The sequence below is a fragment of the Chiloscyllium punctatum genome, chromosome 11, assembly GCF_047496795.1.
Source record: "Chiloscyllium punctatum isolate Juve2018m chromosome 11, sChiPun1.3, whole genome shotgun sequence".
Classification (NCBI taxonomy): domain Eukaryota; kingdom Metazoa; phylum Chordata; class Chondrichthyes; order Orectolobiformes; family Hemiscylliidae; genus Chiloscyllium; species Chiloscyllium punctatum.
The window spans coordinates 77,560,264-77,704,442 of NC_092749.1; the positions used below are offsets into that span (position 1 = coordinate 77,560,264).

Sequence of the window (144,179 nt, forward strand, 5' to 3'; positions counted from 1 at the left end):
AAGGGCAAAAGAGTAACTAGGGAAAGAATAGGGTCCTTTAAAGATCAACGAGACCATCTATGTGTAGAATCACAAAGGATCCACATTACAGAATAGGAGGTGCTGGAGATCTTAAAACACATCTAGGTATTCAAATCCCCGGTAACAGATCAGGTTAACTCAGGACATTGTGAGAAGCTAGAGAAGAAATTGCAGGGTTCCTAGCAGAAATATTTGTATCATTGAAAGCCGCAGGTGAGGTGTCAGAAGACTGGAGGGTGGTATGTTATTATTTAAGAAAGTCTGCAAGGAAAAGCCAGGGAACGACAGATGGGTAAGCTTGACATCAGTAGTGTATAGGTTGTTGGAGGGGATTATGAGAGACAGGATCTACATGCAAAGAAAGGCAAGAACTGATTAGAGATAGTCAGCATGGGTTTGTGCATGGGAAATCATGTCTTACAAACTTGGTTGAGCTTGTTTGAAGAGGTAACCATGAAGTTAGATAAAGGCAGAATGGAAGTCGTTATCATGGCCTTCGACAAAGTTCCACATGGTACACTGGTTAGTAAGGTCAGGTCATACGGGGTCCAGAGAGAGCTAGCCAATTGGATACAAAATTGATGATAAGAGACAGAAGGTGTTAGTACAGGTTGTTTTTCAGTCTGGAAACCTGTGACCAGCGGTGTGCCACAAGGATCAGTGGTAGGTCCACTGTTGTTAGTCATTTATGTAAACAATTTGGATGAGAACATAAAAAGCATGGTTAGAAAGCTTGTAGATGACACAGAAATTGGTGGCATAGTAGACAGTAAAGAAAGTTATCTAAAGATCCAATGGCAACTTGATCAATTAGGCCAGTGGATTAAGGAATGGAGTTTAATTTAGATAAATGCAACATCTGGCAAGTCAAACCAGGGCAGGACTTATATAGTTAATGATAGGTCCCTGGGGAGCATTGTTGAACAAAGACACCTAGGGATGCAGGTACATAGTTCCTTGAATTTGGCTTCACAGGGTGGTGAAGAAGTTACTTGGCACACTTGATTTCATCGGTCAAAGCTGAAATGTGTGCTGCTGGAAAAGCACAGCAGGTCATGCAGAATCCAAGGAGAAGAAAAGTTGACATTTCAGCATAAGCCCTTCATTAGGAATGTGGGGTGAAGGGGTCTGAGAGATAAATAGGAGGATGGTGGTGGGGGAAAGGTACTGGGAAGACAATAGGTAGATGCAGATGGGGTGTGATTATGATAGCTTGGTTGGGAGAGTAGAGCGGATAGATGGAAAGGAAGATGGACAGATGAGACAGGTCAAGAAAGCAGTGCCGAATTGAATGGTTGGATCTGCGATGCGGTCGTGGAGGGGAGATTTGGAAACTAGTGAAGTTGATGTTGATGCCATGTGGTTGAAGTGTCCCAAGACAAAAGATGATGTGTTCCCCCTCCAGGCATTGGGTAGCTCGGATTTGGCAGTGGAGGAGGCCCAGGACTTGCATGACCTTGGAGGAGTGGGAAGGGGAGTTGAAGCAGCTGGCCACAGGACAGTGGGGTTGTTTGGTAAATGTGTCCCAGAGATATTCCCTGAAACGTTCCACAAGTTGGCGTGCTGTCTCCCCAATGTAGGGGACACTGCATTGAGGGCAATGGGCACAGTAGATGAGATGCTTGGATGTGCAGGAAAATCTCTGCTGAATGTGAAAAGATACTTTGGGGCCTTGGACTAAGGTAAGAGCAGAGGTGTGGGCAAAGTTTTACATCTCTTGCAGTGGCAAGTGAAGGTGCTAAGTGTGGAGGGTGGGTTGGCCGGGACGTGGACCTAACGAGAGAGTTAAAGGTAAGTATGGTGGTGGAAGCGGCGGAGGAAAAGTTTGACGCATGGAATTCATTGACAGGAAGCATAGTGGGATGAAGGTGAGACCTTTACTGAGGACTGATCACTCATTCTCAGTGAGATGGAGGTCCTGGGGGATGGTAAAACCTGGCAGGGCTGGGATCTGGGGCCTGGTGTAGAGCTGGAGTTGGGAGTGGGAGTGCAGACTGTTCTTTGGAACAAGGCAATCATGTTATCATTGGTAATGTCACCAGAGGAAATAACATAAATGGCGGTGGTCAGGGTGGCGAAAGTGGTGCATTTGGTGGTACCGACAGGGACGGAAGTGGCATTCCGTGTAGCATTCACAGTAGGTGTGCCTTCAGCAATGGCTGCCAAGGTGACATGGTCAGCGGAGCTGTGGTGAGTGATGTCAGTGGGGCAAGAGTGGCGCATTCCACAGCAACTGCAGGGATGTAAGTGGTAGCTACAGTGGCACAAGCAGAAGCGGTGCTTTGGCATCATGTGAGAGGGTAGGATGGTGTTCGGGGCTGTTCTTGTGAGTGATGTTGGTGGGGGCGGACGTGGTGTAGGCAGCGATAACCACAGGTGCGGACGTGACGTGGGCAGTGTTCATGGAGATTTCGGCAGCAGAGGCTGTGGCGGCGTTCACGGTGGCAGAGTTCTGGCAGAGATCATGGAGTTGGTAGTCGTGGCGGCGATCGCAGAGGCGGCATAGTCGGCAGTGGTCATGGTCAGTAGGGCGGCGGGGTGGAAGTGACATCATCATTTTCAGGGGTAGTGGTGACTGTAGCGGCCACGTGGATAACGGTTCTGGAGGAAGGGTCTGGATTGGTTAAGGAATCGCTAGTTTGGAGGTAAGTACATGAGGGTTTGGTGTACTTACGTTCCTTGATGTCTGATAAGCTGGAGAAAAAGTGTTTGATGAGCGTTTTGCAGGTCTGGGAGAGTGTGGCCCTGAGCTGGGGCACAGCTGACTGCAGGAAGATGGCAGCACATGGCTGCGAATGTGGAGTGAATACTCTGGAGTGAGAACTGTTTCTAGAGGCTTTGGATTTGCTGTAGGTAGTGATTGTCCCAGTCCAAATTGTGATGGTCTGATGGTCTGAATGTGGTCTGGTCCATGCGAGGTAAGTTGGTTGCATACGTAGGTGCTGAGGAAGGAGACATGACTGTAGTAGTGGGTCTGCTTCAGGATGTGGCAGAAGAGCTTCAGGGCAAAGGAGATGACCTAAGGGATGCAGTCGGAGAGGGACTCACTGAGATCCCTGTGGAGGGAGGAGGAGAACTTCTTCAAGGTGGGCATCCTTGGAAGAGGCTTCGCAGTAATGGTACAGTGACCAGGGGAAAGTTCAGTCAAAGCATTGAGTACAGGAGTGGAAACATTATGTTACAATTATGCAAGACATTGGTAAGGCCATATTTGGAGTACTGCATACAATTCTAGTCATCCTGCTATAGTAAAGATGTTATTAAACTAGAAAGGGTGCAAACAGATTTACAAGGATGTTAACGACAGTGGAGGGTTTGAGTAATAAGAAGAGGCTGGATAGGCTGGGATATCTTTCCCTGGAGTATAAAAGGCTCAGGCGACCTTATTGAAGTTTATAAAATCATGAGGTAAATAGCCAGGGTATGGGAGTCCAAAATTAGAGGGCATTTGTTTAAGGTGAGTGGAGAAAGATTTAAAAAGGACTGCAGGTGCAACATTTTTACACATAGTGTGGTGCTTTTATGGAACAAGCTGCCAGTGTAAACGTGACTACAATTACAACATTAAAAAAAATTCGGACAGGGACATGAACAGGAAAGGTTTAGGGGGATATGGTCCATACACAGGCAAACGGCGTTCAACTTCGGAAACTTGGTTGACATGGTTGAGTTGGGCCAAAGGGTCTGTTTCTGTGCTTTACAACTCTATGACAGATTGTTTCATCTATCTAGCATACTTATGATTTTGGAAACCTTTTTCAGATCTCCACTTAGCCTTCTTGCCAAAGAGAATAGTTGCAACTTGTAACTGAAATTTCTCATTCCTGGAGCCATTTCTATAAATCACTTCTGCACTCATTCTAATTTAGAGTCATCGAGTTGAAAAGATACAACTTTAAAATGATTAACAAAAGGAGCAAATATAGAGCAAGACAAACTTTTCACAAAGCACATAGTTAGACTATGGAATCCAGTGCCTGGAACTGTGTTGGAGACAGGTTCATTTGAGACATTCAAAAAGTTATTGAATGACTATTTGGATCAAAGTAATAATTGAATAAGGTTGTGGGGAAGGGGGGAACATGAGATTGGCAGATGGCGATGGTGGTCATTTGTGTAATGATCGGAACGATGTCAACAAGGTGGATCTCTCATTGAATATGAATTCCCTGGTTGGACCTCCTAACCTGGTCCAATCAGGGAGTTTCAGCTGACAGGTTAAACAGGAACATCAGGGGTTCTGTTCACTCTAGGAGTTGGCTCTGTGCTAGCTGGGTGAATGTCTTGTACCACGGATGTTTAAGTAAATGATGACATGGTGACGAGATATTGGCTTTCTTGGAGTTATTTCAGTGATCATGAGATTAAAAAAACCCATAACAAGAATCCATATCTGGAATTTTGACAAAGTTAAGATGACTGGCAGAGGCATTTGATTTTTGATTTAACCCTAAGTGAGATGCAAAGATACTACTTGGTATGTGTGATTAATGATGTGACCACTCAAAAGCATTTACTGGCTAAAGCCCAACTGGGCTTCAAACAGACATTACAACTGGCTTTGCCATCAGAAAATGCGGTAAGTGGAGCTTATGAATTTTAGGAATTGCCAATTAAAGCGGATATCCTTGCCAGGCCTGCTGAGCTTGCACCACTTGAGTGAAGGCAATTGCATATGTCACTCAGGACATATCCTCATAGAGGGACACTAGGGCAGCCCACTGTAAAACTCCAAATCAAAGCCAAGCCTTGGCCAAATGGTTAAAATTTTCTCAAGGGCTTGGACTGGCAGGCCATTGTAGCTGCTGCTAGTATGCGGACTCGAGACAGCAAAAGAGTCCCACTGGTCTTGAACTGAGAAAGAGAACTCAGGCCGATATTGAAGAGAGTGCACACCCTAAAAAGTTAAAAATCGCACAACACCACGTTATAGTCCAACAGGTTTAATTGGAAGCACACTAGTTTTTGGAGTGCTGCTCCTTCGTCAGGTGATAATCACCTGATGAAGGAGCGGTGCTCCGAAAGCTACTGTGCTTCCAGTTAAACCTGTTGGACTATAACCCATTGTTGTGTGATTTTTAACTTTGTACACCCCAGTCCAACACCGGCATCTCCAAATCACACCCTAGAATGTTCACCTACAGTTGGTTTGGAACAGTTAAATTGCTTAGCGACATCCAACAAAGAGCCAATCAAAATAAATGACTGGTGAAATGGTTACTCGTTCTAATAGACGTCAATACTGGCGTGGTCATTACAGAACCAGTCTTTAGCAAAATTTGCTATAGAACCCAATGCTTAAGTTTGAATAAGTCCTCAGCCAGGCTGAGAACCTATACCAGGGAACCTTTAAAGATTAAAGGTATAATTTCAGTTCTAGTCTCTTATGAGAAGCAGCTGGTTTAGTTATCACTGTTTGTAGTAGAAGACTTGGGCCCAAACTCAGTGGGGCAAAATTGTTTCAGAAAGATTCAACTTGACTGGCCCAATATATTTTGAAAATGAGTGAAATCCTAATTTCTTTTTTTCAGGGAGATCTGGGGACTATCAAATGGGCTAAAGCCACCTTACATGTTGACCAAGAAGTAATTCCATGATTCTGCAGGGCCTGCGCAGTGCCATTTCTCTTGCATGCAAAAGTAGAGGCAGAAATGAGGAAGCTGGATTGGGTAGCACCATTTGTATTGATTGCAAAGCCTTTGTGGGGATTTTAAACAAATGGTGAACCACTTTTTGCAGCTAGATAAATACTCAATCGCTTGCATAGAGGATGGATACACAAAGCTAGCGAGGGGAGGAGGGCTGTCCTTCACAAAGCTGGACTTACATTATGCGTACTTGCAAATGCAATTAAATAAGGATTCCCAGAGGTCTCCTACAAATAATACCCATAAGGGGTTGTACCAACAAATGAGCCTGCCCTTTGGGGTATCATCAGCCTGTGTCATTTTCCAGCAGATGATGGAGAACATTTCACAAGGAATACTCCAAGTTGCCACTTATCTGTATGATGTGCCAATAACAGGGAAGACCAATAAAGAACATTTGAATAACTTGGTCATAGTGCTTAAACATTTCTCCAAGGTTGGTGGATGCCTTAGTTGGGAGAAATGTGCATTCCAGGTACCCTAAGTGGCCTACCTGGGTTACAGAGTCAACAAGACCAGGTTACACCCATTGGAAGATAAAGTGAGGGTGATTAAAGGAGACCGGCTCCCATGTCTGTACTGGACCTTACGTCCTTCCTGGAAGTAGTAAATTATCACAGAAAATTCATCTGCAATCTGGCCTCCTTCCTGGCACTCTTACACTTGTTTATTGAAAAAGTTTCAGCCTTGGAAATGGTCTCATAGCCAAGATATAGTGTCTAGGGAAGTGAAGAAGCAGCTTCTGTCATCTAAGGTATTAGCAGACTATTATTCCTAGCACGATCTGGTGCTGACATGCAATGCCTGCCCGTATGGTATTGGGTTAGTGTTGACTCATTGATGGCCCAACAGAGAAGAACACCCAATAGTGTATGTTTCCTGGATGTTGGCTGATGCTGATTGCAAAAGCCCATATAGAGAAGGAAGATTTGGTTTGGTCAGCTTTGGTGAGAGAAAGTTCCACCAATACCTTTACTGATGTAAATTTATAATAGTAATGGATGACAAACTCCTGCGAGGTCTATTTGAAGAGGACAGGGCTGCGCTGCCCATAGCTTTAGGCTGAATTCAGGGATGGGCACTGTAAAATCTGTGAGTGTGTAAAATCACAAATAGGATCCAGCACCACTAATCCAGAATTTGGTTTCCAGCATCTGCAGTCATTTTTTTTACCATCCAGGAGGCCAAGTAGCAAATGCGGATGTCTTGAGCTGCCACCCATTGATGGATAAACCACGGGTGGTCCATCTCCTGTCCCTATCATTGAGAAGCTAACGTCCACTGTTTTAGAGGATCATAGAGTTGCTTGGGCGCAGAAGGCAGCCATTCGGTCCATCGTGAGTGTATGAGTTTTGTTTCCATTCTGGTTTTAAACTTTCTGGATATACTTCTGGTCACCACTGACAATATCAGAATGTGGACACAAACAGATCCAGTCTTGGCAAAACTAAAATGAGAGGGGTGACAAAAGAACTGAAACTATTCTGGCACTGGCGAGACCAGATCATTGTAAAGATCAGTATATTATTAGGAGGAGCAAGAGTGATTGTCCCGATCAACAGTAGCTGCCAGAAACTTGCTGAATTAAACCCGGGTAATCCAGGAGCTTCCAAAATGAAGATGTTGGTGAGAAGTTATGTCAGGTTTGGATACCGATTTAGTTGAGTAGGTGGGGCAGTGTCCAGAGTGTCATCAAGGACAGATATTACCACCAGCAGTTCCCCAACATTTGTGGGAATGGACTTGGTTACACATTGACTATGCCAGTCCTTTCATGGGCTCTATGTTTTTAGTCAAAGTGGGCACTCCATTCAAAATGGTTGGATGCACATAAAGTTAATTTGTCAAATACAGGAATGACAACTGAAAGATTTCAAGCATCTTTTGCTATACAAGGGGTGTTGGTCACAGACAACGGGCCATTATCTACCAGCAGGGAATCTGAATGTCGAATAGCATTCAGCATGTACGGACAACTCCATACCATCTATCATTCAATGGTCTGGCAGAAACAGCAGTCCAAACTTTGAAGGCAGGTTTTTAAAAAAGCCTGAAGCTTCACTCAACACCAAACTGCCCCAGTTCCCATTTGATTATAGAACCACCCCTCATGCAACTACAGGGATAGCTCCAGCAGAGTTGCTAATGGGGAGAAGACCCCACACCAGGTTAATTCTGATTTTCCTGCACCTGGGGAGGGGGGGATTGGTGAAATGGCATCAGGCAAGCTAATGCCAGTCACGACTCCTCTAAGCGAGAGAGAAAGTTTACTTCAGGGAACTAGGTTTGGTGTCAAAACCTTAGGAATGGCCCTTCATGGTAAGTCATGATTGACGCAAGGTCAGGTCCCATGACGTACAAAGTTTGAGTTGGGGAAGTGGTGCAGAACAAGCACGTAGACCACATGAAAGCTGCAACTTCACAAACGGTGCAGGAGCAAAACATACCTAGACCTTCAGAACATCCAACAAGACTGTCAGAACCCCTGGGTTCCACCTCTCTATCTTGTGCCAAAGAAACTTGTGAGGACAAGATGGACATGGCAGATGTCGTAGTCTCAATGGCATTAATGCCTGAAGATAAGTTGTATCCAAGAGGCAGGCTATAGTCTGGTACACATTGCCATATCCAAGGCAGAATCTAAGGAACAGACCAAGTGTGAAAACACACCAGGAGGAGCTACAGGAGAAAAGAATGGGCCTATGTCCCAGGACTTAGAGGGAGAAGGATGTAGTAGAGAGAGAAGTATGTAGTGATCGGACCAATGTCAGCCAGGCAGGTTGATTTAGAATATAAATTCTCTGAGTGGGGCTGTTAACCTTGTCCAATCAGGGAGTCCTGGCTGATAGATATAAACAGGAGTGGGCGCCTTAAAACGGCGGTGCTTGGACCCGACGTAGTGCACCAGTTGGAGGACGCTCAGGTGTGCGGTGGGATCCCGTCCGCGCTCACCCCGGCCCGGACGGAATTTCACATTGGCCCCAAGGTCCCGTACTTCCCGCGGGAGCCTGTGCCCCACAACCTGAGCCGCCTCCGGAATTTTAATTTTGTTTCTTTCAGGGACATAAAAAGGAGGGCCCTGTATCGACTGCTGCTGCACACCGTCCACCTCTTCTCCCTCATCCACCGTCCGGACACGCCTTGGCGTGCCCATTTGCCACCGGGCGGTGGGGATCCCCAGTGGAGGGCTCTCTACGCGGGAGTCCTCCCCCTTTCTCTCGGGGATCTGGGGTGGAGGGTGCTGCACGCAGCAGTCCCCTGCAACCGCAGATTGCGGTGGTTCACGGACTCCCAGCCCAACTGCTTGTTCTGTGGCGCTGTGGAGTCCGTGGACCATGTGTATATTGGGTGTGGGCGTTTGCACTCCCTTTTTGCTTTTCTGAAAAACCTTCTCCTCTGTTTCTGGCTGCACTTCAGTCCCACGCTCCTGATCTTCGGGCACCCGGTACGGAGGAGGGAGGGCAGGTCCGAGGACCTCCTCGTGGGTCTGCTCCTGGGCCTGGCCAAACTGGCCATCAACAGGTCCAGGCAGCGGGCCGTGGAGGGGGTCGTTAGGGCCGACTGCCTGCCCCTCTTCCGGGGTTACGTTAGAGCCCGGGTGTCCTTGGAGAAGGAGCACGCGGTGTCCACCGACACCCTGGAGTCGTTCAGGGAGAGGTGGGCGCCGCAGGGAGTGGAGTGCATCATTTCTCCCTCCAACTCTATTTTGATTTAGTCCCTACCCTCCCCTTCACTGTTGTGATCACACAACATTGCCCTGTGGTTTGAAGGGCAGTGCTTGTCACTGGCCACTTGGGTGTTTTCATATCTTCCTGGTGGTGGAAATTGAATAAAGATTTGTGCACTTTGTGTCTTTCACTGTGTCTCACACCTGCACACACACACCATGGGTGCTGGGGGAAAAAATAAGCACTACCGTACTTAGGCGGTAGTGTGGGGAAGGGGAAAAAAAAAACTTTGGCAAAAAAAAAGAAAAAAAAAAAAGGAAATAAAAAAAAAAGAAAAAAAAACGAAAAAAAAAAAAAAAAAAAAAAAAAAACAGGAGTGGGCGCCTTAAAACGGCGGTGCTTGGACCCGACGTAGTGCACCAGTTGGAGGACGCTCAGGTGTGCGGTGGGATCCCGTCCGCGCTCACCCCGGCCCGGACGGAATTTCACATTGGCCCCAAGGTCCCGTACTTCCCGCGGGAGCCTGTGCCCCACAACCTGAGCCGCCTCCGGAATTTTAATTTTGTCCCTTTCAGGGATATAAAAAGGAAGGCCCTGTATCGACTGCTGCTGCACACCGTCCACCTCTTCTCCCTCATCCACCGTCCGGACACGCCTTGGCGTGCCCATTTGCCTCCGGGCGGTGGGGATCCCCAGTGGAGGGCTCTCTACGCGGGAGTCCTCCCCCTTTCTCTCGGGGATCTGGGGTGGAGGGTGCTGCACGCAGCAGTCCCCTGCAACCGCAGATTGCGGTGGTTCACGGACTCCCAGCCCAACTGCTTGTTCTGTGGCGCTGTGGAGTCCGTGGACCATGTATATATTGGGTGTGGGCGTTTGCACTCCCTTTTTGATTTTCTTAAGAACCTTCTCCTCTGTTTCTGGCTGCACTTCAGTCCCACGCTCCTGATTTTCGGGCACCCGGTACGGAGGAGGGAGGGCAGGTCTGAGGACCTCCTCGTGGGTCTGCTCCTGGGCCTGGCCAAACTGGCCATCAACAGGTCCAGGCAGCGGGCCGTGGAGGGGGTCGTTAGGGCCGACTGCCTGCCCCTCTTCCGGGGTTACGTTAGAGCCCGGGTGTCCTTGGAGAAGGAGCACGCGGTATCCACCGACACCCTGGAGTCGTTCAGGGAGAGGTGGGCGCCGCAGGGAGTGGAGTGCATCATTTCTCCCTCCAACTCTATTTTGATTTAGTCCCTACCCTCCCCTTCACTGTTTTGCTCACACAGCATTGCCCTGTGGTTTGAAGGGCAGTGCTTGTCACTGGCCACTCGGGTGTCTTTCCTATCTTCCTGGTGGTGGAAATTGAATAAAGATTTGTGCACTTTGTGTCTTTTCACTGTGTAAAAAAGAAAAAAGAAAAAAAAAAATAAACAGGAGTGAGTACGGAGGGTGGCTGGAGACTGGAAAGCTGACAACCAGCTCATAGGAATGTGGCCTGGGGTAGTCCGGTTAGTACGTGGGGCAACTGGAGTTGAGTGGTCAATAACCAGCCTGGAGGAAAGTGGGCCTGGGGAAAGTTGATTAGTACACAGGGAAGCTGGAGACCAGAAGCCAATGGCTGTCCTGCAGGAAGACGATCCGATTAGTATGCAGCATGAACTGATGTTAGTGTCTTTTTCCAGCTATATTGGATCTGTGTTCTATGCACTGTTTCTCATTTGATTGCACTGTCTTGTCTGTGTTTGTTACTATTACCTTTGACTGAAAGTGGGATTTGAGGTTTGTCCTCATCGCTCTGAAAACTGGATGTACAGTGGGGTTTGGGGTTTGGCTTTGTGGCCCTTTCTCTTGTATAATGCTTTTTCTTTTGTGAACTGCTGCTTTCTGTTCATTAACTGTATTTTGTACTGTTTAATAAAATTTTTAAAAAGGTGCGTCAGGGGATCTGTGTACTGTAGGAGCTAGCTGTGTCAGTGTCTTCTGCTATGCCTAAATAAATAAAGGGTGGCGGGTGGGGGGAGATAAAATGTTGGCCTTTGCAGAGTTATTTCATTTTGAAACAAAACTCATACACTCACGATGGACCGAATGGCTGCCTTCTGCGCCCGAGCAACTCTATAATCCTCTAAATCAGTGGACTTTAGCTTCTCAATGATAGGGACAGGAGATGGATCACAACCAATATAACTGTTACCAGGGGCAACCTTTCAATTTTCACCTCCAATCTGTGCTCCAACAGTGAGAGGAGCAGGCAAGGAAATCGGCGTCAGTCAGAGAAAAAGATACTGGACGTGAAAAAGGAGCGAGGCAGCACTTCTTATGTCGCCAGGGAATTAAAACAGAAACAGTGACATTATGTCTATACGAACTTCCTTTTGTCATTGGGAGGCTCGCTCCCGGAAATGACGCAAAGTTTGCATTAGTAACCGTTGCCAAGGCAGTGGTTGTTGGGACTGTAGGGGTACTGCATCACCTAAGTTTTACTCTCGGTTCCAGTTATTAGCTCAGCTGTAGCAATGGCTACGGTCTTGCCACAACAGGACAATAGTAACACGTACACATTCTCGAGCCGCCCGAGAGCGCTGCAGGAAAGGAGGAAATATCGGCAGGAGCAGCAGCAGCAGTGAGTAACGGGGAAAGAGACAAATGGAAAGTAGGAGTCGGGCAGAGAGCAGCTCTGAGGAATGGGGTAAAAAGAGGACGTCGGAGGGTAGTATTGAGGGGGAAGGGCAGGTCAGAGGATGACACTCGGGAGAGGGGTGGAACACCCGGGTAAAGGGTGGCATTAAGGGAGTGAAGCTGAAGGGTAGAAGAGATGGGCTGAAGGGTAGTAAGTGAGGCAAAGAAGTGCATTGTTGAGTGAAGTTATCGTCAGCATCGGACTGCTGTCTAATTAAGCCACCATTCATGTAGTGGTTTAACCTGAGGGTCACCATGCCTCAGGTGAGAGAAGGTGAGTTCTTCATAGTAACTTCAGCTGGTATGGAATTTAACTTATGTTGTTGCCATTGCAAGCCAGTCACCGAGCCTGATTTCTCCCATTTATAGCTTTCACTCCCTGTTGGCATAAAATGTCACCTGCATGATGCAGCTTCTCCACGTCCTGGTGGTTATGGGGATGGTCCAGGTGATGGAGGAATTTAAAAGTTTAAAAATTAGGGTTGTTAAACTGAAGTGTTGTCAGATCAGGAGTCATGCAAATTCAACAAACTTGAGTGGGCAGTGAACAGGATATGCAGCAAATTAAGATATAACTGTATGTGAATGACTTATCAGATGGGCATGAAATAGTTAAGTGTGATGATAACATTGGCATGGATGAAGCCTTGGAGATATTTCTGCTTGATGGCAGTGATATGCAGGAGGATGCAAGTAGTTTTAGTGATGGTAAGAGTAAGTGGTTATGTGTTAATTTCTGTTTGAAACATGGATTATGACCTGCCTTGTTCTGCTTAAAATAATTGTAAGGAATTGAAGCAGTGTTCAAGGAAAAGTGCTTGTGGTATGGACAAAAGTGAGTTCCATTTTCTCAATATTTCCTTGGAAAGCATTTCCCTTAATTCAATATTGAATGTTCAATCATCAATATGACAAATCAGCCTGTAGAGTTTTGAAGCAAGGGCAGTGAGGTAGAAGTAAGAATCAAGCTCAGATCTGGAATAAGATATTTTTGGATGCTATACCAAAGGATTAGATGTTATGGATTCAAGAATATATTCTTGGACTCCAGAGCTTAAAAAACCATTTCAGATTAATCTTTGCCCGTGACTCCATAGATAAGAATGGAAGTTCCCCTCCAAGCCACTCACTATCCTGACTTGGAAATATGTCATTCAGTGTCATTGGGTTAATATGCTGGAACTCCTTCCCTCATGGCATTGTAGGTATACCTACACAAAATGGATTGAGGTAGTTCAAGACAGCTCACTACCACCTTCTATGGGGCAACTTAGGTGGGTAATAAATGCTGGCCCAGCCAGTCTCAGCATACTCCCATGAATGAATTTAAAAACAAACTGACTACAACTCCACATAGCTGGACAATAAAGGAGCCTTTAGGGTAGGGTGTAATAGTCAATTGTGTTGAAATACTGTGGATAGGTTCAGAAGGAAGAGGTTTATAGAATTTACAGGGATAAAGATAATCTGAACATTCCACAGTATGAAAGGAAGGTGGGAGTTGGGTCCTGGTGCCTGTGTGAGGAGGGAGTAGAGCTAGGTGGGCATGAATGGAGTCAGGCAGAGGCACCAGGAGCTGGGGTGAAGGTGGGAGTACTTGGACAAGGTCTGGGAAGGGAGTGAAGCCAGTACAGCTAGGGGTGAAAGCAGAAGAACAACTGAGACCTGGGGTGTGTAGAGCAGAAGCATGTGTAGTAAGGGGATAAAGGTGTTATTTTCAGGAGCACAGTTGAACTCTGGGATATGAAGAGATGGGGCCAAAGTTGATGGGAGTTAGGCCAAACCCTGGAGAGGGAAATTGTCCCTGAGATGAGAGATGTGTGAGCTTCTATTAAGGAGGAGAAACTGACAAAATATGGGTGGAGCAGAGATGGTCGAGATCATGAGTGGGGTAAAATTTGATGGAAAGAGTATACTGGAAAATTGGGCTATGCTTAGTATATGGGTTGCCTGATTTGGATGGCTTGCAAAGTGCAGAGGGAAGTGGATATTAAGATGGTGGAAGTGTTCTCTGTAATCTTCCAAATGTTTCTGAGATGGGGGGGGGGATGTGCCAAAGTTGGCACATGACAAATGTGACACCCTTATTCAAGAAAAGTTACAAGGACATTCCTGATGACTCAAATATTGCTTAATATTAAGAGTGGGTAGGTTCCAGAAACAATCAGATTGAAAAAAGCATTCAGACAATTGAAGAGGTTTCAGTTAATTGAGGAAATCCAGTAATGATTTGTAGAAGGTGGATCATGCCTAACTAATCTAATTGAGTTCTTTTAGATGAATTAAATGAGAGGAGAATTCAATGAATGCCCTCTGAATGGATTTTAAGAAAACATTTGACAACATGCCGCTTAAAAGTGGCAAACAAAACTGAGATTTATGAAGAAGTAAATTTATAGTATGTTTTAATCTTTCAATTCCAAAATCTCTTCACACTTGAAGCTTTGTGTCGAAAAAGATGGGGTGGAAGAGCAATTGGGAATGGAACAGAAGGAAATATCAGGAAAATGTGCCGTCAAAGTCATATTGAAGAAGAATGTAGTTGAGACTTTGGGTTGGCTAAAAACTGTGAAAGAAGCCAATGAATAGGCTATCTATCTGTATTTGGTAGCAAGAAGCACTGACTATCCTTCTGATCCTCCTTAGATGCATGTGCTTGAGATCTGAAAATTGCCCCATTATTTACAACATGTAAAAGGATAAACCTAATGTCTACAGTCCTGTCAGCTTAATTTTTGGAGTGCAAGTGATTTTAGAAGTGATAATCTGGGACAAGATTGACACTCTTGGACAAACGTGGCTTGATTTAAGGAAAGCCAGAAAGAATTGTTTTAAACATGGATGAGATTTAACTTCTGTTTGACATTTTTGTGATAGTGCAGTTAATATGGCTGTGTATATTTCTAAGAAGTTTTTGCTAAGTACAACAAACTAGATTGTGAGTCAAATAAAATCCATGAAATATAGGTGACAGTGACAGTGACAGTATGGAGGCAAAGTTGGCTGTGACAGGAAACTGTAGTTGTAAGCCATTGTTTCTCTGACAGGAGTTAGGAATGCTCATCATTCGTAGTGTTTTGCTTTTGTCTTTACAATGGTGTTTCATCGGGACCAGTAGTAGAACTACTGATTTTCTTGATCCATATTGGTGACTTAGACTTGAATATACTGGGCACAATTTCAACATGTGTGAATGACCCCCAAAATAAGAAAAGTTTATGAACTATGGGGCAAGGCTTTTTAAGATGCTTTTCCTTTTCAACATAATTTGAGGCCGACAATCCAAAAATTCTAAGCAACAGGTGAAGCTAACTGGTATATGTGAGACTAGATAAGAGGAAAAAGGATGCGTACATAAGGTCTAGGCGACTGAAGACAGTCAAAGCTTTGGTCCTACATTCCTGATATTCTTCCAATCTAAAATGAGGAATTAAGAGGGCTAAAGGAGGTCATGAGATATCCTTAGCGAGCAGGGTTAAGGAAAACCCCAAAGCCTTTTATTCATATATAAGGAGCAAGAGGGTAATCAGGGAAAGGGTTGGCCCACTCAAGGACAAAGGAGGACAGATATGCGTGGAGTCTGAGAAAATGGGTGAGATTCTTAATGAGTACTTTGCATTGGTATTCACTGAGGAGAGGGACGTGGCGGATGTTGAGGTTAGGGATAGATTTTTGATTACTCTAGGTTAAGTCGGCATAAGGAGGGAGGAAGTGTTGTGTATTCTAAAAGGCATTAAGGTGAACAAGTCCCCAGGTCAGGATGGGATCTATCCCAGGTTACTGAAGGAAGTGAGAGAGGAAATAGCTGGGGCTTTAACAGCTATCTTTGTGGCATCCTTGAAAACTGGAGAGGTCACAGAGGGTGTGGGGCAGTCCAGAACTAGAGAGCATAAATTTAGGGTGAGAGGGGAAAGATATAAAAGAGACCTAAGGGACAACTTTTTCATGCAGTAGGTGGTACGTGTATGGAATGAGCTGCCAGAGGAACTGGTGGAGGCTGGTACAATTGCAACATTTAAAAGGTATTTGGATGGGTATATGAATAGGAAGGGTTTGGAGGGGTCGGGTGCTGGCAGGTGGGACTAGATTGGGTTGGGATATCTGGTTGGCGTGGACGGTTTGAACCGAACAGTCTGTTTCAATGCTGTACATCTCTATGACTGTATGACTACAGAATTGCTAATGTTGTCCCCTTATTTAAGAAGGGTAGCAGGGATAATCCAGGTAATTGCAGACTGTCAGCTTGCCGACAGTGGTAGGGAAGCTACTAGAGAAGATACTAAGAGATAGGATATATACCCACTTGGAAAAAAATGGGCTTATCAGTGAAAGGCAGCATGGTTTTGTGCAGGGAAGGTTATGTCTTACAAACCTAATAGAATTCTTTGAAGAGGTGACAAAGTTGATTGAGGAAAGGGACGTAGATGTCGTACACATGGACCTGAGTAAGGCATTTGATAAGGTTCCCCATGGTAGGCTGATGAAGAAGGTAGGCTGCTTGAGGTCCAGAGTGTTCTAGCTAGATGGCTAGAGAACTGGTTGAGCAACAGGAGACAGTAGTAGTGGGATAGTGCTTCTCAAAATGGAGGTCTGTGATCAATGGTGTTCCACAGAGATCCGTGCTGGGACCACTTTTTTTTGTGATATATGTAAATGATTTGGAGGAAGGTGTAGATTGCCTCGTTAACAAGTTTGCAGATGGCACTAAGATTGGTGGAGTAGTAGACAGTGAAGGCGACTGTCAGAGAATATAGCAGAATATAGATAGATTGGAGAGTTGGGCAGAGAAATGGCAGACGAAGTGCAATCCAGACAAATGTGAGGTGATACTTTTTGGAAGATGCAATTCCAGAGCGAAATATGCAGTAAATGGAAAATTGATGTACAGAGAGATTTGGATGTTCAGGTCCATTGTGAAGGTGGCAATGCAGGTCAGTAGAGTGGTCAAGAAGGCATACGGCATGCTTTCCTTCATCAGACAGGGTATTGTGTACAAGAGTTGGCAGTTCATGTTACAGTTGGATAAGACTTTGGTTCGGCCCCATTTGGAATACTGCAGACAGTTCTGGTTACGACATTACCAAAAGAATTGGATGCTTTGGAGAGGGTGCAGATGAGGTTCGCCGGGATGTTGACTGGTATGAGGAGAGATTGGAGTTGATTAGGATTGTTTTCATTGGAAAGAAGGAGGATGAGGGGAACCTCATACAAAATCATGAGGTATAGCCAGGATGGATAGTAAGAAACTTTTTCCCAAAGTGGAGGACTCACATACTAGGGGCCACAAGTTCAAAGTGAAAAGAGAAAAGTTTAGGGGAGTTATATATGGAAATTTCTTCACGCAGAGGGTGGTGGGTATCTGGAATGCATTGCCAGCAGAGGTGGTAGGGTTAGGAACAATAGTGTCATTTAAGATATATCTAGACAGATACATGAATGGGCAGGGAGCAAAGAGATACAGAACATTGGAAAATAGGCAACAGGTTTAGATAGAGGATCTGAATCGGCACAGGCTTGGAAGGCCAAAGTGTTCTTATGCTGTAATGTTCTTTGTTCTTTGTTCTATTCTGCAGTAGCACCATGACTGATATTTGTCACACCCTGGATGCTGCCATCAATCCAAAAGATGTTCTGCATTTCTCTCATGAATAATTTGTATATAAATTTCAGAGCATTACCAGCTTAAAGCCCAAGCTTCCCAGTGATGGTCCAATCATTTAGACAAAGGAGCAGAAATATGGCATTCAGCCCATCAAGGTTGCTCAGCAATTGAAGAAGATCATGGCTCATCTGATGATCCTCCATGCCTATATAATAAAATAATACAAATGCTAGAAATCTGAAACAAAATGCTAGAGAACCTCAACAGGACTGGCAGAGTAGCAAGAGAAAAACAGTGTTCTTGTTTCAAATCAGTTATGACTCTTCAGAACTGAGAAGTGTTTTATAATAGGATTTTTTAAATACTTCTGACAAACACAAAGGAGGAGCAAGAAGGCAGGTGGTGTAGAGGCCCAGGGCAAAAGACAAAGAAATGTTAACAGCAGAAAAATAAAAAAATGAGCTGTAAAATGGGTGTAAATTTGCAGTGTGAAAGGGAAAGCGTTAGTCCCAGGCAAATGGCGCTGGAAAAGTACAGCAACATCTGAGGAGCAGGAGAGTCGATGTTTTGGGCATAAGCCCTTCATCCCATCTATTAAGTGCAGAGTAAACAAGACATGGCTATGTTTTACTAGGTGTGGGGATAGGCAGTGTTCTCTTTCTTAAACAAAAGACACAAAGTAGTCAGTTTCTGAGGGAGTGTCACTGAACCTGAAACATTAACTTAGCTTTCTGTCCACATACAGCCAGACCAACTGAGCTTCTCCAGCAGTTAATTTTTGTTTGATTTCCAGCATCCACAGTTCTTTTTTTTCAGTTTTTGAAGTTATTGAATTCAATATTGAGACTGTAAAGTGCCTAAGTGGGAAATGAGGTGTTGTTGCATTGTACTTCATTGTAACATTGCAGCACACCAGGGACAGAAATGTAAACGTGAGGGCAAGGTGATTGATTAAAATAGAAAGGAGCTGGGAGATCTAGATCATTCCTACAGACAAAACTGTCGTTGTGCAAAGCAGTCACCCGGTGTTCGGTCTCATTTTGAAGACTGAAGTTGGAAAAACACAACTGGTCAGGCAGCATACAGGATGCAGGAGAATTGAAATTTTGAGCATTAGGCCTTCATCAGGACGGTGTTTGGTCTCACTAGTGTAAAGGAGACTGCATTGTGAGCATCAAATGGAGTACACCAGCTTGAACTGCTTCACCTGGAAGGTGTGTTTGGGGCCTTGGACAGTGAGGAGGGAAGAAGTGTATAGATAAGTTTTTTTTTATCTCTTTTTACAATTACATTGGAAAGTGCTGTAGGCAATGAGAGTCTTTAGGGGATATGGAGCAGGGGACCAGGGTGTCTTAGAGGGAGCACTCCTTGTGGAATGTTGACAGTGGAAGGAAGTGGAGGAAATGGCAGAGATTGTTCTTTTCAATACAGAGACTCATGAATGCCTTAGATTTCTAAGTATTAAGCATTGTATATTTTGCAGCCTTGAGTATATTTAATGACCTAGCATCAACAGCATTCTGAGGTAAACAACTCCATTGATTCATTATCCTCATATGTCTTGAATGTGCAACCCTTTTTCTGAGATCATACCCTCTGCTCCTCGATACTCTCATAAGAGAAACAAACTTTATTAAACAGTACATTCCTTAAGCTGTTCCCAATAGGCAAAATTCTGAGTGCATTTAATCAGTCTGTGCTTACAAAACTCTGAACATAGTGTTAGATGTGATTCCATGATTGGATAGCATTTGCTGAACAATCCTAAGTTTGTGATGAATTACATTAAAAATCAATTTAAGATCCAGTCGTGCTAGCAAATTATCCCTCTCATGCTTGCTAGAAGCCATATATGCATATCCTCAGCAGAAAAAAAATGTCCCCACATTACACCTTGTTTTGAATCAAATGAAAGCTTGGGAGATAATAGTTCTCTGCATTCTCCATGTCAATGTTTTGTACAACAAATGTCAACTTTCCATCCAGTCAGCACTTCATTCTCAGGCAGTGTAAATTGTTGCACTATTTGATACTTGACATTCTTGTCTTGATGTGTGTAACAGGAAATCTTCAACATTGCTTTTTCTTTCAGCAATATTCGAGTTCTGTATTGTATGACGAATAGCATAATGCTTAATTGCAGCCAGACATCCATTTATCTAACATTAAAAAGATTATACTGTAATTAATAAAAATATTGAAAGACAACATTTCAACAAAAAAATCCCTGATGACTTTTATCCTGGGTTGCTTGTAGTAGTCTGGGAGATTAATGTTTTATTCCAAGAAACTCTAAGATAATCCTGAAGAATTGGTAAATTTTACGTGAAGGGGACAAGAGCTGAGAGAGATTTCAGAAAGTGGATTAACAAAAAAACCTGGCTATTTTGGCATTCTGAAATCAAACATGAATATTGAGTTGTTTTGCAAGAGGCTTAATGCAGTCCAGCTGAATCTTTGCTAACTTAAAGTTGCTGTGCACTCAAATTTGCAACATTCAAAAACTCAAGTGTTTGGACCATTGGCAGAGTATTGACATTTCTTATTCAGGATAACAAACTCTGCTTTGATGTCACAGCTACTTAGTAAAATAGATTTGGACCTTACTTAACTCTAAGGTTAAAGAGATTAATGGAACAGGCAAAGCCAGCAAATTAAATTACGGCACTGTGGTAACAGCTCACTCCTTTGTATTTCAGATGTCCAGCAGGATATTATGGAAACATCATGTATGACAGAAGGGTAGTACGAGGAAATACATATGCACAGCATACCCTCCCAGCGGTATGTGTACTGAAACTTGTTTCCAGTTTTACTAAGTTGGATAAGTGTATAGCAGCTAATTTAGCAAAATGATGTGTGCTGATTTCTTAAACTGGCAATGCACTGGATTCAAAGGAGAATAAATTCTGTTCACAGTTGAAGACTTAGATACAAAAATATGACAGATGCTGGAATCCAAGGTAGACAAGCAGGAGGCTGGGAGAACGCAGCAAGCCAGGCAGCATGAAGAGGTTGAGAAGTCAATGGTTCGGTTGTAATCTTTCTTCAGGCCTGAAGAAGGATTACACCTGAAACATCGACTTCTCCACCTCCTAATGCTGCCTGGCTTGCTGTGTTCTTTCAGCCACCTGCTTGTCTACCACAGCTGAAGATTGGCAATTTCAGATTTAGTAGGTTCACACTTAAATTCATAGTTGTGTTCATAAATGTTGTGACTTTAAGTAAATTATAGGTTCACGAAGAGATCCATGTTAAAACTGTAATAAAAGCAAAATTCTGGAAATCTGAATCAGAAGCAGAGAATGAAATAAAATGATGATTGCTATTTCAGTTGACCAACTTGCTCACACACTAACATTTCTGTCCTATCCTGGCCTTGCTCTGATATTGCAACAAAGGAAAACACAAGCTCAAGTAATAACAACTCATCTTCCGCTTGGGCACTTTACATCCTTGTTGTCTCAGTACTGAATTAATCAACTTTACAAACCAGATTATGTCTGTTCTCCATTTTTCTTATTCTCCCCCTCCTGCCCCCACAGTCATGTTGTATTTGTGTCTTGTTTAATTTCAGTTTAGTAGCAAGGACCAATTGTTTCAATTTCACTGCTTAATTTACACTTTTTATCCCCTTTCTCCACTGTTAACCCCTTTGACATTTGCAGTGGACCCCAATACTATCTGCCAGTCTGCTCCTCCTCAGCCTGTCAAAGTAAAAGACAGAAGCTATTTTCCAACATCTTTTAGCTCTGAAGAAGATTCACACCTGACTTGAAACATCAACTCTCTTTCTCTTCACAACTTGAGTTTCTTCAGCATTCTGTTTGTTGATGTTAAAATTGGTGCTGTGTTCCTTTGGTTGCACCCACAGATGCGATATGTCAATTGTACAAGCTGAAATATTGTTCTGTATTCTTATATGAAATAATATGTACAGTTTTTCAAAAATCACAATTAAATAAATACATTCTATAAATGGAGGTAAGTTTGTTCCCTGTGGTGGAAGGTTCATTTTTAGATGTTTCGTCACCATACTAGGTAACATCATCAGCACTGGTGGTATGGCCCACCTTTTATTTTTGTTGGTGATGTTATTTCCTGTTCTATTTCTCAGAGGGTGGTAAATGGGATCCAAGTCAAGTGTTTGTTGATAGAGTTCCGTTTGGAGTGCCATGCTTCTAGGAATTCTCGTGTGTCTCTGTTTGGCTTGACCTAGGATGGGTGTGTTGTCCCAGTCGAAGTGGTGTCCTACCTCATCTGTATGTAAAGATACTAGTGAGTCTTTTCCATGTCTTTTTGTGGCTAGTTGATGTTAATGTATCCTGGTGGCTAGTTTTCTGCCTTTGTCCAATTTAGTGTTTGTTACAGTTCTTGCAAGATATTTTGTAAATTACATTAGTTTTGCTTGTTGTTTGTATAGGTTCTTTCAAGGTCATTGGCTGCTGTTTTAGTGTGTTGGTAAGTTTGTGGGCTACCATGATGCCAAGAGGTCTGACTCATCCAGCACTCATTTCCAAGGTATCTTAGATGTAGGGGAGTCCTTGGGCTATTCACCTTATCTGTGCCCCTCATGATTTTATAAACCTCTATAAGATCACTCCACTCCTCAGCCTCCGCCATTATAGGGAAGAAAGTCCCAGCCTATCCAGCCTCTTCTTATAACTCAAACTCTCCAATCGCAGCAATATCCTTGTAAATTTTTTTTCTGTACCTTTTCTAGTTTAAGCAAGGCAACTACAATGTTCCACAGTGAGGGGAATATTATAATTTTACAATGTTTTTAAACTTAAGACAATTAAAAAGGAAATAGAATGCTTCCACATTTAAATATTATCAGTACCTAGTTATAGAATTAGTTCGGGCTGAAGAGCACTAAAAGATGAGCAAAATAAACTCAGTGGATATAATAAAATGGCAAGGATATTTACTTTTGGTAAGGAGTCTGAATAAGCTAATTGCAATGGTGGAAGTCATCAAGAGGGATATTATAATAATTGAGAGCAAAAAAAATGTACAAGATAAACTAGATAATTAAAACCACAGAAACTTGCAGGACAAAAATACTGGTATTTATTTATAAAAATTCAACACAAAATAAGTAATTTTTGAAGATGACAGTGTACCAGGTGTAATTCCAATTTTAAAAGAAAAATTGAAATAACTGAGGAAGTACTAGTAAGTGTCAGTGACAAGAAAGATATTGGAATTCCAGCTTAAAAAATATCCAGTGACAGAGCATTTAGGTGTGGAGAATGCAATGTGGGGGAGAAGCATGGATTTTTAAAAGATCAGTTTTGTTGAATAATTAATTGAAGGAATTCAAGATGGTGGCAGAGTATGCAGCATCTGGATTCCTGAGCCTGGGGATCATCCATTCCATCTATTTTCTTTCTCTTTTCTTGTTCTTCTCTTTTTTTAAAAAAAAGACTGAAAGAAAACTTACCTTGGTGCAGCTGAGGGCCAGAGGAGAGGGGGCTTGGAGGCTGGCGTGGGAATGGTCACCAGGCCCTGACCAGAGTGGGGACCGTTGTTGGACTGGGGGCCAGTGCAGGGGTCAGCAGCTTGCGAGCCCAGTCAGACCATGTCTGCATGCCTGCATTGATCTGCTGCAGGCCCTTTATGAAAGGACTACAATATTAATCTTTTTAAAGTTATTTCTTAATTTTCTAACTTATATTACCTTACAGTATTCATAGTATAAGTTTTTCATTTCTCTAGTTTATATCTATGATTTGTACCTCGGTACTTTGTACCTAAGATGACATTGTAAACTGTTTACGGTGTACTTTTGTATTTGAGTACATGTGACAATAAATCTAATTCTGAATAACTGATTTAGACAAGAACAGTGCAGTTCTGTTAAACATTGACTTTCAAAGCCACTTTAAAATGGTATGTATGAAATTAACTAAAAGATCCCATTTTGTCTAGGGGCAATGATTAGATTCTCTCATTGGAAAGGGTCACTGCAGGGCATTTGTGTGATATGAACGGTACTTGCGTAATGTTAAAATATTAAATTGGACTATCTCCCTGTAATTAAAGAGTTAAACTGTACTGTCTTCTTCCAGAAACTGAACATTCTGGAAGGGGGTGGGGACAACATTCATGCAGGAATGTGGATTTAGACAGCCATTTACTACTACTCTCCTACTATTATCAAATTAAACTCATTTCAGTCCCTTCCATTCAGAAATACTTTCATAGTCATCCCCCAGCCAATCAGGTTCACTTGCATGATCATCCCCGATACTGAAGTATATCATACCTACATTTTCTGTGGAAGTAGAGGAACCAGAACTCATTTGCAAGGCTGCCCTGAAGCTAGGATATATGACACCTATATTGTCTTGGGTAGTCATGGAGTCAAGAAATCGTCTGCATAATGATTTCCCAGGATTAGGGCATTTACATTTACATTATCTCCAAGGATGACCTCATCCTACCACTGTACTGGGGTAGAATGTGGTTATGGCCGGGGAGTGGCCAGATTACCTGTAAACATTACTAGTTGACCTGTATAAAGGGAATGTGTTTTTCTTGTTCAGGGCCTCATTTTGACTCCACTTTACATGATCAGCAAAGAGTGCCAGAAGGGGTCACCAAGCTTGTACAAGCTTTAATAAACTTTAACTGTTTGCAGAAGGTGGTATGTGCAAATCACATCTCGTGTGTGAAATCTCGGGGAAAAGAACGACACGGTGGCTCAGTGGTTTGCACTGCTGCCTCACAGCACCTTGGGTGACTGTCTATCTGAGTGGAGTTTGCACATTCTCACTGTGTCTGTGGGTTTCTTCCGGGTGCTCCGGTTTCCTCCCACAGTCTAAAGATGTTCAGGTCAGGTGAATTGGCCATGCTAAATTTTCCATGTTCAGGGATGTGTAGGTCCGATGCATTAGTCAGGGGTAGATATAGGGTAGGGGGAGTGGGTCTGGGTAGTTTACTCTTCGGAGGATCGGTGTGGACTTGGTGGGCTGAAGGGCCTGTTTCCACACTGTAGAGATTCTATGATTCCACTTGTCAGCTAAAGCCTGGATATTGTCCATGTTTAGTCGCATTTGGTCATGGACTGCTTCACTATCTGAGATAGAAACAGGCCCTTCGGCCCAACAAATCCGCACCGACCTTCCAAAGAGTGACCCACACAGACCAATTCCCCTAACCTATTGTCCTATATTTACCCCTGACTAATGCAACTAACCTACACATCCCTGAACACTATGGGCAATTTAACGTGGCCAATTAACCTAACCTGCACATCTTTGGCTTGTGGGAGGAAGCCAGAGCACCCAGAGAAAACTCACAGACACAAGGAGAATGTGCAAACTCGACACAGACAGTTGCCTGAAGTTGGAATCAAACCCAGCCCCTGGCAATGTGAGGCAGTAGTGCTAACCACTTCCACCATGTCGTGAATGGTTTAGATTAGATTACTTACAGTGTGGAAACAGGCCCTTCGGCCCAACAAGTCCACACCGACCCGCCAAAGCGTAACCCACCCATTCCCCTACATTTACCCCTTCACCTAACACTATGGGCAATTTAGCATGGCCAATTCACCTGGCCTGCACATCTTTGGACTGTGGGAGGAAACCGGAGCACCCGGAGGAAACCCACGCAGACACAGGGAGAATGTGCAAACTCCACACAGTCAGTTGCCTGAGTCGGGAATTGAACCCAGGCCTCTGGCGCTGTGAGGCAGCAGTGCTAACCACTGTGCCACCGTGCTGTTCTTTTCCTGAGATTTCGCACATGAGATGTGATCTGCACATACCACCTTCTGCAAACAGTTAAAGTTTATTAAAGCATTGCTCAATTATTAGCGAACATCCGCACTTCTGACCTTATCTGTTGGAAGGAAGGTCATTGAAGCAGTTGAAGATAGTTGATCCTAGGGTACTACCCTAAGGAGCTCCTATAGAGATGCCCTGGAACTGACATAACTGATTTTCAACAACTGCAATTAACCTCCTAGATGCCATGTCTGACTCCAACTGGTGAAGACTTTGCTCCCTGATTTCCATCAATTCTAGTTTTGCTAGGGCTCTTTGATGCCACACTAAGTCAAATGTGACCTTGATGTCACTCTTGTGTCATCTGTGGAATTCAACTGTTTTTGTCCATGTGTGAACTAAGGCTATAATGAGGTCAGGAGCTGAGTGTCCCCCTGGCAGATGAGAGGTTTGGAGCTCTCTTCTACAAAGAGCAGTTGATGCTGGATCAGATGTTAATTTTAAATCTGGAACAGATTTTTGTTGAGCAAAGGTATAAGTGGATTGGACCAAAGATAGGTATATGGAGTTAGGCCACAGATCAGTCATGATCTTCCCATTGAGGTTGCAGGGGCTGAATGGCCTACTCCTGTTCCCATGTTCCTAAATTTTTCTTCTGTTGTTTAAGAATTCTTTAATTTTGTCTCAATGTTGCTGTAAATGAATACCATATCGACTAAATTTTAAAACCTGATCTATCAAGCCAGGTTTTATGCTGGGATCTGACTTGTCCAGCAGAAGCATCAGATGGTATCATAATGAGTGTAAATACTGGAAAAGGACAAGTCTCTTGTATTCCTAAATTGTGTTTAGAAGATCTTTACTACAGAATTGTGACCAATTTAATGATGAAGGAACCTCGACCTGACTCTTAGAATAGAGGTAGGCCAAGTAGATCAAGTGTCAGTTGGGAGCATTTGGGACAGTGGAAAAGAACAACGAACAATCAGGAGTAAGCATAATCAACTATCTTCAATGGGGCAAAAAGAAAGCTGAGCTAGATAGACTAGAACCAAAGACTGCTAGGAAAATCTATAGCTGAATAAATGGCTTAACTTCAAAGAAAACATTTGTTTGGGGTCTAAAAGTGCATTTACATGTGGAAGGAGGATCGTGGCTCATGTATTAGACAAGCACTTTGCATTTGTACCTAGAAAGCACATGCTACCCATACCATGGTGACAGGGAAGGGAATTTAGTCAGCAGAAGAGTTCAAAATTGATAGTGGGAGATATAGCATAAAGTGTCAGCACTTGTGTTGACATTGTATTAGGACTAGTTGAGATGTATTTAAGCACACAGATCATTCTGCTATAGTGTGCATTTTTGTTAATGTGAATTCGCTGTAATGCGATTGAATTGGGGACACTGTTTCGAAAGTGCGAACTTCTAAAACATGTATTGGCAGTACTGTGAATACATCACCAACACTTTATGCACTTTTTATAATGCGGGGTTGCACAAGCATTCATCCATTGTTACAAAAGAACTACTTGTACTAAAGAAAATTAGTGGAAATTGTGTAGCCAATGACCATAATTTTTCACCCTTAGCTTCAGGTGGTGCCAGAAAATCAGAGAATTGCAAACATTTCACCCTTGTTCAAAAAGGTGCAGGGACAAGTCTTGCAATTACTAATACAGACTAGTCAGTTTAACTCAGTGGTTGGAAATCTTCCAGAAATTGTTCAGGATAGAATTAAGAGTCATGTGGACAAAACAAAGGGCAAATAGTGTTTACTAAGTTGCTGGATTTTTTTTTTGAGGAGATTACTGAAGGTAATGCTGTTGTTGAGGTGTATATAGACTTTGAAAAGTGACAGGTTTGTGGACACAGTTAGAGCCACATCAAATAAAAGGGACAGCAGCAGCAGCATGAAAAGAACATTGGTTGAGGTAATGGATATTTTGTGAGCTGAAGTGGAGGTCCCTAGAAATCAATATTGGGTTCTTTTTTGCTTTTCCTAATAGGATCTAATTATCTACACCTACCTGTACCACTAGGGATAAATTTCCCTCCTCACCCCTATTAGTGAATCCTGTGTCAGACCCAACCCCCCTCCCCAAGCCCTCACCCCACTCCTGGCATCTTCCCCTGCCACCGTAGGAAGTGCAAAACCTGCGCCAACACCTCCCTCCCCACCTCCATCCAAGGCCCTAAAAGATCCTTCACACAGACAGAAATTTACCTGTACTTCCACAAAGGTCATCTGCTCTATCCTTTGCACCTGAGGTGGTCTCCTCTACATCGGGGAGACAGGACACGAGCTTGCAGAATCATTTCAGAGAACATATCTGGGATACCCGCACCAACTAACGCCTCTACCCCATAGTTGAACAGTTCAACTCCCCCTCCCACTCCACCAAGGATATGTAGGTCCTGAGCTTCCTTCATCGCCAAACCCTAACCTGTGGGAAGGGCTTCTCATCTTCCATGTTGGGACCCTGCAACCACACAACTAATGTGGTTTTCTCCAGTTTCTTTTCCCCCCCCCACACCCCCATCTTATCCCAGTCCCAAACCTCCAACTCAGCACCGCCCTCTTGACCTGTCCATCATCTTTCCAACTATCTGCTCCACCCTCCTCCCTAACCGATCACCCTTTTCCCCCCACCTTCATCTACCTATTGCATTCTCACCTCCCCCTCCCCCCACCCACACCCCCATCCCATTTATCTCTCAGCCTCCCGGCCCACAAGCCTCATTCCTGATGAAGGGCCTATGCCCAAAATATCGATTCTCCTGCTCCTCGGATGCTGTCTGACCTGCTGTTCTTTTCCAGCACGTACTCTCGACTACATGTAACAGAGACAATTCCAAGGTTTGTGGACTATACAGATAAAGCTGAAGCATTCGTAACAATCTTCAGCCAAAAGTGTCAAATAGATATTCCATTTCAACCTCCTCCATTGAATCATAGAAACCCTATAATATGGAGGCAGGCTATTCAGCCCATTGAGTCCACCACACCTTCTGAAGAGCATTCCTCGCAGACCACTCCCTCCCCTAGCCCTGTAACCCTGCATTTCCCATGGCCAAAGCACCCAGCCTACACATCTTTAGACTGTGGGAGGAAATCGACGCAGACCCATGGAGTGAATGTGCCAACACCACACAGCCACCTGAGGGTGGAATTGAACCCCGGTCCCCAGTACTGTGAGGCAATAGTGCATCCCTACATGTCCCTCTTATCGCATATCAATCTTTGGCCAATCAATTCACTTCATGTTGGTGGCATTAGATATTGCACAAGCTAAGGAAACTGACAACATTGCAGCTGTATTGTTGAAGACTAGAAATTTGTGTGCTCCTAGTCAAGCTGTTCCAATATAGCTACAACAGAGTATAAAATTGTCCAGTATGTCTCGTACACAAACAGGAAAACTCCAACCTGGCAATTACCACCCTATCAGTCTACTCTTGATGATCAGTAAAGTGATAGAAGGTATCAATCACAGTGCTATCAAGCACCACTTAGTTAGCAATAACCTGCTCACTGGCATTCTTTTTGAATTCTGCAAGGGCCACTGAACTCCAGAGATGAGACGCAGAGTTTCCCTGTGGCTATCTCCCTTTCTAACAGATAAATGGTTTTTGGTACTGATGGGGGAGATGGCTGTGCAGGGAAACCAGTGGCAGCCAACTTTATGTCACCAGGGCTATGCCTGTTCTACAAGAGAGGAGGAAGAAGAACAGCAGGGCTATAGTGGTAGGGGATTCAGTTGTAAGAGGAACAGTTGGTTGTTTCTGCACCTGCAAAAGAGACTCCAGGATGGTATGTTGCCTCCGTGATGCCAATGTCAGGGATGTCACTGGCTGCAGGGCATTCTGAAAGGGAGGAGTAAACAGACAGATCATGGTTCATACTGATACCAACAACATAGGAAAAGGGATGAGGTTCTCTAAGCAGAATTTAGTGAACTAGAGCAGGACCCAAAATGTAGTAATTTCTGGATTAATCCCAGTGCCACAAGTGAGTGAGTGTAGGAATAGGAGGTTACTCCAGATGATTGCATGGCTGCAGGAGGGAGAGATTTCAATTTCTGGGACTTCGGGATGTTTTTTATAGGTGTGGCACCTGAACCTAAATGGGGACACCATCCTCATGGGTCAGGTTTGCTAGTATTGTCGGGCAGGTTTTAAACTAACTTGGCAGGGGCGGGTGGAATCCACAGAATGTTCAGCAGGAGAAGCCAAAATTAGAAGTGTCAACAAGTAAGTCAGGAAGGAATAGATATTATAGACCGGTTAAGACACAAGGTATTTATCTTTAATGCATGGAGTCTAACAAACAAGGCCGATGAGTTGAGGGCTCAAATTAAAATATGGGAGTATGATATCATTGCTGTCACTGTAACATGGTTGAGAGAGGGGCAGGACTGGCAGCTGAACATTCCAGGATACAGGATCATGAGGTAAGATAGGGAAGAAGACAAAGGAGGGAGTGTTACAGTTTTGATCAGGGTATCTATTACAGTAATAAAGAAGGATGAGATCTTCAGCTTCTCAAGTGAAGCCATATATGTAGTGGACAATGAAGGAAGTTATCTCAGAGTACAGCAGGATCTTGATCAGATGGGCCCGTGGACCGAGGACTAGCAGATGGAGGTTAATTTAGACAAATTAATTTATCTAAATTAAAGGCGATTCCAGCCTTTAACAGTCGACTGTTTGTGTGGAGTTTGCATATTCTCCCCATGTCTGCTTGGGTTTCCTCTGGGTGCTCTGGTTTCCTCCCACAATCCAAAGATGAGCCGGTTAGATGAATTGGCAATGTTAAATTGCCCGTAGTGTTCAGGGATGTGTAGGTTAGCTGCATTGGTCATGGGTAAATGTAGAATAATAAGGTAGGGGAATGGGTCTGGGTGAGTTGCTCTTCAGCGAGTCAGTGTGGACTTGTTGGACCAAATGGCCTATTTCCACACTGTAGGGATTCTATGATTCTATAAAATGTGAGGTGCTGCATTTTGGAGGGGCAAATCAGGGAAAAGGATTTATACACTCAATGGTAAGGTCCTCAATGGGAGTTTTGCTGAACAAAGAGTGCAGGTTCATAGTTCCTTGAAAGTGGAGTCACAGGTAGAAAGGGTAGTGAAGAAGGTATTTAGTATGCTTTTCTTTGTTTGTCAGAGCTTTGAGTATAGGAGTTGGGAGGTCATGTTGCAGCTGTACAAGACATTGGTTAGGCCACTTTTAAAATACTGTGTGCAATTCTGGTTTCCCTGCTATCGGAAGGATATTGTGAAACTTGAAAGCGTTCAGTAAAGATTTACAAGGATGTTGCCAGGATTGGAGGGCTTGAGCTATAGGGAGAGGCTCAATAGGCTGGCTCTATTTTCCCTGGACCATTGGAGGCTGAGGGGTGACCTTTAGAGGTTTATAAAATCATGAGGGGGGTGTATAGGGTAAATAGACAAGGCTTTTTCCCTGGGTTGGGGGAGTCCAGAATTAGAGGGCGTAGGTTTGGGGTGAAAAGGGAAGGATTTAAAAGGGACCTAAGGGACAACTTTTTCACGCAGAGGGTGGTACATGTATGGAATGAGCTGCCAGAGGAAGTGGTGGAGGATGATACAATTACAGTATTCAAAAGGCATCTGGATGGGTATGTGAATAAGAAGGATATGGGTCAAGTGCTGATAAATGAGACTAGATTAATTTAGGATATCTGGTCAGCATTGACAAGTTGGACAGTAAGGTCTATTTCCATGCTGTACATCTGAGTAGAACTTAAAAACCAAAATGAAGCATCCGCACTGCTGGGAGCATGCAATTGGTCCACTAATAGTCCAAGAGAAATAGAAAGAATTTTGGGAAAATGTAAAGATAATAGGGTAGTGATTGGGGATTTTAACCAGGTTAGTCATTGATTAGAGGTAGTAGAATTTTAAATGCATCCAGCACAGCTTTTTAAGCCAGCACATAGAAGATCCTACAAGCGAGGGGGTGGTCCTGGACTTCATTTTAGGTAACGAAGCTGGGCAAGTAGTTGATGTATCAGTGAGAACATTTTGCAAACAGGGATCATAACACAGTTAGAGTCAAAACTACCCCAGCAAAGGGCAAGAAAGGTTTGGATCAGAAATTGGCTAGCTGAAAGAAGACAGAGGGTGGTGGTTGATGGGGAATGTTCATCCTGGAGTTCAGTTACTAGTGGTGTACTGCAAGGATCTGTTTTGGGTCCACTACTGTTAGTCATTTTTATAAATGACCTGGATGAGGGATTAGAGGATGGATTAGTAAATTTGCAGATGACACTAAGGTCAGTAGAGTTGTATGTAGTGTCAAAGGATGTTATAGGTTACAGAGGGACAAAGATAAGCTGCAGAGCTGGGCTGAGAGGTGGCAAATGCATTTTAATGTGGAAAAGTGTGAGGTGATTCATTTGGGAAGGAGCAGCAGGAATGCAGAATACTGGGCTAATAGTAAGATTCTTTGTGGTGTAGATGAGCAGAGGTATCTCTGTGTCCGTATACATAGATCTCTGAAAGTTGCCACCCAGACTGATGGGGTTGTTAAGAAGGCATATGGTGTGTTAGCTTTGATTGGTAGAGGGATTGAGTTTCAGAACCATGAGGTCACGCTGTAGCTCTACAAAACTGGTGCGGCCGCACTTGGAGTGTTGTGTACAGTTCAGGTCACCGCATTATAAAAGGATAGAACATACAAGATTACAGCACAGTACAGGCCCTACAACCCTTGATGTTGTGCCGATCTGTGAAACCAATCTGAAGCCCATCACACATACACAATGTGTGGAAGCTTTGATTAGATTACTCAGTGTGGAAACAGGCCTTTCGGCCCAACAAGTCCACACTACCCACCGAAGAGCAACCCACACAGACCCATTCCCCTACACCTAACACCACGGACAATTTAGCATGGCCAATTCATCTAACCTGCACATTTTTGGACTGTGGGAGGGGTTAAACCGGAGCACCTGGAGGAAACCCACGCAGACACGGGGAGAATGTGCAAACTCCACACAGACAGTTGCCTGAGGTGGGAATTGAACCTGGGTCTCTGGTGCTGTGAGGCAGCACTGCTAACCATTGTGTCACTGTGCCTTTGGAAAGGGTTCAGAGGATATTTACTATGATGTTGCCTGGTATGGAGGGAAGTTCTTAAGAGGAAAGGCTGAGGGACTTGAGGCTGTTTTCATTAGAATGAAGAAGGTTGAGAGGTGACTTAATTGAGACATATAAGATAATCAGAGGGTTAGATAGGGTGGACAGTAGAGCCTTTTTCCTCCGATGATGATGGCTAGCATGAGGGGGCATAGCTTGAAATTGAGTGATAGATATAGAACAGATTTCTTTACTCATACAGTTGTAGGGGCATGGAAAGCTTTGCCTGCAATTGTAGCAGACTTGCCAACTTTAAGGGCATTTAAACGGTCATTGGATAGATGTTTGGATGAAAATGGAATAATATAGATTACAATGGCTTCAGATTGGTTTCACAGGTCGGTGCAACATCAAGGGCTGAAGAGCCTGCACTGCGCTGTAATGTTCTGTGTTCCGTAGGGCTATGGAGAAGGTGCTGTAAAATGAGATTCAATAGTTAAGTTGTTGGTTTTGAAAGGCACAGACCTTTTGAAAGGTTGAAGGGCCTCTCTCTGTGCTGTCGATCTCTGACTGAGATGGATGTGAATGCCCTTGACATCAAGGAACTCTAGCAAAACTGGAGCCAGTAGGAATTGATTCTGCATTAGTTGAATCATACTTCGCACAAAAGAAAATGTGATGTTTGGATGGTCAGTCATCTTTGCTGTAGAACATCTCTGCAGGAGTCCCTCAGGGTAATTTCCTTGGCTGAATCATTTTCAACTGCTTCACCAATGATGTTCTATCCATGATAATGTCAGAAGTAGGAATGTGCAATCAGCAGCAAACTGTTCAGCACCATTCATTACTCCTCAGATACTAAAGAATCTCATGCTTAATGGTAATAAGATCTGGTCAGTATCTGTATTTAACTGACAAGTATGTTTGAACCTCCAATGATTTTTCATTATTTTTACTTTATTGATTAGTGAATTTTTGGTTTGGAGCTGTGAACTGTGAACTGACCTTTGGGCTATGAGCAGCAGTTAGTGATGGTGGTTGGGGGGAGTGGGTGGGGGGCAGCCATGCTAAATTACATAGCGTCGAGGGATGTGTAGACGAGGTAGGTTAGTCCTCATAAATGTAGGTTTGCAGAGATAAGGGTCTTGGTGTGGGTGGCATGCTCATGAGTATTGCTGACACCTCCTCAGTGAACTGAAAATCTGGTCTTTATTGACATCTCCAGAAAATCAGTCAAGAAGCAATAATATATACCTTGAAACAATACAAAATAAAAGCCACTTAAGTAATTTGACCAATTTGGTTATTTTCTTTAATTGTTCCTTAACTATTTGGTTGTGTGACTTTTGTATGAATGAGACTGAAAACAAAAGTTATAAGTTTAAATCAGACATCAGTTAGATTACTTTGGTGTGAGCTACTGACTGGAATCTAATCAAGGGGTTTGGGGTGGTTCATGTTTGGAATAATAGATAAATGGAAGTTAGTCGCAGATTGGAATTTTATCGATGGGATTGGAGTGTTTATTTATAGAAGAACAGGTACTCATGAATGAGGTACAGACTGGAATGTAATTGAGGTGCTTTTTATATAGAATAACTGATAACTCGGTACTCTCTCTCTCCTGCACAATCTCAGTATTTCTCTCTCTCTCTGTCCTGTAAAACCTCTCAATTTCTCTCTCCCTCCCGTGTACAATCTCACTATCTCCCTCTCTATACAGGAAGGGAAAAGGATGAGATTCTGAAGGGAGAATATAGAAAGGTAGGCAAGAATTTAAAAAGGAGGTCCTCGAGGTTAGTAATATCTGGATTACTCCCAGTGCTATGAGCCAGTGAGGATAGGAATAGGAGGATAGAGCAGATGAATGTGTAACTGAGGAGCTGGTGCAGGGGAGAAGGGTTCACAGTTTTGGATCATTGGAATCTCTCTTCTGGGGTGGAAGTGACATGTACAGGAAGGACGAATTGTACCTGAATTGGAAGGCAACTCAAAATCTGGCAGGGAGATTTGCTAGAGCTGCTCGAAGGATTTAAACAAGTAAGGTGGAGGGGTGGGATCCAGTTGAGAGTGAGTCAAACACTCAGGGCAGGCAGAAACAAAGCAGAGAATAAGGTAGGACTGATAAACTAAACTGCATTTACTTCAATGCAAGAGGCCGAACAGGGAAGGCAGACGAACTCAGGGCATGGTTAGGAACATGGGACTGGGATATCATAGCAATTACAAAAATATGGCTCAGGGATGGCCAGGACTGGCGGCTTAAATGTTCCAGGGCACAAATGCTATAGGAAAGATAGAAAGGGGGTCAAGAGAAGAGGGAGAGTAGCGTTTTGATAAGAGATAGCATTACTGCTGTACGTACGATATCCCTAGGAATACCTCCAGGAAAGTAATTTGGCAAGAACTGAGAAATAAGAAAGGGATGATCACCTTATTGAGATTGTATTTTAGACCCCGTAATAGTCAACGGGAAATTGAGAAACAAATTTGTAAGATTTCAGTTATCGCAAGACTAATAGGGTGGTTATGGTAGGGGATTTTAACTTTTTAAATATATACTGAGACTGTTATATTGTTAAGGGTTTAGATTAGATTCCCTACAGTATGGAAACAGGCCCTTTGGCCCAACAAGTCCACACCAACCCTCCAAAAAGTAACCCACCAAGACTCATTCCCCATATTTACCCCTGACTAATGCACCTAACACTATGGGCAATTCACCTGACCTGCACATCTTTGGATTGTGGGAGGAAACCGGAGCAAACCCACACAGACACGGGGAGCATGTGCAAACTCCACACAGTCACCCCAGGTGAAAATTGAACCCGAATCCCTGGTACTGTGAGGCAGCAGTCCAAACCACTGAGCCACCGTGCTGCCCCAGATGGAGAGGAATTTGTGAATTATGTAAAAGAAATTTTATGATTCTGTGTATGTACCTACTAGAGAAAGTGCAAAACTGGTGCAAGTGGACCTATTTTTGGGAATTAAGGCAGGGCAGGTGACTGAAGTATCAGCGGGGTAACATTTTGAGGCCAACAACCGTGATTCTGTTAGTTTTAAGATAGTGATGGAAAAAGAGAAACCAGATCTAAAATTGTAGGAAGGCTAATTTTGACATTATTAGGCAAGAACTTTGAAAACCCTGATTGGGAGCGGATGTTTGAAGGTAAAGGCATGGCTGGAAAATGGGAAGCCTTCAAAAATGAGATAACAAGAGTCCAGAGACAGTATAGTCCTGTTCAAGTGAAAGGAAACGCAGGTAAGGAATGCTGGATGACTACAGAAATTCAGGGTTTGCTTAAGAAAAAGAAGAAAGCGTATATTAGGTATAGACAGGAGAGTATAAAGGCAGTAGGAGTATATTTAAGTGGGAAGTCAGGTGGGTGCAAAGGGGACATGAGATAGCTTTGGCAAATAGGGTTATGGTGAATCCAAAGGATTTTTATAAATGCATTAAGGACAAAAGGGTAACTACAGAGAGAATAGAGCCCCTCAAAGATCAGCAAGGTAGCCCATGTATGAAGCTATAGGAGATGTTGGTGTTAATAAATGAGTATTTTGCATCAATGTTTACTGTGGAAAAGGACATGGAAGATATAGGATGTGGGGAAATAGCTGGTCACATCTTGAAAGATGTCCATATTAGAGAGGAGGTAGTACTGGATGTCTTGAAATGCATAAAAGTGGATAAATCCCCAGGACCTGATCAGGTGTACCCTAGAACTCGGTGGGAAGCTAGGGAAGTGATTGCTGGGCCTCTTGCTGAGATATTTATATCATCGATAGTCACAGGTGAGTTGCTGAAAGACTGGAAGTTGGCTAATGTGGTACCACTATTTAAGAAAGGTGGTAAGAAAAAGCCAAGGAACTATAGGCCAGTGGGCAAATTGTTGGAGGGAATCAGAGGGACAGGATTAACATGTATTTGGAAAGGAAAGGACTGACTAGGGATAGTCAACATAGCTTTGTGTGTGGGGAATCATGTCTCAAGGGGCAACTTTTATGCAGTGTGGTATGTGTATGGAATGAGCTGTCAGAGGAAGTGGTGGAGGCAAGTACAATTGCAACACGTAAAAGGAAGGGTATATGAATAGGAAGGGTTTGGGTGGATATGGGCCTTGTACTGTTAGGTGGGACTAGATTGGGTTGGGATATCTGATCAGCATGGATGAGTTGGACTGAAGGCTCTATTTCCATGCTGTACATTGCTATATGACTCTATGAACTTGATTGAGTTTTTTGAAGAAGTAATGAAGAGGATTGATGAGGGCAGAGCGGTAGGCATGATCCATCCAGACTTCAGTAAGGCATTTGGCAAGGTTCCTCATAGGATACTGGTTGGCAAGGTTAGATCTCATGGAATACAGGGACATCTAGCCATTTGGATATAGAACTGGCTCAAAGGTAGAAGACAAAAGGTAGTGGTGGAGGGTTGCGTTTTAGACTGAAGGCCTGTCACCGGTGGTGTGCCACAGGTGCTGGGTCCACTACTTTTCTTCATTATGTAAATGATTTGGATGTGAACATAGGAAGTATAGTTAGTTAGTTTGCAGATGACACCAAAATTGGAGGTGTAGTGGGCAGCGAACAATGTTACAACGGGATCTTGATCAGATGGGTAAGCGGGCTGAGGAGTGGCAGATGGAGTGTAATTTAGATAAATGTGAGGTGCTGCATTTTGGAAAAGCAGGATTTATACACTTTAATGGTAACGTCCTGGGGAGTGTTGCTGAACAAAGAGACCTTGGACTGCAAGTTCCTAGTTCCTTGAAAGAATAGTTGCAAATAGATAGGATAACGATGAAAGTCTGCTTTCCTTTATTGGTCAGAGCATTGAGTATAGGGAGGTCATGTTGTGGCCATACAGGACATTGGTTAGGCCACTTTTGGAATATTGTGTGTAGTTCTAGTTTCCTTCCTTTCGGAAGGATGTTGTGAAATTTGAAATGGTTCAGAAAAGAGTTACAAGATTATTGCCAGAGTTGGAGGATTTGAGCTATTGTGAGAGTCTAAATAGGCTGGGGCTATTTTCCCTGGAGCGTCATTGGCTATGGGGTGCCCTTGTAAAGATTTATAAAATCATGAGTGGCATGGATAGGATAAATAGACAAGGTCTTTCCCTGGGGTTGGGGAGTTCAGAACTAGAGGGCATAGGTTTATATACAGAATAACTAATACCCAAGAGTGACTCACAGACTGGAATCTAATTGAGAGGATTGGGGTGCTTTTTATAGAGAGTAACAGAAACCCAGGAGTGAGTTACAGACTGAAATTAATCCAAGTGGTCAGGTTGGTTTATACACAGAATACCAGAAACCCGGGAGTGAGTTATAAACTGGACTCGAATTGAGGGGAGTGGCTGACTTATTTACAGAGCAATAGGATATGAATGAGGGAAAAAAAACATCCATCATGGACCAACTCAACTCAACAATGAGCTGAGCTGTGCTCTTAGGTCTTGGTTTCCCCACTAATGGAAAGATCTTCAACTGCTGTGTATAGAGATTTTCATGTGTTCTGAAAGATGGGAGAGAAGCAGGCAGACACCCTTCCAGTGAACAACAGTCAGGAAGGGACAGAAGCAGATTAAGATTTCCAAATGGTATCAGATCAGGACAGTCTTAGATTTAAACATTGACTCAGCAGAGATAGCTTGGAAAGGAAATTGGAGTGAGGACAAATCGCAAGAAATTAACCTGTTTGTTCCACCAACATTTAGGAGGATAAATGATGTGTTCCCAATTTTATCAGGAATTTGAGTGGGATCGTGGCATCAGATTATTGTGAGTCTGTACTGAAAAATTCTAATTGATGCTTGATCAGTTTCCTTTTGCTGAGAACAATTCCAAAACTTGTATAACCTTTTAAGTGTTGAACTCATAAACAACATACTTTAGTGACTCCTCACTTAACTACTTTGAACGCCATCCCCCTCTGCTTTCCCCATTCACTGAAGATATGCATACCCTTTGATAATGTCACTACCATACTGGTTACAATGCTGCCTATCTCGCACTGTCTCCATATGATATAGGAGCAGAGTTAGGCCATTTGACCCAGCAAACCATTTGGTCATGCCTGATATAGGTTTCTCAACCTCCTTTTCTTGCCTTCTCCATGTACCCCTTGATGTCCTTTCTGATTAAAATCTGTTTTGAATACACTCAAATGACTTGGCTGAGAGACTGTGGCAATAAGTTCCACGGATTACCCACCTGTTGGCTGAAGAAATTCCTCCTCACCTGAACAAAGAGACCTTAAGGTGCAGTTCACAGTTACCTGAAGCGTGAATCACAGGTAGATAGGGTAGTTAAGGTGGCATTTAATATGCTTGCCATTATTGGTCAGTGCAATTGAGTATAGGAGTTGGGTAGTCATGTTGCAGCCATACTGGACATTGGTTAAGTCACTTTTGAAATACTGCATTCAATTCTGGTCTCTCTGCTGTAGGAAGGATGTTGTGAAACTTGAAAGGGTTCAGAAAAGATTTACAAGGGTGTTGCCAAGGTTGGAGGGTTTGAGTTATTCCAAGTGGTTTTATTAGGCTGGGGCTATTTTCTCTGGAGTGGAGTTTGAGGGATAACCTTATAGAGGTTCAAAATCATGAAGGGTCTATTTCCATGCTATACAAGTCCATGATTCTATGAGCAGCATAGATAGGGTGAATACCCAAGGTCTTTTTCCAAGAGGTTGAAAGAAAACCAGATGGCACAGGTTCAATGAGAGAGACGAAAGACTTAAACAGGACCCAAAGGGCAACTTTTTCACGTGTTGTATGGAATGACCTACCAGAGGAAGTGGTGGAGGCTGGGACAATTACAACACTTAAAAAGCATCTAGGTGGGTACATGAATAAGAAGGGTTTAGAAGGCCATATGCTGGCAAAATGGGATTTGATTAATTTAAAGTATCTGGTCCACAGTTATAGAGGGGGATTTTAAATTTCCAAACATAGACTGGGACTGACATATTGTTAAGGGTTTAGATGGAAAGGAATTTGTTAAGTGTGTACAATGAAATGTTTTGATTCATCTTGCAAACGTTTTGTCCCCTGTCTAGGTGACATCCTCAGTGCTTGGGAGCCTCCTGTGAAGCGCTTCTGTGCAGTTTCCTCCGGCATTTATAGTGGCCTGTCTCTGCCGCTTCCGGTTGTCAGTTCCAGCTGTCCACTGTAGTGGCCGGTATATTGGGTCCGGGTCGATGTGTTTGTTGATAGAGTCTGTGGATGAGTGCCATGGCATCTCCCCCTCCAGTCAACTTTTGAAAATTCTTGCCGAATACCGTTAAACTTCAACATTTAGATCCAGTCTAACCTTTTCCATCACTATTTTAAAATTAATAGAATTATGGTTGCTGGCCGCAAAGTGCTCCTCCAGACACTTGCCTTTCCTTATTTCTCAACAGTAGGTCAAGGTTTGCATCTTATCTAGTAGGTACATCCACATACTGAATCAAAACAAAGTTTGGGAGAAGATTTGTAGCTCGGGTGCTCGTTGTTGTGGTTCTGTTCTGCCATGGCACTCATCCACAGACTCTATCAACAAACACACCGACCCGGACCCAAAATACCCGCCACTACAGCGGACAGCTGGAACTAACAACTGGAAGCGGCAGAGACAGGCCACTATAAATACCGGAGGAAACAGCACAGAAGCGCTTCACAGGAGGCTCCCAAGCACTGAGGATGTCACCTAGACAGGGGACGAAACGTCTGCAAGACAAATCCCCAGCTCGGCGAACAGAACCACAACAACGAGCACCCGAGCTACAAATCGAAGGTAGAAGTCAGAAGGTAGTGGTGGATGGTTGCCTTTCAGTCTGGCACCAGTGGTGTGCACAAGGATTGTCTTCTACTTTTCATCATTTACATAAATTATTTGGATGTGAACATAAAAGGTATAGTTAGTAAGTTTGCAGATGACACCAAAATTGGAAGTATAGTAAACAACATAGAAGATTACCTCAGAGTACAATGGGATCTTGATCAGATGGTCCATTTGGCTGAGGAGTGACAGAAGGAGCTTAATTTAGATAAATGTGAGGTGCTGCATTCTGGAAAAGCAAATCGGAGCAGGACTTATACACTTTAATGGTAAGGTCCTAGGGGGTATTGCTGAACCCTGGAGTGCAGGTTTATTGTTCCTTGAAAGTAGAGTTGCAGGTAGATAGGATATTGAGGAAGGTGTTTGTTATTAGATTAGATTCCCTACAGTGTGGAAATAGGCCCTTTGACCTAACCAGTCCACACCGACCCTCCGAAGAGTAACCCACCCAGACCCAATTCCCTCTGATGAATGCACCCAACACTATGACTCCACGCAAACAGTCGCCCAAGGTCGGAATTGAAACTGGGACCCTGGTGCTGTGAGGCTAACCACTGAGCCACCGTGCTGTCCCGTGCTTTCCTTTTTTGGGCAGAGCATTGAGTATAGGAGTTGGGAGGTCATGTTCTGGTCATACAGGACTTTGGTGAGGCCACTTTTGGAATATTGCATGCAATTTTGGCCTCCTTCATATCAGAAGGGTGTTGTGAAACTTGAACAGGTTCAAAAGAGATTTACAAGGATATTGCCAGGGTTGGAGCCTATCACGAGAGGCTGAATAGGCGAGGGCTGTTTTCCCTGGAGCTGAGGGGTGACCTTTATAGAGGTTTATAAAATCATAAGGAGTATGAATAGGATAAATAGACAAGGTCTTTTTCCTGGGGTGGAGAAGTCCAGAACTAGAGGGCATAGGTTTAGGGTGAGAGAAGAAAGATATAAAAGGGACCTAAGGGGCAACGTTTTCATGCAGAGGGTGGTGCGTGTATGGAATGAGCTCCCAGAGGAAGTGGTGGAGGCTGGTGACAATTATAGCATTTAAAAGGCATTTGGATAGGCATATAAATAGGAAGAGTTTAGAGGGATATGGGCCAAGTGCTGGCAAATGGGACTAGATTAGGTTAGGATATTTGATCGGTATAATCAAAAGTCTGTTTCCATGCTGTACATCTCTATGCTGAGGTCATTGTATTATTAGTAGTTAAGTCTTTTGTTTAAGATCCAAACCCAATGTTTAGATTCGGTTATTCAGAGTCTGGGATTGGATTTTCAAAACTTCTGTTAATGGGCCCCTTGGATTCTATTTTGATGGTCTTTTAAGGTTTTAATTTCACAGTGTTGTAAATGGAGGTGGGAAAGCTGATTTGATTAAGCTGACTGATCCATACTACAACAATGGCAAGTAACATTGCCTGACACTTGTGTGGTGCAAATGACCATCTCCAACAAGAGGGTGGACAATGAATGTAGTTTTCCTAGGATGATGACGTCAGCTTGTACGATGGGGCATAAGTACAAATTGAGGGGTGAAAGATTTAAGACAGATGTCAGAGGCAGGTTCTTTATGCAGAGAGTGGTGAGGGGGTGGAATGTCCTATCTGCTAATGTAGTCAACTCAGCCACATTAGGGAGATTTAAACAATCCTTAGATAAGCACATGGATGATTTTGGGATAGTGTAGGGAGACGAGCTGAGAATAGTTCACAGGTTGGCGCAACATCGAGGGCCGAAGGGCCTGTTCTGCACTATATTGTCCTATGTTCCATGTTCTAAGAGACAATCTAACTATCACTGCTTGACATTTAATAGTATCACCATCACTGAACACCCCTGCCTCCCTCCCTATTCCCCACTGTCAACATCTTGGGGGTTACCATTGAACAGAAACTGAATTGGAGTAGTCATAAACAGCCCCAAGAAGGAAGGAAATTGTGCTTGGAGGCAGAGGATGTGGAAGAGACCCTAAATGTGTACTCTACTTCTGTGTTCACCCATGAGAAGGATTTGGAGATTTGTGTGGCACATGGTAGGGCATTTTGAGATCAAGAAAGAAGTGGGTTGGATCTCTTGAAAAGCCTTAAGGTGAATATGACCCCCCCCCTTTCCCCCCCCCCCCCCCCCCACCCCCCCAGGTATCTATCCCTGATTATTGGAGAGGCAAGAGAGAAAATTGAGGCCTTACCCAAGATCTTTGTATTGTCATTGGCCACTGGAGAGGGACAGGAGAACCAGTGAGTAGCTAATGGTGTTTCTGTGATCGGGAAGGAAAATGGGGATAATGCAGGAACCATAGACCAGTGAGTCTCACATTGTTGGCTGGGAAGGTATTGGAGAGAATTCTTTAGGATAGGATTTATTTGCATTTGGAAAAGCATGGCCTAATTGGGGTCACTAAGCATGTACAGGGTATGTCATATCTTACTAACTTGATGGAATTTTTTGAGGAGTTGACAAAGGTGATCAATAAGGGTAAAGCACTAGATGTTGTCTGCATGGATTTTGCTATGGCTTTTGACAAGGTCCCTCATGGTAGGTGCATCCAGAAGGTTAAGCTGCATGGGATCCACAGTGACCTGGCCACATAGATTCAGAATTGGCTTGCCCATAGAGGGCAGAAGATAGAGGTAGAGAGTGTTTTTCAGGCTGAAGACCCATGACAAGTTGTGCTCTGCAGGGATCTGTACTAGGAGCTCTGCTGTTTGTGATGTGTATAAATGATTTGGATGAAAATGTAGATGACTGGGTTAGTACATTTGCAGACAGTACAAAAATCAGTGGAATTATGGATAGCCTAGATTGTCTAGGGATGCAGTGGGATAAAAATCAGTTGCAAATATGGGTGGAGAAATGCCAAATGGAGTTTAGTCTGGGTAAGTGTAAGATGCTACACTTTGAGAAATTAAATGTTAAGGAAAAGTATATGGTAAATGGCAAGACCCTGAACATCATTGATGTACAGGGGGATCTTGGGTTCAAGTCCATAGCTCCCTGAAAGTGGCCATGCAAGTGAGTAGGGTGGTGAAGAAAGCATCTCGCATGTTTGTCATTATTGGTTGGGGAATTGAGTAGAAGTGTTAGGATATCATGTTGCAGTTTTATAAGACTGATTTTGCCACACTTTGCGTATTGTGTTCAATTCTGGTTGCCAAATTGCAGGAATGATGTGGAGACTTGAGAGGGTGGAGAAGATGTTTACCAGGATGCTGCCTGGATTAGAGGGTGTGAGCTATTAGGAAAGGCTAGAAAAATGCATGTTGTTTCCTTTGCAATGGCAGCGGTTGAGGGGAACTTGATAGAAGTCTATAATATTGCGATGCACACATAGGATTACCAGTCAGAATCTTTTTCTGAGGATTGAAATGCCTAATACTAGGGGGTATGCATTTAAGACGGGTAAGTTCAAAGGAGGAGTGAGGTGCATGTTTTGTAAGCAGCATGTGGTTAGGAATCTGAAAATTGCTACCAGAGGTGGTGGTTGGCACAGATAAGTTAGGGGCATTTAAGGGACTTTTAAATAGGCACATGAATATGCAAGGAATGGAGGGATATGAACCAAGGGCAGGCAGAAGATATTAATTTAATTTTCCCTCCTGTTCGATACAATATTGTGGGCCTAAAGGCCTGATCCGTGTTGTACAGTTCAATTTTCTACAAGAGCAGGTCAGACGTTAGGAATCCTGAAGCAAGCAACTCCCTTCCTGACTCCCAAAGCCTGTCTGCCATTTACAAGTCAGGACTGTAATGGAATACTTCCAACTGAAGAAGCTTGACACCATTAGGACAAGACAGTCCATTTATTTGGCAGTACATCCTCAAATATCCACTCCTTTCATCACTGATTCTGTAGCAGCAGTGTGTACTATTTATAAGGTGTGCTGTAGAAACTCACCAAGGCTTATTAAACCGCAGCTTCAAAGCCCATGACCACTTCCACCTGACTGAGGGACTAAATTGGGCAGAGAGACTTAGGTGTAAATGTGCATAAGTCAGGACGGAGAGAGAGTAATTCATAAAGCCTACAATATTCAGGGCTTTATCATCCAGACCCCACCGTGTCTCTGTAACCCTGTAATCCCTGGACAATATGGACAATGTGGCATGACCAATCCATGTATCCTGCTCATCTTTGGACTGTGGGAGGAAACCAGACCATCTGGAGGAAACCCAAGCAGACATGGGGAAAATGTACAAACTCCACAGATAGTCGACTGAGGGTGGAATCAAACCTAGATCCCTGGTGCTATGAGATAGCAGTGCTAATCACTGAGGCACCATGCCACCCTACATTTTGCATCTTTATATATGTCAATTAGATCTTCTCTTGTAATAAAAGCAAATTGAGCTTTGTCAAAGGGTCAGTTAAACTCAAAACGTCAGCTGTTTTCTCTCCTTACAGATGCTGCCAGACCTGCTGAGATTTTCCAGCATTTTCTCTTTTGGTTTCAGATCTTCTCTCATTCTTAACTTGAGGGTGTAGCTTCATTTATGAACTTAGTTGGAAAAATTGGGGCTGTCCATTTTTGATGAGCAGATTAAGAGGATACTCCTACGTATAATACATGTTGAGAGTTTGAAATGCACTGCCAGGAAATGTGGTGGAGGTTCAAATGGACATGAGTTTTGTTTTATTTAAATAATACATTGGGTCAAGGCAAGAAGGCATTGAGTCATAACACTCATTGAGAGACCCATTGTAGACCTGATGGAATGCCTGGCCCCCCACTTCTGCAACTTAGCAATTATGTGAATTTTTTTAATATGTGGAATTCATAAATTCATATGTGGAATTTTCCTGGCTCGGCCACAATTTATTGGCCATCCCTAATTGCCCCATGAGAAGGTGTTGGTAAGCTGCTTTTTTGAAATGCTTCAGTTCATTTGGTGTAGGTACACTACAAACAGTGTTGACAAACTGGACTACATGACCTGTTACAAACATAGAATATATAGCATTGAATGTTTTAATTGAATGAGTAGAGTCTATTATAGGATGGACATAGAATGAATGAAGAAAAGCACTATCTAAAGTTGTCAGTATGTAACAGAATAAAAAGTTGCCATCATCAAGTGAGAGATGACAAAGTATATTGATGTAAGTTTTCAAAAATGAGTTTGTTATAGGAAAAATGGATGTGGATTAGTGGGCCTGGAAGAGCACAGCAGTTCAGGCAGTATCCCAGGAACAGTAAAATCGACGTTTCGGGCAAAAGCCCTTCATCAGAAATAAAGGCAGAGAGCCTGAAGGGTGAAGAGATAAGCTAGAGGAGGGTGGGGGTGGGGAGAAAGTAGCATAGAGTACAATAGGTGAGTGGGGGAGGGGATGAAGGTGATAGGTCTGGGAGGAGGGTGGAGTGGATAGGTGGAAAAGAAGATAGGCAGGTAGGACAAGTCATGGGGACAGTGCTGAGTTGGAAGTTTGGGACTAGGGTGAGGTGGGGGAAGGGGAAATGAGGAAACTGTTGAAGTTCACAGTTTGGGGTTGAAGTGTTCGGATGCGGAAGATGAGGCATTCTTCCTCTAGGCGTCTGGTGGTGAGGGAGCGGTGGTGAAGGAGGCCCAGGACCTCTATGTCCTCGGCAGAGTGGGAGGGGGAGTTGAAATGTTGGGCCACAGGGTGGTGTGGTTGATTGGTGCGGGTGTCCCGGAGATGTTCCCTAATGCACTCTGCTAGGAGGCGTCCAGTCTCCCCAATGTAGAGACCGCATCGGGAGCAACGAATACAATAAATGATATTAGTGGATGTGTAGGTAAAACTTTGGATGTGGAAGGCTCCTTTAGGGCCTTGGATGGAGGTGAGGGAGGAGATGTGGGCGCAGGTTTTGCAGTTCCTGCTGTGGCAGGGGAAGGTGCCAGGATGGGAGGGTGGGTTGTAGAGGGGTGTGGACCTGACCAGGTAGTCAGGAGGGAACAGTCTTTGCGGAAGGCGGAAAGGGGTGGGGAGGGAAATATATCCCTGGTGGTGGGGTCTTTTAGGAGGTGGCGGAAATGTCGGCGGATGATTTGGTTTATGCAAAAGTTGGTAGGGGGGAAGGTGAGCACCAGGGGCGTTCTGTCCTTATTACGGTTGGAGGGGTGGGGTCTGAGGACGGTGGTGCGGGATGAAATGGAGGGCTTGGAGGCCCTGCTCATGTCGGGTGGAGGTGTAGAGGGATTCGATATCCATGGTGAAGATGAGGACGCCAATTGAGGACACCTCTTCCTACCGCCCCCTCGACCATGACCCCACCCCCATCACCAAACCATCATCTCCCAGACCATATGGAATCTCGTCACCTCAGGAGATCTCCCACCCACAGCTTCCAACCTCATAGTCCGGGAACCCCTCACTGCCCCGTTCTACCTCCTTCCTAAGATCCACAAACCTGACCACCCTGGCCGACCCATTCTCTCAGCATGCTCCTGCCCCACTGAACTCATTTCTACCTACCTCGGCACTGTCCTATCCCCCCCCTAGTCTAGGAACTCCCCCCATACATTCGAGACACCACCCACGCCCTCCACCTCCTCCAAAACCTCTGTTTCCCCAGCCCCCAATGCCTCATCTTCACCATGGATATCCAATCCCTGTGGAACTCCATCCGCCATGAACAGGGCCTCCAAGCCCTCCGTTTTTTCCTCTCCCGACGTCCCCAACAGTACCCTTCCACCGACACTCTCATTCGTTTGGCCGAACTGGCCCTCACTCTTAACAATTTCTCCTTCGAATCCTCCCACTTCCTCCAGACCAAAGGGGTAGCCATGGGCACCCGTATGGGCCCCAGCTATGCCTGTCTAATTGTTGGCTACGTAGAACAGTTGATCTTCCGTAACTACACCAGCACCACTCCCCACCTCTTCCTCCGCTACATTGATGACTGCATTGGTGCCACCTCGTGCTCCCGCGAGGAGGTTTAGCAATTCATCAACTTCACCAACACATTCCACCCTGACTTTAAATTTACCTGGACCATCTCTGACACCTCCCTCCCCTTCCTGGACCTCTCCATCTCCATTAATGATGACCGACTTGACACTGACATATTTTACAAACTCACCGACTCCCACAGCAACCTGGAATACACCTCTTCCCACCCTACCTCTTGCAAAAATGCCATCCTGTATTCCCAATTCCTCCGCCTCCGCCGTATCTGCTCCCAGGTGGACCAGTTCCACCACAGAACACACCAGATGGCGTCCTTCTTTAGAGACCGCAATTTCCCTTCCCATGTGGTTAAAGATGCTCTCCAATGCATCTCGTCCACATCCTGCACCTCTGCCCTCAGACCCCATCCCTCCAACCGTAACAAGGACAGAACGCCCCTGGTGCTCACCTTCCACCCTACCAACCTTTGCATAAACCAAATCATCCACCGACATTTCTGCCACCTCCAAAAAGACCCCACCACCAGGGATATATTTCCCTCCCCACCCCTTTCCGCCTTTCGCAAAGACCATTCCCTCTGTGACTACCTGGTCAGGTCTACACCCCTCTACAACCCACCCTCCCATCCTGGCACCTTCCACTGCCACCACAGGAACTGCAAAACCTGCGCCCACACCTCCTCCCTCACCTCCATCCAAGGCCCTAAAGGAGCCTTCCACATCCATTAAAGTTTTACCTGCACATCCACTAATATCATTTATTGTATTCGTTGCTCCCGATGCGGTCTCTTCTACGTTGGGGGGATTGGACGCCTCCTAGCAGAGTGCTTTAGGGAACATCTCCGGGACACCCGCACCAATCAACCACTCCACCCTGTGACCCAACATTTCAACTCCCCCTCCCACTCTGCCGAGGACATGGAGGTCCTGGGCCTCCTTCACCGCCACTCCCTCACCACCAGACGCCTGGAGGAAGAACGCCTCATCTTCCACCTCGGAACACTCCAACCCCAGGGCATCAATGTGAACTTCAACAGTTTCCTCATTTCCCCTTCCCCCACCTCACCCTAGTTCCAAACTTCCAGCTCCGTACTGTCTCCATGACTTGTCCTACTTTTCCACCTATCCACCCCACCCTCCTCCCTGACCTATCACCTTCATCTCCTCTCCCACTCACCTATTGTGCTCTATGCTACTTTCTCCCCACCCCCACCCTCCTCTAGCTTATCTCTTCACCCTTCAGGCTCTCTGCCTTTATTCCTGATGAAGGGCTTTTGCCCGAAACGTCAATTTTACTGTTCCTGGGATACTGCCTGAACTGCTGTGCTCTTCCAGCACCACTAATCCAGAATCTGGTTTCCAGCATCTGCAGTCATTGTTTTTACCTTTTACATAGGAAAAATGGTGATTGTCTTGCTGACTAGTGGAAATTATGTTGAGAAGCATGAATTTAAGATAATCTCAAAAATAGTTAAGTGCATGTTGGAAAAAGAAGTGATTAATAGTAATTATAGTGCATATTTCCCAGTTGCATGCTACAACTTTAGTAATATGTGTTTGTTATTTCAGCATGTGCTGAACTTATTAACAATACTTTTTGGGTAGCTTTTTTTTAAAAAGATCTATACCTTTTTTTAAAAATATTTTTCACATCTTATTGAACCCTTTAGACAGCCCAGCCTGACCCTATTGAAATCCAACGACAGCATGAAATTCAGAGGAGGGCAGTGGCCAGGAGGCGAGCTAAAGCACAGCAGCGAACTGGAACCCCACACCCTGTGGAAGGAAGAATACATACAGAAGTACAGACCGGTATGATTAGTAGGGGTCTGTGTTCAAAATAACACTAAGTGCTCACTCTTCCAAGTTTGCTACTTTAGGAATTTGGAAAGCATTATTAGGAAGTCACATTTCCAAGTGTTTTAATGGGGTTCTAGAGCTCATTTTGAAGTTTGGTTGTAATCCAGCAATACTTTGATTAAATATGCATTGATGTCATTATGGTTCTGTTCGCCGAGCTGGGAATGTGTCTTGCAAACGTTTCGTCCCCTGTCTAGGTGACATCCTCAGTGCTTGGGAGCCTCCTGTGAAGAGCTTCTGTGCTGTTTTCTCTGGCATTTATAGTGGCCTGTCTCTGCTGCTTCCGGTTGTCAGTTCGAGCTGTCCGCTGTAGTGGCCAATATACCGGCCACTACAGCGGACAGCTCGAACTGACAACCGGAAGCGGCAGATTCAAACCACTACAAATGCCGGAGGAAAGCTCACAGAAGCGCTTCACAGGAGGCTCCCAAGCACTGAGGATGTCACCTAGACAGGGGACGAAACGTTTGCAAGACAAATTCCCAGCTCGGCGAACAGAACCACAACAATGAGCACCCGAGCTACAAATCTTCTCCCAAACTTTGAATGCATTGATGTCACTTGCAGCCAACTGTAATGTTGCCTATATACACTGTCAGACCTCTCCGATTAATAATTATGTAACTGCTACCTCACAAGAAAAGAAATTGGTAAGAAGAACCTGATATAGGATGTGTCTTTTATGAATGCCAAGTTTGAATTAATATTAGCACTAAAGTTCCAAGCTAATCCTAATTTCTGTATTGATCAGAATTGTATCTGGAAGAACTCAGTGATCGCATAGAAGAAGTTGATGTTGATACTCAAACAGATGCATTTTTGGATAAACCACAAACACCCCTCTTTATCCCTGGAAAAACGGGCAAGGATGTTGCTACGCAGATTGAAGAAGGAGAAGTATGTTACACATAGCATGTAGAGGATATATTTAGAGAGATTGTTATAAATAAAATTGATAAAGTAGTCTAGATCATGACCTTTTAAAAGGCATTTTCATAGTGATAAATGCTCTAGTTAATGTTTTTAGATCTAGCACGGTGTTTACTCGTTCATGGAATATGGGTGTTGCTGGTTGGCCAGCATTTGTTACCCAACCCTAATTGCGGTTAAGATTCAACCCATTGTGTGCATATGGAGTCACACATAGACCCAGATCTGGTAGGGATGGCAGGTTTTCTTCCTTAAAGTTCATTATTGTACCAGATGGATTTTTATAATTGGCAATGGTTGCAATTGTATTTGGGCTAGCTTTATATTCCAGAAGTTTTTTTTTAATTGAATTCAAATCCCATCATCTGTCATGGTGTGATTCAAGCCCCAGACCCCACCTCCCTATGTTGGCACAGGGCAAATTAAAATCTGAAAATATCCTCCAGGAAAAGGTAATCAAAGTACAGGCAAATTCCATATAGAGTCACAGAATTATACAACACAGAAATATACCCTTCAATTCAACTCATCCTCACCAACCAACTATCCGCAGCAACTGATCTAATCTCGTTTGCTAGCATTTGGCCCATATCTCTCTCAATTCTTCCTATTCATGTATTTATCGAGATGCGGCACAGTGGTTCAGTGATTAGCACTGCTACTTCACAGTGCCAGGCACCCAGGTTCGATCCCAGTCTTGGACGACTGCGCAAACTCCACACAAACATTCAGTGTGGGTTTCCTCCTGGTGGTCGGTTTCCTCCCACAATCCAAAGATGTGTAGTTTAAGTGCATTGGCCATGCTAAGTTGCCCATAGTGTTCAAGGATGTGTAGGTTAGGTGCATTAGTCAAGAGTAAATGTAGAATAATAGGGTAGGGGAATATGTCTGGGTGGGTTACTCTTCGGAGGATTAATGTGGACTTGTTGGGCCAAATAGCCTGTTTCCACAGTGTAGGGGTTCTATTAAGCCTTTTAAATGTTGTATTTGTACCTACCTCCACCATCCTCTAAAAGCTCATTCCATGCATGCATCCTCTGCAAGAAAAAATTGCCCCTCAGGTTCCTTTTAAATCTTTGCCCTCTACCTAAAACCTATGCCCTCTTGTTTTGAACTCCCATAGTCTCAGGAAAATGATCTTGGCTATTCACCCCAACCATGCATCCTATGATTTTATAAACCTCTATAAGGTCACCCCTTGGCCTCTGATACTCCAAGGAACAAAGTCCCAGCATATTCAGCCTCTCCCTGTAGCTCATACACTACAATCTCAGCAAAATCCTTAAATCTTTTCTGACCCTTTTCAAGTTTAACAACATCTTTCCTATAGCAGGGAGATCAGAATTGAATGCAGTAGCCTAAAAGTGGCCTCACAAATGTCCTGTACAGCTGCAATATGATTAGATTCTCTACAGTGTGACCTTCTGAAGAGTAACCCACCCAGACCCATTTCCCTCCGACTAATGCACCTCACACAAGAGCAATTTAGCACGGCCAATTCATCTAACCTACACATCTTTGGATGTCCCAACTCCTATTCTCAATGTTCTGACCAATGAAGGCAAGTGTGCGAAACGTCTTCTTCAAAATCCTGTTTACCTGAAACTCTGCTTTCAAGGAAATATGGACCTGCATTCCTAAGTCTCTGTTTGGTCACACTCTCCAGGATTTTACCATTAACTGTGTAAGTGTTGCCCTGGTTTCCCTTACCAAAATGCAACACCTCACATTTATATAAATTAAACCCCATCTGCGACTTCACAGTCCATTGGCCCCTCTGATCAAGATCCCATTGTAATCTTAGACAATCTTCTTCAATATCTCTGTATTACCAATTTTGCTGTGATCTGCAACTTGCTAACCACACCTCCTATAATAAATGATGAAAAGCAGTGGACCCAGCACCAATCCTTGTGACACACGCTAGTCACAGGCCTCCAGTCTGAAAAACAACCCTCTACCACCACCGTCAAACCAATTTTGTATTCAGTTGGCTAGCTCCCCTAGATTCCATGTGATCTAACCTTGGTAATCAGCCTATCGTTGGGAGCTTTGATGAAGATCTTGCTGAATTGCATTTAGACAACATCTACCACTCTGCCTTCATTGATCTTCTTAAAAAAAACTCAATCAAGTTAGTGAGACATGATTTTCCATGCATAAGGCCATGTTAATTATCCTTCATTAGTCCTTGCCTTTCTAAGTGCAAGTAAATCCTGTCTCTCAGAATCCCCTGCAACAACTTACTCACTATTAATGTCAGGCTCACTAAACTGTAATTTCCTGTCTTTTCTTTACCATCTTTCAGAAATAATGGTACTACATTAGCCAACCTCTAATCTTCCAGCACATTGAAGGTGTGATACTCAATTCCAAAACAAGAATCTTAGATAAAGCCAGTGACTGGTGTGAGGGGAAAAGTTGGCTAAATTTTGTCTAAAGATGAAAAATGATAGCAGTAAATAAAAAGTGGGAACAGCGAATGAAGAATTTCAAGATGTTCAACGAGAATATGTTCCTATTTCTAAGAAAAAAAAACCTCCAATGAGAGAGCATCTGTGGCTTGAATAAAGTTGTGCGTAGACTAAGGAAAGAGGCATCTAATGTTATGTAATATAATAGTAGAGCTAAAGTTTGAGAAAGTTTTAGAAACTAGCAAAGAAACTTAAGTAATTAAAATATCGACTGGGCAAAATTATGACATACCAGGCCATTCTACTATTATGTGCAGTTCTTCAACACAAATTCACTGTAATGTGATTGATGAATTGGAGTCACTGTTTCTAAAGTGCGAACTTTTAAAACGTGTTGGCTGTAATGTGATTACATTGCCAACACTTTAGATGCTGTTTCTAAGCATAACTTTTCTATATTACAAGGTTGCACAAAAACTCAACCATTGTGTTATAGAAGAACTGACTATACTCTAGAGACTAAAAGCTGACAAATCCCTTTGACCAGATGACCTAAGACTCTAGATTTATGAAAGAGATAGCTAAGTTGTACTATAACAATTTTCCAAAATTCCCTAGATTTGAGAATAATCCCTGCAGTATGATTTTAGCAACATTAGCATTGCCTTTCAAGAAAGGAGGGAGAAAAGAAAACTGGGAACAACAGGTCGGTTAGTCTAACATCACATCAGTAACTGGAAAAATGGTGGATTTTTTTTTATTAAACAAGTCTTAGCAATGCTATGATTGTACTATGATTGTCAGATAAAATCAAATTGACTTAATGAAAGAGAAGCCATGTTTGACAAATATCAGTTTCTGAGCACATAATTAGTATATGGATATTAATGCAGATAATAACACACCACACACAACTTTAAAATGCAAGATACAGTCATGTGGTGTTAGGAAGAGGAATATATTGAATGGTAGGTTCCAGACTGAGAAAGCAAAGAGTACATGTGAACAGGACATGTTTCAAGTTTGCAGATTGTGTCTAGGAGAATGCCTCCAAAAATTAGTGCTGGAGTTTCATTCATTTACAATTCTATATCAGGTGATATTGAAGAGAGAGCAAACAAGCATAATTTACATTTGCTAACAATCCAAAGCTATGTGTGGATGTTAGCTGTAAGAAAGACAGAGGCTGCAATGATGTGGTTAGGTTAAGTGAATATGGTGGAAGGCTTACTCTGGAAATGTTGACTCACTCCCACTCTTCAAATGCTGCCTGACCTGATGTGCTTTTCCACTGCCACTCTTCTCTACACTAAGTGAATATGCAACAAAGTGGCAAATGGAGCATTATGTGGGAATGTGTGAAGTTGTTAACTTTGAATCTAAAAATGTACAACAACCATTGTGTTATAGAAAACACTTTAAAAGGTGTGGAGCATCTAATGCTGATGTTCAGAGCCTACGTGCACAAGGAGTATACATATACATGGATTAGATTACAAGTTTGAGGAAGTACTGCTGGAATTGTATACAGATTTGTTTAAGCCAGAATTAGATCAAATATGCTAAATCAAGAGGTGCATTGAAGAAATGAGACTTTCATTTTTTGGCAATAGAATGGCAATAGAAGAAGGGAATTCAATGTGGATAAATGTGAGATGATGCATTTGGGCAGGACAAACAAGGCAAGGGAATACATGATGAACGTTAGGACCCTGGGAATCACTGAGCATCGAGAGGAAAAGTGCTGTGCATGTATACTGGTCCCCTATGATATCAGGACATATGTATAAAGTGTTTAAGAAGGCATGTGGTGTACTTGTATTTATTAGCCAAGGAATGCTGTCATGAGCAAGGAGTTTATGCTGGAACTGTAAATTATTGGTTTGATAATAGCAGAGCATTGATTGCAATTCTGGGATCCACAGTCTAGAAGGTATATGATAACACTGGAGAGGGTGCACCTAAACTGGAGAGTTTCCGTCCTGAAGAGATTGGACAGATTGGTGTTTGTTTCCTTACAGCAGAGGAGATTGAGAGGTGACCCAAATGACATGCATAAAATTGAGGAGCAAACTTAGTAGATACTAAGAAACCTTCCCCTTAATGGAGACATCAATGACCAACGGTCATAGATTTAAGATAAGGGGAAGAAAGTTTAGAGAAGCTATGAGGCAATGCTTTTTCACCCAGATGGTGTTGGGAATCTGGAACCACATAAGGGTGGTGGATTCAGAAACCCTCCTAACATTTAAGTATTTTAGATGTGCACTTGCAATGCCAAGGTATACAAGACTAGGGCTAGAAAATAGGATTAGAATAGTTAGGTGGTTGTGTCCGTGCCAATCAAAACCAATGGGCTGAAAGGCCTTTTTCTGTGACGCAGGTCTGTCTGTGACGCAGGTCTGTCTGTGACGCTTCTAACTGTTTAGTAAGTAGGTTGGGTGGATTTGATATTGAGGTTTCATGTTGCCACAATGATTCAATTTCCTTTGCCTACCAGCTCTTTGACTTTGACATTGAAGTGAAACCACTGTTGGAGGTACTGGTGGGAAAAACTATTGAACAAGCTCTACTAGAGGTTATGGAGGAAGAGGAACTGGCTCACCTGCGCGCTTTGCAACGTGACTTTGAGGAGCTTCGCAATGCTGAGCTTGCAGAAGTACAACGTATGGAAGAGAAGGAGAGACGACACAGAGAGGAAAAGGTATAGGTCATTCCAATATAAGGTTTATTTTGTGAAATACTTTTTGTTTTCGCTCTTTCCAGTCGATATTATATTAGCTATTTTGACAATTCTTAGCGCCCTTTCAGAATCTAATTTTTAAGGTGCTCTCAAAAGAGGACTGGAAAATTCCTGAAGCACAGCTTGAGTGGATCGCACCGTTTGTGAGGAGCATACAGCTGCCACTGAGTGCTGGTCGTGAAGGGAATGAATGTTTAAACTGTTGAATAGGATGCTAGTGTTGCACCTGCAGCAGTTTAACTCCCATCTAGCCAAGAAACTGAAAGTCAACACTTAATAGTAATAAATGATAATATTTATATATTTAACACAATATTATAATAACAAAATACACTACAAGCTAACAATTTAAACTATAAATCTAATAAACTATCTTGTACTTTAACTTAATGCTGGTTGATCATATACAACCACACTAGATCTTGGTCTAGGCAATGATCATCTGGTCATCTTCTCCTGGTGGTCCTGGGATGTCTTCCCTTTAAACTGGTTGGTCTAGAATTAGTGCCCCTGAAAGGTGGTGTTGCAGCGATTCTTACACGATGAAGCGTTCGTGCCTTTTGGGAAGATCTTCGCTGTCCACCAATAGATCAATCAGGTCTCGATCACCCTGATCAATTGGAACCAACCAGGTGTCGACATATCAATGGCAGGATGGTCCTTGGGCATCCATTCTTGGAGATGTTGAGGGCACGTAGGTCAGATAGCCCTTCCCAGATAAAGGTCTGGTAAAAATCTCAATGTTTCTGATTGTCCTGGGGATGGCATTCCAGTCAACTCCATTCAATTCAAATCGAAGTGCATATTCTATTTTCTTCAGTTGCTGAGTCAATGGTATACTATCTGTCTGTTGCTGCAAGCTGTCTGGATTCATCAGTTTGTTTGTTTATTTCATTGTCTTTGAGCACATTCACTTTTGGCTAAGACTTGCCTCAATTTCCCAGCATGCCTCAATTATTGTCCCTTTTTTCCCGATGTCCACCATTCAGAGCAGCCTTTCCAGCCACAGTCCATTCTCTTGATCCTGAATGTGACATGTGATGGATCACATGATGACTGGCATACTTCAGTGTACCATAACTGTTAGGGCAGCACAGTGGTTTAGTGGTTAGCACTGCTGCTTCACAGTGCCAGGGACCCGGGTTCGATTTCAGCCTCAGGCTGTGTGGAGTGTGCACATTCCCCCGTGTCTCCCTGGGTTTCCTCCAGTTGCTCTGGTTTCCTCTCACAATCCAAAGATGTGTGCAGGTCAGGTGAATTGGCCATGCTAAATTGCCCACGGTGTTAAGTGGATTAGTCAGGGTTAAATGTAGGGGAATGGGTCTGGATACGTTACTCTTCGGAAGGTCATTGTGGACTTGGTGGGTCATATGGCCTGTTTCCACACTAAGTAATCTAATGGTGACTGTATGATCATCCACTTAAACAACTAAACTCTTACAAGTAGCATATTGGAAAATCACATCTAACTAGGAACAATCAAACATGATCAAACTATATCCAAATGGAATATCCAAATTCGGACTTAATGGCTAATCAAGCAAGCATGGTAGATTAGAATTATAGACATTGGAGAAACCAAAACAAAAGAAAATCAAACGAACATTATAAAACCGGAGCAAACAGAGATCAAGCAAGGGTCACTGTGTACGAATGAACTAATAATCCAGAGAACATTTTATACAAACAATAGGATAAACGAATATTTATGAGACTAAACAAATATATATTATGTCGCTATAGCTTTTAATAAGCTTGTGGAGGCCATGAGTTGAGTGAGTCTCTATGTTCAGTCTCTGTGATAATTGTCTTCTCCACCAGGCAAATTTGACATTGAGGATGGGTGAGGTGTACCAGGGTGACCAGGATTAACAACACAGACAGATGTGACACAAGGTGGACCCAGGGATGGATTTATACATTGGAGCCCCAGTTCCAGAAATCCTCCCAACACCTTTTATGAATCTCCTGGGGCATCGCTGTCAGAGTGCCAATCCATTTTTTGGGCCATTTGCTAAGCATCCTATCTCGGGGCACCTATTGTTTGAGAATCCTCACCCATGATTTCTATGCTCTGGTAGCAATCATCTGAGCTCCCATTTGTTTTCTTATATACTGCCGGCTGGTTGTTACACCCAAATTATACTTTTATTGGGGTGTACCCATAACACACCATCCTCACATTCGCCTGCGTCCAGTGAGCCAAACCATAATCTGTTCAGTGTTTCTTGTGTGTTGTTTTTCGGGATAATAATCCCGATGAAGTAGATCTTGATTATGTTCCATGTGGTCATAGTTGTCCTGGGCTTGTTATCCTTATCTAATATCTAAATAGTTTAGAACAGGTGTAGTGCATTCACCCTAAACTTCCTCCATTTTTTTGTTAAGGAACAGGAACCACATATGGAATGTTAATTTGAGTTTAGGTGACTGGTAAATTCCAACCTCGGTTTCCAGTGATGGGAGTTTGTAGGTTTAAACGGCCTGAATATGGACTGGGTGTGAAAAAAACAATTGAAATGAGGCAATCATTATGGCCAACAAACTAAATGTGAAGAAGTGGTCATTGTGACCCATGAATGAAATATGAAGATAAGACTACCCTAGGCCATTGTGACGATGGGGCAGATTCTGATATGGAGATTATATCCAATGAATGACCAAATATAACCTGGTTAATCCCATCATTGCATACAGGAATTTGAGTTGGTCCTACTGGGACTATAGAGAGGTGTGAAAGTGCATATCAGTTCAGACCATCAAACAGTGACTTTGTGCCTTGGGTGGCTACCAGAAGCTGTTACATTATCTGGATGAATGGTTTAATGCATTCATTAAACAGGCACCCAACAGGCTCATCAGTTTGTCATCTTCTGCCTGGGGTCTTGGACGTAATGTAGCCTCCCTATTGCCATGTCCATGGTCTATCACTCCCTCTAGTGGTGGTGCCCTAAATGTTGGACATTTCATTCTGACCACCTGGTTCAGTTTGTTTTTCCCTGGTTTGTACTAATCTTTTAGTATTGTTGTGTAACCATGTTGTGGATATGCCATCTGGGGTCTGAGTTATAAGGACTTGGGGTCTTCGACTTCCTTGTCTATCAGAGAGTAATTGGAGAGTTCTGTTGGGAGTATGTAACACATCCATGCTGTCAGTCACTACCAATTTGTTCCAATCTGTTAGAGTCCTCGGCACGGTGGCTCAGCAGTTAGCACTGCTGCCTCACAGTGCAGTGCAGTGCAGTGCCTCACCCAGGTTCAATTCCAACCTTGGGTGACTGTCTGTCTGTGTGGAGTTTGCACATTCTCCCCGTGTCTGCGTGGGTTTCCTCCGGATGATCCGGTTTCCTCCCATAGTCCAAAGATGTGCAGGTTAGATGAATTGGCCATGCTAAATTGTCCATAGTGTTAGGTGCATTAATCAGAGAGAAATGGGTCTGGGTGGGTTACTCTTCGGAGGGTCAGCGTGGACTTGTTGGGCCTAAGGGCCTGTTTCCATGCTTTAGGGAATCTAATCTAATCCATTAAGTCACTGAGATCATCTGGGGGTCCCTTAGGCATTGAAGCTGCAGTCAGTGAAAGGGATGGGAGAGTATAAATTTTGTCAGGAGTGCAATCTGACTGAGATGATATTTGTCAGTGGTTTCCTTGGTCTGGGCTAATCTTGGTCTTGTCACTTGCTGTTGTCACAGTGTCATCCACCATACACATCTAAAGGTGGTGAGAGCAGCTGTGTTAAGTGCCATAGGCTTTTAATTTGTTTACATGGTACCAGCTGGTCTTTCCTGTGACTAGTAGAACCATGTAAACTGAAGAGCTTGCCTTATCCACCACAATTTGGGGACTTGAGTATTTAGATTAGATTCCCTTCAGTGTGGTAACAGGCCCTTTGGCCCAATAAGTCCACACTGCCCCTCTGAACAGTAACCCACACAGACCCATTCCTTACCCTATATTTATACCTCAACTAATGCACCTAACACTATGGGCAATTTAGCATGACCAATTCACCTGGCCTGCACATCTTTTGGATTGTGGAAGGAAACCGGAGCACCGAAACTCATGCAGACTTGGGGAGAATGTGCAAACTCCACACAGACAGTCACCCCAGGTGGGAATTGAACCCGGGTCCCTGGTGCTGTGAGGCAGCAGTGCTAACCACTGAACCACCGTGCTGCCCCAGCTGGAGAGGAATTTGTGAATTGTGTAAAGGAAATTTTCTGATTATCTAGTCTAAATGTTCTTGAAATCTTGCTGCATGCAGACTGCTTCAGTGTCTGAGGAGGTGTGATTTTTACTGAATACTTCACAATCATCAACAAACATCTCAGTGATCTTCTGATGCCAGAAGGTAATTTAGACAGCTGAAGATAGTCAGTCCAAAGAAAATGCACTGAAGAACATATATAATGATATGTGGTTGAAATAGAAATCTAGAGACTGAACATGAGAAATTCCAGCTGTAAAACTTGAAGTTCACCTAATAAATTTGGAGTTAAGTTGTTTGTCTCAGGACTACAATCCAAATGTTGCAATCCAAAATCCAACTCATTCACTCCTATCCTTCATGGTAGGAAATTTATAACACAGATCTGCGTGCAGCAGAAGTATCCTAAATGTAGCTAAGTAATCACACAATTAAGGCTGTAAAGCAAACTTTTGTATCCAGTTATGAATGGTACAATAATTGAATAAATAACCACAGGAGAAGACTTCACAATAGTAACAAATTCATGGTGGTTGGCAGCACTTAAACTTCTATGAAATGCCTAACATGTTTCTCTGTTAAAAGTGCCATATAAATGTGATTTGTCACAAATGCCAAATAATCCTGAAGTAGTTATTGAGTTTTATATTAGCTGCAAAGTTTTAATTTATGTAATAAGTCCTTACAAGACTGGATGTTGTACGTATGGATAATCACCACAGTGACAATGAAAGTTCATGGAAGAGTAGAGTGGTGTATTGTACCTCAGCATAATTTTGCTTAAAGATAAGCAAGTGGAGTGAACCAAGTCAGGGTTCCTGGCATCTCCAGCAATGGGGCCATTGCTGGAGATTTCCTGGCTATGATTCAAAAGTCAAGAATGGGATAAAATAAGGGCAGGTCCACTCAGTTGGACAGAAAAAAAGAGGTATTGGAAGAACATAATGCTTCAGTAGCTACAGAACGTGCAAGAAGGACCAGCAAAGCTAGTGCATCTTGGTAATAGTTGCAGAAGATGTTTTTTATGACTTTGATTGGACCCATATTTGGGGTAAAAACCTGATGCATGTAACAGCAGTCCTGTAGCTTTCACCTTCTACGCAGCATACTTGATCTGAGGTACCGGATAACGTAAGATATCCTGTTGCTGGTCTTCAACCAACGAGGCTCTAACGTGATACTGAGAATTATGCAGAAGTAATTCTAGTTTTCTCATTTTCAGTTCATTACCACTGCTTGCACTAATGTGTACCTTGGGGATAGTAAGGACTGCAGATCCTGGAAAGTCAGTAGATAAAGTGTGGAGCTGGAAAAAGCACAGCAGGTCAAGCGGCATCAGAGGAACAGGGGAGTCAACGTTTCCGATCAGAACCTTTCATCAGTCCTGATGAAAGGTTCTAACTTGAAACATCGACTCCCCACTCCTCTGATAGTGTTGACCTGTTTTGCTTTTCTCAGCTCCACTTTATCCACACTTTATCCACTGTGTATCTTCCATATTGTCAACTCACCTTGTTAATAAATGTTAATCCACTGTAGTTCTTTGTTAGTACGATAACTGTGGCAAAGATAGTCAATATATTTATCAACAAGTATAGTACTGATGTTTCATTAAGTAATATTTGAGTACTATGTGGTATTTTACAGAAACGTCGCATGGCACAACAGCAGGAAGTGCTAAAGAAGGAAAAGGACACTTCAGATAAGATTGCAGCCCGTGCATTTGCCCAAACATATTTAGCTGACCTAATTCCTACAGTTTTCACTACTCTTCGGGATAATGGTTACTTCTATGACCCTGTGGAGAGAGGTTTGCCTTTAACAAATTTTATAGTCACACTAATCTTTGCAAAGAAATGTTGCTTAAATTTATTCTTCTAACAAATAGATTCAGTTTGGGAATTATTAATCTCTTTACTTTGTTACTCCTTTTGCATCTTCCCTTCCTGTGAGTGCCCTCCCTTATTCTGTTTCTTCTGTTTCTCCTTCCCCCATACTGAAACTGGCCCTGCCTTTATTTCACTGTCACTGCAAATGCTCTGCTGTTCCACATCCCATCCCCGCCATAAAAACAAAATCTCATTTTCTATCAAGTATTGTACTATGTTTCTCATCAGGATGATGTGTTCACTGCTTCCATCTTTTGCCTATGTAATGAGTACCTCTAATCATTGGTAATGTTAACTATTTAAAATTATTTTCTCTTTATTTTAAGCTCGTGTAGGCCATTTGGCCCATCAACCTTGCTCCAGCCTTCAGTAAGATCACAGCTAATCCGACATTCCTCCTCGTCATCATTCCTCGACTTTCTCTCCCCTTTCCTTGCAACCCTTAATTCCCCTAACCAATCAAGAATCTATCCACTTTGGCCTTGGATATACACAACAAGTCTGTGCACACATTTCTCTATGGCAAGAAGTCCCAAAAATGCTCAACTGTCTGAAAGAAGAAATTTCTCCTCATCTCAGTCAGCACTCAAGACGTGGTCTCACAAGCACCTTGTACAGTTGCAGTATGGGTGGCCAATTCTCATACTCCAACCCTCTTAAGATAAAGGCCACCATAATATTAGTATTCCTAATTGCCTGCTGTGTGTTTTATGCACAAATGCCCCCAAGTCCCTTTTGTTTTGCAGCTTTCTGCAGTATTTTTCTCCATTTTAAATTATACTCTGTTCTATGTTTTCCCTTCCAAAATGAATACCTTCACATTTTCCCACATTATACTCCCAACTGCATACTTTTCGTCCAGTTCCTTAACCTATTAATATCTCACTGTTAGCTGTCTGTTTCCTTCTTACAACCTGTCCTATTTTTGTGTCATTTTCAAATTTGGCTACAGAACATTGACTTCCTTCTCCAAATCATATATAGTAAACAGTTGTTGTTCCAGCACTAACCACTGTCAAATCGGGGTCACCAATCTAAAGAAGAACCCCTGATCCCTACTGTCTATTTTCTGCCTATTAGCCAATTCTTTATGCATGCCAGTATATAACCTCCAACTCCATGAGTTCTTATTTTATGACTAAATCTTTTGTGAGGTATCTTGTCAATCGCCTTCTGAAGTCCAAATACAATACATCTACTGGTTTCCCTCTATCCATTCTGGTTGAGACTTCTCCATAAAATGCTAATAAATTATTCTGACATAATTTCCCTTATACACTTAATTAGATTATGATTTTCCGCATGTTCTGCTTTTACTTCCTTAATAATTGATTTCAATACTTTCCCAGCACTTGATGTTTGGCCACTCGGCTTATGTTTACCTACTTTTTGCCTCCCTTCCGAATGAAAGGATGTGTCACATTGGTACTTTTCCAACCTCTGGTACTTCTCTGGAGTCCAAGGACCTTTGGAACAGAGAAGGCTGAGGGGTGATATTATTGAGGTATACAAAATTGTGAGGGGTAGAAGATAGAACCTGTTTCCCTTGGCAGACAATTCAAAAACCAGGAGTCACAGATTCAAGCTAAATGGCAGAAGGATTGGAGGGGATATGAGGAAAAACATTTTCATGCAACAGCTGTCTAGAATTTGCTGCCTGAGTTGCTGGTGGAGGCAGAGACCTTAAAATCTTTTTCAAAAAGTACTAGGATCTGCAGCTAGATCAGCAGGGCTATAGGCTGTGTGCAAGAAGATGGGATTAGAAAGGGCATCTAGATGTCTTTGAATCATAGAGTAAAGAGATGTACATCACGGAAACAGACCCTTCGGTCTAATTCGTCCATGCCGACCAGATATCCTAATCGTATCTAGTCCCATTTTGCCAGCACTTGGCCCTTATTCCTCTAAACCCTTCCTATTCATATAACCATCCAGATACCTCTTAAATGTTATAATTGTGCCAACCTCCATCACTTCCTCTGACAGCCCATTCCATACCCGCACCACCCTCTGCATGGAAAGGTTGCCCTTTAGGTCTCTTTTAAATTTTTCCCCTCTCATCCTAAACCTATGCTCTCTAGTTCTGGATTCCCCCACCCCAGGGAAAAGATCTTGTCTATTTATCCTATCCCTCATGATTTTATAAACCTCTATATGTTCACCCCTCCGCCTCCAATGCTCCAGGGAAAACATCCTATTCAACCTCTCCCTGTAGGTCAAATCCTCCAACCCTAACAACATCTTTAAATTTTTACTGAACCCTTTCAAATTTCACATCATCTGTCCTATAGGAAGAGACTAGAATTGCACACAATATTCTCAAAGTTGCAGGCTATTCTGATGGAGGTGGACACCTTTGCTGATCTGACTGAGCTTAGGGAACACCACTTGAGTTAAGACAATTGCATAGCCTCACTCCTGTTCAGAAGGACTCTACGTTGACCCACAGAAAAACCCCAAAACAAAGCCAAGCCTCAGCCAAACATTTAAAATTTTTTTCAGTATCTGGGCCAGCAAGCCATTGTAGTTGCTGCTGGCATGTGGACTCTAGACAGCTAAAGAGTCCTACAAAACCTAAATTGAATAAGGAGAGTTCATATCCTGGAAACTCCACCTACAGCTGACTTGGAATGTTTGAATTGCTGAACAACATCCAAATTAGAACCAATCAAAATAAATTCTGGCTAAATGGTCATCTGATTTTAATGGAGGATGATACCGGTGTGGCCATATCCGTGGTCGCAGAACCAGTTTTTAAACAAATTTCACTCTGGACTTCAGCCCTTAAATTTGCAAAAGACCTTGCTTAGACTAAAATCCTAAACTAGGAAACCGTTACAGATTAATGGTACAACTTCAGTTCCAGTTTCTTATGAGAAGCAGCTGATGCAGTTACCAGTGATTGAAGTAAAAAGCTTGGACTCAAGCTTGAATTTGGTTGAGGAAGATTCACCTTGGTTGATTTTCAATTTTCAATTAGAAAACTGGGTGGCATGGTGGTTAGCACTGCTGCCTCACAGCATCAGAGACCCGGGTTCAATTCCCGACTCAGGCGACTGACTGTGGAGTTTGCACATTCTCCCCGTGTCTGCATGGGTTTCCTCCGGGTGCTCCGCTTTCCTCTCACAATCCAAAAATGTGCAGGTTAGGTAAATTGGCTTGGCCATGCTAAATTGCCCATAGTGTTAAGTGTAGGGGAATGGGTCTGGGTGGGTTGCGCTTCGGTGGGTCACTGTGGACTTGTTGGGCCGAAGGACCTGTTTCCACACTGTAAGTAATCTAATTAATCTAATCTAAAATGACTGCCTGAGTAAAGTCCAAATTAAATACCTGGAATTCTTCAGGGAAGGTCTAGGGATTATTAGAGGCGCCAGGGCCACGTTTCATGTTGATCAGGAGGCAAGACCTGCCTAGTGCCACTTGCCTTATGGGCAAAAGTAGAGGCAGAAATCAGAAGGCCGGAAAGTAAAGGAATCATCAAACCAATCCAATTTGTGGAATGGGCAGCACTGGTCATACGAAGTTTGGAGCCCGACAGGTCAGTTTGCCTTTGTGGGGATTTTAAACCAACTGCTAAGCTGCTTTTCTCAGCTGGAGGCTCACAAATCCTCCCTCAGAGGATTTTGTACACAAAGCTGGACATAAGCCACACTTACTTGCAATTGTGTTTAGACAAGGATTCCCAGACGTGTCTTACAATTAATACTCAAAAGAGCTTGTTCAAATTTATGAGACTGCCATTTGGTGTATCATTAGCCTGTTCAATTACACCCATTGGAAGATAAAGTGAGGGCAATCAAAGGTGCCCCAGCTCTCAACTGTCTAGGAGCTTAAGTCATTTCTTGGGCTAGTAAATTATTATGGAAAGTATATATATAAAACCTGGTCTCCATCCTGACACCTATGATTCAAGTCCTAAAAGAAAGGGTCAGCCCTGGAAATGGCCTCATGGACAGGCCCTAGCTTTCAGTTAAGTAAAGAAACAGGTATCATCCTCATAGGTTTTGGCAAAACCTATGATTCCAAGAAAGATCTGGTATTACTATGTGATGTCTCCTTGTCTGGTATCGGGGTGACATTAGTTTGTAGATGTCCCAATGGAGAGGAAAACCCAATAGAGTATGCATCCAAGACTTTGGATAATGCAGAGCATAAATATGCCCAGATAGAAAAAGAAGGATTGGCAATCTTATTTGAAGTGAGGAAGTTCCACCAATACCTTTATGGATGAAAATTTGTGATAATCACTGACCACAATACCCTACTGATTTGCTTAGAGAGGGCAACGCAGTGCCATTTATAAGTTTTGAGCCACATTCAGTGGTGGACTCTAATGCCAAATGCTTATAATTAATTACAAGCTAGAACACCATCCCGGAGGCCGAGTTGCAAGTGCATTGAGCCGCCTGTTAGCAGATACACAACCAGTAGTCCTTCCAGTGGAAGAGACTACATTCATCTATGTTCACTTTGACCTCTTTCTTTTTATATTCCTTGCAAGTTTGCCCTTGTAATTTATTTTCTCTGCCTTTATTATCTTTTTAGTTCTCCTTTTGGACTCTATATTTATATTTTCTGGACTCACTCCCAGTCACAGCTGACAATATCAGACTTTGGACACAGAAAGACTCAGTTCTTTCAAAACTGCAAGAACTGGTGGTGATGAGGGAAACCAAAGGGCTAATTCAAGGACAACTTGAATTGACAGCGTTTTGGACCTAAAGAGACCAGCTCATGGTAGAGCACGGTCTATTGTTATGGAGCACAAGAGTTACTGTCCCGAGACGACAAGGTCATGACCAAATACTGACAGAACTCCACCAGGGCTATTCAGGGGTTTCCAACATAATGAGGTGGCCAGGTTTTAATGCAGATCTAGCCAGATTGGTGGGGCAGGGCCATGAGTGAAAACATCAACAGAAATTACCAGCAGCAGCTCACCCACATCCATGGGAATAGCCCGATAAACCTTGGACTTGATTGAACATTGACTATGCAGATCCTTTCATGGGTTCAATGTTCTCAGTCGTGGCAGATGCCCGGTCAATGTGGTTGGATGTTCATAGGGTCCGATCAACAAACATTGGGACAATGATAGAAAAATTGCATGTTCCGGAAGTTTGAATCATAGATAATGGGACATTATTTACCAGCAGGGAATTTGGGTATTTCCTAAAGTCAAATGGGATTTGAAATACAACAACACCTCCATATACCCAGCATCCAATGGCCTGGCAGAAAGAGCAATCCAAAATTTGAAGGCTGACTTAAAGAAATAGCCTCCAACCTTGCTAAATACCAAGCTGTCACGGTTCCTATTTGATTATAGGACCACCACATATGCAGCTGCAAGGATAGCACCGGCAGAATAGCTAATGGCTAGAAGACCACACACCAGTTTAAGGCTGATCTTCCTGGACTTGGGACAGGAGGGTAAAATAGCATCAGGAACGCCAGTGCCAAACACAAGACTCTGCCAAGTGAGAGAGACAGTTTGATACAGGGGACCAAGTTTGGTGGAAGAATCACCAATGTGATCCTGCAGGGGTCATAGTCAACACCAGTCAGGACCAGTGATGTATAAAGTTCAGGTCAGGGTAATAGTCCTGAACAAGTACATGGGCCATATGAAAGGCACAAATTCACAAACAGTGTGGGAGCAAAATATGCCCTAACCCTCGGACAGTCTGAAAGGCTACCAGAACTGTGGTTCACCCTCTCCGTCAAGCGTTGATGATTCCTCAGAACCGGAGACCAACAAGATGGATGTAGCCACCTCGGCACCTTTGCAGCTGGAAGAAGAGAGTAAATTTCTACCGAGGCACTTCTGGTGCAAAACGCAAGCTCCTGTGTGTTCCTCGCTACCCGTATTGGAAATCGAGTCCGAGGAATCTGACCCTGTCCTAAAACACCCTGAGGAGTCCAAGATAAAGGACCAGCCTATGTCCTCAAACTCTGACAGGGAGGGATGTATTGATTGTAATGAGGGTCAGCCAGCTGGACATTATAGAATGAGTTCCCTGATTTGGGCTGACAGATAAAAAGGGGAGTGTCAGAGATACTGAGGCAGTCCTCAAGTTAAGGACTGTTCATGTGTAAATGAAGGGTGACTAGGTGACAGGATACTGGCCTCTGAAGAGTTATTTCAGAAGTATCTTCCACGATAAAGACTGCTGCAGAATATCTGTTTAACTCCTCTGTGTTTCCTTGATCCTCATAATTATCTGCTCAGATTACTTTTCTGAGGGGACTATGTTCACTTTGCATCTGAGGAGCAGGAGAATCGACGTTTCGGAAAAAAGTCCTTCATCAATTCTCCTGCTCCTCAGATGCTGCCTGACCAGCTGCGCTTTTCTAGCACCACACTCTCTACTCTAATCTCCAGCAACTGCAGTCCTCCCATTCATCTATGTTCACTTTGACCTCTTTCTTTTTATATTCCTTGCAAGTTTGCCCTTGTAATTTATTTTCTCTGCCTTTATTATCTTTTTAGTTCTCCTTTTGGACTCTATATTTATCCCAGTCTTTGGGGCTACTGCTGATTCTTGCCTCCTTTTATATGCCATTCTTAGCCATGGTTGGTGTATAACTCTCTTAAAATCTGTCCCCATTACTGGTGTATATTTTTGCTGAGAATCATGTGCTACCTCTTCAAATGATGAAGGGCTTATGCCAGAAACGTCAATTCTTTTGCTCCTCAGATGCTGCCTGACCTGCTGTGCTTTTCCAGCAACACACTCTTGACTACCTCTTCAAATATTTGCCACTACTTGCTTTTACTGTCTTTCCTGCCAATCTATCTGCCCAGTCCACAGTAGCTTGCTTTATGCCAATTTCATTAGAATTCCCTTTTATTTAAGTTAAACACATTTGTTTCAGATAAAATTTCTCTCACACAAACTGAATATTAAATTCTAGCATGTGTGATCACTATTCCTAGGGGGATATTTTACTCTGAGGTCATTTACTAAACCTGCCTCATTACCACATCCAGGGTAGCCTGTTTCCTGATTGGCTCATGAATATTGCACCATGGCACCATCCCTAATACACTCTGAGTTTGTTATTGTAGGTATTCTTCCAAATTGATTTATCTAATCAGTATGAAGATTGAAGTCACCCATAGTCATTGCTCTATTCTTTTTGCTACCCTTTCCTACACTGAGGCTACTGTTTTGAGGGCGTGGTGTTGTCTATGCACTACTCCTACCAGTGATTTCTTTTTCTTGCTGTTATTTACTTCCACCAAAGTGGACTGTACGTCATCTGAGGCTAGATAATGTCTCACAACTGTCCTTATTTCATCTTTTCTTAACAAAGCTGCCCCACCATCTTTTTTCTTATCGTCCTGCCATTCTGAAAGAAATATCCCTGAATGTTAAGTTCCCAGTGTCTCTGTAATGGCTAAGAAACCATACCCATTTACCTCAGTTTGCATCATCAGTTTGTGAAATTTCTGAATGCGTAATGCATGAAGATACAAAGCTTTTAGGCTTGCCTTTTTGCCATTTTTAATGATCCTAACTTTTCTTTTGGGCCTATTTGCCTCCCATTCTTGTCTACCATTTCTACCATTTTTGCATTTGGTTCTTCCTTCTTTTTATAACTCTCCTTGTTTTTCCTTCCTTTGTCATCCTGCTTAGGTTCCCATGCCCATACTTTCGTTTAAAGCAGTTTAAACCTACCCAATCACATTAGCAAATACTTGCCCTCAGACATCAGTTCAGGTCCTGCAAAGATAGAACGCGTTCAATTTCTACTGATCCCTGTCCCACCCATGTCCTAGGAATTTGAAATCCTCCCACTTGCACCATCTTTCAAGCTCCATACTCAACGATGCATCTTTTTATTTCTACATTGACTAGCATATTGTACCGGTTCATCCTGCAATCACTGTCTTTGAGGTCCTACTTTTCAACTTTGTTCCTAACTCCCGATATTCAACTTTTAGAGCCTCATCCCTTTAACCTATAGCCTATGTTTAACTGATATGTACCACAATCACTGGCTGTTCACCCACCCCCTCCAGAATGTCCTGTTACCACTCTGAGATTTCCTTGACCCGAGCACCAGAGAAATAATGTGCAGTCTCATTTGCTGCCACAGATATGCCTATTTATTCTAGTATTCCTACATTTTATCTCCTCTCCCATGAAGTTGAGCTAACTCTGGTGTGATAAGTTTAGCTGTACATGTCTGCCCTAAGAAGCCATTCCACTGCCACTCTACCACCCCACCCCCAATCATTCTTATCCAGAGTGGTATATCTGTTTTTCAGGGAAATAGCCACAAGGAGTTTCTGCACTGCCTAACTCGTCCTTCTACTCTGCTTGATGATCACCCATTCCCTTTATGTCTATGGTGTCTTAGCCTGCGGTGTGACTGCTCCTTTTATATGTGCTAACCATTATACTCTCAGCTTCACTGCTGTGGCTCCATCGCCAAAACCCATGTTTCGAGGATCTGCAACTGGAGACACTTCTGCACATGTGCTGGCCCCATGAACTGGAAACATGCACAGATTCCCACATAGAGTAGGAGGAGAAAGTAAACAGGAGAGCTTTGAGCTGTCCTGCCATGACTTATCCCTTTGGATTAAACCTTTTAAAGGGCCAATAAGACTAAGAGGAATAACAGATATAAGGAGGTTACTGAACACTGGTGATCATATTTGTTTTAATGCAAGGAGTATGACAGGTCAGGCAGATGAATTTAGAGCTTGGATTAATACATGTCTTTATGATTTTGTAGCTATTATAGAAACCTGGTTGAGAGAGGGGCAGGATCAGCAGTTTTAATGTTCTGGGATTTAGATGTTTCAGGTATGATAAAGAAGTGGGGGAGTTGCATAACTGATTAGGGAAAGCACTTTGGAGGGCTTATCAAACAAGGTCATGTGGATAGAGTTTAGGACTAGGATGGATGTAATTATGGTGGAATTATATTGCAAGCCTCCCAACAGCCAGAGAAACAGAAATGTGTACAGATTATGAAAAAATATACAAATAGCAGGGTTATGGTAGGTGATTTTAACTTCCCCACACTGCCAAGGATTTAGATGGGGAGTTTGCTAGGCATGTCCAGGATCATTTTTTGAAATGCATAAGTAATCCAATTGGGGAAGGTGCGATACTAGACCTGGTGTTGGGAAATGAACCAGGTCAAGTGATCAAAATTTCAGTGAGGTCGCATTTTGAGAATAGTGACCATAATACTATAAATTTATAAGTTACTTATGGATAAGGATAAGAATGAAAGTACTAAACTGGGGGGAAGGCTAACTACCACAGTAAAAGACTGGTGAATGTAGATGATGGCAGCTGTTTGACGGTAAATCTACGTCTGGCACATGTGAATCTTTTAAAGGCCAGTTGATTTAAATTCAGGGCAAACATGTTCCTGTGAAAATCAAGGTTGGGTGGCAAGATTAGAGTACCTTGGGTGACAATAGAATTGAGAGCTTAGTTAAGAGAAAGCAAAGCATACAAAGATAGCAGGAAAGATCTCAAACAAGGAATTAGGACTGAAAGAGGCCATGAAATGTCTTTAGTAAGCATGATTAAGGAGAATTCCAAGGTGTTTCATATTTGAGCAAGACCATAACGAGGGAAAGTGTAAATAAACTCAAGGTCAAAAGAGGGAATTTATGCGTGGCGCTGGAGGAAGTGGGTGAGGTCCTTAAGGATAACTTCACATTGGTATTCACAAAGGACAAGGTAGATGGTGAATCTTTTGTTGTTACGTAATAATACAGGCAAAAAACAAACTACTATTGGAGTTCAAGGTGTGTGATTGGGAAGTGTGAGCTCACTTTTGAAATACTGCATTCAATTTTGGTGTCCCTGTTATAGGAAGGATGTTGTGAAACTTGAAAGGCTCCAGAAAGATTTACAAGGACGTTGCCAAGATTGGAAGATTTGAGCTATAGCGAGAGGCGGAAGAGGCTAGGGCTGTTTTTCCTGGATGCTGAGGGGTGACCTTACGAAGTTTTATAAAATTATGAGGGGCATTAATAGGCCAATAGCTAAGATCTTTTCCCCAGGGTAGAGGAGTCCAAAACGAGAGGGCATAGGTTTTAGGTGAGTGGGGAAAGATTTAAAAGGGACTTAATGGGCAACGTTTTCATGCAAAGAGTCCTAGAGATGTACAATACGGACACAGACCCTTCAGTCTAACTCATCTATGCTGATCAAATATCCCAACCCAATCTAGTCCCACCTGCCAGCACCCAGCCCATATCCCTCCAAACCCTTCCTATTCATATACCCATCCAGATGCCTTTTAAATATTGCAATTGTACCAGCCTCCACCACTTCCTCTGACAGCTCATTCCATACACATACCACCCTCTGTGTGAATTTTTTTCCCAAAAGGTCTCTTTTTATATCTTTTCCCTCTCACCCTAAACCTATGCCCTCTAGTTCTGGACTCCCTCACCCCAGGGAAAAGACTTTATCTATTTATCCTATCCATGCCCCTCATGATTTTATAAACCTCTATAAGGTCACCCCTCAGCTTCCGTTGCTCCAGGAAAAACAGCCCTAGCCTATTCAACCTCTCCCTATAGTTCAAATCCTCCAACCCTGGTAACATCCTTGTAAATCTTTTCTGAATCCTTTCAAGTTTCACAACATATTTCCGATAGGATGGAGACCAGAATTGCATGCAGTATTCCAACAATGGCCTAACCAATGTCCTGTACAGCTGCAACATGACCTCTCAACTTCTATACTCAATACTTTAACCATACCAAAAGCATACCAAACACCTTCTTCACTGTCCTATCTACCTACTTTCAAGGAGGGTGGGTGTATGGAATGAGCTGCCAGAGGAAGTGATGGAGGCGCGTACAGTTACAACATTTAAAAGGCATCTGGATGGTTACGTGACTAGGCAGTGTTTAGAGGGATAAGGGCCAAATGCTGGCAAATGGGACTAGATTAATTTAGGATATCTGGTCAGCATGACGAATTGAACCAAACTATCTGTTTCAATGCTGTACATCTCTATGATTCTATGACTCTGTGTTGGTAATCTGAGGTGTATCAATATAAAAAAGGAGGGCTGTTTTGAAAACAAAGACAAGTCCCCAGGATCTGATGAGATCCCTCCCAGAATGCTGAGGGATGCAGGTGACGAAATTGCTGGGGCCTTATTTGAAATCTTTGCATCCTCTTTAGTCACAGATGACTGAAGAATAGCCTGGGTTCCTTTGCTTGAGGGCAGCACAGATTTTCAGGGAAATTGCCGACCAGTGAGCCTTTAATCAGTGGTAGGGAAATTATTGGAGAAGATTCTTAGTGATACTCATATTTGGAAAAATATGGATTTATTAGCATCAGGCAGCATGACTTTGTCTCACAAATTTGGTTGAGTTTTTTAGGAAGTAATAAAGATAATTGAAGGCATTGTCTACACGGACTTTAGCAAGGCCTTTGACAAGGTCCCTCGTGGCAGGTTGATACAAAAGGTGATCTACAATGAGCTGCTAAAATGGATACAGAACTGGAAGTCATGGAAGACAGAGTAGCGGTGGAAAGTATTTTTGACTGGAGATTCGTAACTAGTGGTGTTCCATAGGGATCAATGCTTGGACTTCTTTTGTTGGTAATATATATAAATGACTTGAGGGAGAATATAGGTGGCCTCATTAGTAATTTTGCTGATGACACAAAGATTAGGGGCATTCCAGATAATGAGGAGGATTGCCAGAGTATAGAGCAGGATGTAGATAGGCTGGAGATTTAGGCATCAAAGTGGCAGATGGGGTTTAAACTGGACACGTGAGGCGATGCATTTTGGAAGATCGAATGCGGGAGAGAAGTATACAGTAAATGGTAGAACCCTTAGTAGTATCAACGTACAGAGAGATCTAAGCATACAGGTCCATAGTTCCCTGAAAGTATCAACACAAGTCGATAAGTTTGTCAAAAAGTCAAATAGCATGCTTGCTTTAATCATTTGGGGCATAAGAGTGTAAAAATTGGCAAATCATGTTGCAGCTGTATAGAACTTTAGTTAGGCCACATTTGTGGGTGGCACAGTGGTTAGCACTGCTGCCTCACCGTGTCAAGGACCTGGGTTTGATTCCAGTCTCGGGCAGCCATTTGTGTGGAGTTTCTCCCTGTGTCTGCGTGGGTTTCCTCCGGGTACTTTGGTTTCATCCTGCAGTCCAAAGATGTGCAGAGTAGGTGAACTGGCCATGCTAAATTGCTCATAGTGTTCAGGGATGTGTAGGCTAGGTTCATTAGTCTGAGGAAATGTGGAGTAATAGGAGAGGAAATGGGTCTGGATGAGATACTGTTCAGAGGTCAGTGTGGACTTGTTGGGGCAATGGCCTATTTCCACACTCTAGTGATTCTATTATTTGGAATATTGTGTACAGTTCTGGTCGCCACAATACCCAAAGGATATGGAGGATTTGGAGGAGGTGCAGAAATGGTTTACCAAGATGCTCTGAATGCCAGTTCTGAAGAAGGATCACTGGACCAAAAACATTAGCTCTGCTTTCTCTCCACAGATGCTACGAGACCTGCAGAGTTTTGCCAGCAATTCCTGTGTTTGTTACCAGAATGTTGCCTGGTTTGGCGGGTATTAGCTATGAGGATAAGTTGGACAAATTTGGTTTGTTTCAATTGAACTTTCAAGAATGAGGGGTGACCTGATAGAAATTTACAAAATTTTAAGGGCTGTTCTTCCTTTGACCTCGTTAAAGCAAAATATAGCCCTTTTAAACCATAAACTACAAAGTAAAGACTTTACAAAGTATAAATAATAATAGGGGTACAAATATTCACCTTCTGCACTGACCCAGTCAGCAGCTTCCACTTGGCACTGTGTTACTTTGAACCCTGATGTCAGCCCAAGAGCTCTGCCTCTGGATTTAGTGAAAGTAAGTTGTGCTGCTCCTTTGAAAATTGTCCTGCTGCTTTGCTAAGTTGCTCCTTGCCAGAATTGCTTTCACTCTGTCAGATCACCAGTACTCTTGGGTTCAGTGTTGTCCTCTTCTCCCTAAATCCCTTCCCTGACTCCTATTCTTGGTCACTCCCTTCATCTGGCTGTTTTATTTGGCTTTAAAGCATCCATCGTCAATCAGAGATGAGAGTATATCTAATCCCCTTTTATTATTGACCTCCCTGACTCAACCCCACTTCTTTATATGCCTAATCCTGGTGGAAGTGAAATCCTTCCCCAGGCCACTTCCAACTGCACAAATCTAACTATTTCTAGCAGTTTAAACTTTGGCCATTGGTGAGGATAAGTCCAAGTATGTTTTTCTCTTTCTTTCTCAAACTTTATCATACCATCTAAAGCAATTCCTCACATGTTGAAGCAATTCACATGTAAATACAGCAACATCTGGACAATATCCAGGTTTAGTCTGAAAAGTGGCAAGTAACATTTGCAAAGCACAAATATCAGAAGATGACCATCTCCACCTACAGAGAATCTAACCATCATCCTTTGACATTCAATAGCATTACCATCATTGAACCCACCAGTATCAGCATGCTGTGGGTTACCATTGACCAGGAACTCAACTGGACTAGCCATAGGACAAGCCAGGGAACTATAGACCAGTGAGCCTGACCTCTGTGGTGGGCAAGTTGTTGGAAAGAATCCTGAGGGACAGGATGTACATGTACTTGGAAAGGCAAGAATTGATTCAGGATAGTCAACATGGCTTTATGCATGGGAAATCATGTCTCTCAAACTTGATTGAGTTTTTTGATGAAGTAACAAAGAAGATTGATGAGGGCAGAGCAGTAGATGTGATCTATATGGACTTCAGTAAGGCGTTCGAAAGGTTCCCCATGGGAGACTGATTAGCAAGGTTAGATCTCATGGAATACAGGGAGAACCAGCCATTTGGATAGAAAACTGGCTCAAAGGTAGAAGACAGAGGGTGGTGGTGGAGGGTTGTTTTTCAGACTGGAGGCCTGTGACCAGTGGGGTGCCACAAGGATTGGTGCTGGGTCCTCTACTTTTTGTCATTTACATAAATGATTTGGATGCGAGCATAAGAGGTACAGTTAGTAAGTTTGCAGATGACACCAAAATTGGAGGTGTAGTGGACAGCGAAGAGGGTTACCTCAGAATACATTAGGATCTTGACCAGATGGGCCATTGGGCTAAGAAGTGGCAGATGGAGTTTAATTCAGATAAATGCAAGGTGCTGCATTTTGGGAAAGCAAATCTTAGCAAGACTTATACACTTAATGGTAAGGTCCAGGGAGTGTTGCTGAACAAAGAGACCTTGGAGTGCAGGTTCATAATTCCTTGAAAGTGGAGTCGCAGGTAGATAGGATAGTGAAGAAGGCGTTTGGTATGCTTTCCTTTATTGGTCAGAGTATTGAGTACAGGAGTTGGGAGGTTATGTTGTGGCTGTACAGGACATTGGTTAGGCCACTATTGGAATATTGTGTGCAATTCTGGTCTCCTTCCTATTGGAAAGATGTTGTGAAACTTGAAAAGGTTCAGAAAAGATTTACAAGGATGTTGCCAGGGTTGGAGGACCTGAGCTACAGGGAGAGGCTGAACAGGTTGGGGCTGTTTTTCCTGGAGCGTCGGAGGCTGAGGGGTGACCTTATAGAGGTTTGCAAAATTATGAGGGGCATGGATAGAATAAATAGGCAAAGTCTTTTCCCCGGGGTCAGGGAGTGCAGAACTAGGGGGCATAGGTCTAGGGTGAGAGGGGAAAGATATAAGAGACCTAAGGGACAACATTTTCACGCAGAGGGTGGTAAGTGTATGGAATGAGCTGCCAGAGGATGTGGTGGAGGCTGGTACAAGTGCAACATTTAAGAGGCATTTGGATGGGTATATGAATAGGAAGGGTTTGGAGGGATATGGGCCAGGTGCTGGCAAATGGGACTAGAATGGGTTGGGATATCTGGTCGGCATGGACGGGTTGGACCGAAGGGTCTGTTTCCATGCGGTACATCTCTATGACTCTATATAAATACAGTGACTACAAGAGCAAGTCAGAGGCTAGGAATATTGTGGTGAGTAACTTGTCAGCTAGGTAAAAACAATGACTGCAGATGCTGGAAACCAGATTCTGGATTAGTGGTGCTGGAAGAGCACAGCAGCTGCCTGAACTGCTGTGCTCTTCCAGCACCACTAATCCAGAAAGTGAGTAACATGTCACCTGACTCCCCAATGCCTGTCCACTAAGGCAGGTGTGATGAAATACTCCCTACTTACCTGGATGAGTGCAGCTCCAACAACACTCAAGAAGCTTGACATCATCCAGGACAAAGCAACTGCTTGACTGGTTCCGTATCCACAAATATCCACATGCTTAACAGTAGCGGTGTGTATCATCAACAAGGGACACTGCAGGAATTCACCAAGTCTCCTTAGACAGCACCATCCAAACCCACAACCACTTCCATCTGAAAGACCAAGGCAGCAGATATGTGGAAACATCATCACCTGCAATTTCCCCTTCTAGCCACTCACTATCCTGACTTGTAAATATATTGCACTCCCTTCAATGTTGGAGGTTTGTAATTTCTTCCCTGACAGCATTGTGGGTCTACCTACAGCAATGATACACAGTTATTCAAGAAGGCAGTTCACCACCGCCTCTAGGGGAGCTAAGGATGGGCACCAACAATGTTCATATCCCATGAATGTGTGTTAAAGGAAAGAAATTAACCCCTTTGACCAAACTTCTTCTTTTGTCATCTCTCCTAGTGGCCTGCTATGTGACTAAGAATCAGATTTTTATTTGATATTGCATTGATTTGATATGAAGGGTAAAGTTACCATAGTCATTAAAGAGAGACAACTGGAAGTGGTTTATCCAGCAGGTCACTATGCCTCAGACAAGGGGAGAGATTGAAAAGGAGAGTCCTTCATGGTAATCTCAGCCAGTGCAGGAACTGAATCCATGCTGTTGGCATCACTCTGCATCACAAGCCAGCCATCCAGCCAACTGAGCTAACTGTTTGCTTTGTATTCATTATTTCCCGGCTATCTTTACTTGCATTCCAATTGTAGTGCCCTTAATCAACTGATATTCTGTGGATTAAGGATCAAGCTGGTCGTGGCTCAAAGCCATAGTTCTGTGTATAGCGATGACTCACAGAAGAATAAAGGAAATGGAGAGAAAACTAGACCATGTTCCATGGTTAATGCCACTTAATTTACCTTATTTTCATTTATATTTGGGAGCTGGATTATTTCCACATAATTAATATAATTATTTATGACTCCAACCCCTTATTCTTCTGCGTTGATGAAAATAATGTTTTAGTCTTCTACATTTGTAAGACTAAGGCCATTTGTAATTCTAGACAGATTCTTATAGGACACAATTCTGGGGCATTGATCAAATGTCCATTTCATTATTTGGCACACACAGAGTGAAGACATAATCATTCAAAAATAAGTTTCAGACAGTCAACTCCCTGGCAATATCCTGAGCTTGAACTTTAGAATGTTAAATGAAATTTTAATTTGTGAAGTCAACAGAGAAAATTTCATTGTTTTAAAACACTCTGCAATTTATAAAACAACCTCAGTTTTTGCTTGACCACTTACATCCAAAGCATTTCTGTTGCACTTCGAACGTCCAAGTTTTCTCCCTTGATTAATCTATGTTAACAAATAGGAAAGTTAGATTATCTGTCTTGCAGCATCAACTTCATTCCAAAAAGTAAGATGTCGTTCATGTACTATTCAATATCAGCTTCTGTTACTTGCGTTCATAATATGGAGTTAAGTAGTGTTCGTAACTGACTTTTTTTTTATATCCAGAAGTGCTTTCTTACATAGCTGAATGGTTTTCTCCCCATCACCGAATCACCTAACTTTCCGCCACTACCCACCACTAAATCATTTAAGATTCCAACTAATAACCAATTTACATGTAGAACTCATTTAGGGCAGTGCAATGACACCAAAGGCAGGGAGATTTAAATGAAGACAGAGTTAGAACATTGAACATAGAACATAGAACATTACAGCGCAGTACAGGAGCTTTGCCCCTCGATGTTGCACCGACCTGTGGAATCAATCTGAAGTCCATCAATCCTACACTATTCCATCTTCATCTGTATGTTTATCCAATGACCATTTAAATGCTCTGAATTTGGCGAGTCTAATACTGTGCTGAAAAATGTGTTGCTGGATAAGTGCAGCAGGTCAGGCAGCATCCAAGGAGCAGGAGAATCGACGTTTCGGGCATAAGCCCTTCTTTAGGGCCTATGCCCGCAACGTCGATTCTCCTGCTCCTTGGATGCTGCCTGACCTGCTGCGCTTTTCCAGCAACACATTTTTCAGCTCTGATCTCCAGCATCTGCAGTCCTCATTTTCTCCGAATCAAATACTGTGGCAGGCAGTAGGAGGGAGAAATAAGGCGCTCCATCCTCTGCGGTGTCTATGTTATTCTCAAGGCATTGAGAGTGTTGGTTGACATCGTTCAGGGACAAGGACAGTCAGGCACAGACATAGCATGAAAGAGGGGCAGGAGGTTGGCAACTACAAGCATGAGGGCACACTACGTGAACCTGTTAATGGCCACCTTGGCCAAGCCCAGAAGCAGAGCAGACCCACAAGGAGGTTTTCTGACTCGCTCCAATTGCCCTGGGACTCCACAACATTGACAAGTGGCAAGTAATATTTCATGCCACTCAAATGCTAGGCTATGACCATCATCAGCAAGAGACAATCTAACCACCAGCCTTCATATTCAATAGTGTTACTATCACGGAATCCTTCACTGTCAACATCCTGGGGGTTATCATTGATGAGAAACTCAACTGGACTCATCACATAAATACAACAGCAGATCAGAGGCTAGGAATCCTGCGGCAAGTAACTCACCCCCTGACCCCTTTGTCCATTATCTACAAGGCCCAAGTCAGGAATGTGATGTAATATTCTCCACTTACCTGGATGGGTGCAGCCCCAATAACACTCAGAAGCTTAACAGCATCCAGGACAAAACTGCTGCTTGATTGGTATTACATCCACAAGCATCCACTCCCTGCACCACCAATGCTCAATAGCAGTGTGTAGTATCTACAAAATGCACTGCAACAATTCACCAAGGACAGCACCTTCCAAAACAATGACCACTTCCATCTAGAAGGACAAGGGCAGCAGATATTTGGGAACACCACCATCTTTAAGTTCCTCTCCAAGCCACTCACTATCCTTTACCATTTCCTCACTGTCGCTGTGTTAAATCATGGAATTCTGTCCCTAATGGCATTGTGAATCAACCCACAGCATGTGGACTGCAGCGGTTCAAGACGACAGCTCACCACTACCTTCTCAAGGGAACTAGGGACCTGCAATAAATGCTGGTCAGCCAGCGACATCCACATCATGCAAATGAATAAATTTTAAAAAGGGTTATATAGCATGAAAACGGACATTTTGGTCCAACCAGTCCATACACATCATAATCCTAAATTAAACTAGTCCCACCTGTCTATGCTTGGCCCATATTGCTCCAAGCATTTCTTAGTCCTGTGTTTATCCAAATGTTTTTTAAACGTTGTAACTATACCCGCATCTACTACATTCTCTGGCAGTTCATTCCACACATTACACTATGTGTAAACAAAAAAATTTGAATTGAACTCCATCCACCTGGCTTAGAGGTAGCGACATTATTACTACATCACGAGCATTCCCTAACTGTTTCATAGATTAATGAGATTCTTCATTCCATCTTGGAAAAGTACTGAGTCTCAGCAGAGACCACTTGTATAGAGCTGGGAAATCTTGACATCAAAAATGCCAAAAATGACATTCCTTACAATTCTCACCAATGTAGACCTGGTCTTGTAATTGAACATACATATAGAAATAAAATGCACATATCTTTGTAGCTAGGCTATACTTTTCTTTAATCAACCAGTAGGGAATCAGCCAGTGGCTAACTTGATTTACAGAGATTTCTCAAAATTTTTAATTGTTGAACTTTCTTAATTGTAAACTCACTTTTCTTTGTCAGGTAGTGTGGCTTGGGATGAGAAGAAAATTGTGATATTGTTTCATTCTTTTTCATGGCTGGTCATTTTCCCCATTAGATGTGGAGAAGGTATTCTTGCCTTGGCTGATGGAAGAAGCAAAGAAATCGATAGAGAAGAGAATTTTGGGAAGGACTATGTTGGACAGTAAGTAGATAATCTATCCAAGCAATTCTATTTTTATGTATATACTCAATTAATTGCTGAAAATCTGAACTGAAAACAGAAAATTAAAGAGATACTCCACAGATTTCATATTATCCACGGAAAGAGAAGCAAACTAAACATTTAAAGCCTAATGACCTTCCTTTTCGTTGGTTAATAACACCATAAAAAATAAGAACAGGAGTACACTATTCAGGCCCTCAATCCTCCTCCACCACTCAGTAGGATTATGGTTGATCTGACATTCATCATTTCAAATTTTCCCTGTAACCTTGATTCTCCTAATAATCAATAATCTGCCTATCTCAGCCTTAAATATACGGAAGGATTTGGCCCCAAAAGTAACTCAGCCCTCTGAGAAGAAATTCTTCCTCGTCTCCATGTTAAATTGTTGCCTGTTTAGACTCAGATCATGCCCTCTAGTCATGGACTGTCCCATTATTGAGAGGAACATCCTCTTCCTGACCAACTACTTTTGTGTGATCTGAAAATTTTGTTACATTCATTTCCTTCCTCCAAATCATTATTATATATTGTAAATAGTTGTGATCCCAGCACTGATGCCTATGGACCCCACAAGTCATAGGTCACCACCCTGAAAAAGAATCCCTTATCCACACTTAGTGTTTCCTGCCAATTAGCCAATTCTCTACCCATGCCAATATACCTTCTATTCCATGAGCTCTTATCTATGACTTAGCCTTTTGTGAGGTATTAGTTGATTGCCTTCTAAAATCCAGTGCAACACATTTATTGCTTCTCCTCTCTCGTGTTGAGACTTCCTCGCAAAATTCTAATAAATTAGTCAGGCATGATTTCCCTTTCATGAAGCCATCGTCACTCTGTTTGATTAGATGATGATTTCCCAAATGTGTTGCTATTACAGGTAGATCTGGGATAATGTGTTTTGGCAGCACAATTTGCCTATAACATCACTGAAGAATTGGGGAATGGTATTTTGGAAAACACTTACCTCTGTTGGCAATAGTGCAATTCCAGTGGGGATCAGTTCGCATGCATAGTCCTGCGCATGCACCAATATGCGCACTGAAATCTCTGTGCCATTCTGTGCATGCGCTGGTGTTTTTGCCATTCTGCGCATGAGCCGGTGTCCGCACATGCTCAGCATCGGTGCCGGGCTTTGTGTCGTTCTGAGCATGCGTGATGTCGGCGACAAAGTCTACATGTTGTCTTCATGTTGTTCTGTGCATGTGCTAATGTTAGCTGCCGACAGAGCAGTTTTCTGTAAGAGGTATTGTACAGAGAGCAGCTTTCTTATATTTTTTCAATGTACCGTGGTAAATTTACTTTTGTTAATAAATATGATTTCAATCTTCATTCAGACTGTACTATACTTTGTGCTAAACTTTTAGGTGATTTTTGAGCAATCATGAGCAATATTTTTTAATGGTCTGCCCCAACCCCACTTTTTTCCCGTAGGTCCCATTTTTTATATTGATCAGGGTTTTGCTGGAACGTAACTACAGCGTTATAGAAGAACTACCTGTACTTCCTTAATAATTGATTCCAAAAAGAGATGTAGATTGGCTTTAGGAACCCAATTTTTGCCTCACTCCCTTTTTTGACTAGGGGTGCCACATTGATGGTTTTCCATTCTTCTGTACTTCTCCAGAGTCCAAAGATTTTTGAAACATTTCCAAGCAATGCATCCATTATTGCTATAATGGAAATAAAGAAGTCAGGAGCATGACTGAGCCATTTGACTCCTCAAGCCTGCTCCACCATTCACACTGATCATGGCTGATCATTGAACGCAACACCCTAATCCTGCCCTCCCATCATATGCCTTAATCCTTCTAGCCTCAAGAGCTGTATCTACCTCCTCCTTGAAAAAAATACAATGTTTTAGCCTCAACCACTTTCTGGAGTCGTGAATTTCTCTGGCTCCCCACTCTCTGAATAATGACATTTCTCACCTGAGAAAGGGTTTACCCCATTATCTTTAAACTATGACCCCTGGTTCTGAGTTCCTCTGCCACTGGGAGCATCCTTCCTGCACGTCCTGTCAGAATTGGAGGGTTTCTATGAGATTCACTAACCCCTTCTATTCTGCTAAAATCTAGTGAATACAATCATAACAGTCTCGATCTCTCCTCATGCGTCAGTCCTGCCATTCCAGGAATCAATTTCGTAAACCTTTGCTGCACTTTATAGCAAGAACATTCTTCCTCAGATAAGGAGACCAAAAATGCACCCAGTATTTTCCAGCGGTGACTTCACCAAAACCCTGTATAATTGAAGAAGGGCTTATGAAGAAGGGCTTATGCCCGAAACGTCGATTCTCCTGTTCCTTGGATGCTGCCTGACCTACTGCGCTTTTCAGCAACACACTTTCAGCCCTATATAATTGAAGTAAGACATCCTTATTCCTGTACTCAAATTCTCTCACTATGAATGCAAACATACAGTTTGCTTTTATACAGCCTACTGCACCTGTATGCTAACTTTCAGCAACTGAATCACATGGACACGCAAGTCTTATTGACCCTTTTCCTCTCTCAATTTACCATTCAAATAATAATCTTCTTTCCTCTTTCTGCTACCAAAGTGGAGAACCTCTCGTTTATCCAGATTATGCTTTACCATGCTTTTGTACATTCAGTCTATCCAAATCAAACTGCAACATGTTCTGCATCCTCCAAACAGCTCACACTTCCAGCTTTGTATCATCTGCATATTTGAGACATTGCATTTAGTTCCCTGATCTAAATTATTAACATATATTATTGGGACACCAGTTATCAACACCGATCCTTGTTGTATCCCACAAGTTACTGCCTGCCATTCAGAAAAACTCTTCACTTCGTGTGTGCTCACTGATTTTCTGTTCATCTCAATATGCTACCTGTAATCCCATACACCTTAATTTTACACGTTAATCTTTTAGGTGAGACTTTGTTGAAAGTCTTCTGAATGTCCAAATAAACCACATCCTCTGACTCCCCTAATCAACTCTACCAGTTACATCCTTGAAGAATCCAGTAAATTTGTCAAGCATGGTTTCTCTTTTCTTAAATCCATGCTTACTGTGTCTGATTTTACCACGGTTTTGTAAGTGCTTTGCTATAAAATCCTTGATAATGGACTCTAGCAACTTCCCTTCTATGTACGTCAGACTCAATGGTCTATAATTCCTGTTTTTCTCTTTGCCTCCCTTTTTAAAATAATGGGGTTACATTAGTCACCTTCCAACTGTAGGAACTGTTCTAGAATCTAAAAATCTTGGAAGATGACCCCAATGCATCTGCTTTTTCTAAGGCCACTTCTTTATGTACTCTGAGATATGATTATCAGGCCTTGAGATTTATCTGCTTTAAATCATATTAATTCATCAAACACCATTTCTATACTGATACAGGGTTACGTCAGTACCTCCCTTTTACGGAACTTTGTGTTCCCTTACATTTCTGGTGTGTTATTCGTCTTCTCCTTTAAAGACTGAAGTGAAGTATGAATGTAGTTTGTCAGTTTTTTTGTTCCCTATTATAAATCCCCCCCCCCCCCCCTTTCTGACTGTAAGACTCCTACTTTTCACCAACTTTTTTCTCTTTGCTTACCTATAAAAAAATTTTTAAAGTCAGTTTTTATGATTACAACAAGCTTACGCTATTTTCCCCTTCTTAATCAATCCTGTGGTCTTCCTTTGCTGACTTCTAAACTATTTTCAATCCTTAGGTCTATTTTTCTTTCTTGCCAATTTGTATGTCTCTCTTTTGCATCTGATACAATCACTTAACTTTCCTCATAAGCTGTGATTCAACCACTGTTCTTTTGAACTCTTGTGCCATGCAGGAATGAACAATTTTTGTTGTTCATCCATTCACTCTTTGAATGTTTACCATTGTCATTCCTTTCAGTAATGTTTCAGAATGCATCATTGCCACCTCACACCTCGTGCCATCATAGTTTCCCTTTGTAAGATTCAGGGCCTAGTCTCAGAATCAACTATTGCACTCTCCATCTTGATGAAGAATTCTCTCATAATATGATCTCTCATTCTCAAGGAGTCTTTAGTTGACTCCTCAATGTATTGGTCCAGCAAACCATACCACATGCACTCCTTTACGGCTTTGTGACTAATTTGATTTACTCAATCTGTGGAGAAAGTGAGGACTGCAGATGCTGGAGATCAGAGTCAAAATGTGTGATGCTGGTAAAGCACAACCTGTCAGGCGGCATCCAATATCGACTCTCCTGAACGGGGAGCAGACTTAATAGAAAACTCCAAGCCCCAGAGGAAAGGCACCAAATCAATTAACAGAATAATCAATTATCCGAACAAAATAGTGCCCACCCAACTTGTTCGGATAATCGAGGTTCCTCTGTAGATAACAAACAGCAATGGGCCCAACACTGACCCCTGAGGCACTACATTAGTCACAGGCCTCCAGTCCGACAAGCATTCTTTGACTATTACCATCTGCTTCTTACCATCAAGCCAATTTTGTATCCAATTTGCCAGCTCATCCTGGATTTTATGCAATCTAACCTTCCAGAGCAGCATATCAGGTGGAACCTTATCAAAGGTCTTACTGAAATCCATATAGACTACGTCTATTGTCTTTCCCAAGTCAACCTTCCTGGTCACTTCATCAAAAAACTCTGTTTACTTTTAAAGCTGATTGGCTTTTACCTGGTACTTCAGAATTAGTTCAACTTTCCAACAACCTATGTTTTGTAGCGGTTATTGTTCCAATCCCAGTTATTAGAGTCATCAAAATCTTAGGGGTTGAGATTGCTTTGTGGCCATTATTGCATTATCTGGTCTATATCTTTTGACTGGATCGCTATTGAGGACTTGTTTTGGATTGCGCTTTGCTGGTCCTGCAAGGTTGAGAACTCCTGATGCATTGAACTTGGGATCAACAGAACACTCAGTCTCCACCACAGGAAGGTGGTAATCCATGGATAGAATTCCAAGGGCAAAATGACGGAGTCAAACTCCACTGCCTATGTGCCAGTCTGAAGCTAGGGCTTTCCAGATCTCTCAAACCTGTCCCAGTCACCTCTCACAGGGCTAGGGTTGTGTATGCAAGGGTTTGAATTCCTCTATGTATATGCCTTGTGCATCTTTTCACATGGGAGTGCACAGTCCTTGACATAAGACAGATTCTGTTCCAGTTGCAAGGAAGTCTCAATGACGGGAGATCTCCCTACTGCTGCAGCCTTCATCTTCTATCACAGCCATTGATATCACATGATTTTCACTCTTCATATAGAAACAGGAGAGCATTGTGGTAGCTTTCTTCACAACTAAGCAGCCATCTTCAAGATCTATTCTACTCAGCCAGCATAGGAAGGGGTTGGCAAAGGTCTCCTTAAAATAATCTGTTCCATACCACTCTGACTGGAAAACCACATTCAGCAGGCTCATCTACCTGTGGTCTGAAAACTAAAGTCAAATTCAATCTTGGAACCTGGCATAGGAGAAGCATTACCCAGTTCAAGGAAGGTACTTGAACAAGGGAAGGACAAAGAAGGCATTTCATAGACTCTCAAAAGATATCCCTCATGAAATGCAACATAGATGCCAAAGCATAGGGCCCTCATTTAGAGGAAACCAACTATGAAGGGACACAACTCTTCAAAGACACCTGTCAACAAAAGGAAGAACAGAAAAGGACCAAGAAATAAGAATGGCTATACTCACTCGGTTAAGAATATTTCCAACTCCTGGAAATAGCTGTTAAATGTATGGAAATATGACTCTAGGATCATGCTCATCAGACCCATGACCCATGGCATGTGATCTCTTAGGTGGACAATCATACTCGTAAGTTTTCAGTCTTGTTATTTGGCCAACGTTGTGTAGCACTTCACTGATCACTGCATAATTCCTTTTGTAAAATCCACATTTTTGTACTCGTATTGGTCTAAATATTTGCTGGTGCCCAAGTCTAGTGCTTATTAATTTCTCCATAATTTTTCCTATAAAAAGTATTTTGTCCTTAATATCTTATGATGTGGAGGTGTCAGGGTTGGACTGGGTGGACAAGGTCAGAAGTCACACGATACCAGGTTATAGTCCAACAGGTTTATTTGAAATCGCAAGCTTTCGGAGTGCTGCTTCTTCGTCAGGTGAAGTGAAGAGAACTACAGGCACAGAATTTAAAGGCAGAGAGATCAAAAAATCATACAAATGTTGTAAATGGAGTGTCAACAGGCAGAATAATAAGTCTGTGCAGGTGAGCAAAAACGTCAGACTGTGTGAGTAAAGTGTCAACAGCTGAATAGCAACTAAAGATTAACTGAGGCAGAGAGATAATGACAAAAATTTTAAAAATAAAGTGGTGCTGGAGACAAACCAAATAGCTGGAATAACATGATAGGTATAAGAGTCGCATGCCGAGGGGCTAACCAAAGTAACAAGTAATCCAAAACTGTATAAACTAATTAAAGTAGATAGGTCATAACAAGTTATCAAGGTAATGATGTCTGAACAGAAAGGAAGGTTTTACAGGTACAGAACAGTACAGTGGGGTTACATGTAACATGACATGAACCCAAGATTACTGTTGAGGTCGTCTTCATGGGTGAGTGGTGTTCCCATGTGATGATGGTAGTATCCATGTTAATGATCTGGCACGTCTTGCAGAAGTTGCTGTGGCAGGATTGTGTGGTGTGGTGTTCAATATTGTCCTGAAGACTGGGTGGTTTGCTGAAAATGGTCTGTTTAAGGTTTGGCTGTTGTTTGAAGGTGAGAAGTGGAGATGTAGGGATGGTTTTGACGAGATGTTCACCCTTGCATTGGACCCATCCGGAAGGATGCTGCCCTAGACTCGACATGTATTATCAAGCCATCAGGAGATGTGTTAACCCAGATTCATCAGCCACTCTCACAAGATAGTGCAGAACGTCACCCAAGCACAGTGCAATGCCATCCATGCTCTCCAGAGTAATTGCAATATCGTCATCAAACCAGCAGACAAAGGAGGAGCCATTGTCATACAGAATAGAACAGACTGCTTCAAAGAAGCATACCAGGAATCAAACAACCAGGAACAGTACAGAAGCTACCTGCTGATACAACCAAAGAACACACTGATCAACTGAACAGACTGATCAAGGCCTTTTATCCAGACCTTCAGAGTATCCTGTGCACTCTCATCCTGCGTATTCCTCCCATAGGGAGACTTCTACTGGCTTCTGAAGAATCACAAAAGCCAACACACTGAGGAGTCCTATTATATCAGACAATGGGACCCTGTGTGAGAACATCTCTGGCCATGTCCAGGGCATCTTGAAACGCATTACAAGGAACCCCCAGCTTCTGACGCAATACTGCAGACTTCTTACAGAAACTCAACACCTATGGACCAGTCCAACCAGGAACATTCCTCATCATAATAGATGTTTCAGCACTCCACACTAGCATCCCTCGTAACAACAGCATCACTGCAACAGCCTCAATACTCAACGCCAACGATTTCCAGATTCCATACAATAACTCATCCACTTCATCCTCAACCACAACGTCTTCACCTTTGACAACCATCTCTTCATCCAGACACACGGAACAGCAGTGGAGTCCAAATTTACACCCCAATATGCCAACATTTTCATGCACAAGTTTGAGCAAGATTTCTTTGCTGCACAGAACCTCCAACCAATGCCATACACCAGATACTTTGACATTTTCTTCCTTTGGACACGGCGAGGAATCACTGCAGCAACTACACAATAATATCAGCAAGTTTCATCCCACTATCAGATTTACCATGGACTACTCTTCAGAATCAGTCTTATTCTTGGGCATACGTATCTCCTTCAAGGACAACCACCTCAGTCTCTCGCTCTACCACAAGCCCACAAATAACATCACAATGCAACCTTTCTCTAGCTTCCACCCTAAGTACGTTAAAGAACGCATCCCCTACAGACAAACCCTGTGTATACACAGGATCTGCTAAAATGAGAAGGAACATGACAGATACCTAAAGATGCCCTCATAAGAATGGGACATGATGCTCAACTCATTGATCGCCAGTTCGAATATGCTCTGGCAAAAATCGCAATGACCTCCTCAGAAGACAGACACAGGACACAACCAATAGAGTCCCCTTCTTTGCCCAGTACTTACCTGGAGCAGAGGAACTATACCATGTTCTTCGCAATCTTCAACCTGTTATCAATGACGCTAAACATCTCGTTAAGATCATCCTTACATCTACACTTCTCGCCTTCAAACAGCCTCCCAACCTTAAACAGACTATCGTTCACAGTAAACTACAGCCTTCAGGACAACATCGACCACACAGCCCTGCCACGGCAACCTCTGCAAGATATGCCAGATCATTGAAATGGATATGACCATCACGTATGGGAACACCAACTCAAGTACACAGCGGATAGTCATGTAACTCAGCCAATGTTGTCCACCTCATACATAGCAAGCAAGGATGTCCCGAAGCATATTATATTGGTGAGACCATGCAGACGATATGACAATGGCTAAATGGACACTGCCAACAATCGCCAGACAGGAATGTTCCCTTCCAGTCAGGGAACACTTCAGCGGTCAAGGACATTCAGCCTCCAATTTTCAGGTAAACCTCCTCCAAGATGCCCTTCGAGATACACAACAACACAGAATGGCTGAGCAGAAACTGACAGTCAATTTTTGTATCCATGAAGACAGCTTCAACCATGATCTTGGGTTCAAGTCATGCTACATATGGCCCCACCATACTGTTCTGTATCTGTAAAATCTTCCTTACTGTTCTGTATTGACACCTTCACCTTGATAACTTCAGGTAGAGAGATTGTATCAAGTTTTGGATTACTTGTTACTTTGGTTAGATCCTCGGCATTAATCATTAAATCCTCGGCATACCAATCTTGTTATTCCAACCATTCAGTTTGTCTCCAGCACCACTGCATTTTTAAAAATTTTGTATCTCTCTGCTTCAATTAATTGAATTATATAGGTCATCTTTTCAGTTCTGTTCAACTGTTGACACTTTACTCACACCATCTGACACTTTTGCTCACCCTGCAAAATTTTGCAGGGGAAGAGGAGCTGCAGTAGTTAGGGAGGGGCTGGGAAATGAGCTGGAGGAAGGGTCTGTAGGTGGGGCAAGAGTCTGCAAAGTGAAGAAAACAACATTAATCATTTCAAGTGAATATACACCATTGGAAACTGGAAAGCTGAGGTAATGCATCCCTTAAAATTAAGGTGGAATTTCCAAATTAAGCTGCAGGAGGGTAGGAGGGAAAATATAGTGGGTGAGATTGTAGTGAACTTTGTCAATTGTAAAATTAAATCTTGAACAGTTTATTTCATAAAGATTTGCACTTGTGTTATTTCATTTCAAAGTGTCTTGCACACTATGAATTACTTGAGGTGCAGTGACTGTTACATCATACAAATTTAGTTTCAACCTCACTGCACAGAAATTTGATGCAGTGGGATGGCTTTTTGTTAATAGAGTTTTTTGTAAGAATAAGGAAATTTGTGGCTAACATATGCCTGTTTTATTGAGTCTATTAGTACTGTACTGTCTAGGAAATTAATATGTTCCTTGTGTTGTGGTTTTAATGAAGCAGTGATGATTATTGGGCATTTACTGCCCACTCCACTCAGTGGGCAGTAAATTTGGAATTCCCTACCCAGAGGGTTATAGGGGCTCAATCATTGAGCATGTTCAAGACAGAATTTGATAGATTTTGGATATTAATATCAAGGGAAATGGAAATTGCCACTTTCCTGCACTTTTATGATTAGCCAGGATGATGTAGTAGGATGTTTCCCCTTGCTGCTGGCTTCCCTTTAGGGAAGGAAACTGCCATCCTTTTTTGGTCTGACCTACATTTGACTCCAGACCCACAACAATTGGATTGGCTCTTTAACTGCCCGCTGAGCAATTAGGGATGGACAATAAATGCTGGCCTATCCATGCTCGTCCTGTGATTGAATTTTTTAAAAAAGAAAAGGGATTTTCTCTGCTTACTAATTATGTACACAAGTTACCACTGTTTCTTTAACATTATATCTTAACTTTTCTAAATACTCTATCAAATGGTACGATGTAATAAATATCACAAACACTTTCTTTAAAGAGGTCATTTGGACATTGTTTGTCTATAACGCGCACGTAGAACATAGAACATAGAACATAGAACAATACAGCACAGAACAGGCCCTTCGGCCCACGATGTTGTGCCGAACTTCTATCCTAGATTAAGCACCCATCCATGTACCTATCCAAATGCCGCTTAAACGTCGCCAATGAATCTGACTCTACCACTCCCTCGGGCAGCGCATTCCATGCCCCCACCACTCTCTGGGTAAAGAACCTATCCCTGACATCCCCCCTATACCTTCCACCCTTCACCTTAAATTTATGTCCCCTTGTAACACTCTGTTGTACCCGGGGAAAAAGTTTCTGACTGTCTACTCTATCTATTCCTCTGATCATCTTATAAACCTCGATCAAGTCACCCCTCATCCTTCGCCGTTCCAACGAGAAAAGGCCGAGAACTCTCAACCTATCCTCGTACGACCTACTCTCCATTCCAGGCAACATCCTGGTAAATCTTCTCTGCACCCTCTCCAAAGCTTCCACATCTTTCCTAAAGTGAGGCGACCAGAACTGCACACAGTACTCCAAATGTGGCCTAACCAAAGTCCTGTACAGCTGCAACATCACCTCACGACTCTTGAATTCAATACCTCTGCTAATGAACGATAATACTCCATAGGCCTTCTTACAAACTCTATCCACCTGAGTGGCAACCTTCAAAGATCTATGTACATAGACCCCAAGATCCCTCTGTTCCTCCACCTGACCAAGAACCCTACCATTAACCCTGTATTCCGCATTCTTATTTGTTCTTCCAAAATGGACAACCTCACACTTGGCAGGGTTGAACTCCATCTGCCACTCCTCAGCCCAGCTCTGCATCATATCTAAGTCCCTCTGCAGCCGACAACAGCCCTCCTCACTGTCCACAACTCCACCTATCTTTGTATCATCTGCAAATTTACTGACCCACCCTTCGACTCCCTCATCTAAGTCATTAATAAAAATTACAAACAGCAGAGGACCCAGAACTGATCCCTGCGGAACTCCACTTGTAACTGGACTCCATGCTGAATATTTACCATCTACCACCACTCTCTGACTTCGACCGGTTAGCCAGTTTTCTATCCAATTGGCCAAATTTCCCTCTATCCCATGCCTCCTGACTGTCCGCATAAGCCTACCATGGGGAACCTTATCAAATGCCTTACTAAAATCCATGTACACTACATCCACTGCTCTACCCTCATCCACATGCTTGGTCACCTCCTCAAAGAATTCAATAAGGCTTGTAAGGCAAGACCTACCCTTCACAAATCCGTGCTGGCTGTCCCTAATCAAGCAGTGTCTTTCCAGATACTCGTAAATCCTATCCCTCAGTACCCTTTCCATTACTTTGCCTACCACAGAAGTAAGACTAACTGGCCTGTAATTCCCGGGGTTATCCCTATTCCCTTTTTTGAACAGGGGCACAACATTCGCTACTCTCCAGTCCCCTGGTACCACCCCAGTTGCCAGTGAAGACGAGAAGATCATTGCCAATGATACTGCAATTTCCTCTCTTGCTTCCCACGTAATCCTAGGATATATCCCGTCAGGCCCGGGGGACTTGTCTATCCTCAAGTTGTTCAAAATGTCCAACACATCTTCCTTCCTAACAGGTATCTCTTCTAGCTTATCAGTCCGTTTCACACTCTCCTCTTCAACAATACGGTCCCTCTCGTTCGTAAATACTGAAGAGAAGTACTTGTTCAAGACCTCTCCTATCTCTTCCGACTCAATACACAGTCTCCCACCACTGTCCTTGATCGGACCTACCCTCGTTCTCGTCATTCTCAGGTTTCTCACATACGCATAGAATGCCTTGGGGTTATCCTTGATCCTATCCGCCAGGGATTTTTCATGCCCTCTCTTAGCTCTCCTAATCCCTTTCTTCAGGTCCCTTCTGGCTATCCTGTATCCCTCCACTGCTCTGTCTGAACCTTGTTTCCTCAACCTTATGTAAGCCTCCTTCTTCCTCTTTACTAGACATTCAACCTCCCTCCTCAACCAAGGCTCCCTCACACGACCATTTCTTTCCTGCCTGATGGGTACATACATATCAAGGACACGTCGTATCTGCTCCTTGAAAAAGTTCCACATTTCCACCACATCCTTCCCTGACAGCCTATGCTCCCAACGTATGCTCCTCAAATCCTGTCTTACAGCATCGTAATTTCCCTTCCCCCAATTGTAAAAACTTCCTTGTTGTGCGCACCTATCTCTCTCCATAACTGTTGTTTCATATTGATTCTGTGCTTCTCCAAATGAGAATAAATGTTGTTCCTGACAATGATGTGTTTTTTAGCTTTCTAAGCATTGATATTATCCCAATGGGATTTTTGTTTCCAAGATACAGGATTTGTAATTGGGGTGTTACATTTTGGAATCCACCAGTCCTCTACCATCACTCCTGTACCAAGGAGGATTGAAAAAATGTCATCAGATCTTCAGTCAGAAACCTATCTGGATCAATTACTTGATTAACTTTGAATAATACCACCTTTTTATCTACCCTTTTTAACCTATTTTTTTCTGTCCAATACTACTACTCCTCGCTCTACTGACATAATAATTTGCTTTGAAAGATAATTACAAAATATTTAGTCAATATCCCAGCCCTTAACCTACATACGATTTCCTGACTTATCCTAGCGTTGCATAGTTTTTTCAATTTCCTTTTACATTTTATATTTTTATAATCTTTTTGATTTCTTTTCTTCTCATGCACCCTCATTGATCTTTACCTTTGATCAGTGGAAAAAGTCAAATACATATCAGTGCTGACACTCGTTGCACTTTAGAGCAATATGATTTTTATTCCATTTACTAACTGATGTAGCTTTTGTCCAACATTCAGCAGAGACAATCGTGAATCAATCATAGTAAGGACTGTTCTTTCAAGAAAAATACAATTGTGAGCAGTGTAGCTTCTGTAATTATAAGTATGTTTGTTCATTGTTTTGCAGTTATACTTCGTGATGTGGTTAATAACAGAAAACAGGCTTTCGCAGAGATGAAATCTTAGAAATCAAAAAATGGCGAGACAATACAAGACCAATATGGGTAAAGAAGGAATGCCAGAAATTTTATATCTTACACTTCAATAAACAGTTCTGCTGTGCTAAATAAACTGTCAATCTATGAAGAAAATAGCAGTGTGATGTTGCTAGTTTACATTTGTTTCCTATCTTTGTCTGTTTTCATCTCTATTGACTGGCAAGTGTTTTAGTTTAATTTCTGGAACTTCATGCAAGCAAGTTTCTTATTTAGGAAATTGATTTTACAATTGGAAGATAATAGAGCTATCCGTCCAACTTTCAAAATAATAGCACCTTGAAGTGTTCTCAAAAAAAACTTAAAACCACATTGCAGTGGTTGAATGTGAAGCACACATATCAAAAATGGAATTCTGACAATTATACTTTTTTGTATTGCAATTTGCACTGGATTTCATTATTATTTAATTTAAATGTGTTTCGATTAAAACATTCCCACATCATCTTCCGAAAAGGCTCCAGGTTTATGTTCTTTGTTTTGCCTCTCAGTAGATTTCCTGGGTAAGTGTACATGTTGCACTGTATCTGACCTGCCTCAACCACTTCCTGTGTTAGCTCATTCCATGCACGCAGCACCCTCTTCACACAAACATTACCCCTTGGGTCCATTTTAAATTTTTCCCATCTCACCCTAAACCTATGCCCTCTAGTTCTGGATTCCCCTACCCATGCCCCTCATGATTTTATAAATCTCTATAAAGTCACCCCTCAGCCTCCGATGCTCCAGGGAAAATAGCCCCAAAATATTCAGCCTCTCCCTATAGCTCAAACCCTCCAACCTTGGCTATATCTTTGTAAATCTCCTCTGAACCCTTTCAAGTTTCACAACATCCTTCCGATAGGAAAGAGACCGAAATTGCATGCAATAATCCACAGAACAAGTCATAGAGTCATAGAGATGTACAGCATGGAAACAGACCTTTCCGTCCAACCCGTCCACGCCGACCAGATATCCCAACCCAATCTAGTCCCACCTGCCAGCACCTGGCCCATATCCCTCCAAACCCTTCCTATTCATATACCCGTCCAAATGCCTTTTACATGTTGCAATTGTACCAGCCTCCACCACTTCCTCTGGCAGCTCATTCCATATACGTATCACCCTCTGTGTGAAAAGGTTGCCCCTTAGGTCTCTTTTATATCTTTCCCCCTCACCCTAAACTTATGCCCTCTAGTTCTGGACTCCCCCAATCCAGGGAAAAGACTTTGTCTATTTATCGTATCCATGTCCCTCATGATTTTGTAAACCTCTATAAGGTCACCTCTCAGCCTCCGATGCTCCAGGGAAAACAGCCCCAGCCTGTTCAGCCTCCCCCCATAGCTCAAATCCTCCAACCCTGGCAACATCCTTGTAAATCTTTTCTGAACCCTTCCAAGTTTCACAACATCTTTCCGATAGGATGGAGACCAGAATTGCACGCAATATTCCAGCAATGGTCTAACCAATGTCCTGTACAGCTGCAACATGACCTCCCAACTCCTGTACTCAATACTCGGACCAATAAAAGAAAGCATACCAAATGCCTTCTTCACTATCCTATCTACCTGTGACTCCACTTTCAAGGAACTATGAACCTGCACTCCAAGGTCTCTTTGTTCAGCAACACTCTCTTGGACCTTACCATTAAGTGTATAAGTCCTGTTAAGATTTGCTTTCCCAAAATGCAGCACCTCGTATTTACCTGAATTAAACTCCATCTGCCACTTCTCAGCCCATTGGCCCATCTGGTCAAGATCCTGTTTTAATCTGAGGTAACCCTCTTCGCTGTCCACTACACCTCCAATTTTGGTGTCATCTGCAAACTTACTAACTATACCTCTTATGCTCACATCTAAATAATTTATGTAAATAATTAAAAGTAATGGACCCAGCACCGATCCTTGTGGCACTCCACTGGTCACAGGCCTCCAGTCTGAAAAACAACCTCTACCACCACCCTCTGTCTTCTACCTTTGAGCCAGTTCTGTATCCAAATGGCAAGTTCTCCCTATATTCCGTGAGATCTAACCTTGCTAACCAGTCTCCTATGAGGCGCCTTGTTGAATGCCTTACTGAAGTCCATATAGATCACATCTACTGCTCTGCCCTCATCAATCCTCTTTGTTACTTCTTCAGAAAATGCAATCAAGTTTGTGAGACATGATTTTCCCATGCACAAAGCCATGTTGACTATCCCGAATCAGTCCTTGCCTTTCCAAATACATGTACACTCTGTTCCTCAGGCTTCCCTCCAACTTTCCCACCACTGACATCAGGCTCACTGTTCTGTAGTTCCCTGGCTTGTCCTTGCCACCTTTCTTAAACAGTGACACTACATTAGCCAACCTCCAGTCTTCTGGCACCTCACCTGTAACTATCGATGATACAAATATCTCAGCAAGAGGCCCAGCAATCAATTCTCTAGCTTCCCACAGAGTTCTAGGGTACACCTGATCAGGTCCTGGGGATTTATCCACCTTTGTGCATTTCAAGACATCCAGCAGTACCTCCTCTGTAATATGGACATTTTACTATGTGTCACCATCTATTTCCCTACATTCTATATCTTCCATATCTTTTTCCACGGTAAATATTGATGCAAAATATTTGTTTAGTATCTCCCCCATTTTCTGCGGCTCCACACAAAGCCCTTTTAACAAGATTCGCTCTGGAGTCCAGCCCTTGTGTTTGCGCAAAACCTCAGCCAGAATGAGAACCTATCCCAGGGAACCTTTACAGATTAAGGGTATGACCTCAGTTCTGATCTACGATGAGAAGCAGTTGGTGCAGTTACCAATGAATGTAGTAAAAGGCTTGGGGCCAAACTTGTTGGGGCAAAATTGCTTGAGAAAGATTCAACTTGATTGGCTCAACATTTTTCAATTAGAAAATGGCTGCCTGAGTGAAGTCCTAATTAAATACCCAGATGTTTTTCAGGAATGGCTTGGGACTGTCAAAGGAGCTAAAGCCAACTTACATATTGACCAGAAAGCAATTCCATGATTCTGTAAAGCCCACACAGTGCCATTTGCCTTGCATGCAAAAGTAGAGGCACAATTCAGGAGACTGGAAAGTGAAGTAATTATCAAACCAGTACAGTTTGCAGAATGGGCAGCACCAGTTATATCGATTATAAAGCCTAATAGGATGGTTCACCTTTGTGGCGATTTTAAGCAAGCAGTAAACCGCTTCTCGCAGCTTCTTAATTCCTCGCATCGAGGACTTGTACTCAAAGCTGGCAAGGGGAATGCTGTCGTTCACGAAGCTGGACATGAACCACGCCTACCTGCGATTTTCACAAGGTGAGGAGTCCCAGAAGTGTACTACAATTAATATCCTAAGGGTTTGTACCAGTATCATCAGCCTGTGCCATTTTCCAGTGAACAATGGAGAACATGTTACAAGGTCTACCGCAAGTTGCCATTTACCTGGATGTTGTACTAATAGCTAGGAAGACTATTAAAGAGTATTTAGAGAGCTTGGACATAGTGCTTAAACATTTATCTCAGACAGGTGTATGCCTTAGGAGTGAAAAATGTGTATTCCAGGCACCCCAAGTGACCTAGTTGTCTTACAAAGTTCACCCTTTGGAAGATAATGTGAGGGTGATCAAAGCTGCCGCAGCTACCACATCTGTACCAGAACTTAGAAAATTCATACATAACCTGACATTCACCTCGACACCCTTACACCTGCTATTGAAAAATGGTCAGCCTTGGAAACAGTTGCATAGCCAAGAAGTAGCTTTTACAGAAGTAAAAAAGCAGCTGTCATCATCGAAAGTGCTAGCCCTCTACAATCCTAAGTGAGAAGTGGTACTGACATGTGATGCGTTACTAGTGTTGGTTCAGCAGATCTGATCGTGTATGCTTCCCGGACTTTGGCTGATGCTGAATGTAAATATGCATAGATAGAGAAGGAAGGTTTTGTGGTCACCTTTGGTGTAAGAAATACCTTTACATATCTAAATTTATAATATTAATGGACTAGAAGCCCTGCTAGGGCTACCTAAAGAAGGCAAGGCTGTGCCATAGCTTCAGATTGAATTCAGCGGTGGGCCCTTAATCTGAGTGCATACAATTGCAAGTTGGAACAATGTTCGGGAGTTCAAGTGGCAAATGCGGAGTCTTGAGCTGTCTCCCACTGGCAGATACACTACCAGTGGTGCCTCCCCTCAAAGAGTGTGTTCTGGATACCCTTCCAGTCACTGCTCACAATATCTGACTGTGGACAAGACAGAGATCCCATCCTGACAAAACTAAAACAGCTGGTGGTGTTGGGGAAGCTAAAGAGCTACCACAACCAGGATTGAAACCTTTCTGGACTCAGCGAGACCAAATCACTACAGAAGATGACATTTATTATGGAGAGCAAGAGTGAATGTCCCAAGTAAAGGTCGCCGCCAGATACTTGCTGAGCTCCACCAGGTTTTCCAAACTAGGTCTGGTGACCAGGATTGGATTCTGAGAAAGCTACAATGGTGGGCAGTTCCAGAGTGCCAACAAGGACAAAACTTACCGCCAGCACCATCCCCACATTCGTGGGAATGGCTGGGTAAATTCTGGGCTTAGTTACATGTCAACTATGCCAGTCATTTCATGGGCTCAATGTTCTTGGTCATTGTGAATGCCCATTCGAAGTGGTTGGATGTGCAGAGTTCATTTGGCAAATTCAGGGATGATGATTGAAAATCTGGAAGCATCGTTCACAATACACAGACTCCCGGAAGTATTGGTCACAGACAATGGGGCATCATAAACCAGCAAGGATTTCAAGTAGTTCCTAAAGTCAAATGGCATTCGGCATGTCTGGACAGGTCCATACCATCCATCATCCAATGGTCTAGTGGAAAAAGCCATCCAAATGTTGAACTCATGCTCAAAGAAACAGCCTATGGCTTCACTTAATACCAAACTGTCCCAGTACCTGTTTGGCTATAGAACCACCCATCACACAACTACAGGGATAGTTCCAGCAGAACTGATGATGGTGAAAAGACTCCACCTCGGGTTAAACCTGATAATCCCAGACCTGCAGGGAGGGTGAAACTGCAGCAGGAATGTCAATGCTGGGCACATTCCCCCATCTAAGCGAGTGAGACAGTTTACTTCAGGGGATGACGTTTGGTATCGAAACCATGAAAATGGCCCTGCATGGGAATGCGGCAAAGTTGACCAAAGGTCAACTCCTGTGACAAAGTTTGGGTAGGTGAGATAGGCCTGAACAAACATATGGGTGGCCTGAAAGCTGCTACATCACAAACAGGGAAGGAGCAAAACATACCTGGCCCCTCAGAACAACAGAAAGCTGTCAGATACCCTGTAGCTGTGGGTTCTCCACGAGTGATGAAGAAACCTAACAGTCCAAGATGGATGCAGCCTGGATACTGTTACTGCCTGAAGAAGAGGTCCCTTTTGAGATGTTTCAGGTGCAAATGACAGACTACAATCTGGTATGTGCTGCCCGTGTCTGAGTCCAAAGTTAAAGGAAACATTTCAGGAGAAGCTACAAAAAAAGACAAGGCTTACATCCTCTGACTTCGAGGAGAGGAGGAGGGGGAGAATTGTAGTGATTGAAATGAGGGCCAGGTGGATCTTAGTGACAATAAGATCCTCAATTGGGATTGCTAACCTGGGCCAATCGGGGAGCCCTGGCTGACAGAGATAAATAGGAGCTACGATGCCTTAAAAAGGCGGTGCTCGGACCCGACGTAGTGCACCAGTTGGAGGACGCTCAGATGTGCGGTGGGATCCCGTCCGCGCTCACCCCGGTCCGGACGGAATTTCACATTGGCTGTACTTCCCGTACTTCCCGCGGGAGCCTGTGCCCCACAACCTGAGCCGCCTCCGGAATTTTAATTTGGTCCCTTTCAGGGATATAAAAAGGAAGGCCCTGTATCGACTGCTGCTGCACACCGTCCACCTCTTCTCCCTCATCCACCGTCCGGACACGCCTTGGCGTGCCCATTTGCCACCGGGCGGTGGGGATCCCCAGTGGAGGGCTCTCTACGCGGGAGTCCTCCCCCTTTCTCTCGGGGATCTGGGGTGGAGGGTGCTGCACGCAGCAGTCCCCTGCAACCGCAGATTGCGGTGGTTCACGGACTCCCAGCCCAACTGCTTGTTCTGTGGCGCTGTGGAGTCCGTGGACCGTGTGTATATTGGGTGTGGGCGTTTGCACTTCCTTTTTGATTTTCTTAAAAACCCCCTCCTGTTTCTGGCTGCACTTCAGTCCCACGCTCCTGATCTTCGGGCACCCGGTACGGAGGAGGGAGGGCAGGTCCGAGGACCTCCTCGTGGGTCTGCTCCTGGGCCTGGCCAAACTGGCCATCAACAGGTCCAGGCAGCGGGCCTTGGAGGGGGTCGTTAGGGCCGACTGCCTGCCCCTCTTCCGGGGTTACGTTAGAGCCCGGGTGTCCTTGGAGAAGGAGCACGCGGTGTCCACCAACACCCTGGAGTTGTTCAGGGAGAGGTGGGCGCCGCAGGGAGTGGAGTGCATCATTTCTCCCTCCAACTCTATTTTGATTTAGTCCCTACCCTCCCCTTCACTGTTTTGCTCACACAGCATTGCCCTGTGGTTTGAAGGGCAGTGCTTGTCACTGGCCACTCAGGTGTTTTTCATATCTTCCTGGTGGTGGAAATTGAATAAAGATTCGTACACTTTGTGTCTTTCACTGTGTCTCACACCTGCACACACACAAAAAAAAAGAAAAAAAAATAAATAGGAGCTACGATGCCTTAAAAAGGCGGTGCTCGGACCCGACGTAGTGCACCGATTGGAGGACGCTCAGGTGTGCGGTGGGATCCCTTCCGCGCCCACCCCTGCCCAGGTGGAATTTCACATTGGCCCAAAGGTCCCGTACTTCCCGCGGGAGCCTGTGCCCCACAACCTGAGCCGCCTCCGGAATTTTAATTTGGTCCCTTTTAAGGATGTAAAAAGGAAGGCCCTATATCGACTGCTGCTGCACACCGTCCACCTCTTCTCCCTCATCCACCGTCCAGACATGCCTTGGCGTGCCCATTTGCCACCGGGCGGTGGGGATCCCCAGTGGAGGGCTCTCTACGCGGGAGTCCTCCCCCTTTCTCTCGGGGATCTGGGGTGGAGGGTGCTGCACGCAGCAGTCCCCTGCAACCGCAGATTGCGGTGGTTCACGGACTCCCAGCCCAACTGCTTGTTCTGTGGCGCTGTGGAGTCCGTGGACCATGTATATATTGGGTGTGGGCGTTTGCACTCCCTTTTTGATTTTCTCAGAAACCTTCTCCTCTGCTTTTGGTTACACTTCAGTCCCACGCTCCTGATCTTCGGGCACCCGGTACGGAGGAGGGAGGGCAGGTCCGAGGACCTCCTCGTGGGTCTGCTCCTGGGCCTGGCCAAACTGGCCATCAACAGGTCCAGGCAGCGGGTCATGGAGGGGGTCGTTAGGGCCGACTGCCTGCCCCTCTTCCGGGGTTACGTTAGAGCCCGGGTGTCCTTGGAGAAGGAGCACGCGGTGTCCACCAACACCCTGGAGTTGTTCAGGGAGAGGTGGGCGCCGCAGGGAGTGGAGTGCATCATTTCTCCCTCCAACTCTATTTTGATTTAGTCCCTACCCTCCCCTCCACTGTTTTGATCACACAGCATTGCCCTGTGGTTTGAAGGGCAGTGCTTGTCACTGGCCACTCGGGTGTTTTTCCTATCTTCCTGGTGGTGGCAATTGAGTAAAGATTCGTGCACCTTGTGTTTCTCACTGTGTCTCACATCTACACACACATACACCATGGGTACTGGGGGAAAAATAAGCACTACCGCAGTTAAGCGGTAGTGTGGGGGTAAGAAAATAAAAAGAAAAAAAAGGTAAAAAGATGAGTGACGGATGGGTGGTTTGCTGGGAAAAAATAATAATAAATAAATAAATAGGAGCTACGATGCCTTAAAAAGGCAGTGCTCGGACCCGACGTAGTGCACCGATTGGAGGACGCTCAGGTGTGCGGTGGGATCCCGTCCGCGCCCACCCCTGCCCAGGTGGAATTTCACATTGGCCCAAAGGTCCCGTACTTCCCGCGGGAGCCTGTGCCCCACAACCTGAGCCGCCTCCGGAATTTTAATTTGGTCCCTTTTAAGGATGTAAAAAGGAAGGCCCTATATCGATGCTGCTGCACACCGTCCACCTCTTCTCCCTCATCCACCATCCAGACATGCCTTGGCGTGCCCATTTGCCACCGGGCGGTGGGGATCCCCAGTGGAGGGCTCTCTACGCGGGAGTCCTCCCCCTTTCTCTCGGGGATCTGGGGTGGAGGGTGCTGCACGCAGCAGTCCCCTGCAACCGCAGATTGCGGTGGTTCACGGACTCCCAGCCCAACTGCTTGTTCTGTGGCGCTGTGGAGTCCGTGGACCATGTATATATTGGGTGTGGGCATTTGCACTCCCTTTTTGATTTTCTTAAAAACCTCCTCCTCTGCTTTTGGTTGCACTTCAGTCCCACGCTCCTGATCTTCGGGCACCCGGTACGGAGGAAGGAGGGCAGGTCCAAACACCTCCTCGTGGGTCTGCTCCTGGGCCTGGCCAAACTGGCCATCAACAGGTCCAGGCAGCAGGCCGTGGAGGGGGTCGTTAGGGCCGACTGCCTGCCCCTCTTCCGGGGTTACGTTAGAGCCCGGGTGTCCTTGGAGAAGGAGCACGCGGTATCCACCAACACCCTGGAGTTGTTCAGGGCGAGGTGGGCACCGCAGGGAGTGGAGTGCATTATTTCCCCCACCAACTCTATTTTGATTTAGCCCCTACCCTCCCCTTCACTGTTTTGATCACACAGCATTGCCCTTTGGTTTGAAGGGCAGTGCTTGTCACCGGCCTCCCGGATGTTTTCCCTATCTTCCTGGTGGTGGAAATTGAATAAAGATTCATGCACTTTGTGTTTTTCACTGTGTCTCACACCTACACATACACACCATGGGTGCAGGGGAAAAAATAAGCAGTACCGCAGTTAGGCGGTAGTGTGGGGGTTAATAAAAAGAGAAAAAAAACAGGAATGTCATACAGCATTGCCCTTTGATTAAGAAAAAAGAAAAAAAAATAAATAGGAGCTACGATGCCTTAGAACAGCAGCGTTTGGACCCGACGTAGTGCACCAGTTGGTGGGTGCTGCAGGGAGTGGAGTGCACTCAAATGCTTCCCCTCTTCCTGATGGTGGTAACTGAATAAAAATTTGTACACCTATTGTCTTTCACTGTGTCTCACACCTGCACACACACAACATGGGTGCTGGGGAAAAAAATAAGCACTACTGCAGTTAGTCGGTAGTGTGAGGGTTTAAAAAATGAAGAAACAAGAAAAGAAAAAGAAAAATAAACAGGAGATTATCGCTGATCGCCTGCCCCTCTTCTGCGATTATGGCAGAGCCCAGCTGTCCCTGGAGAGGTGTACGCGGTGTCCATTAACACTCAATATTTCAGGGAACGGTGGGCACCGCAGGGAGTGGGGTGTATTATTTCCCCTTGCAAATCTATTTTGATTTAATCTCTGTCCTCCCCTTCACTGTTTGATCATGCAGCATTGCCCTTTGATGAGAAGGCCACTGCTTGTCACTGGCTACTTGGATGTTTCCTTCCTGGTAGTGGAATATAAAAAAAATCTACACTCTTGAAAAAAATAAACAGGAGCTTCAAAGAGTCTCCTCATTATAAGCGACTGGCTCTAAGCTGACTGATCAGAGCTCAAGTACTGTGCACTTATAAATAAAGGGTAACTTGGTGACAAGATATGGGCCTCTATGCAGTTATTTCAAATCCCAAGTGGAAAATGAGGTGCTGTTCTTCCAGCTTGTGCTGAGCTTTGTTGGAGTAGCAGAAAGCCTGAGACAGTGATGTTAGCCAGAGAATACGGTTGTCTTGGACCCACACTTCTCTCTCTAATATTATATATAAAATTATGTCATATTGTGGTTGCTGCTACCCTGGAGTCCTTTCACTATGATGTCAGTAATTACTTCTGGGTCGAGAGTGTGTTGCTGGGAAAGCAGCACTCGAGGAGCAGGAGAATCAATGTTTCGAGCATAAGCCCTACACCAGGAATCCCAGCAACACACTCTCGACTGATCTCCAGCATCTGCAGTCCTCACTTTCTCCTAGTAATTAAGTCTGTCTTGTTAGTCAAAGTCTGTTGTAGTATAGTTTGCTTTCCGATTGTTGCCATAACATGCTGTTCAAAGAAATAATCCCAAAATAACATTCAGTGAACTCCTCATCTAGATTGCATTTTACATCTAATTTTTTACATCTAATTACATCTAATTCCTCATCTAGATTTCATCTTACATCTAATCCCCCATGATAACCACTGTACCCTTTTGGCAAGCTCCCATTATTTCTTCCTTGATACCCTGTCCTACTGTGTGATTACAGTGACGGGCCCAATACACAACTCCCACAAGTGAACTTTTACCTTTATCATTCTTCATCTCTACCCATGCTGCTTCTCTACCTTGGTTTCCTGAATTTAGGTAATCCTTCTCTTATACCAATATCACCTATGGGTGGCATGGTGGTTAGCACTGCTGCCTCACAGCGCCAGAGACCCGGGTTCAATTCCTGTCTCAGGCGACTGACTGTGTGGAGTTTGCTCTGGTTTCCTCCCACAGTCCAAAGATGTGCAGGTCAGGTGAATTGGCCACGCTAAATTGCCCATAGTGTTAGGGGCATGGGTGGGTTGCGGGTTGATATGGACTTGTTGGGCCGAAGGGCCTGTTTCCACACTGTAAGTAATCTAACCTTTAATTAACAGAGCATTCTCCCACCCTTTCCTAACTTCTAATTCTTTCTTAATGTCAATACCCTCCAATATTCAGATTATCCTGCAGCCATAACTCGAATTGCACTTGTTTATCTCAAGTTGATCTGGTTTGTTTCAAAAGCTTTGTCAATTAAGAAGTGAGAAAGCAGTGAAATATTTCAACATAAATGAGAAATTAAGGGGTATAAAGTTTCTGCTCAGTTGCACTGTCTATTCAACACAATTTACCTGAACTTAGTGTATAGAATGCAAAACTTTGAAATTTTAAGCACAAATGACATTGATGCAAATCAAGCTAGTTTAAGCCAATCATTTAAGAAATGGACCGCATCTAAAATAATGGCCAAGTGACTGCCTTGAATTAATTATCATTGAAAATTTCCACTATTGCGTTTGTTTGTAAACTTTCAAGGAAACTCTTAAAAATGAATCTGATTCTTATGGGCACAAGGATATTAATAGCCAGGTTTTAAAAGTATTTGTATTTTCAATTGATGATAAATAACAAATGTGAACATTTTAAAAATCACTGAGCAAATAATTCCTGACATGCAAGTGAACCCAGTGTCTTAGACAACTCTCAGCACCAAATGTTTGCACATATTTTGCATATACTCTGCCTTCCCCACTTCAGCAATGCAATTCTGTTTGGTAGTGGGTGAGTTGGTTAGCTCAATGAGCTGAATGGCTCATTTGCAATACCGAGTTGTTTCACAAACTAGTCAATCAACAGTCTGACAGTGTCTGTAAGATATGATTCTGTGAGTATCCCTATGTCCCAGGCACTACCACCACCATTACTGAAAAATATCCTGTCCCACTGGCAGGACATTATTCTACAGTCAAGAGGGAGATGTCTTAGAAGACCTCAGCATTGAATCTGGACCCCATGAAGTCTTATAGCTTTAGGTTAGACATGGGCAAAGAAACCTCCTGCTGATTCCACATACTGCCCTGCCTCAGCTGATGAATCAGTACTCCTTCATGTTGAAATGAGGGTAGCAAGGGTGCAAGGTATATTCTGGATGAGGATTTCAATGTCCACCACCAAGAGCAGCTCAACAGGAGCACAACTGATCGAGCTTGTCAGATCCTAAAGGACACAACTGTTAAACTGGATCTGCAGCAGGTGGTGAGGGAACCAAGAGGGAAAAAAATCATACTTAACTTCACCCTTACTAAAATACTGGCTGTGGATGCATCAATCAATGACAGTATTGATAAGAGTGAACATCACACAGTCACATCATATTGTGTGGAACTGTCAGTGTGCTAAATGGGACAGATACTCTTGAGAAATAAGGCAGAGCAGGTGACTGAGGTGTCAGTGGGGGAACACTTTGGAGCCAGCGACAGTAATTCTATTAGTTTTAAAATAGTGATGGAAAAGGATAGACCAGATCTACAAGTTGAAGTTCTAAATTGGAGGAAGGCTAATTTTGACAGTATTAGGCAAGAACTTTCAAAAGTTGATTGGGGGCTGATGTTCGCAGGTAAAGAGACAGCTGGAAAATGGGAAGCCTTCAAAAGTGAGATAACAGGGATCCAAGATGGCAGCGATCTAGGAAGATCGCATTGCAGAGCTCCACATCACAGCACAAGCAGGACGAACTTTCAACCTGCCCAACCCAGACCATCACGATATCCTGGGACTCCAGAAAGATAATGGAGTCCCAGGAAACTTTTAAAAGTTAACTTACCTGCTTTTCCAGCCATCCAGAGATGCTGAAAAAAGGAGGAGGAGCATCTGAGGCTGGGACTGCAGTTCAGCCTGCAGGATCCTCAGACTCAAATATTTTCCAGGCCCTGGTGAATGAGGTCATGAAATCTCACAAGATGCTAGGGAAACAGATAGAAGAGAAGCTGGCTCCAATCTCTATCATGCTGCAAACGCATGAGCAGCAGCTGGGAGACCTGGAAAAGAGGACGGATGAGGTTGAGCACAGGGTCACAGTGGTGGAAACTGATGCCAGTTCATTCAAGGATAAGATCCACGTCCTGGAGACGTAGGTCCATAATTTGCACGACCAAGAGGATGACCTGGAGAACAGGGTTTGGAGCAAAAACATTTGGATCATCACTTTGCCTCAGGGTAAGGAAGGAGAGCAGCCTGCAGTATTTATTGAGGACTGACTGCTGAAATTTCTTAACTTGGAGTTCAGCATGAGAGGATTGAAAATCAAGAGGGTTCACCAAGTCACGGCGTGGACATTGGGTCAATGTCTTTGTCCTCTCCTGGTGTGGTTCCGTCACTATAGGGATAAGGAGAGAGTCATGGAAGCTTCCAGAATCCAGGGGAAGGATCTGAAGGCCCTAATTTACAAGGGCTTGAAGATCATGTTCTTTCAGGACTTCTCACTGATGGCAATCTAGAAAAGAAAATCTTATGACGGTGTCAAGAGAAGACTGAGGGAGCTGGGATTCAGTGCTCTCTAAGGTATTGGCAATGCGTCGGTTTATTTTAGATGGATCCATACATCTCTTTGATACGTCAGAGAAGGCAAGAGACTTTGTGGACAAATTATCCTAATCTGAACAATTTGGTACGTATAAATAGTAGTGTTGTTTGGGTATGTCTGTGTTGTTTTGTAGAAGAAACAGAGGAAGTCCGGTTGGAGCTTTCTTTTTCTATATTTTTTCTATTGATAATAATTTGGTTTAAACTATGGTTGGAGGCGGTTGAGATGTGTATTTTCAATTTCTAAGTTAAGATATACCAAGGGATAGGTGGGGTATTTGCCCCTTTCTTTTTCTTTAAAAGCTTTTTATTTTATTCATACTGGTTTTCTATGGAGCGTTTACTTTCTTTTCTGCTTGTGTTCGTGGTGCAGCTCTAGCTGGGAGAAGTGAAGGTGGGTGGGATGGTTAGATGCCCACTTATGGGCAGTTTGGGATGGGTAGTTGCCCTGTCCATGCAGTGAGTGAGTTCCCCTATTCAACACCATTGGTGCTTTATACGTTGGTTTGTTTTTTTGGTTTTTGTTGTTTTTAATTTTTAATTGTTAAACTAATTGTTTTAGTTTATGTAGTTTTTATGTTCAGTAGATCATGTGACACTAAAGTTCAGCAATTTGTGGTTCGAGTTCCTCCTCTCTGGAATTTGAATGTTACTGTAGAAGGTTATGGCTAATAGAGTCATAGAATCATAGAGATGTTCAGCACGGAAACAGACTTGATTAAATGGTGTACCTGGAATATCAAGGGAGGTCACTCACCAATTAAGAGGAAGAAGGTACTCTTGAGTCTTAGAAAGGAGAAGATGGATCTTGCTTTGTTACAGGACACACACTTGGATGACAGGGAGCATTTGAAATTACAGCAGAATGGCTTTGAGCAAGTTTATTTTTCATCATTTAATGAGTAGCTATATTAGTTAGGAAGAATCTCCCATTTAAGTTACTAGAGTGTGTTAAAGATACACATGGGAGGTTTGTAATTCTGAAAGCTTTGATAAATAGGGAAGATTGTGATGTTTTAAAAGTTTATTGCCCTCCAGCTCATCCCCTTAAATTTTTGGTAGACGCATTTTCTCAACTGGTAAGTCTGGAGTCCCAGCACATCATTACAGAGGGAGATTTTAACTATCTCATGGATCCCACAGTAGACAAGTTGCCCAAAGGTCCCTCAATACCCTCTGTACAAGCTAAACAATTAGTGGATCTGTGTGTGGAGTTAGGGTTGGTGGACATCTGGAGGGATTTTACATTTTTTTCCAATCCGTACACACCAGGATTGATTTATTTCTGACCCCTGTGACAACCCTGGACTTGGTAGCATCTTGTGTGATTGGTAATATTACCATCTCTGATCATGTTCCAGTGTACCTGTTGGTTAAGATTAAGGACATTACAGTGGTTTTCAGGCACTAGTGAATGGATCCCTTAATCCTCAAGGATAAGAAGTTTGTGGAGTATTTCTCTAGGGAATTTTGGGCGTTCCTAGACATTACCTCAGGTTTGGTTGGCAGTCCATCCATCCTTTGGGAAACTGCCAAAGGGGTTAGTTATTTCCTACTCTGCCAGTAGGAATCTTGGGAAGGTGAGCAGCAACGTCTCCTCAGAGCACGGTTGAAGGAAGCCGAGAAGGCTTGACAGGCCAACATTGGTCAAACTACAGAGGATTATGGCGCTGCAGTCTGCACTGAATTCTGTGCTCACGCACATGGCAAAGAAGGAGCTTACTTTTGCAAAGCAAAGGTTATATGAGCATGGTGACAGGCCAAACAAATACTTGGCATATCTCCCCAGGGAAAGAAGTGCCCCACAGGCCATTATGGTGATTAGAGAAGGGTCTAAGAACCTAACATGTGACTCTAAAAAGATAATGTGGTGTTCTAGAGATTTTATTCTAAGTTATACCAATCTGAGGGTTGTGAGGAAGGGTGGGCCAAAATAGAATCTTTTTTTAAGAATCTGAAGTTCAGGGTGTGACCCCCGAACAAGTGTCCTTTCTCAATGCCTCTTTATCAGAGCAAGAGGTGCAGGAAGCTGTGAGACAGGTTCAGAGTGGAAAGGTCCTGATGGACTTCCCAGTGAATTCTATGAGGAATTTATAAAAATACTGTGAGGCCCGATGCTCATTACGTTTAATGATTCATACAGTCATGATTGTCTGAGAGAGGCCAATATTTCACTTATTCTTAAAAAAGGGAAGGTCCTGAAGGACTGTGCTTCATACAGGCCCATCTCGCTCTCAAATGTGAGGTGCCGAAAGATAGGAGGTTGGCTAACGTGGTGCCAATATTTAAGAAAGGTGGTAGGGAAAAGCCAGAGAGCTATAGACCGGTGAGCCTGACATCGGAGGTGGGCAAGTTGTTGGAGGGAATCCTGAGGGACAGGATTTACATGCATTTGGAAAGACATTAGAGATTAGTCAGCAGGGCTTTGTGCATGGGAAATCATGTCTCACAAACATGATTCAGTTTTTTGAAGGAGTAACAAAGACGATTGCTGAAGGCAGAGCAGTGGATGTGATTTATATGGACTTCAATAAGGCATTCGACAAGGTTCCTCACAGTATACTGGTTAACAAGGATAGAGCTTATGGAATACAGGCAAAACTAGCCATTAGGATACAAAACTGGCTCAAAGGTAGAAGACAAAGGATGATGATGGAGGGTTACTTTTCAAACTGGAGGCCTGTGAATGGTGGTGCCACAAGGATTGGTGCTGGGTCCAGTACTTTTCGTTATTTATACATTGATTTTGATGTGAACATAGGAGGTATAGTTAGTATGTTTGCAGATGACACCAAAACTGGAGGCGTAGTAGACAGTGAAGAAGGTTACCTCAGAGTACAATGGGATCTTGCTCAGCTGAGCCAATGGGCTGGGGAGTGGCAGATGGAGTTTAATTTAGATAAATGTGAGGTGCTGCTGTTTGGAAAAGCAAGTCAGAGCAGGACTTATACACTTAATGGTGAGGCCCTGGGGAGTGTTGTTGAACAAAGCGACCTCGGAGTGCAAGTTCATAGTTCCTTGAAAGTAGAGTCACAGGTTGATAAGATAGAGAAGAAGGCGTTTGGCATGCTTTATTGAGCAAAGCATTGCATATCGGAGTTGGGAGGTCATGTACAGGAAAGAATGTACAGGACATTGTTTCGGCCACTTTTGAAATATTGCGTGCAATTCTGGTCTCCTTCCTATCAGAAGGATGTTCTGAAATTGAAAGTGTTCAGAAAAGATTTATCAGGATGTTGCCAGGGTTGAAGGATTTGAGCTATAGGGAGAGGCTGATGGGTGGTGCTGTATTCTCTGGAGTGTCGGAGGGAACACTCCAGGGAGGCTGAGGGGTGACCTTATAGACGTTTATAAAATCATGAGGGCATGGATAGGATAAATAGACAAGGTCTTTTCCATGGGGTGGGTGAGTCCAGAACTAGAGGGCATATGTTTAGGGTGAGCGTGGAAAGATAAAAAAGGGACCTAAGAGACAGCCTTTTCACACAGAGAGTGGTGCAATTATGGAATGAGCTGCCAGAGGAAATGGTGGAGGCTAGTACAACCACAGCGTTTAAAAGGCTGGGTATATGAATAGGAAGGGTTTAGAGACATATGGGCCAAGTGCTGGAGAATGGGAATAGATTAGATTAGGATAGCTGGTCAGCATGGATGAGTTGGACCGAAGGGTTTGTTTCTGTCTTGTACATCTCTATGACTCTATGACTCTAAAGCCAATGTTAATTTTCATACAGAAAACTATGCTGAATATGAAGTTTTATGAAAGAGACATTTATGCATTCCCATGATATTGGTTGGAAAAGGATGGAGTGAAGCTATAGATTGTTAGTGTGTGAAATTTGTGACCCAGTTGCTTATGTAACTTATGTAAAGAATGCAGATTATTGGTGTGAACATGTTCTGATCATTTCAGGTCAAAAGGTATCTGTGAAACAAGTTATGAGAATGGTAAATATGGGCTATCACATCTTCTAATTTTAATATCTGAAATCTTCATAGACGAAAGTGATTTTTTTGAAGAGGACAACACTGATCTAACATGACAGCTGTGATGACTTGGCCATGTTGAGACAGGCTCATGAAATCATCACTGAACAAGTATCAGTTTGAATCAAAAACAAAACTGTTATAAAAGGCACTAAAACTTTCTGAAGGTTATACATTGGAATACAAGTTACCTGCAGATCATTCAACTTGATGGGTGTGAGGGGAATGATATTAGACACCAGAATCTAAAAAAGAATTGTATTTCAAGTAATAGCTTTTGAGCAGCAAAACAAATAGCAAGAAAGAAATACGAATTGATAATAATGAGAAGTTGGAAGATTCTCCCTCCCTGTATGTCTTAACGTCAAAATTGTTATCTGGTGAAAAAGTTACTTGAGACAACAGCCATTTATGGAGCACTTAAAATCTACAAACTTTCCCACTGATGTAGAATATGAGTCTGCAATTAAACAGCTGACAATAATAATCAATAGGGAGACAATGGCTTAATGATCTTATTGCTGGACCTGAGACCCAGATAAATCCAGAGACCCAGGTAAAGTTCTGGGGACCCAGGTTTAAATCCCATCCCAGCAGATGGTGGAATTTGAATTTTAATAAAAGTCTGGAATTAAGAGTCTAATAATGACTGTGAATTAATTGTCAGGAAAAACTCATCTACTTCACTGAGGCCCTTTAGGGAAGGAAACTGCCGTCCTTACCTGGTCCAATCTACTTGTGACTCCAGGCCACACAGACCCCTGGGCAATTAGGGATGGGCAATAAATGCTGGTCTAGTCAGCGATGCTCACATCCCATGAATGCATTAAAAAGAATGACAGCCAATTTGTTTTCATTGACTCACTGTCTCCATTATAAGCTTTTCTTCTTCACTGGCTTGCTATCAACCATTCCCTTGTCTGCCTAACTTTCTTTTTCTCTCTCTGGGCTCTGTTTCAGCCTAATTTAAAGAATAACTAGTTACCAACGTCATCTTTCATCATCTTATCTCTTTATTTTTATCTTTGTTTTTCAAGTAATCAGCATCTTCTGGATATCTGTCCCTAATCAATTGAAAATCAGTTTCAAGGTGTGTTTCTTTAGCTGCTCTGGAGCCTGAACACTACCATTTGACGTGAATGTGCTCTGGTGGCTACTCAAATTGTTTACATTTTTTGATCCTTTGCTGGCTCTGTGCAGTACTGGATAGTGTAACCTGCCAGGAGTTTGGGTAGGAAGATTTGGTGAAAGGAATTAATCTTTCCAAAAAGCAGAGAAGGGAGGAGGCCTTTAATATTACGACTGTCACCCAGTATATTATCAACTGATGTCATAGTTTAGGGAACAGCAAGAAAAAGCAATAAAAACCAGGGACTGAATCAAACATATTTATTTAATTACTTTGAAACACAAGTTTTCCAGTGTCATAAAATAGCAAAAAATGTTTGTCTTCTGATTCAATGCCAGATAGAAATTGTATTTCACCTGAGTATTTTGTGACTCAAGCTGGTATGCAAACATAATTTGAAAGTTAACAAAAAAATATTAATGAGAAAAAGTTCTTCAACTCTCAATTGTGTATTTTCTTTATTAACTCTGCATGGAGTAAACTCAATCATGGTGCCCTTTGTGCTGTTGTTTAGATTTTATCAATACATTTTTCAGCAGTCCTCTCCAATTTTGACATGGAGACACCATTTAAAAGAGGATGAAGCAAGAAAAACCAGCAAAAGTTGCAAATGATGCATACTGGACCAACTCATCCTGCATACCTCAAAATGAATCTCCAGTATAACTAGATATTTCCAAGTGTGAGAAACAAAGCTCACACACTTCAATAATTGCAGTCCAAGACAAAATCTGAATCAGCAGTGTCCTTTATTTTACACTTGCAAGTGCGTGAGATGTCCAGTGCCTATAAGGTAGAGGACATACACACACCAAATTCAATTCATACATAATATTTATATGATTTGATGTCTTTTGTTTTACATTGCTCCTCCCCTGCTTACATCGTTCACTTCCCCATTACCCCTGTTTATCTCTTGCCTTATCCGGCCTTGTCTGTGACAAAATGCTTATTCCTGGCCTCACAAGGCTGTTTGACCTCATCCTGCTGTAGGTCATTGTCAGGCATATTATTTCTTCATCATTATCTACCCCCTTCATCTGTGCCTTTCCCGAGGCTGTTCTGATCCCTATGACCCTTTTAATTGGGGTTTGTTCCTGTGTTTTTGTAAAAGTGGGAAGCAGATACCTACTGTTTGTACAGGCGTATCTAGCTTAACTTCATCCTCTCACAACATCTTATCTATTTGGCCGTAATGTCTACCATTGTTTTGCTGGCACATCTCATTCTGACATACAATTTTAGCTAATACAAAAACAATTATATATTTCCTCCACATCGTTTCCATTCTTGTTGACTCAGCCCTTGGCTAAAACAATTGCACATTGGTGTGAGCTCATTTACTTTGTAAAATGGAATTGCAGAAGGAACATTATTTCCCCCACATCCCACAATTCCCCCTCTTTCTTTTAATTACCATTTGTTATCTTCTGCAAATATTTTGTTTTTAAGCATCGCCCCCGAAATTCGCAAGCATCATTCCGGAGATTTCATCCATCTTGGTCTCACTCATCTCCTCATTATTTAGTTGATAAAGTCCTTCAGCCTGATTCCCTTTTAGGGGCACCTGTTTCATTAAGGCTGTCTCAATCAGTCTTTGGGTGAGCCCTCGTATACAGTGTATGATACAACAGCCAATGGTCACTAATACCCCGACTACTACTATCAGGGAAGTAAGGACAGAAACCACCACCCCCTTCCATTTTCCAAACCATGATTCAAGCCATCCTGTGAGAGATGTATCTACTCCTGAATTCTCAGCCAGTTCTTCTGCTAAGGTAGTCAATCCCCTTAAGGCCCGAGTAATTAGGGGAGTGCAGTGTTATTAGGAATAAAGGTACAACAGCTTCCTCCTAACATCACACACACACACACCCTTTTTCTGCTAAAATCATACCAAGGGCCATTTTGTTTTCCCATGCCATCCTACTTGTCGCATCAAGCTGTTCTGATATTCCTTTAACCGCATCTCTTGTATAATTTATAAATCGCTGTTGATTATAGAAAATGTAATTTATCCAATCTACATTTTTATTAATTGATACCCACCAGAAGAGAGCTGACTCAAAGCCTGCTGCAATCTGGTTACGAGCCTTGAACTCATCAGGTACCCCCCTAGGGACTCCTACAGAATCAAGATAAATCCTGTCATCGAAAGAAGTGTCTAACAGTAATCTCTTACCCCTTCCCTTTTTCACTACTATCTTTTCCTTCTCAAATGCCAGGGTAAATGGAATTGCCAATTGTACAATTGCACATATCCCTTTCCAATCTGGAGGTAGTGTGGGTCTCAGTATTTTGCCTCCACAGTCCCACCACAGATCCGCTCGGGGAACCTTTAATGCTGAGTAGTTCCCTCCCTTCTCCGTTTCGGTGACATTCTTAATCTCTGTACATAGTTTCAGCTCCCCCAAATCTTTCGACCGACTTGTACCTCGTCTACGCACACACAATGTATGATTTCCAACTGCGGCAGAAAATAGGGGGGGATCTTTTGCATCTTTCTTCTCCAAGGGAGGGAACATCAGAGATAGGGAGGTACAATTCCAATCATTCCATGCAGTCTCATCCTGATACAAGGCTATCATACATTTCATGCCCTTCCTGTCTCGCTTCCACCCGAGCGGAAAGGGAACCACCTGGGCCACTGGCCGACCGGAGGCACATGCATAGCAATTGCTTTTGTTCAGACTTTTCACAGTATACTTTACCCATTCAACCCAGGCATTTGCATCCCCGTACCCAGTTTCTATTTCAATGGTCTGTTTCAAGTCCTTTACCTCTATAAATTTTACTACTTTAGGATCATCGGGAAGGGTGAAAGATTGTATCTTATTACCCAGTAGTTCTACCCGTTTTCCCTGTCCTACGCTAATTCGAAAACAATAGCCCAAGAAATCCTTCCCATTTGCTTTCATTTCTATCCCAAACGTTTCATTTAATTGTATCTCATAGGTGCCCCCAGAGGATTGTTTCGTGCCATGTGGTTTTCCTTATTGTTAGGTATATTGGGTTACACTTTTTATCGGGACAATCGCGAGCTGATCGGAAGGGGCCCCGGTGTATTGTGACAAGACCATTATACTAAGTACCATCCCCAAGGCCATCCCCATAGGACTTAAGAGGTATCTCAGAGCTGCGGTACTGTCTCTGATTATCTACATCCCCACAATTTACTAAGCTGCATACATCAGCGTCTATTACTTGTGGGTTATCGGATTCAGGAACCGTTAATAAAACATATGAAAATGATATTTGATGAAATCCCAATACTAAGAGAGCTTAGTATATACATCATAACTCTAAGCATTCCCAGTATTCTAAACATCATGCTGAAGCACAAAAAGACTTAATATCAATCTTACAGAAATAATCCCGCGCTCACATCACCACTGTATAATTAGTTACTCAAAGTCTCTTTAGCCTGAGTTTCAGTGGGTCTTGCGTTGATTCGGCTGTCCAGACTTCTTCCTCCACGGGAGGGTCCACTGACCCTTTGATCCGAGTGTAGTGAGTCCAGCCTTTCCCCACCGTCCTTATTGCTGTTTCAGGGGTCAAAAGAGCCTGGTACGGCCCTTCCCAGTCCGGCTGCGATTTAGTCTCTGTCCATGATTTTACTAAGATCCAATCGCCCGGCTGGATGGGATGAACGGTGAATTCAAGGGGTGGAGTCTGTGCCAATAAACCCTGTTTCCTGAGGAAAGACAAAGAGGAGGACAAACCCAGTATGTACTTCTTTAAAAACAAATCTTTAGTTTCGGGAATTGGCAATTCTCCATTCGTTCCCAAGTAAGGTAATCCAAATAAGATTTCATAGGAGGATAGTCCCAAGTCTTTCCTTGGGGCTGTTCACACTCGCAAGAGAGCTATAGGTAAACATTTGGTCCAAGGGAGTCTGGTTTCTATTATCAATTTAGAGAGCTGTCATTTGAGTGTTTGGTTCATTCTCTCAACCCTTCCCGATGATGGCGGGTGCCACGGAGTATGGAACTCCCAGGAAATTCCCAACCCTTTCATTACCACCTGTAACACTTTAGAGGTAAAGTGAGTTCCTTGATCGGAATCAATATGGTTCACGAGCCCATATCGGGGAATTATGTGCTCCAATATTGTTTTAGACACTCCACTCGCAGTGGCAGTAGCTAGGGGGTATGCCTCAACCCAACCAGATAGATGACCTACTATGACTAGCATATATTTTAGTCTCCCTACACTGGGGAGTTCAGTATAATCTATTTGTATACTCTGGAAAGGTCTCAATCCTGGGTCTCTTTCTCCCAGGGTCTGTTTTCTCAAGACTTTCTTATTTACCTTTTTGCATATGATACATCCCTCACATATTTGTTTAGCAATTGTACATATTCCTTTACATCCATATTCCCTAAGAACTAAATCACACATTGCTTGTACTCCCCAATGGCTGCCTTGGTGTAGGACGGCCATAATCTCTCGCATCATCATTTTGTTGAACATTTCCCTTCCATCAGGTAACATCCAATGCCCGTCTGCTGTTTTTACAGCCCCTAAATCTCTCAATTCATTTTCTTCACTTTTAGTAAATATAGGAGCTTCCCTAGGACCTGGGACAGTAGGTATTAGGGAATGAATTACCACTTCTTGTGGGTTCAGGGCTGCTTCCTTAGCCACTTCATCGGCTAATCTATTTCCCCTAACCTCTAGTTCATTTCTTTTCTGATGACCATTTACATGCACTACTGCCATTTCTCGGGGAAGTAATAGGGACTCCAAGACCCGTTTAATCAATTCTTCATGTACTAATTCTTTCCCTCGGCTATTGATCAGCCCTCGTTCCTGCCATATCTTACTGAAAGTGTGCACAACACCAAATGCATATTTAGAGTCAGTGTATACTGTTCCCTCTTTATTCTCTAATGCCCTAAGGGCTCTTTCCAATGCATAGAGTTCACAAGTCTGAGCTGACCACCCATTTGGCAACCGTCCTGCCTCCACCACATGACTGTTTGTCCCGTCTACGACTGCATACCCATTATGTCTTTTCCCTTCAGTCACCCGGGATGATCCGTCTATAAAAAGTCTAGCCCCTGCATGAAGTGGAACATCTCTCAGGTCCATGCGGACCTTAGTTTGGTATTCTATAATGTCAAGGCAATCGTGCCCTGGATTCTGAGGAGAGTCTCCTTCCCCTTTCCAAAGAAAGGCAGCTGGATTTAAACAATTGTCAGTGACCAACACTAGATCATCCTTTTCGACTAATATTGCCTCATATTTCAGAATCCGCGAGTCTGTCAACCATCGCCCAGCTTTTTGGTTTAGGATTGTTCTCACTTGGTGTGGAGTGCTTGCTATTAGGGCTCCCCCAAATGTAAGCTTTCTGCTTTCCTCCACCAACAGTGCAGTGGCAGCCACAACCTGCACACACTCAGGCCACCCCCGGGATACTGGATCCAGTAGCTTCGAAAGATATGCTACTGGTTGTCTCATTCCTCCCCACCTCTGGGTTAATGCTCCCAAAGCCACTCCCTTATCCACGGTAGCAAAGAGGTGGAAAGGTTTATCTAGAGAAGGTAAGGCTAACACGGGGGCATGGATCAGTTCTCTTTTGAGTTCCTCAACTAGTTCTTTTTCCTCATCATCCCAACTTAGACATTTTGGTTCCCCCTCTAATAGTTTGAGATATAATTTCTTAGTCTTCTGTGCATAAGAATCAATCCACAATCTGCAATAACCCGTGAGACCCAAAAATTTGTGTAACTCCCGTTTAGTGCTGGGCAGCGGCATTCCCACTATTCCCTCTATCCGTTCCGGGCTTATCTTTCGCTTTCCCTCACTAACTAAATGTCCCAAGTATTTCACTTCTTGCTCCACATATTGTAGTTTGTTTTTAGATACCCTCAGTCCCTGCTGACCCAGGAAATTCAATAATTTATTAGTAGCTTCTACTACTCTTTCTCTTCTTTTTCCTGTTACTAAGAGGTCGTCTACATACTGCAACAGGGTAGTCCCCTTGGGGCTGCTAAATTTCTCCAATATTTGTTCTAACATCTGTCCAAATAAATTCGGGGATTCCGTAAACCCCTGGGGGAGCACAGTCCACCGGTATTGCTGTTTCTGTCCTGTGTTAGGGTCTTCCCACTCAAAGGCAAACAAATTCCTATCTTCCTCTGCCAAGGGACAAGCCCAAAAGGCATCCTTTAAATCTATCACACTAAACCATTTGTGGTCATGAGGTGATCTTACTTAATAACGTATAGGGGTTTGGCACCACTGGGTGCCTGATCTGTACTATTCGATTTAATGTTCTCAAATCCTGCACCAATCGATAAGTTCCATCAGATTTCCACACTGGTAGTATTGGGGTATTATAAGGAGACATACATGGCTCCAACAGTCCATCTCTAATCAATCCTTCAATTACTGGCTGCAGTCCTCGTTTACCTTCTATGGAAATGGGATATTGTCGCTCACAGACAACATCCCCTTTCCTTTTTAAATTTATTTCAAGGGGAGGGATCTGTAGTTTTCCACAATTCCCTTCTCTAGCCCATACAATAGGGTCTATCTCTCTCTCCACATCCTCTGTCAACATTGCCATTTGGACAACTAATTCTTTTTCCTGAATTCCAATCTCCAGTCCTAAGAGGATAATTAAATCTCTCCCAAGTAAGTTACTTCCTATATCAGGGATATACAACAATTCCCCTGTGACCCTATCCTTAGGACCTTCTATCATCATAGGTTCAAATACTGGAACAGTAAATCCCTCCCCTTTAACCCCTGAAACAGTAATTGACCGTGTTGACATTCCTACTTTCTTTGGTTTAAAATTCAGCGATGACCGTGCTGCCCCCGTATCTACAAGGAAGACTACCTCTTCCCTATAGGGTCCCACCTTCAGGTTTATCAAGGGTTCCTGGTGGGCCCCCGAGGGCAGGAACCCCTGACACCCCTATTCTTCATCAAAATTCATAAGCGGAATTGCCGTCTCTTCCCTTTTCAGAGCCGGACATTCCCGCTTAAAGTGCCCTATCTTTCCGCAATAATAGCATCCTGCCTGTGGAGACCTCCAGCTCTGCCCCTGTCGCTCGAACCCTCTATCAAATACTCCCCCTTGTCCTCTCCATCTCTCTCTCCCTTTCCCCCTTCCTCTCTGTCCGACATGCTGCCACCCACCGCTCCGGTTGCTCAATATTGGTTCCATTCTTTTCTGAACTACCTCATCAACCGTAGCTACCATCATTTGTTTCTGTCCAACCTTCTGTTTCTGTCTCTCATCCTCTCTCTTTACAAACACTTTCTGTGCCTCTCTTAACAATTCATCTAATGGCTTTTCACTCCACCCTTCTATCTTCTGTATCTTTCTCTGTATGTCTGGCCATGCCTTTGTCACAAAATGTACTTTCAAAAGACTCTGTGCCACTGGGTCCTCAGGGTTCATTCCAGAATATTTCCACATTGAGTCTCTTAATCTTTGCAAGAAAGCTGAAGGGGTCTCATCTTTCTCCTGTCTATCTTCAAAGGCTTTAGTCAAATTCTGTGACTTCGGAACTGCCTCTCTTATTCCTTTTAGAACCAGGTCTTTCAATTCCCTCATTCCTTCTTAATACTCTGGGTTTTGATCTTCCCACTGGGGGTCTCTGAGGGGAAACTTCACCTCTCCCTGTCCAGCATCCCCATCTCCAATGGGGTGTTCCCTGTCCCATATTTTAATGGCTGCTCCCCGTATAAGTCCCCTTTCTTCCCCAGTAAATAGTATATTCAAAATAGACATTAACTCAGCCCAGGTATACAGACTGGGCCCCAAAAATTGATCAATTTGTTCAGACAACCCCATCGGATCCTCAACCAGGACCTTCATTTCTTTTTTAAATGTTCTGACCTCCCCACTGCTGAGGAGGGCACTTACAAACCCAATCTCTTTATCCCCTATTGGTACCTCCCGAAGGGGATAAGTCATTACGTTCTTCCCTTTTTTTTTGTTTTCCCCCCTTAGGCTTTGATTTAGATCCTCCTGAGCCCTCCTCTACATCTACTGTAGCTGTGCCTTCTTTTACTGAGGATTGAGGGTCAGGAACAACAACATCTACGTCCACTGCCCCTTCATCCTCCTCTCGTGAATCATCTGTTTCCTGTCCCTGTCTGTTTGTCTCGCCTCCTCCCTCATTTTCACCTAACCTGATTTTATGGTACGGGGGGGGGCAAACAGCCAAGAGGATCCCAGGGATTAGGTGGGGCAGAGGGGGAATCCTTTGTCTTTACTACCAACATTCCCAAACTGCCCTTCCAACAGGACACATAGTCCGCCTCCTCTTGACTAAAAGGTTGTTTTTTATTCACATACAAACCTAAATACTGACAGACCCAATCCTCGTCCGAACCATACTTTGGCCAGAAGACAGCCGGACAAAGGATTGGGTCTTTGGTTCATACTAAACAACAATATTTAATCATTTTCTTTTTATCCTTTGTCCTTGTACAAGTATTGCTTGTCCATTCCCGCAACATCCTCCCCAACGGACTTTCAGGAGGAATGTTACCAGGGACTTTTTCTTCTTCCTATACTCCGTGACATCTACTCTGCCTACTCCCCATTTCCCGGGGCCCTCGCTAGTCCCTCAGCGAGTAAATACCCCTTGTCCCGGCCACCAAGGCAATACTTAAAAGTCAGGTTTCTTACCTTGGTCTGTGCACAGAGTTGCCTGGCCCCTTGTCGCCGTACTTTCTATTGACCTCCTATCCCTGTCTGATTCAGACGTCTCTCTTGTGGGATTCGTACCAGTCGCCCAAGGGAGCAGACCAAACCAGGACACGAGACCACTCCTCAATGGGGAATGGGACGCGTCTTCCCAGGGTCCAAGGCCAGCCACTCCCCCCAGTGATGGAAGAAAATCCCGGACAGCCCCCAATTGTGAAAAACAAAGCTCACACACTTCAATAATTGCAGTCCAAGACAAAATCTGAATCAGCAGTGTCCTTTATTTTACACTTGCAAGTGCGTGAGATGTCCAGTGCCTATAAGGTAGAGGACATACACACACCAAATTCAATTCATACATAATATTTATATGATTTGATGTCTTTTGTTTTACATTGCTCCTCCCCTGCTTACATCGTCCACTTCCCTAAGACTGCCCCCCATTACCCCTGTTTATCTCTTGCCTTATCCGGCCTTGTCTGTGACAAAATGCTTATTCCTGGCCTCACAAGGCTGTTTGACCTCATCCTGCTGTAGGTCATTGTTAGGCATATTCTTTCTTCATCATTATCATTCATCATCTGTGCCTTTCCCGAGGCCGTTCTGATCCCTATGACCCTTTTAATTGGGGTTTGTTCCTGTGTTTTCGTAAAAGTGGGAAGCAGATACCTACTGTTTGTACAGGCGTATCTAGCTTAACTTCATCCTCTCACAACATCTTGTCTATTTGGCCGTAATGTCTACCATTGTTTTGCTGGCACATCTCATTCTGACATACAATTTTAGCTAATACAAAAACAATTATATATTTCCTCCACATCGTTTCCATTCTTGTTGACTCAGCTCTTGGCTAAAACAATTACACAATGGTGTGAGCTCATTTACTTTGTAAAATGGAATTGCAGAAGTAACATTATTTCCCCCACATCCCACACAAGTATTTCGTTTTTTGTTTTATTCCCCTGGAGCTGGACACCATTTGAAGAATGTGAAGGAGAAAGAGGGATATCATTTTTTTTAAAAAGAGAGAAGGGGGAACACTATTTGAAAAGGAGGTAATTTTTTTCAAAAAGAGCATGAAGTGAGCAGAAGTACCATTTAAAAGGATGGTCGGTGTGGACTTGTTGGGCCAAAAGGCCTGCGTACACACTGTAGGGGAATCTAATCTAAACCCTGCCTATCCAAATGTCTTTTAAATGTTGTAATTGTACTCAGCTCTACCATGTCCTCTAGCAGCTCGTTCCATATACATATCACCTTCTGTGTGAAAAAGTTGCCCCTCAGGTCCATTTCAAACCTTTCCTCTCCCATGGGGTTTGTCTCACCAAAATGTAACACCTTGTATTTATCTAAGTTGAACTCCAACTGCCATTCCTCAGCCCACTGGCCTAGTTGATCAAAATCCCATTTCATTCTTAGAGAACCTTTTTCATTGTCCACAATATCACCAATTTTGCTGGCATCTGCAAACTTACGAACCATGCCTCCTATAATCTCATGCAAATCATTTCTATAAATGACGAACAACAGTGGACCCAGCACCAATCCTTGCACCAAGGATCCAGCCTGAACAACAATCCTCTACCATCACCCTCTGCCTCCTATTGGTCTATAGTCCCTTCTTAAATAATGGCACAGCATTAGCCATCCTTCAGTCTTCTCGCATCTCATCCGTGGCTGTTGATGATATAAATATCTCTGCTAGGAGGGCCCACAATTTTTTCATTAGCCTCCCACAATGTCCTGGGATACACTTGATCAAGTCCTGGGGACTTATCTACCTTCTTGCATTTTAAGATCTCCCGCACCTCCTCTTCTGTTCTATGAACTCTTTTCACGACATCACTATTTGTTTCCCTGAGTTCCCAAGTTTCTGTGCCTTTCACCACAGTAAATACTGACATGAAGCATTTGTTTAGGATCTCATCCACCTCCTATGGTACCATGCAGATATGACCTCATTCATCTTTAAGGGGCCCTGTTCTCTCCCTAGTCACTCTTTTGCCCTTAATATACTTTTAGAATATGTTTGGATTCTCCTTAGCCTTATCTGAGGTACCCTTTTTTCCCTCTTACGTGTACTGTTACAGCTCCCGCCCACCCCCCCCCCCCCCCCCCCCCCCACCCATACTCCTCAAGGGTATGCCATCAGTCAATACCTGACATATGCCTCCTTTTTCTTGACCACAGCCTCAATATCTCTAGTCATCCAATGGTCCTTACTCCTGCCAGCCTTGCCCTTCACACTAACTGAAAAATGCTGTTCCTGAACTCTCGTTATCACACTGTTGAATGGCTTCCAGTTTCCAGACAAGCCTTTACCTGTGGACAGCCTCCCCCAAACAACTTTTAAAAGTTCCTGTTTAATACCATCAAAATTGATCCTGTCTCAGTTTAGAACTTTAATTTGTGGACCTGGCCTTTTTTTTCAATTACTAGTTTAAAAATAATAAAATTATGGTCACTGATCCCAAAGTGCTCCTCCCCTAACATTTCAGTCACTTGCCCTGCCTTATTTCCAAGGCAGAGGTCTGGTTCTCTAGTATCTACAAATTAATTGAGAAAATTTTTTCAAACACACTTAACAAGTTCCTCCCTAGTCCAAGCCCTTAGTACTCTGGCAGTTCCAGTCTAAGTATGGAAAGTTTAAATCCTCTACTATTACAACCCTATTATTTCTATATCTATCTACATATTTGCTTCTCAATTTCCACAGCAATTGGGGGGTTCTACAGTAAAATCCCATCAAATGCTCACCCCTTCTTATTTCTCAGTTCCACTCGTACAATTTTGCTGGATGATTCCCCCAAGAATAGCCTCTCAAAGTACTGCCATGATGTTTCCCCTAATCAAAAATGTCACTCCTCCTTCTCTCATTTCCCCTTCTACTTTCCTATACCATCTATACGCCAGAACATTGAACTGGTGTTGAGAATTCCAGACATTCGCTAACTCCAAAAGAAGAAATTCCTTTGCATCTCAGTTACAAAGTAAGTTGATCTTTATTTATGATTATGTCCCCTAGTTTGATGTTCCCTCATTAGTGGGAACATCTTCTCAACACTTACCCTGACGAGACACCTCAAAATCCTACATGTTTTCATTAGACCACCCCTCAATCTTCTAAACTCCAATGAATAAACCTGTTTAGAATTTCTTGAAGAGGTTGACCAGCAATTTTTCTTTCTCCGCTGAAAACTTCACAAAGATACATGAAAATTAAGAAGTAGAACCTGATAGCCTATATGAGTCTTAGAAAATTGTGGCAGAAATTGTAGAGATCTTCCAAATGATGTACCAAAACTCATTAGATTCTGTAAGAGTCTGAGTGGACTAGAAAATAGCAAATGTAACACCTTTTTCAAGACAGGTGGGAAATAGAAAGCATCAAGTAATAGTCCAGTTATGCTACCTTATGCTGGAGGCAATTTTCAGAATCCATTATTAGGGAGATAGTAACAAGTTACTAAGAAACTTAAAATCGGATCAAGCAGAATCAACATCATTTGTGAAAGTGAAATATGGTTTAATTTATTAGCCAAGTTTGAGGAAGCAACAAGCAAGGTGGCTCAAAACAACAAAATGTTGGAGATCACAGTGGGTCAGATAGCATCCATGGGGAGAGGAAAAACTAATGTTTCAAGTCTAAATTATTCTTCATCAGAGCTGAAGTCAAGGTGGCTAAAAGGGAGCCAAAGATGTGGACTATTTAAATTTTCAAAAGACATTTCATAAAGTTCCACATCAAAGTTTATAAAATAAAAGTTCATGATGCAAGGGTAACAAATTAACATAGATAAAGAAATGGTTTGTTTACATGAAGAAGAGACAATGGATAAATGATTTTTTTTTAGTTGGGAAGTTGTAACTAGTGCATTGCCACAAGGATCAATCCTGGGTGCTTCAACTGGTCATCATCAATATCAATGATTTTAATGAAAAGACCAAATGCATGTTGGCTAAATGTATAATGACACCAAGATAGATAGGAAATAAATGAATAAAAGGAGGTAAAAAGTCCACAAACAGATATAGACAGAGCAAATGAATGAGCAGAAGTTTAGTAATTGGAGTATAATGTGGACAAATGTGAACTTCTACTCAATTACCCTTTCAGCTATTCTTCATATCAAAGCAGTTTTACTAATTTAATAGGAAATTGCGGAACTCAGTGGTGGAGAGGGATCCAGGTGTCCTGGTACATCAATCTCAAAAGCATGCAGTCAGAGTAAATGGTTAGGAAGGTAAATGGAATGTTGGTACTTCTTTTGTTTTATTTTTTTCATGAGACATGGGTATTCCTGGCAAGGCCAGTACTTGTTGCCCACCCCTAATTGCCCTTGAACTGAGTAACTTGCTAGGCCATTTCAGAGGATAGTTAAGAGTCAACCATATTGTGGGTCAGGAGTCACATGTAGGTCAAGATTAGGTCATGATGACAGATTTTTTAAAAGTACATTGGCAACCAGTTTGGTTTTTACAATCGTCACTGATGGTTTTTCTGGTCACCGCTACTGAGACAAGCTTTATATTCAAAATTTATGAATTAAATTTAGTTCCAACCAGTGTTATTCCATTTGCCTGAATGGAACCTCCTGTTCCATTATGCTTGACTCTGTGTCCAACCAGAACATACTCGAAATTAAAATAGGTTTAGATGTTGCCATTAATTAAAAGTGTTTTGGGTATTTATTTTGTCTTGTTACAGTCATGCAAGCATTGAACATTCAACTAGTGTTATTAATATATGTTATGAATTATTGAAAAAAAAACAAAATGACTGTGAATTTTGTAAATAAGAAACAGAATAGGCAATTATTAGGGACTGGGTTTATAATTATAATTCCAGCCTTGGCCAACTGCCTGTCTGAGTTTGCACATTCTCCTCCTTTCTGCATGGATTTCCTCTGGGTGCTCCAGTTTCCTCCCACAGTCCAAAAGATGTGCAGGTTAGGTGAATTGGCCATGCTAAATTGCCCGTGTGTTCAGGGATTGGTATGCTCGCTGCATTAGTCAGGGGAAATGTAGAGGAGGAGTAGTAGGGAAATGGTTCTCGGAGGGAACCACTTTTGGTGAGTCGGTGTGGACTTGTTGGGCCAACACTGTAGGGTTTCTATGATTCTAGAAACAGAAATTGTTGGAAAAGCTCAGCAGGTCTGGCAGTATCTGTAGAGAGACATCAAAGTTAAAGTTCAGGATCAAGACACTCTTCCTCAGAACTGATGGTAGCTGGAAAGTCTTCTGCATATAAACCAACATTTTCCTAGCTACCATTAACTATGAGGAAACATTAACACTGATTCCTCTCCACAGACGCTGCCAGACCTGTTGAGCTTTTCCAGCAGTTTCTGTTTTTGTTGTTGGTTATGAATTATTGATGCTTATTGAAAGCTCAGTGTGAGCAGAAAACTAGCACAATATCTGTCTCTTAGCTTGAGGAATTCCTAGAACCTGGAAATAGTCTTAAGCATTAAAGGGGAAAAGAATTCAATGGATCATTTTTGCAAATTTGTGCATAGTTTGAATTGTAAAATTACTGAAATTAAAACGACATTAATTAAATCTATCTTCTTCTTATTAACAATCCTCTTATTATTAATACACAGTGTTCCATTGTTTTTTTTTCAGGGATTTATTAGTCACTGTTATAGAACATAGAATATAGAATGTTACAGTGCAGCTCTGCATCTTATCCATGCCCTTTGGGGCGGCGCAGTGGTTAGCACTGCTGCCTCACAGCACCAGGTCCCAGGTTCAATTCCAGCCTCGGGTGACTGTCTGTGTGGAGTTTGTGAGGGTTTTCTCCGGGTCCTCAGGTTTCCTCCCACAGTCCAAAGATGTGCAAGTCAGGTGAATGGGCCATGCTAAATTGCCCATAGTATTAGGTGTGTTAGCCAGAGAGAAATGGGTCTGGGTGGGTTACTCTTCAGAGGGTCGGCGTGGACTGGTTGGGCCTAAGGGCCTGTTTCCACACTGTAGGGAATCTAATCTAATTCACAACATCCTTTGGCACTATACACAACTCTGCCTAGTGTCATCCACAAATGTACTACCCCATCCTTCTACACTCACATTCAGATCATTTATAAAAATGACAAACAGTAGTTGTCCCAAAATAGATCTTTGCAGCACACCACTGGTAACTGAGATCCAAGATGAACATTTCCATCAACCACCAACCTCTATCGTCTTTCAGCTAGCCAATTTCTGATCGAAACCGCTAAAATACTTTCAATCCTAAAACTCTGTATTTTGTGTAATAGCCTACCATGTGAAACTTATCAAACGCCGTACTGAAGTCTAAATACACCACATCAACCACTTTACCTTCATCCACCTGTTTTGTCACCTTCTTGAAGAACTCAATAAGGTTAGTGAGTGTTAACTACCCCTAATCAAATTGTTCCTTTCCAGATTATTATAAATCCAATCTCATACAACCTTTTCCAACACCTTACCCACAACTGAAGTAAGGCTCACTGGCCTATAATTACCAGGGCTGTCCCAACTCCCCTGCTTAAACAAGGGAACAGCATTTGCTATCCTCCAGTCTTCTGGCACTACTCCTGTCGCCAATGATGACATAAAGATCAAAGGCAAAGGCTCTGTAATCTCCTCCCTGGCAGAGGGGTCTTATCTATTTTAAGATCTTCCAAAATTGTTAACACCTCCTCTTTGTCAACTGCAATCCTATCTAATCTAGTAGCCTGTACCTTGGTATTCTCACTAACATTGCCTTTTTCCAATGTAAATACTGGCAAAATGTATTAAACACTTCTCCTACATCCTCAGATCCCACACACAACTTCCTACTACTGTCTTTAATTGGCACTAATCTTACTCTAGTCATTTTTTTATTCCTGATATACCTATGGAAGGCCTTAGGATTTTCCTTGTTCCTATCCGCCAACAACTTCACATGTCCCCTCTCTCCTGGATTTTCTTAGCCCTCTCTTTAGATCTTTTCTGCCTAACTTATAACTCTCAAGCCCCTTAACTGAGCCTTCATGCCTCATCCTCAGATACATCTTCTTTCTCTTGACAAGAGCTTCAACTTCTTTAGTAAACCATGGCTCCCTCTCGACAACTACCTCCCTACCTGATAGGTATATAGTTACCAAGGACTTGCAATAGCTGTTCTTTGAATGAGCTCCACATTTCAAGTGTGTTCACCCCCTGCAGTTTCCTTCCCCATTCTATGCATCCTAAATTTTGTCTAATCACATCATAATTGCCTTTCCCCAGTAATACTTCCTTCTCTGCGGTATATACCTATCCCTGCCCATCGCTATTGTAAACATAACTGAATTGTGGTCACTATCGCCAAAGTGCTCACCTACCTCTAAATCTAACACCTGGCCAGGTTCCTTCCCCAGTACCAAGTCCAATATGGTATCGCCCCTTGTTGGCCTGTCTACATACTGGGTCAGAAAACCCTCCTGCACACATTGAACAAAAAAATGACCCATCTAAACTACTTGAACTATAGTGTTCCCAGTCAATATTGGGGAAGTTAAAGTCCCCCATAATAACTATCGTATTACTCTTGCTCCTATCGAGAATCATCTTTGCTATCCTTTCCTCTACATCCCTCGAACAATTCGGAGGCCTATAAAAAACTCCCAACAGGGTGCCCTCTCCTTTCCTGTTTCTAACCTCAGCTCAAACTACTTCAGTGGATAGGTCCTCAAACTATCTCACCTGCTGTAATACTACCCTTGATTAACAATGCCACCTGCCCCCCCCACTCTGTTTTTTTACCATCTTCTCTGTTCTTACTGAAACATCTAAACCCTGGAATCTGCAACATTCCTGTCCCTCCTCTAGCTATGTCTCTGAAATGGACACAACATCAAAATCCCAGGGTAAAAACAATGACTGCAGATGTTGGAAACCAGATTCTGGATTAGTGGTGCTGGACGAGCACAGCAGTTCAGGCAGCATCCAAGGACCTTCGAAATCGACTGTATTTATGGCTTGAAATACAGTGACTTTTGGGACTCTGAAATACAGTGACTCTGGCTTTTGGGACGATATAATGGAAAATAATTGAAAGTCATATTGTTTCAATTTTAATTATTTTCTCTGCAGTTTTTGACACCTATGATTTTTTATGACACTTATGATCAGGAATTCCTGATGAAGGGCTTTTGCCCGAAATGTCGATTTCAAAGCTCCTTGGATACTGCCTGAACTACTGTGCTCTTCCAGCACCACTAATCCAGAATCAAAATCCCAGGTACCAACCCATGCGACAAGTTCACCCACCTTATTCCAGATTCTCCTGACAATGAAGTACACACATGTAAAACTAAAATCCTGATTGCCAGTGCCCCCTTGTGACCTTGTAAACCTATCCCTGACTTCTCTACCCTCAACCTTCTTTACACTGGGACTATAATTCAGGTTGAAGCATTAGTTTAATCCCCACCCCCCAGGAGCATTAGAAAATTTCCATCCCACGATATTGGTACCCTTCTGATTCAGATGAAGACTATCCTTTTTGTAAAGGTCCCACCTTCCCCAGAAAGAGCTCTAATTATCCAAGAATCGTAAAACCCTCCCTCCTGCACCATTGCTGCAGCCACATGTTCAGCTCTGCTCTCTCCCTGTTCCTCACTTCACTAGTACACGGCATATAGATTCTGACAGGACCATTTATCCAGTTAAGATTGTGGGATCATGTAAAAACATGTATGAATAATTGCTTAATTCCACCAATATCCTGGTGTTGACTCTGCAATTATGGCTGAAATACAGTGACTCTGGCTTTTGGGACGATATAATGGAGAATAATTGAAAGTCACATTGTTTCAATTTTAATTATTTTCTCTGCAGTTTTTGACACTTATGATTTTTTATGTTTCTTCTCCATTTCATTTTTAAATTTGTGTTTTAACATTTCAAAGAACTGTTAACATAGCCAGACTATGACTAATGTACAAATGTTTTTATTTATGACCTTCACTTTTAGATATCAGGAGCATTTGACAAAGCATCCTGTCTCATGAATAGGAATAACGCATTGCATTTGACAACAATCCTGCCAGGAACTTCTCAAATCTAAAGCTGCTCCACATTGAAGTTGTTACTGGCATAGGAAGCTACAACAGACTTCTCTGTGCAGATGTAACAAAACATAGTGCATCACAACAGCTGACATCGGTACCTGAGTTTGGAGCCTGTATTTTATGTTTTAACAAGAAAATTTAAATCAAATTAAAAACAAAACTTTAATCTGACACAGCACATGAATACTTCATCATGATTCCTATGTACCAGGTTCCAACTTGTGAAAAGATACAAATCTCAAGCCAAAAGTTGTAAATCAGTTTGGTGCATTAATAGCAGGAAAGTCATTCTTCACTATAGTTCAGAATTTGTGAGAGGAGCGCCCGAATTTTGAATTAAAGACTCTATTAAACACTGAACTGGTTCATATTCTACACCTTTCATGTGTTTTGTATTTCATCTTGCACTTCTGAATCATAATAAGATCAACCTGAATTCGAGGAGAAAGTGAGGACTGCATATGCTGGAGATCAGAGCTGACAATGTGTTGCTGGAAAAGCGCAGCAGGTCAGGCAGCATCCAAGGAGCAGGAGAATCGACGTTTCGGGCATAAGCCCTTCTTCAGGAATGAGGAAAGTGTGTCCAGCAGGCTAAGATAAAAGGTAGGGAGGAGGGACTTGGGGGAGGGCCGTTGGAAATGCGATAGGTGGAAGGAGGTCAAGGTGAGGGTGATAGGCCGGAGTGGGGTGGGGGCGGAGAGGTCAGGAAGAAGATTGCAGGTTAGGAAGGCAGTGCTGAGTTCGAGGGATTTGACTGAGACAAGGTGGGGGGAGGGGAAATGAGGAAACTGGAGAAGTCTGAGATCATCCCTTGTGGTTGGAGGGTTCCTAGGCGGAAGATGAGGCGCTCTTCCTCCAGCCGTCGTGTTGCTATGGTCTGGTGATGGAGGAGTCCAAGGACTTGCATGTCCTTGGTGGAGTGGGAGGGGGAGTTGAAGTGTTGAGCTACGGGGTGGTTGGGTTGGTTGGTCCGGGTGTCCCAGAGGTGTTCTCTGAAACGTTCCACAAGTAGGCGGCCTGTCTCCCTAATATAGAGGAGGCCACATCGGGTGCAGCGGATACAATAGATGATGTGTGTGGAGGTGCAGGTGAATTTGTGGTGGATATGGAAGTATCCCTTGGGGCCTTGGAGGGAAGTAAGGGGGGGGAGGTGTGGGCGCAAGTTTTGCATTTCTTGCAGTTGCAGGGGAAGGTGCCGGGAGTGGAGGTTGGGTTGGTGAGGAGTGTGGACCTGACGAGGGAGTCACGGAAGGAGTGGTCTTATCGGAATGCTGATAGGGGAGGGGAGGGAAATATATCCCTGGTGATGGGGTCCGTTTGGAGGTGGCGGAAATGACGGCGGATGATATGCTGTACATGGAGGTTGGTGGGGTGGTAGGTGAGGACCAGTGGGGTTCTGTCCTGGTGGCGGTTGGAGGGGCGGGGCGCAAAGACGGAGGAGCGGGAAGTGGAAGAGATGCGGTGGAGGGCATCGTCGACCACGTCTGGGGGGATATTGCGGTCCTTGAAGAAGGAGGCCATCTGGGTTGTACGGTTTTGGAACTGGTCCTCCTGGGAGCAGAAGCAGCGGAGACCTGAGAGTGTTCTCCTGAGCTGGGGTAGGGCTGACTGCAGGGAATGTAGGTAGCGGCGCATGGCTGCAAGTGTGGAGCGGAGGATCCGGAGAGAGGTCTGTTGCTGGAACTATTCATTCGAGCAATGTTGCTTCAGAGCTTTAGAGATTTTGTTATAAAATAATGCCATTCTGAGCAGTGGGTTTACACTTGATTACAACACGCTTGCCTTTACAAACTGCAGCTGTTTGTAACTGGTAGGCTTAATTTCTGCTCTTTATCTTCAAACTAATGAACGGTTTATTTTCTGTAATCTATATGAATTTTGCTGGTCAAATGTTACATAAAGAGTACCATGTTGAATATAATATGCTGGAATTAAATGTTAGAAAGAGCTCAAATTTCAAGCAGGTACAGAAATCAAATATAAAACTCCTTTTTTCCATTTGTTTTCATGCATTTATATACATCAGGAATATAAATCTTGATATCCCATTAAAAACAGTTCTGCTCTTCTTATTCATAAACATTTTTGTGTAAATATAACTATGATGTTGCAAACTTTGTACAACCTTAGCTTTGTAAACATTACTTTCTTATTTTGTAGGGGGAACAAACAAACTGAAGTGTTCTGGATGGGGCAAAGAACAAAGAACAAAGAAAATTTACAGCCCAAGAACAAGCCCTTCGGCCCTCCAAGCCTGAGCCGATCCAAATGTACTGTCTAAACCTGTCGGTCAATTCCTAAGCATCTGTATCCCTCTGTTCCCCACCTACTCATGCATCTGTCCAGACGCATCTTAAATGAATCTACCGTGCCTGCCTCTACCACCTCTGGTGGCAATGTGTTCCAGACACCCACCACCCTCTGTGTGAAGTACTTGCCGCATGTATCCCCCTTAAACTTTCCACCTCTCACCTTGAAAGCATGGCCTCTCATTATTGAATCCTTCACCCTGGGAAAAAGCTTGTCTTTATCCACCCTGTCTATACCCTCCATGATTTTGTAAACCTCAATCAGGTCCCCCCCTCAATCTCCTTGCTTCTAGTGAAAATAAACCTAACCTACTCAACCTCTCTTCATAGCTAGCACCTTCCATACCAGGCAACATCCTCATAAACCTTCTCTGCACCCTCTCCATAGCATCCACATCTTTTTGGTAATGTGGTGACCAGAACTGTATACAGTATTCTAAATGCGGCCATACCAATGTCTTGTACAATTTTAACATGACTTGCCAGCTCTTATACTCAATACCCTGTCCAATAAAGGCAAGCATACTATATGCCTTCTTGACCACTCTATCCACCTGTGCAGCAACCTTCAGCGTACAATGGACCTGCACTCCCAGATCTCTCTGCTCATCAACTTTTCCCAAGGGTCTTCCATTCATTGTATAATTCGCTCTAGAATTAGTCCTGCCTAAATGCAGCACCTCACATATGTCTGGATTAAAAGCCATCTGCCACTTTTCCACCCAACAATCCAGTCTATCTATATCCTCCTGTATTCTCTGACAGTCCCTTATGCTTTCTGCTACTCCACCAATCTTTGTATCATCTGCAAACTTGCTGATCATACCAACAGTTCCCTCTTCATTTATGTATATTACAAATAACAGTGGCCCCAGCACTGATCCCTGTGGAACACCACTGGTCCATTTCTCCATTTTCTCCATTTCGAGAACCTCCCTTCAACTACTACTCTCTGTCTCCTGTTGCTCAACCAGTTCTTTCACCACTTCGCTAGAACACCCTGCACACCATGTGATTTCACTTTCTCCATTAGTCTACAATGGGGAACCTTATCAAATGTCCATGTATGTGACATCAATAGCCCTTCCTTCATCAAATACATGGTCACTTCCTCAAAGAACTCTATTAAGTTAGTAAGGCACAATCTCCCCCGCACAAAACCATGTTGCCTATCACTGATAAGCTCATTCTTTTCTAAATATAAATAGATCCTATCTCTCAGTACCCTCTCCAGCAACTTCCCCACCACCAACGTCAGGCTCACTGGTCTCTAGTTACCCGGAATATCCCTGCTACCCTTTTTGGACAGGGGGACAACATGAGCAACTTTCCAGTCCTCCGGCACCTCACCTGCATTTAAGGATGCCTCAAAGATATCTGTCAGGGCCCCAGCTATTTCCTCTCTCGCCTCCCTCAGCAACCTGGGATAGATCCCATCCGGTCCTGGGGATTTGTCCAGCTTCATAACCTCTAGCATACCCAACACATCTTCCCTACTTATGCCAACGTGACCCAAAATAATCAAACTTCTATCTCTAATCTCAAGGTTCATCATGTTCCTCTCCTCAGTGAATAGGAAATGCTTTCATATCCATTATATTTTGAATAATGTCTTTAAAAATGAACTCTTCAAATTCTGGTGCATCTCGAATTTGAGAAATATTAACAGCACATTGGCGTGGGTCAAAACATAGTGGGGGGGCATGGACCTAACAAGGGAGTTGCGGGCTTTATGGTCTCTGTGGGGTGTAGATAGGGGTGGGATGGGAAATATATCCCTGTGGTGGAGACTGTTTGCAGATGGCGGAAATGGCGGTGAATGATGCACTGTGTCCGAAGGTTGAGGTGGAAGGTGAGGACCGGATAGTTGGGGGGGAGGGGGGGTGGGGGGTTGGGGTTCTGTCTTTGTTGTGATTGGAGGGGTAGGGTTCAAGGGCTGAGGTGCGGGAAGTGGAGAAGATGCGTTGGAGGACATTGTTGACCATGAGGGACGAGACATTGTGGTCCTTGAAGCAGGAGGCCATCTGAGATGTTCAATGATGTAATTGTTCCTTGTTGGAGCAGATGCAGTGGAGGCTGAGGAATTGGGAGTAAGGCATAGTGTTTTTATAGGAGGGTAGGTGGGAAGAGGTGTAGTCCAGGTATCCCTCCACCAGAGATATATTTCCCTCCCACCCCTATCTGTTAGTTCTTGTTAGGTCTATGCCCCCCACCAACTCACCATCCACTCCTGGCATCTTCCCTTGCCACCGCAAGAGGTGTAAAACCTGCACTGACACTTTCTCCCTTACCTCATCCAAGGTCCTAAAGGATCCTTCCATATCTGGCAGAGATTTTCCTGCACCTCCACACGTCATCTACTGTGTCCATTGCTCTCAATGCGGTCTCCTCTAAATTGGGACACCCTGTGGCCGAACACTTTAACTCCCCCTCCCACTCTGCCAAGGACATGCAAGTGCTAGGCCCCCTCCACAGCCAAATTCTAGTCACCCGATGCATGGAGGAAGAACACCTCATCTTCCGCCTTGGGACCCTCTAACTACATGGCATCAACATTGATTTCACCAGTTTCCTCATCTCCTCTCCACCCACCTTATCTCAGATCCAACCCTCCACTCGGCACCGCCCTGGTGAACTGTCCTATTTATCCATCTTCCTTCCTACCTATCTGTTCCACCCTCTGCTCCGACCTGTCACCATCACCCCAATCTTCATCTACCTATCGCATTCCCAGTTACTTTCCCTCAGTCGGACTCCCCTGCCAGTGATCTCTCAGCCCCCTTGCCCACCCTCACACCCACATTCCCGATGAAGAGCTTGAGCTTGAAATGTCAATTGTCTTCCTCTCGGGTGATGCCTGACTTTGGCTGTGCTTTTCCAGCATCACACATTTTGACTCTGATCTCCAGTATCTGCAGTCCCCAGTTTCACCTAGCACATTGACTTCAACAAGCAAACCTACATTTTGTAAATATGCTGGTAATGTGAGGTTGTAACCAGTAAGTATGATCTGAACACTGCAAACATATAATGGATAACCTTCAAATAAACCTGCTTTTCAAATCAAGCCATAACGTAGTTTGTCCCTAATCTCTGTGTATTAGTTACAGGTGTTTTCATAATATGAATCATATTTATTATTCATATAATTTATCCTACTTTTGTTTTCCCTTCTGTGGTTTGACATGCAGTTATTCTGACTTAATAATTGAAAACATTTCCAATGTGTGAGCTGAAAATTGTGATAAGACCCGTATTCAGGTGTTGGCATAAGGCATTGTTAGCCTATGGGAAGATGTGGCTACGCTTCAAGTAACAACAAGTGCCATGAATGGAATCCTTGAAATGAAAGTTGAAAAACTGCTGAAATTCATACCTGTGAACAGGAAACTGCATTTTGAAGCCCCACCCTAGCAATGTGATGACTGCCCTCCACATTGCTGAATATGTGTCAAAGTATCAAGTTAACCTGTTAAAGATCCTGACAAACTGGTTTCTCCATAGAATTAAGCCATATTCATTGGAGAGTTGCCATCTGGCTCCCTTTATTTTAGTGCTTTAGTAATCTTGTGAGAATGTAGAATGACTAAAATTATAACCTCTGAAAGTAATTTAAAATTGTTACTTACCTTGTTTTAAAACAAGAGCATTGTGTCATTTCGAATGCATAATCATTTTAATTACTCTTGGTATTACAATTAAACCTGATATACAGAGTCATAGTTCATATTTTGAATTGGAAACAGAGTGCTGAGTTACTGTTTCATTCAGGATTTCCAAGAATGTTTGCACAAAATATCCTGTATTTATATAGTTCTCTATTATGTCCTCAGGATTTCTCAGAAAGCTTTGCTTGTATTGAAATACTTTGAATGCAATCACTTATTGGTGCATAAGAATCTAAAAGAGGACATTTGCAAGAATAACCATTCGTTTTATATTTCTGATAGAAGGGCATCAACCTTAAATTCTGACAACAAAGAGCAGTCTGGCCAGCTGAATATTTCCAGCATTTTCTGGTTCTACTTCAGATTTCCAGCATCCACAGTATTTTTGTTTCGTATATATTCTTTAGTCAAGGTGCGAGTTGTAGTAAAAATGTTGACCAGGATAGCTTTCCTCATCTTCACATTGTGTTGTAGTATATTTTAGATGCATGTAGCAGCTGAACATCTTGATGGGTTAATATTGGAAATTATTATTGGGTGCAAACTATTTTTATTTAGAAAACTGTAGATCAATTTTTAATTTTTTTAAATTCACTCATGGGATGTGGGTGTTGCTGATTGGACCAGCATTTATTGCCCATCCTAAGGTGGTGATGAGTTGCCTTCTTGAACCGGTGCAGTCTATTTGGTATACATACACCTGCTGTGTCAATAGGAAGTTTCAGGATTTTGACCCAGTGACACTGAAGGAACTGAGTGCTGAGTGCTGAGTGCTGAGTGACTTTGAACATAGAACATAGAACAGGGGTGTGTGGGAGGAGCTTTTTGGCTCATGATGTTCTGTTGAACATGATGCTAAATTAAACTAATTCCTTCTGCCTGTACTTGGTCCATATCCCTTCATTCCTTGGTTCTCTAAGAGTCTCTTAAACGTCCTTATCATATCTGCTTCAACCATTTCCTGAAGAAGGGCTTACACCTGAAACGTCGATTCTCCTGCTCCTCGGATGCTGCCTGGTCTGCTGTGTTTTTCCAGCACCACGTTTTTCAACTCTGGTACTCCAGCATCTGCAGTCCTCACTTTTTCCCTCTGCTTCAAGCAGCACCTGTTATGGACCAGGTCAAATCCTGAACTGTGAGAACTGGCCACTCCCCTTATATTGCACAAGTGTTTTAAAATAAAACACTTCAAAACACTTTCAAGTAAATATTTCCAGACATTTTGGAACCTCTGCCTTTACGATTCCTCTGAAAAAAACCAAGGACAACATAACCTTGTTAAAGGAGCAGTATTGTCACACCCTTCCCCCTTAAAATAAGAACGAACCATCAATATCCAAAGATGGTTTCATTTTTAAACCTCTCAATCTTACACTGCTAGTACACTACAACACACACATATATATTACATTGACAATAAACATGCAAACATGCACTACTACATTCTGTCTCAGTCCATTTACTTCTGCCACCGAACACTTCCATTTCTCATCTAAGATTTGACAATGCGTCAGCAATCACGTTTCACCGTCCTGCCACATGCACAATTTTCAAATTGAATGGCTGTAACAACAAGTACCACCTAAACAGTCTGGAATTTCTTGTCCTTAAATTTCTCCACAAACTTCAATGGGTTATGATCAATGTACATGATTGTCTCAGATACATTACTGAGATACATTACATAAACGTTGAAATATTCTAACGCCAACACCAAGCTCAAAGTCTCCTTCTCAATGGTCAAATATTTTTGTGGATGAATGTTCAACGTCCTGGAGAAATATTGATAAGTATTTCAATCTTCTTGCTGTCTTCCTGCAAGAGCACAGCACCGACACCCACATCACTTGTATCGATAGCCACCTTGAATGGCTTTGTGTATGGACTAAGTGTGGCTAACACTGGAGCAGTGATTAACACTGCTTTCAGGCTGTCAAATGCCTTCAGACAGTCCGCTGTCCACTGAAACTTCTTGCCTTCCTTTAGTAAGTCAGTGAGTGGAGCAGACACTCTGCTAAAATTTGGTATGAATTTCCAATAAAATCTATCCAATCCCAGGAATTAGAGTCACAGAGTCATAGAGACGTACAGCACAGAAACAGACTCTTCAGTCCAACTCACCCATACCGACCAGCTATCCCAACTCAATCTGGTCCCACTGCCAGCACCCAGCCCATAACCCTCCAAACCCTTCCTATTCATATACCCATCCAGATGCCTTTTAAATGTTGCAATTGTACCAGCCTCCACCACTTCCTCTGGCAGCTCATTCCATACATGTACCACCGTGTGTGAGAAAAGGTTGCCCCTTAGGTCTCTTTTATATCTTTCCCCTCTCACCCTAAACTATGCCCTCTAGTGCTGGACTCCCCGACCACAGGGACCACCTGACTTTGTCTATTTATCCTATCCATGCCCCTCACGATTTTACAAACCTCTATAAGGTCACCCCCTCAGCCTCCGATGCTCCAGGGAAAATAGCCCTAGCCTATTCAACCTCTCCTTATACCTCAAATCCTCCAACCCTGGCAACATCCCTGTAAATCCTTTCGTGTTTCGCAACATCTTTCCGATAGGAAGGAGACCAGAATTGCACACAATATTCCAACAGAGGCCTAACCAATGTTCAGTACAGCTGCAACATGACCTCCCAACTCCTGTACTCAGTACTCTGATCAATAAAGGAAAGCATACCAAACGCCGTCTTCACTATCCTATCTACCTGTGACTCCACTTTCAAGGAGCTATGAACCTGCACCACAAGTTCTCTTTGTTCAGCAACACTCCCTAGGACCTTGTCATTAAGTGTATAAGTCCTACTAAGATTTGCTTTCCCAAAATGCAGCACCTTTCATTTATCTGAATTAAACTCCATCTGCCACTTCTCAGCCCATTGGCTCATCTGACTAGATCCTGTTGTAATCTGAGGTAACCCTCTTCACTGTCCACTACACCTCCAATTTTTGTGTCATCTGCAAAGTTACTAACTATGCGTCTTATACTCACATCCAAATCATTTATATAAATAATGAAAAGTAGTGGATCCAGCACCGATCCTTGTGGTACAGGCTTCCAGTCTGAAAAATAACCCTCCACTGTTTTCTACCTTTGAGCCAGGTCTGTATCCAAATGGTTAGTTCTTCCTGTATTCCATGAACTCTAACCTTGCTAACCAGTCTCCCTTGGGGAACCTTGTCCAAAGCCTTACTGAAGTCCATATAGATCATGTCCACCACTCTGCCCTCATCAATCCTCTTTTTTACTTCAAAATAGTCAATCAAGTGTGTGAGACATGATTTCCCATGCACACAAAGCCATGTTGACTATCCTAATCAGTTGTTGCCTTTCCAAATTGTATGGTTTGGAGGTGCCATTGCAGGACTGAGGTGCACGAAGTAAAAAATCACAAAACACCAGGTTTGTGTCCAACAGGTTTATTTGGAAGCACTAGCTTTCGGAGCACTGTTCATTTATCAGGAGGTTGTGGAATATAAGAATGTAAGGCACAGAATTGTAGTACTGTGCTTTTCGTTGATGGTTTGGGAAACTCCCCAATTATCATTGTCCATGTCCAATGATATGGCCCAAGAAGGTGACTTGGGCTTTGGCAAAATCACTTTTCACCAGGTTTATCACCAAGCTTTCCTCCAGAAGTCAATTGAACAACTCAGATAAATATTGCAAATCTTGCTTCCACGTGTGACTAAAAATCAGCAAGTCATCAATACAAACTACCCAGTTGGGTAATCTGGAAATGACCTTATTCGTTAAACTCTGAAATGTAGCCGGAGGGTTTTTCATACAAAATGGCATGACTTTAAACTCATACAGTCCATTTGACGTTATTGAAAGCCAAAATTGTCTACACTCTTTCAGACAAAGGTACCTGCCAGTATCCTCTCAGTAAGTCCAACTTAGAAATATAAGTTGCTTATCCCACCTCCTCAACACAGTCTTCCAAACGTGGAATCGGATATGCATCAGTCTTTGTAACTGCATTGTTTTTGTGATAGTTTTTGTGTAACCATCTGATTTGGGCACCATTACTGTGGGTGAGCTTCAGTCACTGTAATTCACTTTGATTATGTTGTCTTGGAGCATGCATTCAATCTCCTTTTGAACTTGTGCCAACTTTAGAGGGTTATGTCAACAAGAATATTGCTTGCTCAGAACAGCATTCCCTTTATCTACACCATGTAAACTTAGGTTAGTACTTCACAGTTTATTTCCACAAAACTCCCCATGCAATAGCAATAATTCTTTCAGGTAATTTTGATTTTCCTCTGGAAGGTAACTCAGTAATTTATCCCAATTTTTGACAACTTCCTCATGGTCCAACTTAATTTGAGGAATGTCCAATTCAGAGTCCTCTGAACTTGGTTCTTCACTCCATGTTGCAATCAATAACACATTCTCCTTTTGCTTTCCTTCCCTGTCAAAATATCTTTTGAGCATATTCACATGACACACTCTGAGTTTTCTTTCTGTCTGAAGTCCTTATCAAATAGTTCACCTCACTCAATCTCCTTTCAACTTGATAAGGTCCACTAAACCTTGCTTTTAAAAGGTTCACATATCACAGAAAGTAATATTAAAACTTCATCTCTGATTGCAAAATTGCACATTTTTGATTTCTTGTCTACTTCCCATTTCATTCTATGTTGTGACACCTTTAAATGCTGTTTTACCAACTCCCCTGCTCTAGTTAACATTCCCTAAAATTTGACATATTGTCCAAATATGTGGTCTCTGAATTCTGATTTACCAATTTCTTCTTAAACAATTTTAGCAGTCCTCTCGCTCCATGCCCAAAACCTAATAGAAATGAACTAAATTTGGTCAATTCATTTGGTGCAATTCTGATGGAAAAAAATACAAATGGAATTCCTTAATCCCAAGCAACCGGATAGTCTTGACTATGGGTGGCATGGTAGCCCAGTGGTTAGGACTGCTGCCAGAGACCCGTATTTGATTCCAGCATATTCTTCCCGTGTCTTTGTGGGTTTACTCTAGGTGCTCTGGTTTCCTCCCACAGTCCAAAGATGTGCAGGTTAGGTACGTTGCCCATGCTAAATTGCCCATGGTGTTTAGGGATGTATGGGTTAGGTGCATTTATCAGGGGAAATGTGAAGTAGTAGGGGTATGGGTCAGATACTGTTCAGAGGCTTGGTGTGGACTTGTTTGGCTGAATGGCCTGTTTCCACTCTGTGGGGATTCTATAAGCCCTCACCATGGTCTTTAATGTCTGACCCCACCTTTCTAGCGCTCCCGTAATTCTGGGTGGTATGCAGTAGATTTGAATTGCTTTGTTCCTAAGCTGTCCATAAGTTCCTTGAATAATTTTGATGTAAAGATTGATCCTTACTCTGATTGTATCTCTGTGGGTAGTCCATCTCTAATGAAAAATTTGAGTAACTCCTCTACAATCCTTTTCGCTACGATAGCGCATTATGGAACGACTTCTGGAAATCTAGTGGACACTAGATTATTGTAAACAAATACTGATTCCCACGTTTTCCATAGTCATGAAAAATCCCAGGATATGCTTCCTCTAATAGCTCAGTTGCCTGAGTTTCTGCTGGCTTTTCAACCCTGGTAAGCAGCACTCCTACCTGTGAACCACCTACATCATCAACAAGGACAATTTCTGTTCCTGGAGCTGAGAGTTTGTCCAGTACTCCTATCATGACTTTTCCACTCTTCACTGGAACTCTAACTTCACTCAACATAATTGAGGACTTCTTGTCTCACTGTAAATTCCTGTTACTAGCATTTTTTTCTGCCATAGTCCTTCAGAGGTATATTTCTCCTCACCTTTCAACATTAAAGGTTGAGAGGATCCTGTATCGCATAATAGTGTAACCTCTTTACCTGCTGCTCCTGGCCCATGCAAGTAAACGTTAACTTCACAGGTATATAGTTGAAGAAGATCTGGCACTTCCTCCTTAACCAACCTCCAGGTTGTACATTCTGATGCAGCTTTTTAGCCTCCACTGCTCCAGAAAAAGCAACCCTACTTTATCTAACCTTTCCTTATAGCTCATACCCTATAATCCAGGCAGCATCCTGGTAAACCTCTTCTGCATCCCTTTCAAAGCCTCCATATTCTTCCTGTAATGTTGTGACCAGAATTGAATGCTATACTCTAAGTGTGGAGAAAGTGAGGACTACAGATTCTGGAGATCAGAGCAGAGAGTGTGGTGCTGGAAAAGCACAGCCAGTCAGGCACCATCTGAGGAGCAGGAGAATCGACATTTCGGGCAAAAGCCCTTCATCAGGAATGAGGCTTGTGAGCCAATGGGTTGGAAAGATAAATGGGAGTGGGGTAGGGCTGGGGGGAAGGTATCTGAGAGTGTGATAGGTAGATTAAGGTGGGGTAATGGCGATAAGTCAGAGAGGGGAGTGGAGCGAATAGGTGGCAAGGAAGATAGACAGGTAGGATGGGTCATGAGGGTGGTGCCAAGTTGGAAGGTTAGATCTGAGATAAGCTGGGGGAAGGGGAAATCAAGATATTGGTGAAATACACATTAATCCCATGTGGTTAGAGGGTCCCAAGGCGGAAGATGAGGTATTCTTCTCCAGGCGTCGGCTGGTTAGGGTTTGGTGATGGAGGAGGCCCAGGACCTACATGTCCTTGGCAGAGTTGGAGGGAGAAGTGTTGGGCCACGGGATGGTAGGGTTGGTTGGTGTGGGTGTCCTGGAGACATCCATACTCTAATTGTGGCCTAACCAAAGTCTTATAAAGCTGCAACATGATATGCTGACTCTTGTACTCAATTCCTAACCAATAAAGGCAAGCATGTCATAAGCCTTCTTTACCACCCTATCTATTTGTGTGGCCACTTTCAGGGAGCAATGGAATTGAACTTCAAGTTCCCTCTGTATGTCAATGCTGTTCAGGGTCCTGCCATTAACCATATTTTTCCCTGGACACTTGATCTCCAAAACTGCCTCACAATTACTCAGATTAAACGTCATCTGCCATTTCTCCACTTATATCTGCAAATGATCTATATCCTGCTGTATCCTTTGATATCCTTCTACATTATCCACAACTCCTCCAATCTTTGTATTGACTGCAAACTTACTAACACCCCAGCTACATTTTTATCCCAATCATGACAGCAGAGGTCCCAGTATGGATCCTTGTGGAATACCATTAGTCATTGACTGCCAGCCTGAAAAACACCCTCCTACCATTTCCCTCTGACTTCTTGAAGCTAGTTCTGAACCTATTTGGCCAAGTCACTGTGGATCCCATGCATCTTAACTTCTGGATGAGCCTACCATGAGGGGCCTTGTTGAAGCCTTACTAAAATCCATGCAGAAAACATTCATTGCTCTACCCTTATTGATCACCTTCGTAACCACCTTGAAAAATTTCATCATGTTAGTAATGCCATACACAAAACCATACTGACTGTCTCTAATTAGGCCACTCTTTTCCAATTACACATAAATCCTTTACCTCACAATTCTCTCTAGAAGCTTCCCAATCACTGAAATAAGAGACACTGGTCTATCGTTTCCTGTATTATCCCTACTTCCCTTCTTGAACAGAGGAACAAAATTAGCTACTCACTAGTCCTCCAGGACCTGTCCAGTGGCTAATGAGGTTACAAAGATTTTGAAGAAAGTGAAGACTGCAAATGCTGGAGATCAGAGTCAAAATGTGTGGTGCATTAGGTCAGACAGTATCCGAGGAGCAGGAGAATCGACATTTCAGTCATAAGCCTGACAAAGGCTTACAAAGATCTTGGTCAATCGCCGCTCTTGCCTTTCTCAATAACCTGGGTTAGATACCATCAGGCCCTGGGGAACTTATCCTCATTAACATTCATTAAGAGACCCATTACTTCTTTCTTGATCTCAAAATGCCCTAACATATTTGCATGTTCCATAGTAGTCACTATCCTCTATACTTTCTCGTAGTTAAATACTGACACAAAGTACTCATTTGTGCCTTCAAGCACAAGTTCCTTCCTTTATCCTTGAGTGGTCCTACCTTCTCCCTCATTATCATATTGTTTTTAACGTATGTATAGAATGCCTTGGGATTTTCTTTAAGTCTAACTGCCAAGGTAATTTCGTCACCTTTTCTTGTGCTCCTAATTTCCTGCTGGAGTTCTTGCCTGTTTTATTTATATTCATCACAGGCCCTGTCCAATTTTAGCTTCCTAAACATATGCAAGGTAGGAGGAGACCTTGCAAGTGGTGGCATCCCCTTGTTTCTGCTGACTTGGTCGAGCTATAGGTATAAGCAGCCCTGGGTTTGGAAGATGCTGTCTTAGGAACCTTTGTGAATTTCTGAAATGCATCCTGTATTTTTGTACTCGTAGATCATGGGCAGCACTAATTGGTCAGCGTTTATTGCCCATCCCTAGTTTCCCTTGAGAAGGTAGTGGTGAGCTACCTTCTTAAACCACTGCAGTTCTTGTGCTCAAGGTTGACCCCAAATGCTGTCAGGGTGGGAATTCCAAAATGACCTAGTGACAGTGAAGGAATGGTGATTTATTTCCAAGTCAGGATAGTGAATGGCTGAAGGGGAACTTGCAGGTGGTGGTGTTTCCATATATTCTGCTGTCCTTGTCCTTCTAACTGGAAGTAGTTGTAGGAAGCTACAACTGGAAGCTGCTGTCTAAGGATCCTTGGTGAATTTCTGCAGTGCATCTTGCAGA

General features: G+C 43.1%; 1 protein-coding gene and 1 long non-coding RNA gene across 3 annotated transcripts; one reads left to right on the top strand and one right to left on the bottom strand.

Moving 5' to 3' along the window:
* Nucleotides 1–11,756: 11,756 nt before the first annotated feature.
* On the top strand, nucleotides 11,757–93,876 carry rsph3 (radial spoke head 3). Its single transcript, XM_072581083.1, has 8 exons — nucleotides 11,757–11,939; nucleotides 20,297–20,381; nucleotides 48,794–48,935; nucleotides 49,735–49,880; nucleotides 54,828–55,031; nucleotides 60,925–61,087; nucleotides 80,219–80,305; nucleotides 93,375–93,876. Exons 1-8 carry the CDS (start codon nucleotides 11,833–11,835, stop codon nucleotides 93,431–93,433), a joined length of 993 nt encoding a protein of 330 aa, XP_072437184.1. The 5' UTR covers nucleotides 11,757–11,832; the 3' UTR covers nucleotides 93,434–93,876.
* Nucleotides 19,112–81,384, bottom strand: LOC140483119 (uncharacterized). 2 transcript variants are annotated; one of them, XR_011961897.1, is made up of 5 exons: nucleotides 81,297–81,384; nucleotides 80,130–80,244; nucleotides 77,718–77,771; nucleotides 76,374–76,564; nucleotides 19,112–19,756 (listed from the first exon to the last, which is right to left on the bottom strand). It is a non-coding gene; the product is annotated as an uncharacterized lncRNA (long non-coding RNA). The 2 variants fall into 2 exon arrangements; XR_011961898.1 differs by lacking the exon at nucleotides 19,112–19,756 and adding an exon at nucleotides 71,461–73,331.
* Nucleotides 93,877–144,179: the final 50,303 nt, after the last annotated feature.

Excerpts from the sequence above, each read along its gene's own strand:
- rsph3 (XM_072581083.1), top strand. The coding sequence starts at position 11,833 with ATGGCTACGGTCTTGCCACAACAGGACAATAGTAACACGTACACATTC. Across the intron at positions 20,382-48,793 it reads CACAGCATACCCTCCCAGCG|ACAGCCCAGCCTGACCCTAT; the intron begins GTATGTGTACTG and ends TGAACCCTTTAG. Across the intron at positions 48,936-49,734 it reads ACATACAGAAGTACAGACCG|AATTGTATCTGGAAGAACTC; the intron begins GTATGATTAGTA and ends TGTATTGATCAG.